Source organism: Rhinolophus ferrumequinum, chromosome 9 (assembly GCF_004115265.2).
Source record: "Rhinolophus ferrumequinum isolate MPI-CBG mRhiFer1 chromosome 9, mRhiFer1_v1.p, whole genome shotgun sequence".
Classification (NCBI taxonomy): domain Eukaryota; kingdom Metazoa; phylum Chordata; class Mammalia; order Chiroptera; family Rhinolophidae; genus Rhinolophus; species Rhinolophus ferrumequinum.
This window is the reverse complement of record NC_046292.1, coordinates 43,630,278-43,774,456: the sequence shown is the minus strand read 5'-3', so window position 1 is coordinate 43,774,456 and position 144,179 is coordinate 43,630,278. Positions and strand designations below refer to the sequence as shown.

The window sequence follows — 144,179 nt, the reverse complement described above, 5'->3', positions numbered from 1 at the left end:
CATTAATAAAAAAAAAACAGATTTGTGGGGAGAGGGTAAAGAAAGCCTCTCCTTGACGTATTCATGACAGTGTTTCCTTACCAGGGCCCCTTCCTTCTCTCTAAGGACATACTCACTTTTCTGAATGGGATTTTTTTTGGATAAAGAGGGCAAACTCCAATCTTATAGACTGATTCTGAGCAATTTTGTGGCATGAAAAAGCTGTGGTGTTATGGAAAGAGTGTTGACTTTTGAGTCTAGAGATAGGATTCTTTCTTTTCATACAACTCTTTGCTTACTTTTATCACACTCTTGGCAACAGTGCTGTATCTGGCACTTAGAAAACTCTTAGTAAATATTTGTTGTTAATATGAGCCTCAGTTTTCTCATCTGCAAAGTGGGAGCTAGGAATATCTATCCTACAGGGATTCGATCCACATTTAACACGAGCCTCCGTATGCCACATTCTTTGCTTAACACTTGGTTCAAGAAACTTACCTGCACAGGTCCAGGATGGAAGGGAAGTGAATAAAAATGCATCAACACATGAGGAGACCAGAATGTAGTGAAGTCAAGCAAACTTGAGTTCAAGTCCCAACTCAGCCACTCGCTAGCTAAGTGACATTGGGAAAATTACTTAGCCCATCTTGGCTTCCCATTGTTAATTTGTAAAATGGAATATTAATAGTTTTTACCTCATAGGGTTATTGAAAAGATTAAATAAGATGATGTATTAAAACTCTTAAGAAATTGCCTGCATGTAACAAGTACTCCATAAATCTTAATCAGCAACTTGGCTGGACTTAATGAAACCTAGTGTTTAGCATGAATTCTTCACTGCTTTTCCCTGATCAAACCATATCTGGGATGAGATTTTTATTTTTGGACATTACGATTTAAACAGATATTGGTACATCCAAAAAAGAATTGCTGAGACAATTAATGGTTTTGAAATCAATTTATATTTTTAAAAAATGGTTGAATAACCTAATATTTTGGTTTATGGGGGAAAAGCCCATCACTATACATTTATTTGAAGAGGAATTGAAGTCCTGAGGGATAATTAAGGGCAAAACTGGCACCAGCTGTCAGAGAGATACCCTGTTTCCCCCAAAATAAGACCTAGACGGACAATCAATTCTAATGCGTCTTTTGGTGCAAAAATTAACACAATACCCGGTCTTATTTTACTATAATCTAAGACCGGGTCTTATATAATACAATGTAATATTGTATTATATAATGTAATATTGTATTATATACGACCCGGTCTTATATTAATTTTTGCTTCAAAAGACACATTAGAGCTGATTGTCCGGCTAGGTCTTATTTTCAGGGAAACACGGTATATATACACTTCTTCTGTTTAGAAGGGGACATCAGATACTTAAGGCTTTCTGAAAATGGAATTTTCTATTTCATGTAGAAATTATTCTCCTTCCGCTAAAGTTAAGAGAGTAGACACTCCTCTCTGCGATGTGGATCCAAGCATAATGTAGAGGACAGGACTTCCTTCACCCTGAAATATTCTGCGAGCCCACATAAGTATTAGCAGGCGGACTCTCCTAATGTTATATACTGAATGGCAAAAATCCAGAGAGATCTCGACTCTCCAGCTACTTAGTGGTAAATGTGCGTTATAAATTCATTCGGTTAATTCCACTCCATTTATAGAAAGTCATCACTTTCCTGTGAGCTTCTCCAAGTGTCCTTCCTTATGCACAAAACCAAGCCCTTCACATTTCCTCTTGATTCTGTGCCCTCCCATGGTCTCTAAATTTAGATCTTAGCATCTTCCTCTTGAACATTTTGCCTTCTCCAAAAAGGAGCCATACTGAAACCTAAAAACATGCTGCAAGCTCTCCTGTGTTCCTCCATCTAACACTTCATTTTTCGTCTTTCATCTCACTCAACCATGTCTTCTTGCTATCTCCAGTTACTCAATTGCCATTTATATCTTAATCCACCGACATCCCCAACATGGAACAGAAACAATTCCAGCAATAGTTTCTCAGAACTTTGATATTGCCAAATCCAACAGACATCTTTCAGACCTTCGCATACTATACTTCTCTTACTCTTATCTTCAGGCTTGCATCTTTCTGTCCAACACCATTACACACGTAGATAGGCTGAGGGAGTAGGGAGAGGTTCTCTAAACATAATAACAGATTAGCAATCGTATGGAGGCAGAACATTTTGAGGACATATAAGACAAACAATTAGTGGTTCATACTGGCTCACTTTGGCTTAAGTATAATATTGGTGGTGGGATGTAACGGAATTTTGCAAGACCTTAAATTCTAAGCTAAGGAACTGAGAATTGCTTTTATCTGCCATGAGAAACCATTTCATGTTTCTTACTAGAAAATTGTCATGATCGTTAATTATTATACATTGGATGGAAGACTTGTGGTAGGGAAACAATTTAGGAGGTTACCGCAGCAATCCAAATCCATTTATTTTCTGCATCCTTGTCTTCACTTCCTATCTAGCAATCTGTCTCGTTTCACCTGAGGAGATGGTATTCAAAGTGAGCACTTGTTTGATATCAGAACACGAGCTAATAATATCATCACTATCATGATGAGCTTCCCAAAATGTGGGATACTGACAGTCCTAAATATGGTGGGGGTGGGTTAGAGAAAGGCCATTAAATAGCCTTGAAACACTTAATATGAATTTCAATTCTCTTTTAATCCATTTGATTATACCAAAGAGAAAAACATAATTTTGGTGATCGATATCATTAGCACCTCTCTAACAATATACTAATCTTCATTTTTCACAAAGAAATTATACCTTAGGCACAGAGTTTTCCAGACATAAGACACTATTGCAAGAATTTAATAGCACTCTTTTGCTTTCATTTATTTATTTTTGTGAACACCATCATCCATAGCAAGCAAAATTGCTTTCCATTTTTGATGGCATTATATATCTTCCTTATAAAATACATTCATGTAAGTAAAATTTAAGAAGGAGGGTAGTTGATTTACAGAGAAATGTTAAATAAAAGTATAAGTGCTACGCAAACATGGTGAAACATGAAAGGGAACACTAGAGAATAGAATTTGGAAAACGATAATTTGTTAGAAAATGTGGAATTTTGAACCAGACAAAATTTGGCTTAATATCCAAGGCCTACTGAATAATGTAAGACAATTTACTTAAACTGTTTTAGTCTTAACATCTTCATTTGGGAGAATGAAAAAAAAATGATACCTACTTAATAGGACTGTAGAGGGGAATTAAAAGAAGGAAATATTTTTGAAGTGCTAAGCACAATACAGTGCTTAGAACAAAGAAGACACATAGTACATTTCAGTCCTGCCTTCCTTTTCCTTTTCCTCCTGCTGACAGCTGAGATCGGCCATGGCTCTCGGCTCCTAAGGTCCCCCTTTCACAGTGGAACCTGTGGGCAGGCTCTAGTGTCTGACAGCCTCTGGGTGGGTTCTCTGCTTGCCAGTTTCTCCACTGACAGGCTGGCATGGGGCCTGCAGTGCAGTTTCTGGAGTGTGAAATGACTGGCTGCAGGTGGCAGGAGCTACCAGACATATCCCCACAGATATCCTCCTTCCTCCTCTTTGTCAAGCAGTAGAGTCATTGGTTTTTCCTCCTTCCCCTTTCTATGTACAAAGCGGTTAACAATCTGCCCTTTCACTGGGACCTCTATGGAGGAGTCCAGGAACCGAAACCAGTGCAGTCAAAACAATGAGAACCAGCTGATTTCTGGCTTCTTAACATAAAGCAAAAAAGCCAAAAGACATAAAGACATAAAGCCAAACTCTATTGCAACCCTTACAAGCTTGGGAAAAACCCTTAGTTTCCCTGTCTGAGCTACAATTTCCTTATCTGCAAAATGGAATTGTTAAAACCCTCGTTTTAGGACTATGGTGAGAATATCAAGACTTCTAGCATAGTGCCTGGCACCTTATAGGAAAGTCGGACAATTAAGTTTGTGAACTCATCCTAGAAAAAATGCTACATGCCTCATTGCTGAATATCAGTATGGTCACTTCTGAAGTACTCTCCTTGGGAAGCTGTGCACTGATGCCAGCGCCTAGTCCACCTTTCAAAGCAATTTGGAACTTTTTCTGGAAGGGCCATCAGAGCTTATTACACTTGATGTCCTGAATGTCATCAAAATGTCTTCCTTTCATTATTTCCTTTATCTTTGGGTAAAGAAAAAAGTCATTGGGTCCAGATCAGGTAAGTAGGGAGGGTGTTCCAATACAGTTATTTGTTTACTGAATAAAAACTCCCTCACAGATGGTGCTGGGTGAGCTGGTGCATTGTCGTGATGCAAGAGCCATGAATTGTTGGTGAAAAGTTCAAGTTGTGTAACTTTTTCAGGCAGCCTTTTCAGCACTTCCAAATAGTAAACTCGGTTAATGTTTGTCCAGTTGGTACAAATTCATAACGAATAATCCCTCTGATATCACAAAAGGTTAGCAACATCGTTGCCACAAGTTTGTGACGTTAATTGTCCGACCTCTTATGAAAGCTGCTCCGTGGTATCTATCCTCTCTGAGCATTGCTCCATTCATGAGCAGAACCACTGTTTCAGAGCTGAAAAGAATTTGGAGATTATGAAATCTTTACTCTCATCAGAAGCAAGAATCTTTCCCAGCGTTAAAAGTTTCCACTCTCCAGCTAGAGGCTCCCTACCTTGAGCGGTAGCTAGTTTCATTGTTTGATAGATTACAGTTGTTATAAATTTGATTCAAGCACCGAGTCTAAATTTGCCTTCATTTATCTATTGTTCATTCTGGAGCAAGACTGGATAAGTCTAAGATTTAATGAGTTATTCATTATTATTAATTGCAGGTGACTTCTGATCTATTATTTCTCCAACCTCTCTGGTTCCTGGAAGGATTTTCCAACTGCCTTTGGTTTCTCAGTACCCGATGGTTGTTCCTTAACCTACGGTTAGTCCCATGAGCCCCGTTAGTCCCCATTATGGTTATTCTGACGTAGGCAGTACCCTAAGACATTTAGACAGATACCTTACGTTATTCTAGGATTTCTAGCCAACACACAAGAGTGGCTAATAAGCTAGCATCTAAACGAGAATGCAACACCATTTGTCTTCAAAACCTAGAGTCATTGAAAGATTGAGGAGGAAGGAAGCCACGTGATAGGTTGGGAAACAACCACTGCGTAGAAGAATAAATTCAGAATTGCATGCCTCGCAGGACATGAATAGGCAAAACTCATGCAAGATAAGAGCTGGGAGAATCCTTGAATTTGCTATCTATTTTTTTTTTTTCACATTACTGGTGGGAAAGGTGGATGCTGCTATGGAGAAATGGTACATGGAGCCACGTGATACCCAAGGTAGCTCCCCGTTTTCTGACACCTAAGCCAGTGCTAGTCCCCCAACAACACATTATCCCACTCAGTCGCCACTACGGTTTCCGAGCAGGAATTCCCACCTGTTCTCAGGCATTCTTTTCACTTTCCTGTTCCCGAATCCCAAGATACAAACTATTTTCTGTTCTCCATGATGAATCATTTCCACAAAGTGACGGCTGATACTACCAACCACCTGGGTTCAAGGAGCCAATTTTCCTAATTTCCCGACCAACTTTTCTCGGGATTCGGGAATGGGAAAGCGAAAACAATTTCTGAGAACGGGTGGGAATTCCTGCCTGGAAGCCCTAGTCGCCACCACTTTCCTCCTGATAATTTTCCCAGCCTCAAAACCTAATTAGACCACAGTCAATGGAGCCATTTTCAGCTCTATAAGAGCTGCACAGGATTAGACCTCCAACAAGGCTCCTGAAGTCCTTAGTACATAGAATCAAAGGATAGAAGTATCTAGAATCTGGGAAGGGGAATTGAAATAATCTAGTACAAATTTTCATTTACTGAGGGGAAAAACAGAAAACAAACAAACAAAAAGACCTGAATTTATTTTGCCAAGGTTACACATCTTGTTATTAGCAGGGCTGGGATGAAAGTAATAACAATAACTAATTTTAGTGAATGGTTATTATGTATCAGGTATAGTATGTGATCATCTTTACAAGCATCGCCTCACTTATTGCTCTCCACAATTCTGAGTTATTACATACAGAATTTTGCCTGCTTTTTTCAGATGAGGAAACCAAAGCATGGAGCACTTATCCGTCCCACGAGAGAGCACACAGTTAGTTATGCACAAACATAGGGGATACAGAGGTGACTAAGACCTCACCATCATTCACACAGATACAGTCTGGTCATAAAGACACATACATAAACAAGGGATGAGTGCAACACTGAGAAATGTGGATAGAGGTAGCTCAGAAAATGAAGTAACAAAGTCCCCTGGGCTCTACTTTATATACACATTTGAACCCCATTACTCTTTTTCTTAACATTACAATAAAGGCATTTTCTATGTTATGAGAATTGTTTTTCGTATGCTCTCCGTAATGTTCTATGAAATAGATGAACTATCCTTTACTTAAACAGAACTGTTTTCTTGTGTTAAGTAACTCTTCAATGAGTATCTATAAATATTAAACATTTTTTTTCTTTTTCCTTTGACCATAAAACACAATTAGTGGCTCAACTTGTTCCAATTTCTTTCCCAAAAGTCACTTCCCTCATTTTACATATGGGCAAGCCAAAGTCCGGAAGCACTGAGCCATTGGACCGTATTAATATAATTAATAAATAGTTGATCTGAGCCTGGAAAACAGGTCACATAGTTTTCAAGGTGATACCTAAAGGTTAGGAGAAAAATATTCCTCTAGGTCAGGTTTTCTCAATATTAGTACTATTGACGTTTGGGCCAGATAATTCTTTCTTGTGGGAGAGTGTTCTGTGATTACAGAATGTTTTGTGGCATCCTTTGTCTCTACCCAATAGATGCCAATAGTACCCACACACACATACCAGTTATGACATCCAAAAATATCTCCAGGCATTGCCAAATGTCCCCTGGCGGGCGGGGGGGGGGGCAGAGTGGCAAACATTGCCCTCAGTTGAGAACCACTGCTTTAGAGGGTTCCTGCTGCTTAGTTTCTGAAAGGTGATCCTCACTGAAAGCAACGCCAGTCAGAAGTCATTCTTTTCAATATCGAATAGACTTTGATTAAGAAGCATATGTGGAAAAATGAGTCAAGTAAAACTTACATATTTAACCTCAGCAAATTCAGCATACAATACATATAAGAGCTTTGATGCAGGTTATCCCAAAGAACAAGAGGAAATATATTATTCAGAAAGGCTTTTAGAATTCCTGCTAGTGTCCAAGAGAATATATGAACCCACAGACAATAAAATGAAGAAGGGAAAGAACACAGAAACAGACGTCAACTCCACAGCTATCCTGCAAGCTGCTAATCTAGGATTTCTCTGAAAAGACAAACCGTTTGGAGAGCTTTTTATCTGTTTATGAGTCCTTGGGTGGTGATGCAGGGCCTTTGGAAGACTCTGGCAGTCAATGGAGAAAACAGTAAAGCTGAAGGAATCACTTTCACCTAATGCACAGGGTCTGGTTTCTTATAATACAGAATTGAGGGAGTCAACATCTTGTAATGGGTCTCCATATGTGGCCACTGACTGCATTCTTTGCCGCTCTGATTTCTAGAGATGATGGTTAAAGAGGTTGAAAATGGATCTCCCCAAACCCACTCAACATAAAGTGAGCAGAATTTGGCACAATTTAAACTTTGCTTGAATTGCTCTCAGATGTGTGTGGAAAGAAAAGAAGTCAGAACTAGGTAGAAAATGGCCTGGAAGTTTGCTTCCAGATAAACTGCTACCCAATGCATAAAGTCAAGGGTTTTGGCAAAGGAGAATTGAGCCACTCTCCTTCCTCATTCATCTCTGCATCCTGGGTCTTCAGCTGACGATTACGTGTCTGACCAACAGCACATAGAATCCTAGGTGTAGCAGTGGGGAACGGGGCTGTAGTAATTATTAGCTGAGTGTTCATTGGCAGATTTCTTCATTTATCTGAGTCCTCGTTAATTGAACAATTACTTCCTCAGGTTGATTTAGGAATCAGTGAGATAATATATAACTCATCTAGCACAGTGTCTGCTACACGGTAAACACTCAATAAATGTAATCACTGTGAGGGACGGGATCATGCCTGTCATTTTTCTCTGTTACATGAATGACACCTTAGTGCTTGACGTATATTAGGTGCTCAATAAACGATCGCTGAAAGAATGAATGTATGAGTACATAAATTAATCAGACAATGAAGTCTTGGTATTGGGAAAGAAAACAATAGCATGTACACAGTGCCTACCCTTTGTTAATCATCTTTATATATATACTCTCTAGCCTTCGATTTATTTACTTTTCTCAAATTTTTGTCCCACTTTTTGGAAGATGAAACTGTGGCTTAAGTAACTTGGCTAAGGTCACATGGCTACTAAGTTGATTTGGCTGAGCTTTGAAGCCAAGTTTGTCTAACTTCTAAGCCTGCATCTCTGTAAGCTATAGGACAAGGAGCTATCCAAAGCAGGGACCCATTACTAATCATCTTTCTATCCTGTTATAAACGAAACTGTGTCCCCAAAAGATATATTGAAGTCCTAAGCCCCAGTATCTCAGAATGCAACCTTATTTGGAAATAGACTCACTGCAGATCCAATATGACTGGTGTGCTCATAAAGAGAGGGGACACGCACACAGGAAGAAGGTGGCCATGCGACGACGGCGGCAGAGACCGCAGTAATGCATCTACAAGTCAAGGAATGCCAAGGATGGCGGGCAACTAACAGAAGCTTGGAAGTATTCAGGGTACCAGACTGCGTAACATTCAATTCTGAGTATGTTGAGACCTTGATTTACATTTCACATTGGCGTTTTTTTACAAAAAGGAGGGGGGTGCTTTTATTTACCTGAATATAATCATAGTGTCTGTCACCACCATCAGACAGACCTGGCGTTCTAACGCCAAGTTACGTATGGGGAAATTGCTGGTATGTCTTCAATAGCACCACAAAATGTGACAGAGAAGAACAGCTTGTCCATTGGTAGTAGGAAAGTCAGTGAGGAGTTGTTTTGTCACTAAACACCAGCTATTTTCCACGGAGCTCTCAAATGAGCCCTGTCTGTGTGAATCTGGAAGAGATGATGGACTCTATCTGCTGAATGCCATTGTGCATAAAAATAGCATTTTTGAGAAGCTACTGAATGCATAAGTTCTTTAATGCTGCAAAATATACTACCTAAAATTTAGTGCCACTTACTTTTTGAGAGATGAATTAATGGACAGCTTGGTCAAAGCTTTTTGATATATAAAACCTTAAAAGTGGAACAATTCCATCAATAAGGAAAGTACTGACCGTTTGGGGGCACTTACTGCAAAGGTGTGGCTTGGGTTTCAGGCCAGAACCCCTCTGTCATTGTACTCAGTCAGTGGAACACAGGAGGCCGAAGGACTCAGCATCAGGACGCAGGCTTCTGGCAAAGAACCCTAGTGCCACAATCGGAAGCACCATTCCATTGCACTTCCTTGGGCAGTTGCTCCTCCTGGTTGCTCTAGAATTTTTCCCAGGAGACCTTGAGCCTCTCCCCTGAAGAACAGCCTTAGGTCATTGCTCTCTCTTCCTGACCCAGCCCAAACTGTCACCACAAACCCACTATTCTTGCTTTGAGGCCTGTGAATCGATCTATGACATTTTCTGTGGTAGGATATTTACATGAGTTAAGTTCCAGTTTTTTGGGGAACCTAGGACTTGGGTTTCTTCCCTGCACTTGATCTAAGGGAGAGAAGTGGGCTAAATCAGACTTTATTGTGGTTAGAAGCTGAAGGAAGGGGTCTGTCAACGCTGAAGGACTAGGCCCTCTCAAGTTCCCTAGAGCAGCTCCCAGGAAAATAATAATAATAATAATAATAATAATAATAATGTCTTTGAAGTTGAAAGGAAATGAGAATGAGTGGACTCCTCAAGACGGGTGTTATAGAGATAGACGTTATCCTCACCGTGCAAGCAAGGTTAAAACCTCAAGTGAGCTAACAAAGCTCATGCCATTCAAAGCCCGAAAGTTTGCTTTGGCCCGAGGCCAGGATGCAGTTTGGATGGTTCTTTTGGAAACAAGAAAGCCCCCGGGCTTTTCCTACCTGCTTACCTGTGTCTAGAGGCTCTTGCTATTGGGTGGAGAGATAGTAGTCGGCTTGGGGCTCCTGGTGCCAGGCTCATTCCGAAAGGCTGGAGAGGTAGAATAGGAGCCACTTCTGTCCCCAACCTGCCTGCTGCCATACTTTTCCCAGAGGGAGGGCTTTTTAACGGGCTGACACCTGAGTCTATGCTTGAAAAAACTAGAGCGACTGACTTATGTCGCAGGAATCTTCCGAGGGCAGCAGGATTCTTTTATCAGCCACAATAGAGAGGGCTATGAGCTCGTACAATTCGGCCTCATTCTACCACTCCAGCTGCTTGTCTGGGTGGCCGGGTTGGTCAACCGGTTGAGTCAAGTCTCCATCATTTCCTTGTAGTGTACTATCTGTGCTTGGATCAGGGACTCAAAGCTGAGCTGGACGTAGTCACGTTGGCTGTGGTAGAACCACAGCGTCTCATTCAGGAGCTGCTTGATCTTGGCTGTCAAATCGGCCCCCGCAAAGTGAAGCTCTTCTTCGGCCTGGTGGAACATGGCCAGCACTGGCCCTGTCTTCTCCTTTTCCTTGCACTTCTTCACCTTGGCCTTCAATCTTCTATAATCCTGTAAGCCATGCTCCTGCCATTTCACCGCCATGTTGAGACTCAGGAAAACACTGCCAAACTTTTCTAAGCGTTCAACCAAAGCCTTTTGGATCTGGTGCATCTTTTCTTGGTTAAGGCATCCATCCACTACATGGCCATGTCCAGGGCTGTCATCAAGTTTAGAAAGTCCTGGTCTTGCTTGCAGAGGGTTTTGGAGAGTAAGCCGTAAGGATATTTTCACAGAAGATGTGGGCATGGCCATGCCAGCACTGGTGCTCTTCTTATGTCCCTTGGCAGCGTCTTGGTCTGCCCTTCCAGCTGCTGGAGGTTTTCAGGCTCCCTTTCAAAGTCTCTCTTCACTGTTTGGAGATAATCTGTTTCTTTGGGCTGCCCAATCTTGAAAGGAGTCTGGCTCATGATCCTAAACCTGGTGCTGACACTGAGGTTCTCAGCTGCAACTCAGTTTACCTTTTTTCTTTTTCTTTTTTTTTTTTTTGGAGACTTATTTTACTTAGAGGGGAAAATTACACCAGAAACAGAATCAAGACAAACATACGTATAAAACACTATATATACAAAGAACGCTCATAGGGGGTCATGTCAATGCAGAAACAAGAAGCTAGGAGCAAGGAAGAATTCTCCCCTACAGGTTTCACAGGGAGTATAGCCCTGCCAACACCTTGATTTCAAACTTCTAGCCTTCAGAACTGTGACACAATAAACTTCCATTGTTTTAAGCCACCTAGTATATGGTATAATAGTCCCCCTTTATCTGCAGGGATACATTCCAAGACCCTCAGTGGATGCATGAAACGGTGGTAATACCAAACCCTATATATACTATTTTTTCCTATACCTACTCTTATGATAAACTTTTATGATAAAGTTTAACTTATAAATTAGGCATAGTAAGAGATTATCATCAACTAATAATAAAATGGAATTATAACAATACTGCATATTGTAATAAAAGTTATGTGAATATGGTCTCTCTCTTAAAATATCATCTTGTATTATTCTCAGCTTTTCACTTAAAGAAAACACGGCTTCTCTTTGGCATATCTAAATGGCCAGCAGCACCACTCTTGTGCTTTTGGGCCATGCCATGATTACATAAAATAAGGGTGACTTGAACACAAGCACTGTGGTCTGAGACAATTGATCTAATAACCAAGATGGCTACTAAGTGACTAATGGGTGGGAGCAGGCGTGTATCGTGTGGAGACTCTGGACAAAAGGATGATTCACATCCCAGGCAGGGCAGAGCTGCCAGTATAAGATTTTATCATGCTACTCAGAATAGTGTGCAATTTAAAACTTATAAATTGTTTATTTCTGGAATTTTCCATTTAATATATTCAGATTGTGGTTGACTGGGGGTAACTGAAACCACGGAAAGTGAAGCCCTGCGTAAGGGGAACTATTATACGGTGTTATGGCGGCCCTAGAAAATTAATATATATTCTCTGCACAGGTAATTGCCTAGCACATTAGAGATGCTCAATGTACATATGAACTACACTAAACTGCTCTGGAAAGAATGTTGTTATCTGTTGCTGGAGGTGCTCAAACACAAGTAGAAAAGCCACTCCATGGTGAGACTGTGGAGGAATTTAAATCATTTCTAAGAGTCCCACCTAAACCAAATCCTACGATCTTAAGATCTTAAAAGGTTGAAGGGGAATGATTCTAGGATTACCTTATAACATTTGGAGGTGACTCTGAATAGTGTTTTTTAATATAGTTAGATTTTTATAAATTTGCCCAGTCTTATAAGCTACAGCCATCAATTAGAAAAATTCTTTTTTAAAGTGCTATTCAGGTCTTTCACAATGACTTATATACCTTCAAATAATGTCTACCCAACATGTGCATTGTGGATTAAGTGCTTTGTTTATATCTTGTCATTTTTCAGCCCTAGGGCTGAAAATGTGTGTTTCAGATATGAAATATCCTCTTGAACTAAGAAAACAAGAGTGACTGAGACTCACTGAGGACATCAAAAAGAGCCCCAAATTCTTCATCTCCTCTTGGAACTTAAGAAGTATTAGATAACTATGATGGTGGAAACTACCAAAGCTGCAAATGAAGCAAATTGTACCAATTTCAAATTTTTCTTCTGTGTATGTTCCTTCTTGGAAATGGAGACCCCTGTCTATTTATTGTTAAAGGAGTCTCAGTTTCTCCCCCCGATCACCTCCCACTATAGGATATTGATTTATCATGTTCATAAAATTGTAAAAATGGGAGCCTGCTGCCTCAGATCAGTCATAAACTATGGAAACATGTTCAGCTTCTCTGTAGGGATTAATCTTCTTATGGGGAACATGTCAGAAAGCTAAATTTCACTAGTTTGCATGGGTTTGCAAGAAGGTTTGTTGTTCCTCTCCTTCTGATGAGGACAGGAAAGGAGAAAGGGACTCACACTTACTAACAACCTACCAGGGACCGACTTCTTTGCACATCACTTAATTTAATGCTACTAACACAATGAAGCATAATCATGAAGCAAAATCACCCTCTGCTTTGATGGAAGACAAAACAGAGGTCCAGAATGGTGAGAAGACTTTCCCAAGGCTAGCGAAGGAGCAGAGCCACGTTCAAACTTAACTTCGTCTACCTCTGAAGCTTAACCTTTTACCGCTTACTTCATTTTCTTTCTGTAGAGGAATGGTAATATCTCAGATAGGGATAGATGGGGTAGTTTTTATTATCATCAACCTAAAACTAGTGCTCCTCAAGTTCTGATAGATTTGCTCCAAGGAGCCATTAAGAAAGGCCACTGATCCAAGGGCTATAAATTAACACTTTCTTCGTATATAGCTATAAGCAGCTATTTAAAACCTGCGTAATATCTCCCTTACAATAAGTATCAATTGTCTGGGTAGTTATGCTCTATCACTCTTGGTTTTTCCATCCTTGACTCCATTAATAGAATTTTTCTTAATTCCATTCCTCTTTTTATGGCTTTGCAAGGGGCTAATTTGCAGGCAAAATTGCTAATTTTACAGTTGATTTCTGCTTTGTCAGCATGAGACTGACTGAGGAGTTATTAATAGAAGAATAGGATTCCCTTTTCATCCTTTTGCACTTGACTATTGTAGGAGGTGGGACAAAATCCATTATTTAATAACATTTGTTCTTTTTGAAAGGTCATCATTCCAGCCTTTCAGTTTTCACTAAACTATAGCAGTATCAGCAGCAGCAGCGGCCACTTTCTCTTCCTAAAAGGCTTCTGGAATTCCTCCAAGTTATATCATTGGTATAAAACTGTCTTGGAGATCCACCTTGGGAATGGGGTCCAGCTGAAAAATTCTCTCAGTATTTCTGTGCATTTTCCAAATAGTAATTTCTAGGCATAAGTATTTGTAAGTGTCCTAGTCACCTAATTTCCTAGAATTAATGCTGAATTTGGAATATAGTAGCCGAGAATGGCAATAACAGCAGCATAAAGAAGATAGAAATTTATTTTTCACATAAAATATATCTTAAAATAGGCATTCAGGGTTGGTATGGTGACCTCACACTGTTACCAGAGACCCAGGCTCTTTCTGTCTTTCAGTTTTATTATCAGTTTCATGTGGTTTCTATCCCCAAAGCTGACCCATGGTTTCAGATAGCCACTGGGCACATGACGATGATTCTAAGCAGAAATCAGAACATAAGGGTAAAGAGCAAACCAACTGTCTGTCAATGTCTTATAAAATTTTCCCAGAAGTCCTCCCAACAAGTTTTGTTTATATCCTCAAGCTGCAAGAGAGGCTAGGATACATAGTCTCTTAGGTGGGCACATCGCTGCCTCCACTAAAAATCAGGTTTTCTTACTATGAAGCAAAAGTAGGATAATATTAGAGAACCAAGCAGCATGCCTGCTACATGGAACAAAAAGAATGACTAAGTAAATTAAGCCAATAAGCACCTATTTTGTGTCTGGAAATAAAAAATAGAAAGTATTGATTAATTCCTTTAAGAAACCAAAACTTCTTTCTTGCCCACCTGGAAAACTTGTATTAATTATTCAAGCCTGTTCTCAAATATCACCTCCTGTCTGATGCCTCCCTGGAAGATTTTTCCCAGGAAGAATCCATGGATTGCTCAGCTCTATCCTTATAGCATTTTATTCTTACCTCTATTATGCTACTTATGAGTGATTCCTTAGAGGCAGTATGCTACCGTAAAGGTAATGTGAGAAGTTGGTAACACTGACTTCCATTCCTAGGTCTGTCACTTACTAGCTTTGGGCCAGATACTTTTGCCCTTTGAGCTGCAGTTTCCTGTCTCTAGAATAGCAAACACTAAATCCCACCTCAGGACTTTAGTGAAGATTAAATGAGATAATATATATGCAAAGCACAACTGCAAGCAATTCTTAAAGTGTATTAGTTTATCTTATTAGGCTGTGTTATATGCCTGTTATGATTTACAAAGAAAAGAAATAGACGTCTATCTTATTTAAGCCACGACTATTCTGTGGATTTTTTTTTTTTGTAACATTCAACAGAAATTTAACATTCCAATTAATAAAGTTTCTGGAAACATATTAGTCACATACCATTAAACATATAAGTTCACCCAAAAAAGAAAGACATCAACATTTGATAGTCAAAAATGGAGACGTTTAATATGAAATGATTGGCAATTAATATTAACCCATGCAGCCTAGAATTAAGTCTAAATGATAGTAGTTATAGTTTAATAACACTCTCTTGGACATCAAATATATGTATATGTATGTGTATATATATATATATATATATACATGAAAATAATAGTAAATTAACTATAACAGAAAGGTATAATTTTTCCAGGTTATATAAACAAAAGTATCTAGTAGAGCAGAAATTGTTCAAAATGATTGTCCTCATTTTTCATAGGAGAGTCAATAGATAGAATTTTGTTGCTGAAGATTCTATGTTATTAAATATAAATGCGATCAAGTTACTTAAAATTATCAATATAATTGTATGTAATGGAGCTAAAAGCTATGAATGGAGATAATAGAAAACCATACACTTTTCAAATTCCTAGACGAGAAGAACAAAGATGAAAATCTCAAAATAAAGCTAAAGTTTACTTTAAAGAAAACGAAAAGGCAAGTACAATTTTTAAAACAACAGAAATTGTAAAAGACATGTAGATCATAATAATTTTCTTAAAATAAAAATTAATAATTATAATAGGATAAAACATTAAATTTTATTTCAAATGATTAGATTAAATCAAAATAAAACTGACATGCCTGAAACAACACATCTTCAAAAAACGATAAAAAGAGTAGGAAAAAAATCTAGACTAATGAAAAAAAATGGAATACATTATAATAATAATAATTATTATTATTACTACTACTATGCAGATGTAAAATTAAAGCAGAGTGGGTTAAATGTCCTAAAAAAGAAGGTTTACTAAAAATGAAACATATAATGAACTATAACTCTAATTACTCTTTAAGAATTGAAATATATAGAACCAAAGTGTATGAAGTAAAACTCATGAAAATGAAGGTTAAATAGCTAAAAATTTGTGGGCACAGAGCACTCAAATAATATAATAAGTAGTTTGAAATAATAAGTAGATATAAGCTAAGCTAGAGAAATAGCTAGATATACAAATTAAAATAGAGCTAAATCAAACTTTATCATCTGTAAATATAAAATATACTTTCTTTTCAAGGACTTGTAGAATAGTTTTAATAAATATTATATATTATATTTTTAAGACTGCCATGAAATTCTGAAATTAAAACTACCACATACTATATTTTCTGGCAAAAGTGCAACAAAACTAAAAATTAATAACAAACTGGACATAAAAAAAATTATTTCTAAATTCAAAATTTAGAAATGTAGACATGGTCTGTTCATATGTCAAAAAGAAAGATATACAGAAAATACCTAGAAATAGCTGAGAAATTACAAAATAAAAATATTACTATCGAGAGCTGTTTAACTTTGCCAAAATGTACTAAGAGGAAAATTTAAAGAATTTAAGTAAATTAAAATGTATTAATAATATACTTAGACTTAGAAAATTAAACAGTATAATTGCTACATAAGTCCAATAAGTGTTCCCTTAAAGAAATAAATGAAATAAATCAGCCATTAGATTTCTATTTAAAAATATGAAAAAATGCAACATATAAAACAAGAATGAAATGGAGACACACATCTAAAAGTTACAAGGGAAATTATTGCAAAAAATATTTGTGCAATCTACTATAATAAGTTTTTAAATACTGAATGAAAGTGATTATTTAAAAGTAGATTCAAGAAACAAAATTTGTAAGTTTGTTCTGCAAATATGGTGCACTGAAAACCCTATCAATCCTCACTGTAACACACCTAGAAATAATGAATAAAATAAAAAAGTATTTGTAAATACAGAACTGAGCTTAGAAGACCATTAGTAAAATTCTTAATAATGAGATATAAAGTAAAAACATGAATTCAGACACTGTAAAAGGTAACTGCCCTTTCTGTCTATTTATAGACACAGATATTTATTATAACCTACTATCTGCCTAGGGTGAGTGTAGGAGACTTAGAGCCAGTGCAAGATGTGAAGTAGAAATAGACACCCCACAAATAGTTGAGATTCCATAATCACTATATCATTATTAAAATGTGAACTACAAAAGGGGAAAAGAAAAATGACCCACATGGAAAGTTAGCTCTCTTAGCCTTGGATAGAAATGGATGAGAAAAAAAAAATTCCCTTGTGAATTGTTGTCTGTACCAACAATATCATTCCTAAAACCACAACCTAATAATTTAATTTAAAGCTGGTCTATGTTAAGAGTACTTTCAAGCACTTAAACACAATTCCTCTCTTGAAAAACATACAGTTAATCCAGGTCCCATGGAAGTTCCAATTATAAAGCTCTAGCAAATTTAAGTTCACAATAATAAAGCACAAATCACACAGAAAACAAAAATCGCAAAGCAAAACCACCAGTGAGAATCAGCAAAAAACTACCCACAGCAAGAACAGATCTCCAAAACCCTCGTGCATCAGATAAGTCTTGATGTTTAAAGAAATATGTTTAAAGAAATGGCAGAGGAACTTCAAGTAAGGGTCAAGTAATTATTGAAAATGAATCAGGGGACTTGAGAAAGAATCAAAAAGGAATTTAAATGTTTAATATATAATAATTGAAATTAAAAACTAAAATAATACATTTAGTGTAAGATAAGATAGTTGAAGAATAACTGAATAATTTGGAGAAACATCTAATTCAGACAACTCACAATGTATTATTACAAGCTAAGATATGGACAATACAAAAGACAGACTTTATGAGAGCTGGAGAATAAAATGAGGAGGTCTAATATATTTCTAATCATACTTCTGTCAAAAGATGATTTTTTAAATGCGGAAGAAAGGATATTGGAAGAGACAATCACTAAGAGTTTTTCAACCTTGATGACAGAAGTCCAATGAATCCTAAGCTAGATAAATAAAACAATCTACACTTGGACATATCACAGCAATACAAAAGAATACCAAAGATAAAGACCAATCTTAAAAATAAAATTAATAAAAAATGCAAAAAGATGCTAAAAAATAAATTCAATCACATCAATAACTACAACAAATATGACTGGATTAAAATCTCTAAGTAAAAGCAAAATACTTCAGATTGAATTTTTAAAAATACTAATACATGCTATTTATAAGGGATTTATAAGGGATGTGCTTTGTGTAAAGCACAAAGACACTGGGAAGTTGAAATGAAATGGAAGAATACAATTTCTTAGGTAAATATTGTCCGAAAGAAATTTACATCAATTATGTCAAAATTAAAGAAAATTTATGTGAAGGCCAAAAGCAGTTTTAAAAATAGAAAAGGTTACTACATAATAGTATTCAATTCCCTTGTCATTTTAAGGATTCTAAATCTGTAAGCACTTTAGCAGATGACCTCAAAACATAAGGCACAAAAGAAATTGAAACTTCAGGAAGAAACAGATAAACCTAAGGTTTATTTGAATATTTTAATACAATTATCTGTGCAAAATTAAGAACAAAAATCAGTAAAGATTTAGAAAATTTGCACAAGACAATAATCTTGATCGAATAAACATACATACAAAGAGTCTTGCGTCAATGTCATAGAATACACATCCCCTTTAAGCACATTTAGACACTTTACGAAAAATTATGTGCTAGGCCATAAAACAATCTCAACCAATTTCAAAGAATTGTCACCATACATACCATGTTTTCTGACCATGATGTAACTAATGCCGTGAGAAGTTATTAACAGAAAGATAACTTTAAACAATATACATCTGAAAAAATTTTCCAACCACAGTTAAAGACAATCCTCTGCTTACTCTCCAACATCCTCATAGCAGAATTTGTTACAGAAGAAACAAAACTCTGCCAATTGGTCTCATTCTAAATTCACAATCATTAAACTCAAGCAGATTTTTAAGGCTGCTTGGTAATATTGTTAATTTCACTCACTCTCATACTCTCATATATGTCTATTCCACACCTTTCTTCTCTCTTCAAGTCACTACACCTATTCCCATATTCCTCTCTGCTTAAGACCTTGCTTACTATTTCCTTCAGAAGAAAGAAGCAATCAGAAAGAAATTTTATGGCCGGCCCGGTGGCTCAGGCGGTTAGAGCTCCATGCTCCTAACTCTGAAGGCTGCCGGTTCGATTCCCACATGGACCAGTGGGCTCTCAATCACAAGGTTGCCAGTTCAATTCCTCGAGTCCCGCAAGGGATAGTGAGCAGCGCCCCCTGCAACTAAGATTGAACACGACACCTTGAGCTGAGCTGCCACTGAGCTACTGGATGGCTCAGTTGGTTGGAGCGCATCCTCTCAACCACAAGGTTGCCAGTTCGATTCCTCGACTCCCGCAAGGGATGGTGGGCTGTGCCCCCTGCTACTAGAAAATGGCAACTGGACCTGGAGCTGAGCTGTGCCCTCCACAACAAAAACTGAAAGGACAACAACTTGAAGCTGAACGGCACCCTCCACAACTAAGATTGAAAGGACAACAACTTGACTTGGAAAAAAAAGGCCTGGAAGTACACACTGTTCCCCAATAAAGTCCTATTCCCCTTCCCCAATAAAATCTTTAAAAAAAAAAAAAAGTAATTTTAACAAGCCTGTTTCTTCTTCTTTAGATTCTGTTTTAATGCATGAACTCTTGGTGTCCCCTTATAGATCTCAACCCCTCCACTTTTACACCAAATCCCATTTTCTGTCACCAACTCAAAAACAGCTACAGCAATTCTATGCTTTATTTCCTACATCATCAATTTTCATAATTATATAGACATGCAAATTTTCCCACTTTATAAAGAGAACATGCTCTCCTCCATGCACCATATTTTTCTCACCCCTTTTACAAAAGAAAAAATAAATATTTATGGTGGCTATGAGAAAATGTCTGGTGATCTCCAACTACAGGGAATGTAATTGACCAAAAGGCCAATTGCCATGCTCTGAAATCTACCTCTCCATTTGCACCAATGCCATGTTTCCCAGGAACTACGATTAGCCCATGGCTGAGTGAAGCAGGGACACTAAATAGGTACATTTATTCCACTAAAATGGGACTCCTCTGATGCTGGGCTTTGGCACAAGGACTCTTTGATATCCTTGTGGTAACGTCCTTAAGCAGTATAGCAGTCTAGGATGATGTGTCCATCCAACCTTCTGATCTTTTCTTCTTACAAGGCAGTCAAAGGACTATCCCAGTCTTTTAAAGCTCGCTTTCCATTTTTTCTAACACAGGTGTATGCCCTAATAAAATCCTTGCACATTTAATCCCATCTTGGATCCTGCTTCTCAGAAGACTCAAACTGATGCACTCTCCTCAAGAGTTTACTTTCCTTAATCTCCAAGTCCTCTCCTCTTTGTCTTGAATCCATTCCAATCAAGTTTTTACACAACTCCATTGGAATTTTTCTTGTCAAGAACACTCTTACTTCTGAGATTGCTAAATTGAAAGGTTAAATGCTAAACTGAAATATTAAATCTTATCCACATCTTAATTACTCTACCAGTAACATTTGATATAGTTTATCCCACCTTCTTCCTTCATACACTTGACTGACAGGAGGACACATTTAATTGCAACTTGTTTTTCAACTTCTACTTAAGTTCTCCATTTAGATATTTTATAGGTACCTCAGATTTAACCAGTCCAAAACTGGAGGTTTTCTCTTCCCCCTAATATTCTTTCTCTCATAATCTTTCCCAAACTGTAGATGAATAGTCCATCTTCAAAGTGGGGACATTACTACAGATCCTATGGACATTAAAAGGGCAATGCAGTAATACTATGAACAATTCTATGCCCACAAATTTGGTAACCCAGATGAAGTGGGCCAATGACTTGACAGACACATTTGCCAAAATCACACAAGAAGAAATAAACAATCTGAATGGACCTATATCTATTAAGGACACTGAGTTTGGTTGGAGCTGGTCCTTGACTGCACTACATTGGTGAACCACCATTTCAAATATCTGTTCACTTTCTTCTCTGGAGAGTAGTTTCTGATTATTGCTATGACCAATAGTAATTTCATTTTATTGAGTATTTTCTATGAGTTATTATGCTGTGCTAGTCGCTTTTGATAGATTAAATTTTTACTTCTCTTAAAAACCCTCCCTATATTATAGATGAGGAAATTGTAGTTTAGCAAAACTTAGTTTTTTGCCCATTGTCCAACAGTTAGCCGAGTAAATGAACGGGAATTTGAAAATACCTGTGTGGATCCAAAATCTGTGCTTTCTCCACAGCTGCCTAGTGGTGCATAAAAAGATAGAGCTGGTGCCCTGGAACATGCAAATCAATGAGACATGGCTGTCCAGCTTCTAAAGGGTTAATATTCTTGCCTGCTCCTGTTTTAGCTTCTTGGAAGAAGGTGTTGGGTCTTTGCTTCTACAACATCTATCATGACATTAACTTCAAAGCATTCAACCTGGGTGTTTGATCTCCTGCCAGCACACTTTCTAACACACACTGGAAAATAAAAGTAGGAAACCAGAAATGGTTTAGTCATACTTGTTAAACATTTATGGTATCAAGCAGGTAAGATGCTGACCTTCAAATTAAGAATTAGAAGTACAAATTCAAAAAACAAAATCAGTTCACTAAAAGCAAAACTAGGGAAACCTGGGAGAGGCTTCTGGGTGCCCACAGAAGACATGAAGCATAAGCAGCTGCGAAATGATAAATTTCCTCTGGCTTTCACAATTTATGGTGCAATTCTAGGATGGTCTAGTTTTGCCCTGAACAGATGCTTTTCATGGATGGGGGTGGGGACCATGCCATTTTTTGTAATTTCAAAGGCCCAAGAAAGAGGAAGTGGTTTGGGAGAGACAGAAAAGGTAGTCTACCTACTTCTGCTGCTAGTCACTGTCTGCCTTCTAAGTGTGTGACTTGAAGTGCAAGCAGTCAAGTAAACTGGAGAGTAGAACAGTTGTTACAGACAGGTCTGCCTTTGAGGTCATTTCTTTCATACGTTTTTATTGTGATACAATATACATAACATAAAATTTACCATTTTAACCACTTGGAAGTATACAGTTCGGCAGCATTAAGTACATTTACAGTGCTGTGCAAACCATCACAACTATCTAGTTTCAGAACTTTTTCTTTATCGCAAATGGAAACCTTGTATCCATTAGTAGTCACTTCCCATTTCTCCCTAACCCCAGCGTCTAGCAATCATTAATCTCCTTTCTGTCTCTATAGATTTTTTTTATTCTGAAGATTTCATATAAATGGAAGCATATAATGTGTGGTCTTTCATGACTGGAGTCTTTTACTTAGCCTCACGTTTTCAACATTCATTCATATTGTAGCATGAATCAGTACTTCCTTCCTTTATACGGCCGAATAATATTCCATTGTATGGGCATTCCACGTTTTGTTTGTCTATTCATCAGTTGAACATTTGGGTTGTTTGCACCTTTTGGCTATTATAAATAGTGCTGCTTGGAAATCATTTTAAATTTGCCCAAATCTACTTGTCAGGTCTTAAGGAAAGCTATGAGAACCTCACCCTTTTCCCCAGTGGCCCTGGACTTCACATCTTTACACAGGCTGCCAGTTCCACTCTTTCACTGTGAAATCAGTTTCAATTTCATCTTGTTGGAGTCCCATCTTATTCTACTCTATGTAAAGCAGTTCCTCGCCCTGCCAGTCTCCATTTCGTATTCTTCCTGGTTTCCTTTCATCATCACAATCATAATTTTTAATGAGGTTAATTTTTTAAAATGTCGGTCTCATCTATTTCCTAAGGAACCTATGTTTCTTAAGGACAGGAGACCCTGTTTATTCACTGAGGAGTTGTTCTAGCGCTAAAGTCACTGCCTGCCGCGTAACAAGTGTTTGATAAATAGCTGGTACTGGAGATATTGAGCTAAATGGGCTTTTGAGAGTTGTCATACTCAATCCCTAGTTACACTCTATTTAAACTCTGAGGGTAAGATAAGTTGTAGCTTAAACACCTATTTCAATGGATCGGTAAAGGTTGTCCGGGCACTGTGAAGAGAGCAGTTCTGATACTACTGTTTTGTCCAGTAGGAGCCAGATCACGCAGAGCCTTTTAAGCCAGGCCCTCTCATGTTAGAGTGTCCTTTCCCCAGATATTCATCTGGCTAATTCCCTGCGTCTTTGCTTCATGGTCCTTCTTTGAGAGACAGACAGTAACCACTCTATTGAAAATTCTGATGGAGGAGGGCTCTTTTCTTATATTTCTTATCCCTTTTATCCCACTTATTTTTTCCTTAGCACTTATCAACATCTGACAAGCTACCTTGTTTATTGCCTGCCTTTCTCCACTAAAATGTAACTTCAGAAGGGCAGAAATTTCATCTGTTTTATTTACAGCTATAATCCAGTATCTTGAACAATTACCACGAATACAGGCACTCAATTAATATTCAGTGGATGAATGAATTAATTAATAAATGGAAAGACTTTTCCCTAGGGGGTCAGTCTGTAGATTTCTCAACCACATCTAGATCATGATATGTAGGACTCTATTAGAACTTCTGGCTTTGAGACACTAAGTCTTATCAGTGACCCTATAACTCTTGGGTTCTATTCTGGTTCCAAACTGTGGGGAACATGATGTGATTTCCTAACTGGCACCGAAATATTCCTCTCATGAGCTCCATCCTACTCCCCTTCCAGAGATGTCTATGGTTCCAATTCCTGCAAGTCATAGTATCTATCTCTATCTGTTTCTATCTCTTCTGAATTGATTGCCATGGTCAGTTTTATTGGCAAATGGGAAATAACATTTACTGTGTACTAAGCATTGTATAAACTATATCTCATTTAATTTTGGCAACAATCCTAGGAGTCAGGTGGGTATTATTCTATCACTTTTACAGATGAGGAAATAAACATTTGGAGAAGTTAAACCCCAAGCCACCCAGCATGTAAGAAATTATGCTCAAGATGAACACATGTTTGACCGTAAATCTGCAGTTCAAACTATTTCCACCCTTGGATATTGCATTTGTTTTCTATTGCTGAAAAAATAAATTTTCATACTTAGCAGTGTATCATAATACCCACTCATTATATCAGAGCTCTGTGGGGCAGAAACCTGGTATTGTATGACTGGGTTCTCTGCTCAGACTGAAATCACAGTATCAGCTGGCTCTGTTCTCTCATCTGAAGCTCAGAGATTTATTTCAAGCTCATTCCTGCTACTAGTGGAACTCAATGCCTTACAGTTGTAGGGCTGAAGTAATCATTTCCCTGCTGGTTGTCAGCTGGGGCTGTGCTCCGCCTCTAGAAACCACCCACATTTCTCACCACATAGGCCCTGTAAGCCAGGAACAGTACATCAAGTCTTTCTCATGCTTGTAATCTCTCTGACTTCTTCTGATATCAACCAGGGAAAACTCTCTGCTTTTAAAGGGCTCATGTGATTGTTAGACCCACACAGGGAATCTCTTCTGCCAATATAAAACTATGGCATAATCATGGAAGTGATAGCTCATCATATCAATAGGTTCTACCCACATACAAAGGAGGTGGTGTTATACAAAGATGAGGATCACTGGGGCATTCTTAAAACTGAGCCTCCTACAGATGTGGTGAACCTAAAATGAGTCCTCATGTTTCACTGGCAGCCACATGGTCTTAAAGCAAGAGCCAACATCCTGGCGACTTCCCTGTAATCCATAAGCTTCCTAAAACAGCCAGGAGAAGATTTCTACCTTTCCTTATTTAAATCTCCTCCAATTCCATGAGATTCCTGCATTCTCTCCAAGAGTTGGCTGAGTCAGGAAGGGACTGTCCAGTAACAATTCATTGTCTCATGTGTAAGACGATGATAAAGGAGGTTCGGAAGAAATCAAAGTAAACTTTGACATGAGTTCATGAGTCTAACTAAAAACTAGAAGAATATATTAAGACATAGCAGCCCAAATTATTTTTCTTATCTTTATGAAAGATATACTGGGTCCCAGACTTTCTCCTATAATTTCTCTCTTTGTATTGAATTTCATCTAAGTTCCAAGCTGCAACAATGAAAGCTCCATGCTGGTGCCCACACAATGAAACCTGAAATGGTCTGAAATGACTACCAGCAATTGGTGCTGATTAGGATTCAAAACTGAGTCTCTTCAACTCAAACAAAGGACACTGCTATCTAGAGAGCTGCTGGGCTCAGTGTTTTCCTACCCACCGCAGCACACAACTTGACAGGACACATCTGCCTCAGATGTCAATAAAGATCCCTTCGGGAGCATGCAGGAAGTAGGTGTTCTTACTTGAAAGAACAAAAGGATCCTATAACACTCCAAAGTATAACAGCATGTCCTAATGGAACACTTCAGCCAGTAGGAACTTTCGGACTATCCTCGGATTTCCATGTCATCCCTCAAAATTCCAGCAATTAAATGAAAATTTACAGCTGCTAGTTTTCTAAATAGCTCTCCTTTGTAGCCTTTCCTGAGACCCTGAGACATTCCAAAATACTTTACTCTCAACTCCGTAAGAGACTGTGAATCTTTTGAGCTTCTATTGCCATTATTTTTCTTGTCACTTTTACAAGACTATTACCTTCTTGAGTGTAGAAACTGTGCCTCATTGTATATTTTTATATAATTCAATATCTGGCACACAATTAATAAAATGTCTAGTGATGCACCACAACCTAAATCAGTATTCTGTGCTATTTTTCCAATTGTGCTGTTTTATTTCTAAGTCTCCTTTATGACCAAGGTTACGTACTTATGAGTTAGTGTGTTGAATTAGGATACTGATTATTAGTGCAAGCTAACCAGAGAGATTTAGGTTCTGTGTCTGCTTGCTGGGAGCATCAGGGATGGATTTACAAGGATATAGTGAAAGCAATGAAACCACAGAAACGGATTGACAAAGTTCAAACAGGGACTGGTAAATCCAGAGAAATGTTGAGCGCCAAAGGAAGGTTCAATGTGGGAACCGCCAACTTCATGCACCACTCAGATCCATTTGTCCTCTCTTGTTGTAAGAAGCTCCAAGAATACGATATACACAGGTCTCCATTTTTTAACAAAGTTGTTCTCACTGCCTCTTTGAGAGTAGAAATATAAGTCCAATGATTCACATTTAATACATTGTCCAGTTATGATATCTTGGAACGCTCAAGCAGGAGAATTTTCAAACAAGCTGCAGTCCTACTGCTGTAGTTTGCTAGCAGACAAAATTAATATTCATTAACTCGTTCATCAACTATTCACTCCAGATTCCCCTCACCCTGGTTTAGTATGTTAGCTGGTCTGGGATGTCTAGTGTAGTGACCCAGACTTTAATCCTTCAGAAATCTGAGTACTTAGTTGCTCTGCCCGTGTTCAAGCATGTCTGCTATAGTCGACCATAGTCATTAACAGGCATGGAAGTATGAAGAGACACCTGGCGACTCTTCTAGATTCCATATCTGCCCCCTCAGTGTAGTAGTGACCCTTTCTCCTTAGAGTTACAGGATACATTACCATAGCCAGTCCAGTAATATTCTTCCTAGCCTATTGGTCTACTGATATATGAGAAATCCAAAGTGTTTCACTGGTAATTACAGCGCCCAGTTTAGTAGAACTCTACTTTATTCCCTGAAAAAAAGTTTGCCCCCTCAACAGAACTAAGTTCTGTAAATTGGAAGAACCTAAGATTAAGGGAATAGAAGCACAGTTTTCACAGATTTCAGCAATTAAATGAAAATTTACATAATAACTGGGCATGAGTTGGGAAGGCCACTTTCACTTCCACTCCTGATTTTGCAGCACAAAGTATTTCAGTGAAACAAGACAAAATACCACCAGGTCAAGGTACATCTTGATGGACAGTATCCCGCCCTGCGAGCCTTGTACTGCCAATGCCTGACCTGAGTCTTCACAGGCCGTTCCACTCTTTTATTAGGCTGGCTGTTTCTAGGTGACAGGGTATATAGTAAAACCATAAACTCATTATCATAAGCAAGTTGTCACACTCCCTTTGCTATAAAATGGGTCCTTCGATCAGAAGCAATGTTGTGTTGGGACCCACACCGATGGATAAGACTTTTTATAAACTTTCAGATGGTACTCCTGGGAAAGACTCTATAGGAAAGACCAAACCAATATCTGGAGCATGTGTCGATTCAGGTAAAGATAAATGACTTCCTCTTGCAAAGTGGAAGGATTTTGATATTGTTATCTGCTACTAGGTGGCTGCCTGGGATCTTGGAAGAATTGTTCCTTGGTCTTTGATGCTAGCAGATCTGCATTTAGCAGTGACCATGGTTAGATCAGCCTTGGTGAAGGGAAGCTTATGTTGCTGAGCTCGTGCATAACCTCTGTACCATGGCCTATGTGATAAATGAATAAGCACTGGGATACTGAAGAAAGAATCTGGCTGGCATTCCAAACATAAATCATTCTGTCTTCCTGCATTACATGCTCTCTGGTGGCACTAAATGTGAGACATAGAGATCTGCACATGCCAACAACTATTCCCCTCTGTTCTTCCTGATACACATTAAACAAACCCTGGAATTGCTTTGGCTTAAGGATTTTTCTTTTCAGAACTAGGCTTGTACTTTTCTGTCAGGGCTGCTATACTGAGACCTGATTCTGATTAGCAGCCAAGAAGTGATGAGGGATGGTAGGGGCTTGAGAGAAAGAGAGTCATCTTATGAGGCACCTGCTCCAGGTGAAATAATTGCACGGTCTGCAGGGAAGGGAGGTTATTCTCCTCTGGAATTGATGAAGATGCTACTTTTACTGGCCAGAAAGGTTTAAGAGAATTTGTGAGTTCAAGATTCTGAGATTTATTTACACAAATGTTGCCATCCCAAGTCTCAATGGTTCTACTCTTTTTATATCAAAGCCCTGACTTTGGCATAGCAGACCTACTGAGACTGTGCATGTATCCTTTTGTAGAGCAGACTCTTTTATGGTTAATTCCTGTGTCTGACTTTCATCACAATTGTACCTTACGACTGCAGGGGAGAAGACTAACCTTTTAAAGCTCTGATAGAAGCCTTCTGGTTTTCTCAGTCTTCCTTAAGTTGAAATGGACCCTCCTTTGCATTTCACTTTTTAAACCAGGTCTCTAGTGCTATCAAAAGCAGCCATCTCATTTTACAGCCTTTATTAACAACAACAACAACAAATTGTTCCCATAACCACTAGGTGAGGGCTACAACTTCTTGGTCTCCCAGTACTTTGCCCTCCAGCTTCACCTACCCCATTATCCTCTACAGGAAAAAAAAAAAGAAAAAGAAAAAGAAAAAGAAGAAAACTTAGGTGATTGCAATGCATAGCGTCTTACTACCAGCAATGGGTCTTACTGCTTCTTGACAAGTGGGCGATACAATTTTAAAATCATGCTTTCTAGAATTTCTTCTGGTTTTAGTCCAGTTTCTATAAAGCAGAGCCTGAGGCAAGGATTCAAGCGATGATACTTTATTTAGAAGAAGCAAGCCTAGACTTATGACAATGAAAAAGAAAAGCAGAAATGAGGCGAGGAAATATGAGAAGCGATGCAGGGTATTTTTATCATACTCGCCACTTTTTCTCAGTGAGTCAGAAAGACTTACAGCAGCGTGTTGTCAGACGTGTTTGCTTGACCTGCAGGAGGTTTACAGGAGGTTTACAAAGAAATGTTTCACCTCAGAGGAATCCCCCCAAAGATAAATGAGATGGAATTATCTGACTAGTTCCCTTCTATCTCTCTCATTTGTCATTACTCTTGATTTACCCCAGTTCACTAGATCAACTTCTATAGTAAATAGCCACAGCATCTCATTTGCAAAAATATGCAACCTTGAAAGTGATCAAATGTTTGCAAGCCAGGTATATCAAACTGACTCTTAACTTGTAGGTAATTAATATTATATTGAGAGGATTAGGAAAGAAAACCAGTGGCATCAGAAATCCATAGAGAATTCTTAGGAATTTTCTTCTGATTGACATGAAAATATGTTTAAATATCCATTATTATTTTTTAAAATCAAGAAACAAAAAAAAATCACAGTATATCTTATACTGTGATTATAAATTAATTCTACCTCTATAATAAATTTCTTCTTCTACTACAATGAAATGGCAATGACATGAAAAATCAATGTAAAAAAATTAAAATATTATATAACTAAATAGTCAGTGTGTAATTTTTTACCTTTACAAAACAAGCACTTGATGTAAAGCAGAGGCAAATGGACAATGTAGGGAACGCCCACTCTTGAGTGGTCTTTTGGCCCCTACTAAGATTTCATTTTTACCTAAAAGTATGGTCGAAGTATAGTTCCCTTATGAATATGAACTTTCATACTATTACTACAAATACTACCTAAAGGCCCTGGACTGTATATTCTGTAAGAGCATGTACAATATGTTTTAGTCACCAGTGGATATAATATGCATACATCAAACATTATAAGCATTCAATTGGTGTTTATTGGATGATACAATATGTCAATTAGTCAAACGGTCCAAAAAGACCTGACATACTTTTCCATCCATTATTTCTCATTCCCTTGGTTCACCCCATTTGAAGTCTTGATTCTATATCCAATATATAAATTACATCTATTAAACGGTATTTGAGTAGGCCTCCCCAATCTTTTTCATATTTCTTCTTCAGTGCAGTGAATATAAATATTGAAAATTGTATAAATCTGTAGCTAAAAGATGGGCCTTCTAATGTTATGAGTTTAATATATATGATGAGCATAGCTGAATTTTTGTGGTCATCTAGGGTACCTTGGGTATCTTCAAAAGATCCATGATGGTGTATCATGTCAATGTTCATAGATTTCCATGAGATATTTGTTTTCATTCTAAATGTATAAAAAGACAAACTCAGATTACCTTTTTGTAGGTTTATTTGACAAGTCATTTACACTGGATTCATTATTTACCTACCATAGTAGGTCAAATTTCCCCATTGATAGCAAAGTTTTTCCTGCCTTTGTCTTATTTAACACACTTCAAGCCATAGAAAAAGAAGCCTGAACTTTGATACTGATCACAGACTGCAGTCCAGAGTATGGACCCATGGATGATTCTCCATGTCATGGGACAGAACTGGAAATGAACAGGTAACTAGTGAGGACTCAAAATAATAAAAGCATATTAAAAAGGGCATTATTTTTTCTCCCTCAAAATGTAGGAATGTCATTCTACGAGATACGTTAGAAATGTCCTAATTACCCCCAAATATTTCCATTCGTGACTAATGTTCAGGCCAGATAAGAAAGGGAATAACAACCTGCAGGAGAAGGGAGCTCACCAGTTCTCCATTCCAGCAGAAGTATTCTTAGCCCACTTGATCTGTTTCAAGATTCAACATTTTTTTAATGTAAGTTGACTTTCTTCACATCAACCAACTGAAAATACATTGGGAGTGTTGATTGTTGGAAGAATCAATGGCCAGAGAAGTTCTTAGAGAACTTCATGGGAAAGAAAATAATTCCCTGGCCAATTAAAAACAACAAAAATAAGAGAAACAAGATATTAGCTATCGGTGAAAGGAATTAAATGCTTATGATTCCGGATGACATCAGACAGAAAGTCCATAATATGTGTGCCTCAGATGACAACTGATGCTAGGCAGATAACAGCTAGTGGGTCAATAGCTTCTTGGAAAGCAAGGTGTGACTGGATCACAGCTCGGGCAAACTCAGTGGGACCAGACCCAGTTAAATGAAAATGTGGTGGTTGAAAGGGAGCACAGCTTAATTCTCTAGTTTTATTCAAAGCTAAATTCACCTACTAGAGTCTTGGGAAAGCTCAAATCTAGACACAGACATCTCGAGTTTTTCATGCCTGCTTAGAAGAAGGAGTAAAGCATCAATGATGTGAATGATTTTTGAAGAATGAAGTTGTCCAGCAATTAATTATCAGAGCCTGGATTCCATTTATTCAGTTCTCACTTGATCTCGTGTTGTAAAGTGTGATCTGCTAGTTAAATGAATATATTTTTGAGATAAGATCATTTGTCAAAATTATAATCTCAGAAGTGAATATTGTTTCTGCCCATTTTTCATGACGCTAATAACCTGGTGATGTCAATGAAGGTTGCACAGGTCAAGTGTTTTCTCTTTCAGTGTAGACAGATGAGACCTATTATAGAAGCATTCCTTTTTCCTGCATTTTTTTCTCCAAATATATTCTTTAACACTGGGTTTTTCTATATATGTTACTGGAGAAGTGATCAATATTCTTTCCTCCATGGGCTGAGTAACCTTTGGGACCCTCAGACTGTTGGTCTCTCTGTCTGTCTTTGGGAGCCAGTATTATATAACTATAGGGACCATAGCACTGGACACAGGACTCAAAGGCTACCGATCACAGCTCTGCTACTAACTCGTGTTATGACCTTGAACACGTCATTTTCCTTTTCTACGTCACAGTTTTCTCATCTGTCAAATACAGGCATTATACATAATTTATGAGCTCAATTTACAGGTCAAAACGTCTTTAATTCAAAACGTAATTTGGAGAGTAGATTCCCTGATACTTTTAGGCACCTCGTTTACTCCAAAAGTTTAGACTTTCTGGATATTAAGTATGGTTAATGCGTGTCTAATGTCATGGGTGCGGAAAAAGTCATTGTTAACTTTTTTGAAATTTGTGAACTTTTCCAAGTTCAGTTTAGGTACCTCTGAGGAACTCTGGAAGAACTCATTTACATATCTAATCTCAGTGGCCTGAGTGATATGAAACATGTCTCTCAGGTGGATAAATCAATTCATTGTCATGCATGGGTCATTCCCTATTGGTCATTTTTTGGAATAGCCTTTCTGTTTAAGAATATTTTAAGAAGGAAATGGGAACAATTCAATGCCTTGTGTCTTTCACACTCTGCCTCCTAGGTCCAATGGACCTTTAGCAAGTGCCCAATCTGGGAATGAATCAGGGGGTTACTAAGGCATTTTGCAAAAGAGTATCCATTTTGATTCAGTAATTAGTGATTCTCAATCTTTTATTATCTTCACTATGGCTGATTGAATGTGAGTTCTTCATATATACAGCTATCCAATGGTCTTTCTTTCTTTTTTCCTCTCTTTCTGTCTTTCTCTCTTTCTTTCTTTTTAATCACAGACCTTAATATCGAAAACGTAGAGAGACAAGAAGGGGTCCCTCAGGAAATTTAACTCTTCCTATATAGGTGAAAAATGCTTCAAAGTTGGCAAAAGACCAACTTCTAGAGCCCGTTAGAGCACTATTTGAAGGAGAGAGCTTCTGTGATATCAGATACCACGAACTTTCAGCTCATGTCTGCAACAGAGTATGCTTTCAATAAGTGGTTTTCTCTTGCTATTCTTCTTATTGTTATTATTATTTCAGGAGTACTAGCAATACTAGAGAATTGGCATTTTACTGTATGTAACTCCCTTCCCAATAGCACATCCTCCACCGCAGTTCTAAGGATTGAATCGAACACATATGATGTGTTGATACTATCTGATTTTCCAGATCTACTCCCCACCTTTCTGTACCTTGTAATCCAGGAGGCTTATCTCTGTGAATATATTAATGGACTAAACTGCTAACTTGTGATTGGGTTTGGTCAATGGGACTACCAGCAGGATGTCAGAGGACAAGAGCAAAGGTGTTTATTGCCTCACTCCCTCCTATTATGATTGTTAGCTGGCACCAACCAGAGGTCTCATCTCCTATCAGGCAGGTCTCTTCAACTCAGCTCTCCATCTCAGGTCAGTAACCGCCCCCTCCCCTTGCCCATCAAGCTAGTGCTTTCCTGTTACTAAACAGAAATACTGCCCTATTCTTGGTGGTTTACCTGCACCCAAGCATACCTTGGTAAAGAATCCATTTATTAAACTTTCTTCAAATTATCCAGTTCAAGTGTAATACACCTTTCCTGCCAGGACCTTGCCAATGAAAGTGGTTTCTAAACTATTAACTCTGTGAAGACAGGGATCTCCCTTTTGGGTTATTCATTGTTGTTTCCCCAACGTTCAGCACGTTGCCTGGCATGTATTAGGCACTCAAAAAATATTCATTGAATGAATGACTGTCCTCTAAATAGGTTTTATGGAGCATAGGTTTTATGGAGCCAAAGGCTTTTGCAATTTTGGAGGCTCTCTTTAACAAAAAGAATGTACAAATATCTCAATGTTGCAAAGTTTACAAAACTAGGTGACCGTATTGCAAAAGCCTCTCCCACAACCTTTAATTGGTCCCATGCAAATGAAGGGACCTGAAACAAGCTTCTCGGGCTTCAACATGCCTCTTATCAAATCTCAGCTCCGTTTCAAGGAATCTGCCAGTTGTCTTCAGAGAAATGTAAAGAGAACAGCATGGTGTAAGGCAAAATACAGTCAGATACACATGGGTGAGGGTTTCAGTTCTTCTGCCAATTAGTTACTAACTGGGATAGGGGACTTAACTTCCAGGAGACTTGTTCTACTTCATCTATAGTAGAGAGTATCTGAGAGAACTATGTAATGGTCCTGGCATACAATAGATGCTTAGTAATTTTTCTGTATTGCCATGGTGAAGGTATTTCCCCAACCACCTCCCTTCAAGGGTTCCCCAGGCCTGGTTTGTATCTGTTAGGATAGAATTGGATTTTCACCTGAGTCCTCTGAGAGCCAGTCTAAGCAGCTGCTACTTCAGGATCAGACCATAGCCCTGTTCACACCAAGTCCTGGAGTCAATATTTGCACAACAGAAAGTTCAGCATGTATCAGTTTGCCTGCGGCCAAACAGCCAGCCTTGTTTGCTGGGGATTCCTTTATGTCATCAGCCATAACTCAGCCAGATCTCTGAGGAGCTATTTAGATGTTCTAAGCAAATTTTTGCATTGCTTTCTCAGAGAAAAAAAAAAAATGTCTCCCCATATTTCATTTTCTAAGTGATCCTCAAAGGCAAGTCAGTTGCCTTCTACATAAACATTTTATTATAGGGTTGAGTAAACCATATTTCAGAGCCTGGGTTATCTTTTTTTTTTTAATTTTTATGTGCTGTTATTAATGTTTTCCTCTTCCAGTTACTCAAATATGATTATACCCAAATCCTTGCTTGAAACAATGCAAAATTCATGAAGATAGGAATGATATTTGCTTTATTCATTATTGTACTTTCAGAACAGACAGAGCATAATGCCTGCCATGTAATACCTACTCAATAAATATTTTTGAATTAAAAAGATGAATGAGTACATCATGCAGAATGGAATATCAGAGGATGACCTAGGAAATATGAGTTATAAGGATAAACTAAGAGATCAAATATGGGCAATATTTCTTTTACTACGTATCCACAATTGTTAAATATCTTGCAAGGGAGTGAGTTCTTCATGACTGGAGGTACAAAAGTAGAAACAGATGAACATCTGTGAAGAATTCGGTAGGGAAAAATATTGCATCAAATTAAAGGTAGTAGTTGGTTACCTCTAATTGTAATTCCAACTCTGAAACTATATGATTTCATAAATTCATAGTGCCTCAGTGTTAAGTAGTGGTTTCTGTCAATTTGGGAACCAAATTCCAGTTCTGTATGCTAGCTTCGGTAATTTGACCAAGTTAACTTTTCTTGGGCTCATTTTCTGCATCTGTAGAATGAGCATAACACTGACTTCACAGGACCACTGTGGATTAAATGAGATATTAAAGAGAAGAGCCCTCAAGCACCACACTAAGTATCTATTAACTGTTCCACAAATAGCAGATCCTTTCTCTACCCCACCTCTCAAATTTATGTACTTAATAAAGGTAGAATAGTTGAGGAATTCCTCACGAATGCAGTGTAAGAAAGGATAGTACTGCAATTCAGAAGACCTGGCCTCCCAGTCTGTCGGTGGCCCTAACCACCTCTGTGACTTTCAGCAAATTATATACCTCCTTTGGCCTCTGGTTCTTCAGTTATCACATCATGGCCTTAGATGAACTACTTCCTTAGATTCTCTCAAGTCCTGAAGAAAGGGTATTTCGTCAGAAAGGTCAGCTTCACCTACATTTTGGAACTCCTTAAATACTCAGAACAATGTGAGATAAGAAAACCCGCACTTCGTTGTCAAGTTTTTCGGACAATTTTAGGCAGGATCCTAGCATGTGGCTGACTCTGACTTGGTTTCATGAGTATATTATTGTGTACTTTGGGCTTTGTGAAACATAATAAGCCATAATCAACCTATCATGGCTGAGATGCAGGTCTCCTCTCAGAGGCAGACCTCTTCCACAATGACTTCATTTCTTCCTGGAATGACACTGAAGAATTAATATACTGCAGCTATTAAGATAATATTTCAACTTTTCAAAAGAGGGTGTTCTTAACATAGGCCTGGTATCCCTCCTATTGCTACACAATAGGGTCCACGACCTCCTCCTATGAGCCCTCCCTCTAAAGGCTAGAAAATTCATTTTCTGCTAAACGTGCACTTCCATAACCATCGCGGGGAACAGATCATTTTCACTTGCTGTCCAGAAACCCTCCAGTGCACTGGTGGGGCTTGCCATCATCTGATTAGTTCTTCAAATAAAGAGCCTGATACCTTTTCATTATATTCTTCCTCCTCTGGGAATAATTTTCAAAAATAATAATATGAATAATAAAGTATAACATTAAAGTGGGGTGAACTATTCGGTGGAGATGAAGAGCTAGGGGTCAAGAAAAGACTCTTTTGCCTTTAACTGGGAAATTAAACTGCTCTCTTAGTTTTTATTATAAAGAGAAGTAAAAGATTTCACTCAACTGTGAAGGTAAAAGATTTGATTGATAGAGCTGTTATCCTTGGTTAGCTTGATAATGACTTAGTTTGGATGGGTTGATTTTAAGAAAAATTGATTTCAAAAATATGCCTCTGCCTCTATGTCTGCATGTAAGCCACAGCCACCCTCTACCACCTCCATAGCACTTTCATAGTATTTTCATCGTTAATGACTAGCATCAGGTTCTGGATGATTTTAGGCCTCTGTCCTCAGATGCACTGGCAGATCCTGGCTGTAAGCTTTGAAATGTTCTTACCCAGAGGTTTCAATGAAACCTACATGTTTCTGCCACTTGCTCTAATTCTAGTAACTCATAGAGTCTGCTTCACTGAGATTTTCAGGAACTCTCTACAGACCCAAGTTTCCCTGACCAGAAAGATCCGTTTGGATATGACTGGGGCTTGAGTCCACAAGGCACAGGGATACTGTGGATGAAAAGAAAGAGCAGAGAGAAGGCCATACTATAGACACCAACTTCCAGAAAAGGCTGCAGGGAAACAACTCCAAAGTAGAAATCAGAGTGCTTGACTTTCAGAACCAACAAATACTGACCAAGCACCCACTGTAAGCTGGAGGTTTCATAGTATTTTAGCATAAAATCTATATTTTAAGGCAGTCATCATTAACTCTATTTTATAATGAGGGCACTGAAGCTCAGAAAGGTTATATGGCTTTCTTGAGGTCACAAAGTTGCTTCAGGGTTGAAATGTGAACTCATTTCGTGACTCACTTTTCTGTCTTTTTGTCATATTATAGTGTTTCCTTAGTGAGGCTGGAATCCTGGTTCTGCTATTTATTTGGTAGCTGGTCAAGCCCCTTACTCTACCTTAGTCTTTTCTTTTCTATACAAGATTGAGGATGGGCCAGAGGACTGTTTTAGTCCCATAATGTACCAAAGAGGAAGAATTCTCTATCTGGCATGAAAATAATTATTACTGGTTGCCTCTCAGAACCAAAGGAACAGCATTAAAACCCTTCTTTGAACACGATTTAAACTACTAAACATTAAATTAAAAGAGCCTTGTAATCACTAAAATCTCATTTTTCCAATGATTATGGCTGCCATAGCTTTCAGGATAAACTTCAAAGTTCTTACCTTCCTTCATCACCTTTCTTCCTACTCCTTTGCTCCTTTGCTTCGTCTCTCCTTCATCCCCAGGAGCATGTCTGACTCTACAGTAATTGTCATTTCCCAGTCTGCATGCCTCTCTTCTGCCTAGGGTGCCTGCTCCCCTTTGTTCATCCAGATACTCAAATGTAAAAATCAACTTCATGGTCTCCTTTCCTGGGAAGCCTACCTTGACTCCAGATTAATTTAGATGCCTCTGGTACGTGTCCCCGCAAACACCATGGGGTCTTCACTTATAGCAATTCACCATATTAGCCAATTGATTCGCTTTTCTCCTTTACCAGATTCAGAACTCCCTAAGGACAGGACGAGGTTGAATTTATCTTGTATCCTCAGCATCTATCATAGTAACTGAGGCATAAAAAGTGGTTAATAAATGATATTGAATGAGTAAATGATTAAAACAAGATTAATCAGGAAATGGCTAAAAAGACAAATGGAAATAATCTCTATTTCTGAGAAGCCAAATTCTCTCAGCCACAATAGGGTTTTACCTACCTGAACAACTTTAGGTTTCTCTTCTTGCTGCCCCCTTCCACCTTCTCCCATCTTATTATAGAATGCATATTTTCTAAACCCATTCATGAATCGATATGTTAGAGCTTAGCACATGCTTTCAACTTTTACTGACAATTGCTATAAAAATTCATCCTAAAAACCCATTACTACTTCTTAGGAATTTCTACATTGGGAACTTCTTATAGAGTTTAGCCCAAGGGAAACTTGATTTCCTCTTAGTGAGTTGGTATCCTTTCTGCTCTTTAACAATATAAGCTATACAACTCAGTATAGTATCATTTTTACTTTGTTTTTTTAAATTTTTTTCAATTGCAGTTGACATCCAACATTATGTTATATGAGTTTCAGGTGTACAGAATAGTGGTTAGGCATTTATATAATTTACAAAGTGATCTTCCCTATTAGTCTAGTATCCACCTGGCACTATACATAATTATTACGATATTGACTATATTCCTTATGCTGTACTTTAGATCTCTGTGACTATTTTGTAACTACCAATTTGTACTTCTGAATCCCTCACTTTTCACCTATCTTCCCTCCCCTACCCCCCAATCTGGCAGCCATCAGCTTGTTCTCTGTATCTGAGTCTGTTTCTGTTTTGTTTGATTATTTTGTTCTTTAGATTCCACATACAAGTGAGATTATATGGTATTTTGTCTTTCTCTGACTGACTTATTTCACTTAGCATAATACCCTCTAGGTCCAGCCATGTTGTCGTAAATGGTAAGACTTTAGCTTCTAAGAACTTCAGAGTCAAATTTCTTGTCTAACTATAACAACTATATAAACAACCCTGTAGTTTGCATATTTATATTTTTACTGTATTTTCTGGCCTCTACTTCAATTCAACAATATTTATTGAGAGCTTATGGTATATAAGGAGCTTGGTGTATATAAATTAACAACATAGAATTAAAATTTTACTCTCATGGAACTTACCCATTTTAGAGGTATGTATTTTGTATGTACATCATACAAATCAATTCCAAAATTAATTCAGTACGTATGATCTAAAGTTGATGGTTATACTCATTAAATACCTGGCTCCTTCTTTTATAATGCATTTATTTAAATATATCTCTCATCTAAATTCTGTAAATGCTGACATTCACAGATATGAAACCTATAAGAAAAACATAAAATGCTGATGGAATTAGCATCAACTCATTTCAGACTGTTTTAAATAATGGTAATAGAAAGTTTATAGGCAGCCTCAATAATCCCTAATCAGCATTTTCTAACACATTAGCAGTTGGTGTCTGGAATCTGACATTTGCTGTGAATGAGTGCCTGACAGCTTTTGTTGTAAGTTTGGGCTTCTTTTGCCTAGCAATTTGCTCCCTGCTGTCTGGGGGAAGGGAACTTTACTTTCCAAGATGACCTACAAAGTGTCAATGTCAATCTCCTAACCCACCCTCAGAGCTCTCCACCTCCCGTCAACACCAACTACCCTGACCTGAAGGTTTCCTGGTTATGGGTAGTATATGACTTGTGATGTGATAGTGAGGACTTCTTAAATGCACCTGCCAGCTTTCAGAAATACAGTTTTCTGTTATTGTTTTGTTTGTTTGTGTTACTCAGGACTTTATAAAGACTGCTGAAGGATCAGTTGACAGCTGAACCTACTTTATGGACTGTTTTTACAAAAGCATATACAGTTTGTAATATGGTTAACAAAAGCATAATTTACATTCAATTGTACATATAATACAATGGAAACCTGATATTTATGTTCCATTCAACTTCTCTAAATGGAAGAAAACCTTTAGAGTGAAATATCTTAGTATATGGTATCTACCATGTCTATCCTTTTTCCCTGTCATTGTTTAAACTTTTCTTCTGGGTCTCATGCTGCTCTTGTCCCAAAGTGGCTGCTCTGTCAGAGTATCTGACCAGTGGAGACCTGAGCTGACAAAGTATCGCTCACTGGGAAGAAAAACAGAAATCCATTCACTAAATCCGACCCCACCTACTCCATCTCTATTTAACTACTTCATCCTCAATACCATCCAGATTACACATACAGCAATGCTATCTATTCTGGCCAATTCATCAAGCAAGTATTTAATGAATTACTACTGGGTATGCCAAATAGGCAGAGAGTCACTATAGAATATGCATAGGTACAGTGACAAGAACTTACCCCCAGCACAAGGTCACCTTCATTATGTAATGGGAGGATGTCACCACCTGTTGGACCAAAGAGTTGACAATTTATTTTGCTTTTTATGTAATGAAAAGAATGTGAATTTTGTACTACAGCAAAGCAAATAGTAGCCTTCCCATTTTACCACCTATGTCGGGTTCCATTTTCTTTTGACAAATATGCCACATTCCCGAGATGTTTTCTTTTTTCCCTTTCAGGAAGTTGGTGGGAAAATGTGCTCCCAAACTACTGATACATGGAACACCAACAAATCTTAAATTCATTTTACTAAATAAAAGAAGCCCCTCCCAAAAGACTGTATGAAATCATGCATATAATACTCAGAAAAAGCTAACACTACAAGGATGGAGAATAAATCAGTGGTTGCCGAGGTTGGGATAGGGTGTTCCTGGCTTGCCTATGAAGAAACTACATGAGGAAATTTTGGCGGAGATAGATATGATTTTAGGAGTATTCGCATGTCTCTATGTATTTATCAAAACCCACATAATTGTACAGTTAGGAATGAATTTTATGTCATGTAAAATAAAAAAAAAAATAAATGCTAAAATCTAAGTGATTTGTTTGCATGGTGTAATGAGAACTCCAGCGAGGTATCTAATAATTATGGATTTGCTACACCACCTAAGATATATATTTATGTAATTGTTAGTTGTTAGCCTTTAGATTTAGGATGTCCAAAGCAATACTAGATTTTTGCTGAGATAGAGCCAAGGATTTCAACAATCTATAATCAAAGATACATAGAATCTAAAGGTTGTAAAGGATCTTGAGGGCAATTCACCATTAGACTGACAGATTAACAAGAGAAAACACATGATTACTTCAATAGATCCAGAAAAATCACTTGATGACATCCAACATCCAATCCTCAGTGGGAAAAAAAGAAAGAACCTCTCAGCACACACGGCATAGAAGGATACATCCTCAATCTGATGAAACACCTCTACAAAAAACCTAAAGCTAAAATCATACTTAATAGTAAAAGATTGAATGATTTCCCCTAAGATGAGGAACAAGGGACCACTTTGGACCAATTCTCTTCAGCTTTTTAAGGGACATTCTAACCAAGGGGATGAGGAAACTTAAAGGAGTTAGGGAGTGACAGATATTTTATTAACTTGATTGTGGTATATATGTGTATGTGTGTATATATATATATATATATATATATATATATATATATATAATCTTTTCATGGATATGTGTCAAATTACACACTTCAAATACGTGTGGGTTTTTGTATATCAGCTACACCTCAATAAAGTTTTTAAAAATTATGCATTCAAGCATAGTGCCTTCACCCACTGGTAATCAAAGCCTACAAGATCTTGGGCTGTCCACAATCTGTCTGACAATACGACAATATTTCATCTCAGAAGTAGCCAAGAAGTCATTGATTAGAGACAAGCCTGATGTTTGAGAAGTGGCTAAATATACTCTTCTGAAAAAATAGAGTAAAACAACAAACAAACAACAACAAAAAACTTCCAGACTTCCAGAAAGGCTGGTCACTGGGAATATAGACAATAGACAAACTATGAGTTAATATCTTACAAAGAAGAAACTATAACTAGAAGGCGCTATAGAGAAGCAAAGGAAAGGAAACTAATTCTGTGCTTGGCACTGTGCTAAGTACTTAATCAAAGCCAATAACCGCCATTAATATCTCTATTATAAATATAAATAAACTGAGGCTTAGGGTAGTGAAGTGTCTGGTCAAAGAATATTATCAATAAAGGGCAGAGTAGAGATTGGAATTAAAATCAACTTGACCTCAAAGCAAATGCTCTTAAGCATTCTTCTATTGTGAAAAAAATGCAGGTAACCAAATTGTTAAAATAGTATACTGTACAGAACATACAGTGTGCACTATGCAATATACAGAAGTTAGCCAAGCTCAAGTCCTGGACAGAAATCCCTCTCCTCCCCTGAGTCACTAAGTTACTCTAACTTGCTCCTTCAAACACTTGGACACCAATTCGAATGTGGAATGGAACGATTGGGCATTGAACCCGGTAGTGACTGTACACTGCGCAGTACTTCACACTGGCAGCAACTGATACATGTGATCTGTCCATTAAAATTGATTATTCCTGCTAAGCCAGAAGGGTTGCTAGTCCTTGGAAGGATCAGATCCAGCATAGAAAATGAATTAGTTATATTTTCTTTTATATTTGAATGTACTGTAAAGGATATCTCCACCCTCATTAAATACAAATGTCACTGTGATAAATATAGTGAAGTGAACACATAGGGAACCATGTTATCCATGACAGAGAAACTGCAACTAATTTGTGGGATCAGGTAAGGCTGTGGAGGTGATGTATGAGCTGAAATCAGAAGGAATAAGAGTTAACTAGGCAGCAGCGTTGGGGGAACATCCTAAACGAAATAACAATCTATGGAAAAGCTACCAGTGGTAGAAGGAAGCAAAGAAGAAGGCCTGAGAAGACCTTGTCACCATATTATAGCCACCTGTCACAGTGAAAAGTACTCTCTAGAAATGTATTGCATAAAAATTAAAAGAAAATAGAACTGCCTCTGGATCTTCAGTCAGCCAATTGGTTAAAAGCATTCTGCCCAGTGTTCTCTGCACTCAGGCCTACAAAGTGACCTGATTTATCTTCCCAAAACTGGCTCGTTGTCCAGTAAAATCTGCTTGGCTGACTTTCCATGAAACCCTCATTCAGGATATTTTAATGTTTCAACATAGCTGCAAGTTGCAAAGTTTCATTTGCGTTCTATCACTATGTCCTCCATTACTGCTGACATAAAAAGGCCACTGGGTGGGAATTCTGCATACTAAACAGGCCATGGTGTTATCGGAGCACATTCCTAAGAAATGTGACTAATTAAAATCCTACACAAGGATCTGATGAAGAATTTAACCTGTTCACTCTTCCTTTGTGTGTTGTAGTCTTTGTATCCCCCTTGAAATAAGGCTTAAAGACTGTCACGAAGCCATCAGCCATTTACAATCCTCATAATCCCTTATTTGAATAGCACTTGGTAGTTTACAATATGTTGTTAAATCCATTCTTTTATTTGCCCTGCCACTTTCATCTGTAAGAAGAGGACAGGACATAGACTATTCTGAATTCTGTTTTATACATGATCAAACTGGAGCACAGAACTTTAAATACTTTGTCTAATTTATTGCTGGAAAAAAAAAACACTACGAAAACTTGAAACAAAAAACATTTCATTGTATCTTACAATTCTGCAGTTAAATATTTGAGCAGGGCTCAGCAGTCTGACTTTTTTCTTCTTCCCATGTTAGCATTGAGATCTCTCAGTGGTATTCAGCTGGTAGATGGGCTGGTCTAGAGAATGAAAGATGGTTTTCCTTGTCTGTCTGGTGCCTTGACAGGGATAGCTGGGAGGTTGAACTCAGCTGGGAATTTTTTAAATTTTATTGAGGAGTAACTGACAAAGAAAATTACATATATGTAAAATGTGCAATGTCATAACTTCATATACATATACATTGCGGAATGATTACCAAGATCAAGAGGACTTTTGACCACAGTATCTACACATGGCATCTCCAGCATGATGGTCTCAGGTTAGTTCCAAAGAGAGGGATCCAGTGAACGAGGTAGAAACTGCCTGATGTTTATAACCTAACTTTGAAAGTCACAGAGTCACTTCTTCCAGATTCTATTGGCCCAAGCAATCGAAAGCTCCTACAAACTCAAGGGCAGAAAACAAACTCGATCTCAAGATAGGAGAAAATGTCCAAGGACCTGAGATGATGTTTCAAGACTGCCATAGGCTCACAGGAAATCTTGGAACTGTGGCTTTGACTGCAAATCCCATTCCCTTGATTCACTGTCTGAGGAGTCACCAATACCTCACTAGCCTTCAGGGCTGGCAGGTCCATGAGGAAAGAGGCTGGCAGGGAACTGTGGCAAACCAGAAAGTATGGACTCAGGGCTAGACCAAGAACCTACTGCCAGTTTTTTCGATCTATCAGGAAAATCTAGAAATACAGATTTTTCTGTGAAATGTCCTTATTTTTCATTATTAGCAAATAATTAAAAGTTTTAATAGACAGTTTGCAGTCTCTATCCTATATCACACAATTTGAATATTTTTGTTTTATTTTTGCATCTTGAGATAACTACTTGTTTCCTCTGAAGGAAGAAGTGTAGGTTACAAGTTCAGATTGAGTGTCAGACAGCCTCAGATTCCAATCCCAACTCTGCTACTTGTTAACTCTGGGCCTGATGTTAAGTCATTTATGTTCTCTGAGCCTGTCCTTGTCTGTAAAATAGGAATGATAATAATAGCTACCTCATAGGACTGCTGTGAGAAAAAAAAAATGAGGCAAGGTACATAAGACACCTAGCATAGTTCATGACACATAGTACATACTCAGTCAGTCTTACTTTTGTGGGGGGGGAAACATCCACACACACTGTGACAGGACACAGTATGGAGAACTTTCACCAGGACTCAAAAGACCTGAGTTTTATTCTGGACTTCATTTCTGGAACTGTGTATCAGTCCCACCTACCTCAATGTGCTGGGGAAACCAACAAATCTATGTATAGAAGACCTTCATAAACTGCTCCCAATATTTAAGGCCCAATTCCAAATACCACCATGGATCATTGGACATTCTGAACCCCAATCAGTTGTCAGGATCAGAAAAGCAAAGGGCACACTGGTTAGGACTAAATCCAGGCTGTGGATCACCAATCAGGGAGGCTAGATGGAAGGAAGCCCCCTACAAATCTGAGGTCCCTTTCAGGGTTTGAGTCTAAGAGTCCATGAAAACAGCCATCGTCTATACAGAAGCTGAAAGACCAAGCAAGCAGCGTGGTGAGCAATGCATGTGGTGTCAGGCCGTTACTTAAATGACCTTGGGAATATCACTGAATTTCGCATGGATAAGATGAATAGCAATCTCTTCTTGAAAGGGTTGACGTGAAGATCAACTAAACAAGCTCATATGAATTACCTTAAAATGTCTCATACATACGCTTAATGAACGGTTATTGAATCTAACTCTGAGCCATTTTGAACTCAGGCAGAAGAACCAAGACATTTTCTCTTTAAAATTCAGAAAATACCCCCAGCACACACCACACACCACACACCATACACACACACACACACACACACACACACACACACACACACAATTCATCTAAAACTGGTGAAACCTGAATAAACTCTGTGGATCGTACCAATGTCAATTTCCTGGTTTGAATATTGTAGTAATTTATGTGAGATGTAACCACTGGGAAAAACTACTGTGTTTCTCCCAAAATAAGACCTAGCTGGACCATCAGCTCTGTGTCTTTTGGAGCAAAAATTAATATAAGACCCGGTCTTATTTTAATATAAGACCAGGTATAATATAATATAATATAATACAATATAATACTGTCTCTTATATTATTTTTTGCTCCAAAAGACGCATTAGACCTGATGGTCTGGCTAGGTCTTATTTTCAGGGAAACACAGAGTTAAAAGGTACACAGGGGACCTCGCTGTACATTTTTTGGTCACTTCCTGTGAATCTATCATTGTTTCAAGTTAAAAAGTTTTTTTTAAAAAAGTCAGGGGAACAGTGGAATATAAACGAGAGACAGAGAGAGAGAAGACACTAATAGCAGAAAGGGCAAAGACCAGGAGACCAGGAAGTTGGGGAGGAGAGAGAACGGCAGGAAATCCACAGGTATTGTAAAAGGCTGAATGAAGCCTATAGGGAAACAAATTGCTGTGGACCACTAGTGCTAAAGCCTTACATTTGAGGCTGTTCTCTCTTTCAGCCTAGGCATTTCTTGCCTGCTTACTATTCTGTTAAGAAAAATGTGTCAGGGCCCAGCCAGACCAATGGCTGCAGATAGAAATAGGTATATGTGAACAGGTGACTAGAAACAGAGGGTACACTATGGAATGGAGGAGACGGGGGGTGTAGTGGCCACCAGAAAACATACCAAAACTGGAGCATTCATCACACCGTGTATGGTTTTACATTTGTCCCAGAACTTGCTCTGAGGCAAAATCTTGAATGGTGCATTTGGCTTTCATGCAGATTGGTGATCATTTTCTTGTTTTTTTCAATCCACAGAAAGGTTAATTATGCTAGTTACTGTGGTTGGGAAACAATTCTTGGAAAATGCTTTGGTAACAACAGGTTGGCAGTGTATGGAAACCATCTGCTTCCCACAAATGTTAAGGTAAACTTTCAAACTTGTGGGGTTAGCAATTACAGATTGCATAGTAATTTAGTGGAGGGAAAATACATGCTGTGTTGATATAGACTTTCTGGATCTTCTTGACACCCAGCCGAAAAGGAACACCATATTATAAGAAGGATGGTCTTTGGGCATATCAAAACTTTGAGTAAGTCATCTTTGTTTGCACGTATTAAGGCTAACAGAACAAGAACATCACACAAGGGAATATCGTATTTATACTGAATGTCTCCTAAGTAAATTAAGCCTCTCTGCTTTGCTCTTGCCTTGACCCACTAATGGGAGCAGGATCGTAGATGGAAGATTTGTTTCTTATAAAAATATTCAGTTTATTCTACAAAGGAACATAAAATGCTGCTCCTCTGACCCTGTGGCGTGAGCTGCTCTCAAGGGCTGCAATTGTGGTTGTTCCAGCTGCTTTGTCATGAGGCGGTCTGTTCCCCAACTCTTCTGACAGGAGAGCTTCTTGGCTCCCCACCTCCACTCTGGAGGAAAAAAATAGAAATGGCTAATGTGCTCCCAACTTAGCAAACACTGTCAGGGCTGTTAATCCATCACTCTAAGGGTACATCTCACACAGACAGATTCTTGTGAAAATCATTCAGCTGAAGCTGAGAGAGAACATTTAAAGTAGACTGGAATTCAAAATTATGAATGGCAGCGGGGAGTGGACACAAATCATATTTGCTAATGGAAGTGAAAAATCTAATTGGTCCCTTGTGGTTTCAGCTTCAATAGCAACACCTTATAATACTTAGGCTCTGGGTGGCTTATGTCCATTACTTATTGGAGAATGGCCACATAAATAGATGGATTAAAGTTTTAAGCTATCATAGCTCTATAGGTGATTAACACTCTTCACACAACATTCTCATCCTGATTGACCATTTGTGATGCTTTTGCTAAGGTCTAGAAAAGCAGAGAAAAAATAGTGCTGTCTACCTTAATTTGTATATATGAACATCTTGTTGGAATGATTACAATAAAAGGAAACTTACAACCCAGTCAGAAGACTTCAGGGCACAGAATTTGGAATCAAAGGATATTTGTTTAAATAGAGATTCTGTCACTAATACTTGACCTTGTGCTTGGTATTTAAACTCTGAATCCTAAAATTCTCCTAACTAATAATGGATGGATAACAATAATATGCCTCTCAGAGGACTGCTGGATGTGACAGACAGCTGTCTTTCCATGTGACACATATTATTTCCTTCTTCCTTGTTAATCAAGTCCTAATGTTGCTTAGGTGTTCATACATCCACTGCCTACATGCTCAGAGAAAGGACTCTAAGTGGTTTATTTTGACCAGTCTAAGTCAAACATGGTCATTTCATTGGCCCCGACAAATTCTGGTTTAGGCACAGGCGTGTGACAAAATTCTTGCCAAAGAGACTTGTGAGGGGAAGGCTTTGTAAAAAGGAGTCCTCTAGAAAATGGATTATTTCCTCTTACATCGAACCCCATAAAGACAAACTTCATTTTCCTCCATCAGGGTAGTGTCAGCTACATTGCAGCAGCCCGATAAGGACCACAAGAACAAAGCCAAGAGAATTTCAGAGAAGATCAATGACAGAATGAGTTTATGAATTAACAGCCAAAGAACCATCCTATCTTTGGACTTCTCATTATATAACATGATAAACTTACTGTGTTTAAGCTTTTTTTTTTTTTTTTTTTTAACTTGCAGCAGCCAAAGAAATCCTGCCTGATATAAGAATCACATAAATAATGTCTATGGAAGACTACACTCTAGATAGGGGATGAACTAGAAGCAAATGGAACCTTTCCAAAATTGTAACCCAGCTCCAAGTCATCTCAATCTCAGACTGCACTAATGTGATCTGTCCTCTATTTACCATCTTAAGCATAGCATAAACTCACTTTGGAGGAACATTGCATCACTGAGAGTGTCTATGAATTCCCATACACAAATTTGGCATTCAATTAAACATACCAGCCATATCAATGAGCAGGACTAAGATAAAAACACCTACAATAGAAATAGGACCAGAGATAAGCTGGTTTGGAAAATCATCAGACATGAACTTTAAAATAACTGTAACATGTTTTTCAAAATAGCTGACAAGATGGAGAGTGTAATCAGAGAACTGGAACCTACAAAAAATGAAAATTCTAGAACTAAAAGAATATAATAATCCAAATTAAGAATTCCATATGGACAGAGTGAACCAGGAGTTAGGTCAATAGAAACTATTCAAGCTAACATAAGGAGAGCAGAAAATAGATGGAAAATATCACGAAAGACATATGAGACATGCTTAAAAGGTCTAACATATATATAATTAGAATTACATAAAGAGAGAACAGAGAGAACTAATCAAAGGCAATACAAGTCTCCCTCGCTATCCGAAAGTACAACAATCCTTTTTCATTTTAATGCCATTCCAGCTTACAAAATGAAAGCTGAAATGGCATTAAAATGAAAAAGCAATTACCATTAATTTATATGGAGAAAATTTTGAGTATTCTCCGACCCCAAAATAACGTACAAAATCATACCAAATAACACATACAACCCAGAATAACGCTAACATATGAGAAAAGCAGGAACGCACAAAATAAATCGAGATGAAGCACAGACGCTCATCACACAGTTCAAACCTCTGGTGGCCTGATGCTGAGATGCTGAGTGTAGTTCCCAGAGAAGGAGTTTGGTGGCGCCATTCTCGGTGCTCACTGAAATATAAATGCTTAAACGTGATTTTTGCTTTGTGCCTTTCTTCATAAAAGTGAAAATCTTCAGAAATCTTTCAGTTAGCAAAAACATGTACTAATGCAGGTCTTTTGTAAAAGTGGAGGAGCATAACACAAACTTGAAGAAAGTGAGGGACACCTGCATTTGAAAGCTAATGGCTAAAAATTACCAAATTCTGACAAGAGACATGAAGTCACACATTACAGCAGGAAATATACAAAGAAAATTACATCTGGTCATATCATAATAAAACTATGAAAAACCAAAAACAAAATTATTTTAAAGGCAGCCAGAGGAAAAACAGATTTACCTTCAAAAAAGCAATAATAAGATTTAATGACTGACTTTTCAGTAGAAACTTTAGAAGCTATAAAACTATAAAAATGCATTCTTATAGTTAAGGAAATAACTATCAACCCCAAAACTAAAACCAATGAAAAATTATATATGCTGAACAGAAATTTTAGGTGTGTATATCCTACATAAATATAAGAAAACATGTGCAATATTGGTTATCACAGCTTTATTATTAATAGCCAAAAATGAAGAACAACCCAAGTGCCCATCAATAATAGAATGGATAAATAAGTTGTGGTATATTCATGTAATGGGATACTACGTGGCAATAAAGAAAAATGAATTACTGTTACACATAAAAGGTGGATGATTCCACAAAATCACTGTGTGAAAGAAGCCAGAAACAAAAGTACACATTGTACGATTCCATTTATATGAAGTTCAAGAGCAGACAAAACTAATTCATGGTTGGAGAATACAGAGTTGTGAGAGGGAGTATGGAAGGGTTTTCTGGAGAGCTCTATATGTTCAAAAACCTCGATTTGGGTTGTGCACATGTAAAATTTTATCAGGCTGAACACTTAAGATTTGTGCTTTTGAATGTATGTAAATTATTCCTCAATAAAAACAATGTTACTTATATAAAGAAGATAAAACTAAAGCATGAAAAAAAAAATGTTGCTGTAGAAGCAAACAAACAAAAAAACCCTGAGGAACTTTGTCAACATAATTACACTAAAAGAAATGTTAAAGTAATTCTTCGAACAGTAAGAAAATGATTCTAGACAATAAAAATCGAAATGCAGGAAAGAATTAAGAGCAATTTATAGAGGTACACAAGTAGAGAAACCTAACTGAATATTGGCTGTACAAAACAATAATAATGTCTTGTGAACTCCATAACGTATGTACGAGGTTGGACAATTAAGTTCACGAACTCATCCTAGAAAAAGTGCTACACGCCTCATTGCTGAATATCACTACTGTCACCTTCGAGGTCCTCCCCTTGGGAAGCTATGCACCGACGCCAGCACCTAGTCCACCCTTCAAAGCAATTTTGGAACTCTTTTTCTGGCCATCAGAGCTGTCGTCGTATTACCCTTGATGTTCTGAATGTCCTCAAAATGTCTTCCTTTCAATATTTCCTTTATCTTCGGGTAAAGAAAGAAGTCATTGGGGGCCAGATCAGGTGAGTAGGGAGGGTGTTCCAATACAGTTATTTGTTTACTGGCTAAAAACCCCCTCACAGCCAGTGCTGTGTGAGCTGGTGCATCGTCCTGATGCAAGAGCCGTGAACTGTTGGCAAAAAGTTCAGGTCGTTTAACTATTTCACACAGCCTTTTCAGTACTCCCAAGTAGTAAGCTTTGTTAACTGTTTGTCCGGTTGTACAAATTCATAATGAATAATCTCTCTGATATCAAAAAAGATTAGCAACGTCGTTGCAACAAGTTTGCGAACTTAATTGTCAACCATTGTAGGTGAATGTACTTTCTAAAAATTAATTGCTCACTTGTGATTTGTCCATTTTTCTGAACCTATGGTGTAGGTAAATAAAATGTATTGAAATAAAACACATTTATATTAATGTACTTTGTAAAAAGAAAAATATGTAAAAGCAAAATGAATGCCCATGAAAGTACTCTATAAACAAGTTTCATTACTCAGTTGTAGGAACATGGTAAATGATCAAGAGATGCTTGATAAAGACCAATAGAAAGTAAGAAAGAAATATAAAAGGTAGACAAGAACTGGTAGAAAGGAAAGGAGAGAGGGAGGGAGAGGCCAGCCCTGCAACATAGCCAGGGATGTTACACCTTGGGCAATCTCTGTCCTGCTAGATATCTGATTCACTGACATAATCTGTACCTGCACAAAAAAAACTCTACAAAGCAGCATTCAATTAACTTTCAAGTACCAAGCTCTGGGTTTTTCTTCAATCACGCCAAGCAGGTATTTTTTTTTCGAATTATTGTTTATTGGTGTGACAATTGTTAGTAAAGTTACATAGATTTCAGGTGTACAATTCTGTATTACATCGTCTATAAATCCCATTGTGTGTTCACCACCCAGAGTCAGTTCTCCTTCCATCACCATATATTGGATCCCCTTTACCCTCATCTATTACCCCCCTACCCCCTTACCCTCTGGTAACCACTAAACTCTGTGTCTGAGTTTTTGTTTCTCATTTGTTTTCTTGTTCTTTTGTTGTTTTTGGTTTATATACCACATATCAGTGAAATCATATGGTTCTCTGCTTTTTCTGTCTGACTTATTTCGCTTAGCATTATAATCTCAAGATCCATCCATGTTGTCACAAATGGTCCTATTTCATCTTTTCTTACCGCCAAATAGTATTCCATTGTGTATATATACCACAACTTCTTTATCCATTCATCTATCGAAGGACATTTTGGTTGTTTCCATGTCTTGGCCACCGTAAACAAAGCTTCAATGAACATTGGAGCACACATGTCTTTATGTTTTCAGATTTTTTGGGTAGATACCCAGAAGAGGGATTGCTGGGTCATATGGTGATTCTATTCGTAATTTTTTGAGGAACCTCCACACTGCCTTCCAGAGCAGCTGCACCAGTCTGCATTCCCACCAATCGTGTATGAGGGTTCCTTTTTCTCCACAGCCTCTCCAACACTTGTTGCTATTTGTCTTGTTGATGATAGCCATTCTGACTGGAGTGAGGTGATATCTCATTGTGGTTTTTTATTTGCATTTCTCTGATTATTAGTGATGTTGAACATTTTTTCATATGTCTATTTGCCATTTGTATGTCTTTGGAGAAATGTCTCTTCAGGTCCTCTGCCCATTTTTCATTTGGGTTATTTGTTTTTTTGTTGTTGAGTTGTGTGAGTTCCTTGTATATTTTGGATATTAGCCCCTTACGGGAGGCACTGTTTGCAAAAATCTTCTCCCATTCAGTTGGTTGCCTCTTTATTTTGTCGATGGTTTCTTTCCTGTGCAGAAGCTTTTAAGTTTGATACATCCCATTCATTTACTTTAGCTTTTATTTCCCTTGCCTTTGTGGTCAAATTCATAAAATGCTCTTTGAACCCAAGGTGCATAAGTTTAGTACCTATGTTTTCTTCTATGCAGTTTATTGTTTCAGGTCTTATGCTTAAGTCTTTGATCCATTTTGAATTAATTTTGGTAAATGGTGACAGACAGCAGTCCAGTTTCATTCTTTTGCATGTGGCTTTCCAATTCTCCCAACACCATTTATTGAAGAGGCTGTCTTTTCTCCATTATATGGTTTTTGCTTTTTTGTCAAAAATTATCTGTCCATATTTATGTGGTTTTATTTCTGAGTTCTCAATTCTATCCCATTCATCTACATGTTGTTTTTCTGCCAATACCATGCTGTTTTGATTCTTGTTGCTCTGTAGTACAAGCTAAAGTCAGGGAATGTGATACCTCCAGCTTTGTTCTTTTTTCTTAAGATGCCAAGCAGGTATTTTATACCCATAATATAGGTGAGTATAATGAGGTTTAGATGGGTTAGATAACTGTGCAATATGACAAAACTAATAAAAACAGAATCAAGGATTTGAATCCCTACATGACTTCCAAACCATATTCTTAACTGCCACTGTCTACTGCTAACACAATAGTCAGTAGTATTCTATTTAGATATGTGTCTTGAAAGGCTAAGAAAATCACAAGTCCTAAGGATCTCACACTTCCCAAACTGTCTTCCTAATATTCATCTTCCTTTATCTTTGATGAACAGTGAAGATGTTACTCAGGAAAGGAAAAGTGATAAGACATAGCAACAATTTGACTTCCTACCAAGCTGTCTGGAATTGGGTCACCTGAATTGTTGGCAGGCTTTGCCCATACAAATGAAGACGGTGGGGCTCTAAAACAGTGTTACACATGTGCACTAATTTCATTATTCATAAAACAAAGTCTTCCTCTGCTCTCAGAGCAAATTGTGTTTTCTCCCTAATGCAGGATGACCTCTTTATTCTCAACCTGGCCTTGGTCTCAGATTGATCTAATACCTCTAGTGTCAAGAACACACTGAAAACCCTTCTGTGTGACATCTTTATTCCCCATGCACTGCTTCACTGAGGCAGTATTCAAGCTTTCACTTGCCTCGTTTAACACTTTGGCATTCTATTTCCTACTCTGAAGATCTCACTAGAAACATGTTTTTTGTTCACCTACAGGGTGATTTTAAGGTCTTATTTCAATTAATCGTCATCACACATCCTTAGGGTAGTTTATTGGGTTCCATTTTGCAGAGGAAGAGAGTAAATTTCAGAGATGGGAAGGGTTGTGGTCAAGGTCACACAAATATTAAGGGACAGTGCCAGGATCTACCATGTTTCCCTGAAAATAAGACCTAAACGGAAAATAAGTCCTAGCATGATTTTTTCAGGATGACATGCGCTGAACATAAGCCCTAATGCGTCTTTTGGGGCAAACCTTAATATAAGACCTGGTCTTAATTTTGGGGAAACACGGTATCAGATACTAGAGACTTGCCTTTCCTTTCTACACACTGCCTATAAGGCCCACAGTTGCCAGCTGCTATGAACAGCAAAAGAACTTGCAAAAGAAGGAGGAATGTGAAAAACTAAAAAGCCGACAAACACAAAAGTTTTACCCATCTGGGACTAAGTGAAGGGGTGTATTTCAGTAACCTCTGAAACATTACTAATTGAATTGCATATAATCACTCGGGTTCATTTTACAATTATTCAGGTACACTTACATAAGTGTTCTTTAATCAAACCTTTAGGTGCTAGATACTAAGCAATGAATTGGAAACTCAGATAAGATTATTATTATTATTATGACAGCTGCTACCTACTCTCATGGACCTTACCATCCAACTGGAAAGATAAACAGTTAAATTAGCAACATAGTAAAGTGTGTTGTTTGCTAAAGGGGAAATTATGACCCAGATCATCAGGTAGAAAGTAAAATCATGATTAGAGTTCTGTTGTCAATAAGGCATGAAAGCGTAAAATGTATTTTAGATATAAATCAAGATATTATTAAAGAAAGCTCAGAGCTTATATTTGTATTTGCCTTAATAACTAGAAAAAAAATTTTTAATAACGCAAAGACATTATTCTAATGTGATTGATTACCTGCCTTTATTCTACAGTAAAATCAAAACTCATTAGCATGTCTGGTTCCACCTTCTGTATCTAACAGGGTCTGTGGAAACAGCAAAGACTTTGGAGGCACAAACACGGATAATAAAAATCAAATGTGTCAGTAGATTTCCTAGTTATTTTATTTCCATTAGAAAAAGCTATTCGTAAGAATACTGAACATAGGGTTGTTGTAAGAACCAAGGAAGACATCAAATATAATGATGTTACGTATTATATTAATCAGAACCTTTTGGTTGCAAGTGCCAAAAATCTAATTTAAATTAGCTTTAAAATTGTATTTATTGAAAACTATGCCCACACAAAACTTGCACACAGATGTTTATAGCAGCTTTATTCATAATCGCCAAAACCTGGAAGTAACCAACATGTCCTTCAGTGAGTGAACGGATTAGTAAACTGTGGTACATCCAGACAATGCAATTCTATTCGCTCTGAAAAGAAACAAGCAACTAAACTATAACAAGATATGGAGGGAACTTAAATGCATACTGCTGAATAAAAGAAGCCAATCTGAAAAGGCTACATACTGTATGATTCTAACTATATGACATTCTGGAAAAGATAAAACTATGGAGACGGTAAAAGATCAGTGGTTGCCAGGGCCTGGGGGAGACGGGCAGGTGAAGAGGTGGAGCACAGAGGACTTTTAGGGCAGTGAAAATACTCTGTGTGATACTATAACGATGGATAAAGGGCATTGTACATTTGTCCAAACCCAAAGAATATACAACACAGAGAATGAACTGTAACGTGAACTGTGGGCTTTGGGTGATTATGGTGTGTCAGTGTAGGTTCATCAATTGCAACAAATGTACTTCTCCGGTGGGGGGACTTGGGGAGGTTGTGTGTGTGTGGGAGCAGGAGGATATGGGACATTTCTTTACTTTCCTCTCAACTTTTTTGTGAATTTACAACTGCTCTAAAAACAGTCTCTCTTTTTTTTTTAATGCTATTTACCAACTCCAGTGACTGGAAAGGGTGGGATGGATCTCACCTCACACACCTAGAGGCTTAAACGATGCAATCTGAACGTTCTCCATCTCTTCCCTTTGGTACTCTATTACTTCCTTCTTTCCTACTGTAAAATAGTCTTCTTACGTCATATCCTGATAGACAACCCTATAGGAGAGAAAGTCTCTTGCTCACTTTTGTACATATAGATCCCAGGGATTCTGATTTGCCAGGCTTTCATTCTGTACCCATCCCTTGAGTCAATTAATAGGACTAGAGTGAAAGAATTATTGTGACTGACTAGGCCTGGTCACACTTTTACCCTTTGAGGACACGGAAGGGTACATGGGATTAGCAGCCCTACCCGATTACTGTGGAATATATTCTCGGGGAGGGGAAATTCTCCAAAGAATGGGGGCTAGAGGAAAGCATGCTGGAGAGTCAAATCTACACAATCCACTACACACACTGTACTAACGATCTGCCGAATTCAACAGACACCTCACCATACTCGAGCTGTGTGATCTGAGCCTGGATGCTTCATTTTTCATTTTCTACATCTATAAAATGAGGCACTCGATAGCAGTACACGAAATAATAAACCCAAGATGCTTTGTACCTTGGACATAGACTTGCTGTGTAGACGGTAGCCGCTAGTGATAACATTAATCCCCATCTCAAAGACATGGGAACAAAGGCTCAGAAAGGTTGCGACTTGTCCTTGGCCACCTCCACTGAATGCCCTGATGACGAGATCATAACAACAACTACACGCTCCGGGAGCTCTGCAGACTTCTTTTGCGCTCTGGGAATTATACAAATGACTTATCAATGATGACATCTAGTCCCGAGGGAGAAAAGGCTCACTTTTATCTGTGCTTAAGGCCAATCGTATAATAATCGTAATGTCTTGTGCTGCATGGTGCTTTTATTTTTCAAAGTGTTTCCCATCAATTACATCATTTTACTTTTAAATATCCCTGTGAGTCAGGGAAGACATTATCACCATTAGTTGTTGTTCCTATTGATTTTTTTAATGCTCTGCTTGTTATAGAGCAAACACAGCCATTCCCAGTTTTAAACTATTTCTAATATATTTTTTTCATGAATCCTGGTGCTTAGCTTTCTCTGACTTGAATTGTCACCAAATTGAAAATGGCAAAGTTCCTTGACAAATGCACAGCAAGATGGCTTAGGAAGAGAAACAGTAAGGAGGGGGATTGCTGCAAAATGCATTTTTATGTACAAATGGATTACAAAATCTGTATTTCCCAATCCTCAACTTCTGCGGAAGCTCAAGTCAAGAGGACCAAGGAATCTGTGAACTAGCTAACGCCACAAGTTTGCAGCTGTTCACATGGATCCCAGGCAGTTGCCAAATGAATGCATTTCTCAGTGTAAACAGAACCAATGGAAAGTCTGGGCCTCATGAAACCTTGAAATCTGCCAAATTATTCTAGCTGCATGAAAATGAGTTCTTACCGTCTTTTCTCATTATACAGAACATAAAGTCTGATGCAGAAAGGAGAGTTCTCACTTAGATTCTGCCAGTGGCTAGTTCTGCCACTGACTAGCTCTCTGATGTTAGGTCAGTGACTCTGAGCCCCATTTACTTCTGGAGAGTGGAGATACTATGAACTTCTGAGGAAGGTAGGCCTGGGTGTGAATCGAGTTCTCCTATATCCTGAGTGTATGATAAGTTATATACTTTTCTGAGCTCTAATTTCAGCTTTTAAACTGCTTATATTTGAAGATTACATTACATCAATATGTACAAAGACCTAACACAGTGCCTGGCACATAGCAGGGGTTGATAATTATTAATTTCTCTTTCCCTGGTGCAAAACAAACAATTGAGGCTCTATGTATTTTGACATATCCATAGGTAATATTATAGATATAATCATAATATATATGTATATATAATTATGGTGCTAAAATTCAAACTTATTTAAAATGATTACAAATGCACATAACATACGATATGCAATATACATTAAACATTTTATACTTTGTATTATTTCAAATTCTTGAATAAATATTCCCTCTTCAAAAGGAGTACCATTGTGTAAAAGCCAGGGGTAGGATCCCTCTATTCTTTCATACAGTAATTATTTAAGGACCTCCTATGTGCCAAGCACTTCTAATTGCTAGCAAAACAGATGTGTTCTCAGCCCTATACCCGGTGGAAGTTCAGGCAATTATAACAAAGGGTTGCTGCTCCTGGGGAAGTTCGTAGGGAGAGTATCTGAGAAATGTATCAAAGGGCCTCCAAACTCATCCTCAACAGAATTTAGCCAAGTGAAAACAGAAGTGGAGGGTTCTTGATGAAGGAAAGGGCACATGCATTGGTTTTGAGGAAGATGTTAAGACATTCCTTAAGGCAGAATCTGTGGGAACTGATTGAACAAAGACAAGATCCTTAACCCATAATATAAGAAAGTCATTCTTTCCAGGGAATTTCACTCTTTTTCCTAAAATGATCAGTGTGCATATCTTCAAAAACAGAGCAGACAGAAGCTTAGCTGCTGAACTTGCTTTTGGTACCCGAAAATTCAAGTAACTAGCCCATCCAATGCCTTATGGGAAATCTGATTTCACAGTCTGGCTAAATCACTCAGTAGTCATATGTCTTTGAGCAAATCACTTAACACGTAGGCCTCAGTTTCTCCATTGTTAAATGCGGAAAGTCATAAACCAGTCCACTCTTATTTTCAACCATCCACATGAAAGCAATAGTTTAATGAAGGGAGTTTTGGTGTTACCTCCTGTCCTATGATTTTATACATTTATCATAAAGCCTGCTTTTATCATCAGCCGATTACCACTTATAAAAAAATGGAAACATCCCTGCATAATAAGACTCTTGTGGAAATGGTAAGGGAATTGGAACTCACTTATAAAAATCAAGTAGCAAAACGATTTAGCTGTTGGTTCGCTTCAGCCTGGGCTGTGCTTGGCATGAGAAATGAGCTCATCTTTGACTGTAGCAGATTCTGCTTGTTTGGGTAGTGCTTCTAATCGAGGCATATATATTTTCCCTCAATCACAGGAAAACAAATTGTCAGTGGCATATTGCTTTGATATTTCAACCATTTGCTGAATTTTCAGCCCTCCAAAATGTCTTAAACAGAAGCATGAAGCACGAATAGGCCAAACTAAAGAACCCAGTATTTATGAGCCTATTCGAACCTTGTAAAGATTTGATCAGCAAATATGCCAATTGATACATCATAATGTTTTACAACTGCAGTTGTCTTGGTCTATAAAACTTATTATAACTCTGAAGGGATTTCTGCTTTCTTTGCAGACATTTCTGTTTTACTGCCACCTAGTGATGTATATTAGAACTGGCAGTTTTGCTACTGGAGTTCCAGGAGGTAGCAGATTTTTTTAAATGTTTAAGACACAAACAAATGATTCTGATAGACATCTTTCTCTCCTGCCTCACTCATCTCACTTTCCCCATCCAAACAATTCCCTCTACACATACACACATGCAACATTATAGCCAGAATTTCTAAGGCTCTACTGTGGATTATGGCATATGAGTTAGAAAAGGTCCCAAATCCTTTTTTTGCCAAAGATCCATGATCTTTAATATCTCCCAGAACACTAACAAAGCTGATATTTTTACCCCCATTTGACTCTTCTTTCCAAAATCTCTACCAGTTGGAATGAAATACAGACAGGTTTCTAGTCTTCTGATAACAGAGACCAAGAAGTTGGTGGTACTGAGTGAAGAGTAAAGACTGGTTCCTCAGGAGAATACTAGGCTGACCTGGGCAGACTCGTTGCCCTGGACAAGCACACTGGGATGTCAACTTTCTAGGTGATTCCTAGGGCACCTCGCAAAGGAAGCAGTAGAAAATCCAGTCACAATGTACTGAGCATATGGAGAAGATCTCATTCTACAGAGACTCATGGGTCCCCACAGAAATGTTGGTTCTAAGGCTGCACAGTAATATTGAGTCCCATCAGGTCAATGATTTTCAAGCTCAGGGAATATCATCCCCATTTGAAATGGGGTTGGGCCTGTATGTTTGTATTTCCACAATGAATAAAGTGCACTACTAGAATCTAGTGCGCAGGGGTTAGGGTTGCTAAATGTCCTTAAATTATCTGGATAGTCCTGCACAATGAAGAATATTCCATATAATGTCCAATAATGTCTCCACAGAGAAACACAGCATTCACTGAGGATTAGGACAATTCTTCATTCCTTCCTTCAATCTTTGCTAATTTCCCAAGCTCCTTGAAGTCAGACCTGGGATTAGAATCTATGCATCTGACATAAAAGATACAGCCTCCCATAAATGTCATAGAATCCAGTGGGTGTTTCAAGCATTCTCCCCAACATACCAACACTGTACTTTTGTTGATTTCCTTTATTTCCCCTTGAGGATATGGTAACTGGCCAGGAAGGCCCTTGAGGATAAGAAGGTCTTACCACAGTCACAGAAAAGGTGCCCTCCAGGAGGATGCTGATTGCCTGCCAAGGATGCTGTGGTCCAGAGCACTCAAAGCATCACACCCTCAAGACGCTCTGGCAGAGCTACATTCTGATTCTCATGGTGTGCATACTAAGTGGAGGGAAATGCCCCTTGTTTTCTCTTCTGGGTTACACTGTCACCTGCTCACTAAACAAGTACTGCTTGTGTCTCTGTGTCTCAGAGTCTCCCCATATTACCTCCTTTACCATCTACTTCTAGTTATGTACCGAGTTGGGTAACGAGTGGGATACTTAAATTTCAGACAAGCACTATAATGCCCATGTTATTTCAGGCTCAATTCTAGATACCCATATGAAACCACTTCATTATTTTCCTTCAGTAACTCCTCTCCATCCCTGGAAAATTTCCTCATGCAAACCCACTGTCTCAGGCTTACTCACCAGTTCAATTAATCAGATACATCTAAATCATAGTTTAACTAAATCGGTAACACCTCCCCCTACTACATATGGACAGAATCAGTGTCCTTACATATGTTGGTGATAGATAGATGATAGATAAATATGACATAACAGAATATCACATGTGAAATACTTGACTCACGCCAGGCTCTCAATTTTAGCTATTATGAATACATTTTTGACAACTCTGTTATCAATGTCATTTCAAAATGAAGAAACTGAGTCTCAAAAGTCACAGAGCAATTAGGTCATAAGTTAGGAACTTACCTTTCTCTGATTCCAAAGCTCACGCACTTTAATTGAGTAAACCATACTAGCTCTATATTCCACTCTATGTTAAAAAAAAAAAAAACAACAGAGATTTTGAGACCATCTAACATGTTAATGTCACATATAGGCGACTGTGTGTTCTTCATTCCTTCAGCACAGGTTTGTCTCTCATCGCATTCTGACAAGGTGTTCCTATGGAAGCTGTGGTCTACGAAGGCAAGACTGCAGCTTGCAGCTGTAGTCAAACGAGGTGTCAGCCATGTGTCTGTAGAGCCTACATCACACACAATGTGCACCAATTTATGCTACTCGGGTGATAATAAATAGCACAGTTCAGAAATAAGTGGACATATTTTTCATTATGTGCTGTGGATAAACCATCAACAACATCTTCTTCATTTGAGAGTGGTAAATGCAACAGACAGGAAATTTTCTGTTAACAGTACATTAGAAATCTTACCTATCTCTGTGCTGTTTATAAATACAATCTTGTTCTAAATCATAGTGATTTTTCTGCAAGTGTGAGTGTGGTAGACATTACTAGGGCTCATTAGTATCCATGCTCTCTCTCCTTCTAGGCTCACAGAGACCATACTTCCCAGCCCCCTTTTTTACAAGGTAGTGCCCTGCTACTCATCTGGCCAATGGGTTATTAGCAGAAGCAGTGCATGTGTGACTTCTAGAACAAAGTACCAAGTTCGTTCGAGATGGGTAATCTTCCAGAATTTTCCTCTGTTGCCACAACCATCATGGAAGCATGTGTTGAAATGAAGGTGCCATAAGGTCCACAGAGATCTGATGGCGGAGGCAACAAATAGAAGATAATCATCCAAGAGAATTGCCCAAATCCACAGCAAAGTGTGCATGAGTGAAAATAACCTTCTGTCCATCCATGGTGTCATTAAGCGAAATAAGTGAGAAAAAGTCAAGAACTACGACTATATGATTTCACTGATATGTGGGATATAAAACTGAAAACAATAAAAGAACAAGACAAAAAAAGGAAGAAAGAAACACTCATAGACACAGACAATAGTTTAGTGATTACCGGAGGTTAAACGGGATTAAATACATGTTGATGGAAGGAGAACTGACTCTGGGTGGTAAGCACGCAATGTGATATAGAGATGATGTATTACAGAATTGTGCACCTGAAACCTATGTAACTTTACTAACAATTGTCACCCCAATAAACTTTAATTTAAAAAAAAAAAGAAAGAAAAGAAACTTTCTTTTTCTTAAACCACTGAAATTTAGGTGTTATCTCTTACCACAGCATAACTTGGACTCTCATGACTAACACTATGAGTGAGATAATTTCATTCATACTGTAAAATAGCATGTACATCTCTCTGTCCTAATCAAAAATAATATATGCATTTAACCTGATTCTCAAGGTTTTCCACAATCTGGCCCAAACCTACCTTCCAAATTTTGTCTTCCACCATTCTCCAAATGAAACTACACAGTATTCCTTGACCACATCTCAAAACTTCTGGCTTTTTTTTTTCTACCTCTGCTTATGTTCTTCCCTCTGCATAGCACATTCTCTCTTCCCTGTTCACATTTCAAATAACTACCTATTTTTTAAAGGCCTAATTTATATGCTAAGTCTTCCATGACATCTTCCTTAATCCCACTATTCTAAAGTAATTTCTCTTTTCTTCCAATTTTTATGTTTATTTCTTGCTAATTCTTTTAACCTTATCTCTTATATTATTGTTCTTTATGAGCATATTTTCCTCCCCTACTGGTAATCTTGAGAGGAGCATTCAAAATCTGATTCATCATTTTATCCGCAGCAACTCAACCCAGGGCCTTACAATTATGCTCAATACATACAGAGGGTGCCAAAATAATGTATACGCATTTTAAGAAAGGAAAAAACTGACTAAAATTGTAATATTCAACATATACCAATAACAAAAGATGAATATAAGTCATGTGCATACATTTTTTGGCACCCCCAGTATTTAATAGATATAGATATATCAGTGATAATAATATAGTAAGTTTTATCATAAAATCAATTTAGGCCACTTGGAGACACTGGCAAGATGTGTTCCTTTTCTCAACTACTTTCTTACTGTCCCTCCTTCCCCAAAAGAGGAAGCATTCTCCTAACCAGGCCACGTGTAGTAGTGGGTAGGGATATTGGGCATTAAAAGTCCTGCATGTACACAAGGTCCCTCTTCCAGGTCATGAAGTAGTATCAGGAAATGGAGCAGGCTTCCCTCTTTTCCCAGAAAATTCAGGAACTGAGGAGTTTATGGCACTTGGGCTTGGTAGCTGGTAGTAAGACTGTAATTGGGAGGAGAACAGCAGCAGCAGCACTGACATTTATTGAGCATATACGGTGTGCCAGGACCCGTGCTAGGTGTTTTGTATATATATTTTATCACCTGCTCTTCCCATGAACAGCATAGAGATGGTATAACATAATGAGTAGTGCATAAGCTCTATAACCAGAGTGTACGTGTTTAAATCCCAGCCCTACCACTAACTAATTGTGTGATCTAGGACAAGGCATTTAAATTCCCTCTGCCTCAGTTTCCTTAAGTGAGAATAATACTCTATACGTCATGGAATTATGATGATAGATGTGTTGATAAATATAAAACACATCATAAGTGCACAATAAATACTGCTTTGAAAAAATAAGTGATGTATTTTTCTTTTTTATCGTCCTTTTACAGATTAAATGTTAAGCTCACTGCCCAAGGATATGCAAGTCATAAATGGCAGAGTTGAGATTTGAACGCAAGACTTCTAGCCTCAGAGTCAATGCTCTTAATTCTTCTACCATACGGCTTCTTTGAGGCCTTCAGAATCACTGAGCAAGAATGCTACAAAGAATACAATGCTCCATCTGGCTGGGTATGGAATGGTTAGACAAGACAACTTTTGAGGTTCCTTTCAACATTAAGATTCTGTGATTTACAGATGTTAAAACTTAAAAGCAGGTAAGGTTCCTAACAATCCAGGGCAAAGGTGACCAGAATGGTCTTCCTTTGGTTTAGAACTTTGATTCTGCAGTCACTCTCTAGAACCCTTTATTATAACCATGTGGTTTTTTTCCCCCAGGCCTCTTTTATTATACTATAGGGGTTAAAATCATACACTCCAAGGGGAAAACACAATGCTTTACAGTCAGATGTGAATTTGAATCATTGCCCTACCACTTATTTGGTGCAAGACCTCAAGGGAAGTTATCCAACCTCCTATCAGATTAACCTCTACCAGGTTCCTGCACCCTATAACTTTCTGAGTTCTGTCCTTCCCATAGCTAAAGGCTCCAACCAACACATTTCTGATATTACCTCCCTTCCTTCAGTGCAACAATTCCTTGGTTCAAATGTCTCTCAACCCAAAGTGAGCCAACCATAATTTTTTCCTAGTAAATGGGACAAAGAAATTTTAGGTTTACTAGCCTCTTGAATGTAAATTATATGAAGTCATGAATTGTGATGGGTGACTTACTTTCCCATGGTCTAGGGAATCAGGAAACACCAACACATAGCCAAGAGAAGAATGAATGAGGCTGATGCACAGAGAGGAGCAGAGATAAGGGGTTGTAAAAGAAAATTCTCCTCCATATCCCTGACTGTTCCAGAGGCCTGGGTTTATTTATACAGTTGGATTCCATGAGAAATGCCCCTTTTGCTAGAGTTGGCTTTGGTTGAGTTCATACTATTTACCATCGAGAGTCCTGTCAAATCCAACACTTGCAGACCAGATTCCTCATTGGCAGAACAAAGAAAAAAATATTTTTTTATAAGATCATTATTGAAATTAAATAAGACACCCAGTGACTGGCATATAGTAAACCTTAAATAAATAATAGAAGTAATCCATTGTTAAACTGTGTTTACTTATCATAATTACCATCATTGTACTATTATAAATTATCCAACACATTTTTGTTTTCTTTCTTGTATTTAACATACATTGATGATCACATACTATGTGCCAGCATTGTGCCTATAACTGGCTATATGATGAATAAGACATAGTATGTACCATCAATGTGAGCAACTGAGCAGGGGAGAAAGATATTAAACCAGTCATTACGACTGAGAGTGGTAGGTGTGGTTTACTGAAGAGACAGACCCAGCTGTCTAGGGACACTGAGAACAGGTAACTTCATGGATTTGGTCACATTTGACCTTGAAAGTTAGAAATGGGGTCACGAGGAAGACATTTCAAGCAAAAACAACAACCTCTTCAAAAGCTTGAGGGATAAAACTCCATAGAAGACGTAAGGAACTACAGGTAAATTGGTGCAGCTTCAGTTAATGAGTAGAGAGAGAAAGAGTGGGAAATGAGACGGTGGAAAGTGACCAAGGAGGCCAGAATAAAGAACTTGTGTGTTTTCCTAAAGAGGTAAGGCTAAAGTCAAGAAACATCGCATGTACCAAACACAATTCTAAACATTTGTTCAGTTATTTTACCCTTACATGGTGACAGGTATTGGTATTATCCTAAAAGAAATCAAGTTCCAGAAAGGCAAAATGGTTGCCTTAATACCACCATACTAAGTGCAGAGCTGCTTTTAGACTTAAGCAGCAGGGCCAGTTCTAAGCTGAAATGTGTCTTAGTCAGTTCAGGCTGCTATAACAAAAATGCCATAGACTGAGTGCCTTAAACAACATTTTTTTTTCCTCATGGTTCCGAAGTCTGGAAAGTCCAAGATCAATGTGCCAGCCAATTTGGTTCCTAAAGAGAGCCCTCTTCCTAGATTTCAGAGGTACATCTTCTTGTTGTATACTCACAGCATAGAGAGAGGAAGATCTGGTCCCTGCATTTCCTTATAAGGGCACTAATCTAATCATGGGGGCTCCACCTTTATGACTTTACTTAACCTGCTCTGATTACCCCTAAAAGGTCTCACCTCCAAATACCGTGTTTCCCCGAAAATAAGACCTAGCTGGACAATCAGCTCTAATGCATCTTTTGGAGAAAAAATTAATATAAGACCCAGTAGTATGTTATATTATGTTATGTTATGTTATGTTATATTATATTATATTATACTATATTAAAGACCCAGTCTTATAGTAAAATAAACTGGGTCTTATATTAATTTTTGCTCCAAAAGACACATTAAAGCTGATTGCCTGGCTAGGTCTTATTTTGAGGGAAACATGGTACTATCACACTGGGAGTAGAGCTTCCACATATGAATTAGCGGGGCACAAATATTCAGTCGATAGCAAATTGTGCTCCCCAAAAATTCATATGTCAAAGTCCTAACCCTCAGTATCTCAGAATGTGTCCTTATATGCAAATAGAGTGATTGCAGATGTAATTAGTTAAGATGAGGTCATACTGGAGTAGAGTGTGCTTCTAATTCAATATGACTTTGTGTCCTTATAAAAAGAGGAAATTTGGACACAGACATACATATAGGGAGAACACTATGTGAACATGAAGGCCGAGCTCTACGAGCCATAGAATGCCAAATGTGGTCAGTAAATCACCAGAAGCAAGAACACAAGCATGGAACAGATTCTCCCTCACGCTCCCCAGAGGGCACCAACCCTGCTGACACCTTCTCAAACTGCTAGCCTCCAAACTGTGAAACAATAAATGTCTGCTGTTTAATCATCCCCCTATGTAGGACTCTGCTATGGCAACCCTAGTAAAACTAATATAGGGCCCACAATCGGCCTATCTAATCAGTATGCTACACGGTCCTGTTTTTCTGGAGCCATGAGAGCATTTTAAAGAGGAAAGAAACTTGGCCATATTTGCATTCTATTGTAAAATCAGCCTGCCCTTGCTCATATTTTTACCTGAACTCCCCCAGTAGTCATAAAAATCATTGGCTTGGATCCTGTATGTTTCTTGGGGTGGGGGTAGTATAATGCCCCATATTCTTTTCAATACAGCTCAATTTAACATAAGTGTTTGTCCCTTCTCTTTTTGGACAGGGACTTCACTGCAAAAATGCCTCATTTTTATAGATCTATGATTAAACTGTTCAAAAGAGCAATGCTTTATTGCTTCCTGTTTATAAACTCATTCTACTTTGACTTATATGGGGGAAAAACAAAACATTGGAAACAGTTTTTTTCTCTTTCTTACTCTGTTCAATGGTAAATGTAAAATCATGAAGTTTTAGGAGAGGGCATTCTTTGTTTCCCTTATTACAGCTATTCATCTTTCTTTGGGGGAAAAAAAGAGAGAGAGAGAGAGCTTACTCTATTGGATGAAGATGTTTCTCTGGAATCTTTCTCTGGTGACTCGTAATCTAAAGCTGTTGAATTCAAGGAAGGCAGTTTTAACCACAGTATTTAATCTTATGAAGACATTTATTGCATAGCTTTTTGTTTTACCTTGTTTAATATAAACCACTGGAGAGATGTTCCCTGGATATGTCATTTCATAAAGCAGAGTGTGAAGTAGAAAATCCCAGATAAGAAAAGGGCACTCCTCCTTAAGAATCCTGTCATAAAATCTGCATTCTCTAAGGGACCTAGAGCCTTAAAACAAGGCCACTGACAATGTTAACAGTAATCGTCATAATAATAAATAACAACAATGGCTAACATCCACAGAGGAGGTGTGGAGTAGTGGCTTCAAAGACAACTTCCAGCATCAGACACACCTGGATTTTCATTGCAACTCTGACTCTTCTTTATGTTCTCTCAGCCTTAGTTTCCTCATCTCTAAAATGGGGATATTAATAGTCCTTATTTCATAAAATTCTTGGGAAGATTAAATGAGATTTTGAATGAAAAGTTGTTAGCAAAGTGTCTGGCACATAATAAATATTCACTAAATGTTAGCTTCTATTGTTATAAACAAGAATGTAATGTATTGGAAGCCTATTACTTGTCAGGGCTCTAAGAATGGTACCTATAATCCTGATAGCAATCAAAGTCACTTGGCTAGGAAATGGCAAACCAGAGGTTCCCTTGGGTCTGAAAAAATATATCAAATTTCATCTGAATACATTCAAACTGATGGAAGTGCTGCACAATGGAAAGTCTACCTCCAATGTCTTAATGTTTCAAGTTGGTATTGATGAACCATTTAAGTCAAAATACAGTCAAAGGATAGTCTTCGCTAAAATATCTGATTTGATCAAAATCAACTTACTCCTTCAAGCTTCATCACAGAATTTACAGTGAACCTTGAAATGTCATTCAATTAACTGCACCTGATAATATATAAACCTTAGCCACTTGGAAGTTTAAGAGTCTTTTTATTAGCCAGGATTCTTTGGGTAAAGAGTCCCGACTAATGAAACCCATCTCAAAGTAACTTAAGTGAAAGGGAAATTTATCCCTCTTGTTTGGGAATCCTAAAACCTAACTTCAGGCATAGCTGTATCCTTCAGGCATAGCTGGATCCAGGCTCTTTGCTCTCATCCAGTTCCCCACATTGGCTCTATTTTCAGCTTGCACCTGGCTTCCCCTTCTTCTACTGAAAAAAGGCAGTATGTGTTGATATAGGTATCTACCAACAGCCTCAACACCTTATCCTCACTGTTTAATAACCCAATAGATAGAAGAGTTTATTTTCCTTCAATATCTGCGTACTGGTCATTGACAAGAACTTTCTTTGGTATTCTTAAAGCAAACAGTGCAATCTATGATACGAAGAAGTGGATCCTTCAGTTCTGTGAAGAATTAATTGCACTAATTCCCTATGGCTACTGTGATAAATTATCACAAACTTGGTAGTTTAGAACAACACAAACTTATTCTCCTACAGTTTTGGTGGCCAGATGCCCCAAATCAGCCTCCCTGGGCTAAAGTCAAAGGATGAGCAGGGTCTGGTTATTTCTCAAGGATCTAGAGGACAGTCCATTTCTTTGCCCTTTCTAGCTTCTGGCGGCCACCTGTATTCCTTGGCTCAGGACCCCTTCCTTAAATCACTGTAAGCTCTTGCTTCCATGGTTGCATCTTCTACTTCCTCTTCTGTAGTCAAATCTCCCTCTGCTTCCCTCTTCTAAGGATATTCGTGATTATATTTAGGACCCACCTGGATAATCCAGGATAATCTTCCCATCCTAAGATCCTTAATTTAATCACACCCGCAAAGTCCCTTTTGCCACAGAAGACAACATTAATAGGTTCCAGGGATTAGGAAGTGGACATCTCGGGGGCCATTATACAGCCTACCACAAGCATAGTCTAAGAAGGCATGACAACTGATGCAAACAAATAGTCATACTATCAGGCAAAGAAAGACACCTTTTATAAGAGAGAAACCACAAATTATACAAAGAATGAAGAAACCATTTTCAGCTGCTGGGATCTGGTTTGGCTTCTTGACAGATAATTATAATAATGATGATGGCAAACATTGACATTTCTCGTTATGTGTCAAGCATTTTTTTAAGTGCCTTACTCATATAACTCAATGAATCTTCACCAAAAGACATCCTCATTTTATAGAAGAGGAAACTAAGGCACAAAGAAGTTAAATGACTTGCCCAATATCACACTGAATTAGCAGAGCTAGGATTTGAACCCAAGGTACATGTGATTGCCAGACACATACTCTTGAGCATCTGACAAGAAATTCAACAAATGGATAGAGGTGGGAGGATGGGCAAAAAAATGAAGAGGATTAAGAGGTACAAATTTCCAGCTATAAAATAAACAAGCCACAGGCATGTAATGTACAGCATAGGGAATATAGTAAACAATATAATAATAACTTTGTGTGGTGACAAAAGGTTACTAGAACTGTCATGTTGATCACTTCATAAGATATATAGATTTTGAATCACTATGCTGTACGCTTGAAACGAATACAATATTGTTTGTTAACTATATTTTGTTTAAAAAAAAAAGAATGGGTAGCAGGCTGACACAATGAGGAAATGGAAGGGTATCATAGGCAGAGGGAACAGGATGAACAAAGGCACAGAGGCAGAAAAATGAAAGGCAGATTCAGGCCAGTAAGTAGACTGGATTGAATGGAGTACAGCAAGCCTGGGAGAAGTAGTGGGAGCTCAAGCTAGACATCAAGCTTGAGATCAGGGCACAGAAGATTTTGAAACCATGGACAACCTCCAGGGCTGATAGGAGCCCTTTAAAATATTGAACTAGAAGAGAGGAATATCCAAGTTGAGCCTTGGAAGCACTAATCTGGCGACAAAGTGAAGGCTGGGCTGGAGGGGTGAGAAGGGAGCTGGCCCCTCTCCTCTACGGTCATGGCACTTTGTATATCAGAGAATGTGCCTGTGTGTCTTGCCCACTAGACAGTGAGCCCTAAGGGGGAGCTGACTGTAATCATGCATCTCTGGCTGCGTGTGCCAGGAGACGATATAGTAAATCACAAAACATGGTACAACTAGAGGGCAGGAAGCAGGTGGTACAGATAGCAGCAGCAGCTACTGCTGATAAAAACAAACAAACAAACAAACAAACAAACAAGCCTACCACTTTGGAGTCAATTTAAAGAGCAGTACCTTTACCCATGTTGCTGAAGTTTTTATCACAGTAAAACGTGCCTGGCATTTTGGAATATGTAGGTCCATATTCAATTCTTGGCTCTGTCAATTGCTTCTGTGGTGTTTTGGGTAATTTCTCAACAACCCAAGGCTTATTTTCTTAATCTTTAAAATGAAAATAAAATTATTTTACTGGTAATTGTTAACTTATAAGGTAATAGTCATCTGGCTCAAATGAGGGATCTGAAAAATTGATACCACTCAAAATTATTTTTTATGGTCTTATTTAACTTCATCACCAACTTACCTTTAGGCCTGTGTTATGACTTTTCTCCCTTTTACAGATGAGGAAACTGAATCTCTAGTTCCTTCAGGGAAAATAAGGGGTTTATCCAAAGCAATAGAATGGAGGAGCCTGGATTTGAACGGACAAATGTAGGATTCCCAACTACGTGGAAATCTCATAAATGAAAATATACTTAAGGGAAACAGAGGAACAGGCGTGACCACAGCAGGTGAGCTACGTGGGCTTTAAGAAAAAGGCTCACAGGGCGTTGAGAAAGACCCAAAACACAGATTTGAGAACACCTGAGCCTGTCAGCCGCCACACCCTGGGCACCTGTGGAGAAGTCCCCTGCCTCATGCAGGTGGATAGAAACGCAGGTCCCTGAGCGGCAACAGACCTCAGCGTCCTTAGCGATTTGGGCGGGGGCAGCCTCCACCTTTGAGTCTGGCCCTGTGATTGGCCAGACTCCTGGATTCCAATCCCCTGCCTAACCCCGCGGGAGAGCCTGGCGTCGGGTTCCTTGCGGGAGAGCACAAACTGCGCACACCTGAGCTGCCTGGGTGGAGAAACGCAGCCTCAGAGGTAAGGCGGCCCCCTCTATTCTTTCCTGGGAAAGGGCTCAAGACTGAGGCGCAGCTGCTGGGCATAAAGGGGACTCTGCCATCATAAATTCTGGTCCTCGAAGTTTCCAGAAACTTGAAAGAGGTTGCAGGTCCTGCTGATGAGGGCCACCCTCATAGAGCAGGTCCCAGTGCTGACCAAACACTAAGTGAAGCTGGGGTTTGGGGAAGAACGCTGGTCTAGCTATCAGGCCCTAGTACTAGAAACAGAAATACTCTCACTCACTGTGGGACCTTGGTCAAATAACACACCCTCTCTGAGCCTCAGTTTCCCAGTCTGTAAAGCAAGCATTTGGATCAGAATGTTTTCTGAAGACTTTCAGTCTCTGAGAGGCTCTAAAAGGGAGTGGTCAGCCTGGGGCCAAGTTTACAGAACTTCTAAGTATCCCTTGGCATCAGACCTGTTTAAACACCCAGTGCTTATCTAGTGCAGGATCTCAATTTCAGATTCATTGGCTTGTCGCAAAAACAGATCAGCCATAACAACAACAACAAAACACTCTTTCCTGTGTATGATGCTCCTTCAGATGTATTATCTCGTCCTAAGTCCCTGTAAGTAGAACTGGAATTACCCAGGTTTCATAAAAGGGGAGACTGAGCATCAGAGCTGAATATAAGATCTTCATATATCCCACTAAAGTCTTGGTTCACACTCTGACCTCACAAGAATGCCATCTGATATCAGGAAGGTAGAGTTGCCAAAAGGCTCAGTAGACCAGTTATGCAGACCTCTTGGTGGGAGTCCCAGCTTTGCTAATTACTGGTTATGTGATATTAGTTACATAACTACATTACGCCTGTTCCCCCAAGTGTAAAACAAGAAGGATAATAGCAATTAAGACTATTTTACTCATGTCTTTATTGGGAGTGCTAAGGAACATAACATAGGTAAAGCACTTGGTCCACTTCTTAGTGTTGTTATTGTTGACAAGGGTGCTACTGTTGCCTAGTGGAAGGTCAAGAAGAAAAGATTTACTTATTTTCCACCCCCAAGGATTTGAAGGGGTTTTGAGAAGAATCATGTCTTCAGTGTGGAAGACTCCCCGTGGATCAGATGCAATGCCTGAAATGGTGGTAAAAATCATCGGAAGTAAATACTTTCAGTATCTTGTGGAGAAGCCAAAGACGTAAGTTTGCTGTTTGAAAAATATCTGTTTTGCCTGGATGATAATGAAGTTTGGGTTTGTTTGTGGTTTTTCTTTAATCTAGAAATTTACATTTTAACAATGCAGTCTATGGAAAATTAAGTCATTAAGATATAACTGGTGAAGTAAAATAGTGTTGATAACTTCCATGTGCACTGTTTTCCTGATATTTTTCATCTTTCTAATTCCCCATGTTCCTTAATTACTTGGGCTGATTTTCCAAATAGATGGGGAATATAAGCATTGAGACATTTATAAATATTAATGGAGTATTGGTGCTTCTCTTCATCAGATTTGTAATCTACCACATGTAGTAATCTTTTTTTTTGGTGGGGGAGGGAGAAAAGTTGTTAGTCAATTTGTTATGAATTAAAGGAGTGTGATTAATAATAAATAATAAATTGTAAGATTTTCATTTACTCTTCTTTTTATTCAATACTCCTCTAAGCAGGGGCTTCTCAGAGCAAAACTAAGAAGTGTTTCTTCCCTTCCAAACTCATCACAGTCACATTTGAGGGAGGTAACTCATGTATCTCTAAACTTCACTAGATGCTTGCCACAGAAGAGTATGACTAGCTCTTCTTTCCAGAGTTGTGGTGGTTCACAAGAGCAAAAGAAGGTAGTAGACCTGCCTTTCATCTAGCAGTCATTCCATAAATAGTAGCTAGTCAATAATTGCATTCTCTTCCTAAGATGATTTCCATAGCTCTTTCCTCAACTTCAGAAACCCACAGATCAAACAAACAGACCAACAGAAAAAAGATCTGGCCTCACTAAACATAGGTGCAGAAAGCAGTGGCTACCAAATCTGGCTATCATTAGAATTACCTGGAGAGTCCTTAAAAATAAAGATTTGGGGTCCAACCCAAGATCTATTGAATCAGAATCTCTGAAGATGAGACCATCAGGACTACTGTTATGGAGTACAGACTTTAGAAGGGCAAATCAATTTTACATCCTCGCTATCTGTATTGTCAGCCCCACCAGATTCCAAAGTGAGTGCTATAATCAATTAGTAATGTCTGCTATAGCACAGGAAGTGAGCTTTGCGGCACATGAGTCATGCTTTTGGGTTCCTTACAGAGCTGAGAGATGAGAGTCTGAATCTTGACTGTGTGCCCTCCTGGCCTTTTTGACATTGAGAAAGTTGATTAACATCTCTGGCCTCATATTTTCCCTCTATCAAGTGGGGATAAAACATATCTATCTAATAGGGTCGTTGTGAGGATCAAGTGAGAAAAATAAAATGCAAATCACCTTTCCAGTGCCTAATAGTGTATTCAACATGCTTAATAAATAGTTCTGCTATTATTATTGAAGGAAATCTTTCCACACATAAGACATTTAAAGAAAAATCAAATCTCTTTCTATGAAATGTTTCCATCCCTTTTATATTCTATGCCTAGGAGGCAGGTTACCTTTGTTTTGTAGATAAGGAAACAGCAACAGATTATTTTAAGATCTCCTCTCAAATGCCAGTCATTGTCAAGAAAAGCAAATATGGTCAGTTTGGAAGCCCTGCTCAGTTCTCCTCCTACCCAAAAGGTGACATTACTACTCTACTAATTCCATTCCTCTCTGAGGTTTTGTTTAGCCCCTTTCATTCCACACCCCTTCCTTTTTCCAAGAGTATCAGTGTCTACCTCCGTGTTTCCCCGAAAATAATACCTAGCCAGACCATCAGCTCTAATGCATCTTTTGGAGCAAAAAGTAATATGACCTGGTATTTATTATATTATATTATATTACATTACATTACATTACATTACATTATATTATATTATATTATATTATACTGGGTCTTATTTTAATATAAGACCTGGTCTTATATTAATTTTTGCTCCAAAAGATGCATTAGAGCTGATGATCCAGCTAGGTCTTATTTTTGGGGAAGTACATTATGTTCTTAAATGGGTGGATAGGGGGAAGGATCCTTGTCCTTTTAAATAGGGAAAAATTCCCTTTGTCTTATAAGAAGGTGCCTTTTATTTTTCTTTTTTATTCGTTAAACTTCAGAATCCAGGAAATAAAAGAGTATATTAAATCACCTACATTAATTGTGAAATAAAAGACAGTTCTGTTTCTTCTATGACAACTGAAAAAAAAAGTTGTTTTTTTTATATTAAGACAGTTTTGTTGTTTCTGTTTTCTATGGGCTTGATGTTACTTTTGCTGGAATGACATAGGACAATTAACAAGCTTTGCTAAAATATTCCTGTGTGGCTCAAAAATAAATAATTCTCAAAAGGCTTCTTATGGCTGAAGTAAGGACAGCTCCACCACTATCATGTCATGTATGTCCCAAAATCTGTCTCTGAAGCATTTTAATTATGCTACATCTATACCCTGGGTATTTTCTTTGGGTTGAATCAGTTGAGCCTATTAGTAAAAAATCTACATAAGAAACATAAGTATAAGCCAAAAATAAATAAAAGGAAGAAGTCTCTAAAAGGAGAATCTGAATCAAAAAGAAAAATCACAAATTAATAATAAATGGAAAAACAGAAAGCTTCCTTCCCATATGGCCACATTTAGTTCAGATTTCCTATAGGATATGTGGGAAAGATAAAATAGTCTGTTAGAAAATGATCTTAAATGTATAAATCAGTGTATTAATTTGCTAGGGCTGCTGTATCAAAGTATCACAAACTGGGTGGCTTAGACCAACAGAAACTTATTGCCTTACAGTTCTGGAGGCTAGAAGTCTGAAATCAAGTATTGGTAGAGCTGCGCTCCCTCTGAAGGTGCCCAGTAAGGATGAATCTATCTGTTCCAGGTCTCTCTCCTTACTTCCGGAATTTCCTTGGCTTGTGGCAGCATAACTCTAAGCTTCACGTAGCATATATGGTATACGTATAGGTGTACAATTTTCTCTTTTTATAAGGAAACCAGTCAATTGGATTAGGGGCCCATTCTACTCTAGCATGACCTCATCTTTCACTAATTACATCTTCAGGCACCCTAATTTCAAATAAGGTCACATTCGGAGGTAATGGAAGCTAGGACTTCAACATATGAATTTGGGCACAACTCAACCCCTAACAACCAGTCTTCCATTTTACAGATGAGATGAGACAACTGAGGTCTCAGTGAATGGCTTAAAGTGAGGCCACTTATTGTTAATTAAAAGACTAGAATTGAGCTCCCTCCCTCTTTTTGTAATTTAGCCTGTACAATTATTGACAGATAAAAGGAAAATACTCAATACCTACCCAGTTACAGATTTGTCACAAAGGACATCAACCTATTGGCTTCAAAGAGTGAAACAAGTGTCCCCTAGTTTGCGCCATCCTCATTTGCCTCCTGGATCACTACATGAATTTTCCAATCAAGCTCCCTGCCTCTAATCTTCTCATTGTCTAATCCATTCGTTAAAGCCTTGCTCCTCAAAATATAGTCTAGGGACCACCACCATCAACCTCACCTGGGACCTTATTAGAACTGCAGAATCTTTGACCTCTTTCCAGACATACTGATGCAAAAATCTGCATTTTAGTCAATTCCCAGGTGACTCCTAGGCAACATTACACTGAAAACCAATTATCAAGTATGGCAATTGTCATCTTTCCAAAATGCAAGTCTAATCAGGTGACACCAGCCCCAGATTCACCTGCTCCCTCCCCCTGTAGACTCCCATCACTCACTTAGGGATTATGACATTCTATCACCATTTCCCACGCATATCTGTCTCCCCCCAATTCACCATAAACTCTATATGCATAACTGTACTCTTAATAATGAACACAAAGTCTTATGCATATTGAAAGCCTGATAAACGAATTAGAGTACAATGGATGCCAAGAAAAGTAAAGATCAAGAAAGACAATACTTAGTTGCTTTAAATCCAACTCTAAGGACCCATGTTGCTAACATAGCATGCGGTTGTTTCTATGGAACCCTGATGAGTAATCTTTGATAGCTCATCAAGAAGATATGCCAAGCGACAGGAGAAAAATTTTCTCATTTTCTAAAAGCAGATAAAAGTGGGTAACAATACCTCACAATTTGAGGCTTGTGGACAATTCTTGGCAAATTGCAGGCCAAAGAATTAACTGTTAGTTGTGGAAACAAAACACAAAGTGATAGTCACTAAGGGCGGTACATGTTCGCTAAAAACAGATTATGCCAAACTGGTCCCATTTCCTTTATTGATGAGGTTACTACAGTCCAAATGAAGGGAATGATAAAGATACACACTATTCGCTAATGTCAGTGAGTCATTAGGTACATTTCTCTTCATAAAGTCTTGAAATAAGGCAGAGAATTCTGGACTGGACAGTATAACATAGGTGACACACCAACATAGGTAGTGATTGAACAGTTGATGTAAATACTACATGCTGGAGTGGTGGAGAGGTGGAGAGGATTTGTGTGTGACCCTATTCTTAGTCAACATTTTTAAATTCACAACTGAAGGGAGACAGACAAATCACTTCAATAAACATGTCGGTAGTGGATGCTGGGAAGACTTGCAGGAAAAAGAGCTAAAACTAACAAGATCAAATCAACAGAGATACATGCAAAGTCTGTCTTTAGTTAAGCATATGTGTAAATGATTGTATGAATAAATATTTGGGCTGTACTTGATGTGAAATAATAGTAAATTATTGGTTTCTGCTCCCAGTTCCTGGCATGAAGCTCCTAAAACGCTTGCAATTTTTTTAAGAGATAAGAGCACCAGGAGCATTTTATATTCTAATATTTGGTCTTTGACCCTGGTTTCTGACCCAGAGCTCCTAAATTCCTTGGAATTTCCTGGGTAATGGGGTATCTTTTGTTTTAACGAGGATATTCTTAGTGGGTTTCTAGGTAGCTTCAAGATGGAGGCCAGTCACCAGCAAGAACTGGCCTCGTTTCAAAGCTTGGAACTTTCAGCCTCATCCCCCACCCTCCCAGAAGGGGAGAGAGGCTGGAGATTGAATTAATAATTGATCATAACTCTGTGATGAAGCCTACATAAGAAGCCCAAAAGTATCGGGTTCTGAGAGCTTCCGGGTTGCTCCATACCTCTGTGTGCTGGGAGGGCAGTGTGCCTAGAGAGGGCATGGAAGCTCCATGCCCCTTCACACATACTTTGCACTATGCATCTTTCCAACTGGCTGTCCCTTCTATAATAAACCTGTATTCCAGTAATTAAACAGCTTTCCTGAGTTGTGTGAGTCACTCTAGCAAATTAACCAAACTGGAAGAGGGGGTCAGGGTAACCCTGGTTTATAGTCCATCTGTCAGAAACACGGGTAACAACCTAGGCTTGCATTTGACATCTGAAAGGGGTAGGGCAGTCTTGTGGGACTGAACCCTTAACCTGTGGGGTCTGCACTAACTCCATGTGGATAGTGTCAGAATTGAATTGCATTGTAGGACACCTCGCTGGTATGAAGAACTGCTTGGTGTGGGAAAAAACCCATACCTTGGGTGACCAGAAGTTGTATGGTAGTAATAGAGAGTCGAGTAGAGGACAAAATGGAGTGTGTTTCCCCTTTACACTTGTGTTTGCGCTCACCATTAGCTGAGAGTATCCAGGTAGAGGGATGTGGAAGGCCCACTGTACTCAGAAGTGGACATGTCACCTATGCCGTACTGTGCTTCACTCTGGATGCCACATTTTAGGAGGGACCCTGAGACACCAAAGCTGTGGACCCTAAAGTTGTGGAGTTATGGAAGATCCAGGGTATGAAATGTGGCCTGGGATTGAGCTGTGAACTAAAAGAGGAATTGGGTTCATTTCAAGGAACTCCTGTGAGTAGAGATACTTCCAGTGAATAAAGTTGGCCTCTATAGCTCCTTCTAATGCCAAGAATCAATGATCCAAAGCACTTTATTCCATAGTTACATTGATGTTGGTACAGCATTGTTAAGCACAGGGAAGCTGACTGCAAGGTTTTATGGGAAAAAGTAGCAAACACTTATAATAATTTACATTGACATTTATAGCCAAGAAATATAAAGTTCTGGTATTTTTCCACGTGACTTCCGTGGAGCCCATAGCTCGTCATTTTCTAATCCCTCCAAGCCTTTCATATTAATACATTATTTTTTACTTTCTTGAACTTTTTTAAAGTAGTAACATTAACAGCTGTAGGAATCAATGCATATATGGAATTCCAGTAACATTCTTTCCACAAACATTAATTGAGCACTTATGGAGGACCAAGCCTTGGGGATACAGTAGTGTACCTAGAATTGTAGTGATGGTAGACGCACAACAAACCGATAAGCAATGACCACTCTCATGAGGATAGTGCAATGAGGAAAAATAAAGGAGGATCATAAAGGTACATCAAGTTACAAGGGGTCTTCCCAGAAGGCTTCTCTGTGTAAGTGACATTCAAACTGAGACGATGTGGAGACAAGAGCCAGAATTACCCAATGAGAATTATCCATGGTTAGCTAGCAGTGAGCGGGCTAAGACTGACCCATGGGCGTGGCTCACCAGATTCCAGCTCTGTAAAACTAGGAGCTCCTTCTTCTCTGTCCTGCTTCAGAAGAGGCTGCGATTTCCCATAGGCCCCCAGTTCTCCAGATATCAGTCATCTGACTTTCCTAGCAACTGCTACAAACAGATCCCAAGATGACTACCTAGAATGCAAGCAGAATTTTTAGTACAAGGCTGCCTTCATAAACTGTGGGACAGCATCACTTTCTGGGAGCACAGTGCCAAAGATCAGGGCACCCATGTATTAATAGCTGCTGCTTTCCTGTCCATGAGGTCCACCTGTACCAAATGACACCACAGGTGATCACCAGCATCCTGGTGCCTCCACAGATCTATAAGAGAGTAACCCATGCAGCTATGTAAGGACCGAGCATCCTGGGCTGAGGAAACAGACAAAAGAAAGCCTATGGGCATGTTTAATGAGTACAAGGAAGCCAATGTTGGTGGAACGGAGTGAACAAGGGGAGAGGGGGTAGGAAATGAGGTCAGAGAAGCCAGCGGGGCTCACTCACATGTTGGGCTGTGTGGGCCATGGTTGGAATTCTGGGTTTTTTCTATGTAGAATACAATGTCCTATATAGAATTGAGAGCAGTGGAGAATACAGTGGATTTTATGCGTTGCAAAGGATGTTTCTTGCTGCTGTGTGGAGGATACACTGAAACAGGCATGATTAAAAAGAGAGAGACCATTTAGGGAGTCATTATGGCAATCCAGTCAGGACATGGTAGCAACGACCCATTATAATTCCTATATAACACCTGGATAAACTTTGTGATTTAAGAAATTCAAGTACCCTACTTATTCAATTTTTTAAAGAAATAACTGATCATAATACCTTATTTTTGCTTTTTCGAGATATAATCTACAGAATACCTTAATGTCCATCAACGCAATCTCTTCTTAAAATAGAATATCAGAGCACACACTATTATTTATCTCCATTTTCACAAGTTCAAAGTGATGAAGTAATATCTAAAAGTATACCTCTCTTATGCCCTTTCCTCTGCACTAAAATGTTTCTTTATTAATCTTCTACAATAGGTTTATCATTATTCTAGGCACTGTGAGGCATATAAAGAAGCATGAGATACTGTTCTGGACATATGCCTCTAGTACAAGACATAGAGGCATAAAATTTTAAGTAAGAGAATATAGCATTATATGAATGAATGCCAAATCAATGTTATAAAAAATAGGTGCCCACTGATTCTAAATATTGAGACTATGAGATACAAGTTAATACTTTACCATTTGAAATTCTATATTTCAAAAAATATAACAAAAATAAAAGGTAAAAGCAAAACACTATTGACAATATATATATATAACAGTAAAAAATTAATCCTCTTAATGTATAAAGAGCTCTTATAAATCAGTAGGGAAAAGACAAGCAGCTCAATTTCAAAAATTGGTCATAGGTCTAGATAGGCAAATCACAGAAGAAATAAAAATGAGCATGAGATATGTAAGGGGGGCGGGGGCTCAACCTGAGTGGTAATTAAAAAAATTTATACAGCAATAAGATATTACATTTAACCAATCAAATTGGAAATGGTTTTATAATGGAAATATGGTTGACGAGGGTATAGAAAAGAGTACTCTTATGCTACTAGCTTTTAGGTATGCTTATCAAAAGCCTTAAAAGTGCATTTACTTTGGCATAAAATGTTCTTACAAAGACATAAATATTGATGTGTAAAGATACCTCATTATATTTTTGACAGTATTTTTTTTTAAGATTACAAAACTGTATAATTCTAGTTTGGTTTAAAAGCAAAACAAACATAAGTTCCTGTGTATGGATGTGGAAAATTTCTATAAAGAGATAATATGATGCCTCACCAACTTATAATTTTTAGAAAGCACAGATTTATAAATAGTACACATTTTTAGGATTTGATTTTTTAGAGCAGTTTTACATTTACAGCAAAATTAAGAGGAAGGTATAGAGATACCCCTCCGCACTACATATGCACAGCTTCCCCCATTATCAACATTCCCCACCAGAGTGGTGCATGTGTTACAATTGATGAACCTAGATTGAAACCATGCAATCATCCAAACTCCATAGTTTAACTTAAGCTTCACTCTTGACGTTGTACATTCTATCGGTTTAGACAAATGTATAATGACATGTATCCATCATTACAGTGCTATACAGAGTAGTTTCACTGCCCTAAAAAATCCTGTGCTCTATTTATCTCTCTCCCCCTCACTTAGTACACTTTTTAAATCCACAATCTCTTACTGTACCCCTGATTTAGTTCAACCTAATTAAAGAAAACAACATAGCAATAATTATTGCTCCCCGTTCCATGGACTCTGTGGATGTATCCAGAGGATGGCCCAGAGACAGAACTGCTGGTGTCCCATCTTCTCATAGTCTGAACAGAAGACCTGGCCCAGAAACTGCCTCACAGAGCTGAGATAATTGGTGAAGAGGCCCGGCAGTCGCACAATCATTTTGCTTAGACTTGCAAAAGCAAAACAGGAGAGAATGCAAGTGCAAAGGACATTAAATTTCAAGCTGATAAAGGTTAGCTCAAAGATTTAAAAGCAGCACTGTCTGCAAAGCTCCTGGGTATAATCCATCAGAAGACATTGTGATGAAGAAATGCTTGGGGATTTTTCTCCAAAATTAAGAATTGTGCTTTATCAGAGCAGATTTTTAATACTAATTAATCTGCTTTTTTTTTTCAAAGTGGGTGATTTCTAGTGCTTGTATTTACTGTTGTCATTAAATACAAAGGTAGTCAGATTACATTAACTATCTCTCTATTTAACTATTTAAATAACGTTTCCTCAGTTCTTATGTTCTATAATACTTTGATCTTCTGAACTTTAGTTTTGCCTATCAATAAAGTTTTGGGTATCCGAAGGAAAGAGCCATCCTTCTGTACCTGGGTAATAGGGAGGTGCTGATAAAGGAGATGGCACTTTAACTTATGACTAATGTAGAATTAGTCAAGGGCTGATTGAGTACCAGGCTCAGTGATAAATATTTGGTACATCTTATATTGATAAGTGTTATTTCTCTATTCTCACAGATGAGATACTAAAAATCAGAGATGAAAAGTAAGTTGCCAAGTCACACAACAAGCTATGTTTGGAGCTAGGATTCAAAAATCAGTATTATGGGACATAAAGTCCATGTCTTGAACCACTACCTACCTTAAATTATGAGTAAATTTTGTATAATTATGAAAAAGACATTCTTTTTTCATTCTGTATGACATGGTTCCTCAAACTTTAGTGTGCACAAGAATCATTTGAGATGTTTGCTAAGAATGCAAGTTTTCTCGTCCTGTTGAATTCTGATTTAATAATTTCAGAGTGAGCCAACTATCTGTTTTATAATCCAGCACCCTGCATGATAACCTCCCTCAGGTGGTCTGAGATTCAACGGTTAGGATCACTGTCATTTTCTCCAAGAACAAGCCCTTCCCCCTATCTGGAATATTTTTGCATCGCTAATTTTTTCTTTCAACTGCTGTTTTACATGTCGATTCCTTCATGGAGTCATTTCCATCCCACTTAAGCATATTTGGTTGGAAACTCCTCTATGGTCCCCTATTTCTTTTTACATACTTTATTTTTCAGTTACCACCTATTTTTGTAAATTTGAAGACAACAGAGACAGAAGACCAAGAGTAGATTGGATGCCCACTACAATCTCAACTAAGAAGGCAGTAATGCATAACTAAAAGACAAGTCAGAAGAAAACACCCATGGTGTAAACTTATCTAATGCTGTAGAACTGCATATAAATGAAGAAAGAGTAGGTATATTGCGATATGATTTTCTGTAAATTAAAAGTACATCATACCTGAGAACATTTGCTGTTGAAGTGGTCCCTAATTTTGCAGCCAAAATGACCCTGATTTGGGAAATCATTTTTGTTCTGTGAAACACTGTAGTGCAAATACCATGAAAAACAAACTTGGGTTATTTTCATTGATATCAAAATTTGACACAGTGTTACAAAGAAAGAAATGGGATATTTGGGGAATATACTGAATTCCTTGTCCTTGAAAAGTTTAGAAACCAAAGCTGAAGGATGTCCTCTTAGGTGGTCTGTAAGGGGACTTTAGGCCTACGTGGGAAGATGGACTAGATGCCTTTATGTATTTTATTTTTTATTAATATTTTAAAAGAGAATCAAAATTCTGTTGTTTAAGATAGACAGTTTGTATATTATGGGTGTAAAATTGAGGAGTAATGTTGAAGAAGAAGGATATGCTTTGGAGCTATACAGACCTGGGTATGAGTCCTAGATCTGGACTTACGAGCAAGGTGACCTTGGGCAATTTACTGAACCTCTCTGATCATCCATTTTCTCTTCTGTACAATGGTGATAATAATACCTATTTTCAGGATTATTAAGATAACATGGAAGAATTTATGTAAACTTGTATATGATAGCTTACACATTTAAACATGTTAGCTCCTATAATTACAATGATGAAGAAATGGTTCAGGCATAGGTTTAGGAGTTCACGTACTTTTAAATTTTTCTGAAGACTAAATTTCTTTGATAATAATACATGGTATGGCTCCATAGCATAAAAAAATAAAAGAAAGAGCCCTTATACTTCCTCACAATAACATTTGCTACATTAGCACTGGCTTTACATCACAGCTTCCCCATGGCGTTTGGTGTGATTTTCAATTGCACTTCCCTCCCCAGTCCCGTTTGATTTTTCATTTTGTTGTTCTCTTTAAAAAAAAAAAAAAAAGAAAGAAAGAAAAAAGAAGAAAGAAAGAAAACCCTGGTTGTGTTGATTATCCGTTATTACTTCCAAATAAGAACATGGTTTCATTTACTGAAATTAGATCCCCATTCACTGCATTGGCACAATATGGGCCGTCTTCTCCAGAGGGTTTGGGGCCGGTTAGATGGTGCACAGTAGGAAATTGGTGGCATTGAATTGCTGCCAATGCTGGCAGACCTTTAAGATGGCATCTGGTGACCTTTTTGCAGAGCCCCTTGGGTCCTCCATTTGAGACTTGATGCTCTCCGCACGGGTGTAATCCAAATCAAATGTGAGATCTGGTGAATTGGGAGTGACATGGGAAGTGGGGGCCAAGGGGGACTCTCTGCATTGCTTTGGGCAGAGGATGCTTCTAGACACCTTTGCAACGTTGCTTTCTAACGCTGAGACTGAGCTGTAGCAAAGCGTGGTACTGAAGGGCTGGTTTGCAAGAAGAGCACAGTGTGAGAGAGAGAACAATTGGGTGGTTTTGTCCACATGTATGTATCACTCAGCAATACAGTAATCCTTCCCAGTTGCTGTAGTTACCACATGACACGAAACTCTACTGAGTCCCTGAGAGCAGCAGCAGAGATAGTAAGTACATATGAGGAAGCCAGCTGTGTCGTGCTTCCAAGATAGTAGGGATGGCATTTTTTATTCCTTTGAAATGGCAGGTTTCTATTTTCAGTACCTCAGGTAGAGAGCACAGGAGCATAGGAGAAAGAACTGTGAGTTTGCGAACAGCCTAACAACCAATGTGTGTTGACGAATTGTTTGTGCTAACAACAGACACATGCTGTTTCTCAGCTGGGGAATCATTTTCATGATAATTTTAAACTGCTATGGATGTTTAAAAAAAAACACAGCTTTTACTTTGAACAGATTTAACAGGCTATTTTTGATTTTACATCTACTGTGGCTATTTTAACAGACAGGAGGATACATTTCCTAGGCAATTCTATCCTGAGACAGCCCACACAAAGATTTTGAAGGTGATTTATCTCCCTTGCCTTCAGCCTGAAGTTAACTCTCTGACCCCAAGCCAATTTTTGCCTTTAAATCCTGCACTTCCTACTTCAGTTGCCTCCTCCTTTATTTTCGGCTCCTCACATAATCCCAAACTTCCATGGATCCTTTCCTGACTCCTTTCCTGGCAGTAGGAATTCAGGTGCAATCAGGTAGACTTAGGTTTAAATTCTGGCTCCACTACTGAAAAGTCATGTAAAATTGGACAAATCAAATAAACTCTCTGACTTTTAATTCTCTCATTCTAAAATGAGAATAATATGAGCACCTACCGATAGGGTTGATGTGAAGACTAAATAAACTCGTATATGTAAATGACTATAGTGTGACTGTCGTGTGGCTAAAGGCTCAGTAATACCATTATTTTTGCAACCATTTCAGACCATAGGTACATCCCTTTTTAAATTATTTTTTGTGATAACATTGGTGTACAAGATTATATATATTTCAGGTATGAAGCATTATTGTTCAATATTTGCTGATATACACTGCATAGTGTTCACCACTGTAAGTCTAGTTACCATCTGTCACAATATAATTGTCACAATATAATTGATCCCTTTACCCTTTTCTCTTCTGGCAACCGCCAGTTTGTTCTTTGTATCTATGAGTTTGCTTTTGTTTTGTTTTGATTGCTTTGTTCTGTTTTGTTTTAGATTTCACATCTAAGTGAAATTATATGGTATTTTTCTTTCTCCATCTGACTTAGTTCAGTTATTTCTCTTATGAACTTCAAATAGCACTGAGTGTTTGTAACATTCACTTGACATTTATCTATATGCTAATTAGGTATGTTCTACATTATTTATGTATATTTTATATCAATTTCTTTAAATAAGCTATAGAAATATATATACATAAATGTGCACATCATAAGTATACACTCACTGAATTTTCACAAACATGATACACCCATGCAACAAACACCCAGATCAAAAAACAGAAGAAAACATTACCAATATCCCAGAAGCCCCACAACATTCCCTTCCGGACTCTACATCTCCCTGAAACAGTAATCACTATCTAGAGGCTATTTATCTGACTTCTAGAAGCAAGTTTACACCAGCTGTTAACTTCATTATTTGTGTTATTTTGGGACAACAAAATGAAATTAAGTTTCTTGAGGTCAGAAACAATATGCTTTATTTACATCTTCTCTCACTGCAAGAACTATTGTTAAATATACACTCTTCTTTTATATTCCCATCTCGCTCTATTGTCATTTGACTGCAACTGTCTGACAAAGGCCCAGCTCTGAATGCGCCCCCCCCATCTGCCTCTGTGCATCTCCACAACGACTATTGAGCAATCCCAGAGGAGAGCAGACCCTTCTCAGACTGATGCCACAAAACTGCACTCTCCAGTCTTCACTGACCTCTCACTTTTGCCCAGTCAACCTTTCTTTTTCCCATCAGCTGTCTTCCATTCCTCATAGTAGCTATGTCAAGCCATCTACCCTTAATCAGACTTCCTACCCCAGCACTTCCCCCTTGGGAGCCAACAGGTAACCATATCATATATATCAAAGAGAAAATTCAAGCTGTCAGCAATTTGATCAATACCTTATCTCCAAATATACAAATAAATTTGCCTACATTCTCATCTATCTCCCTACTCCCCAACCCTGAGGTTTCATTCCTGCCTCTGTTCTCTGAGTGATGATACCCCGTTTCACTTTGTCAGGGTTCATCTTATTTTATCAATGATGTCCTCTCCTTTTATCTGTCTCAGTTGGCTCTTCACCATTGGGATTTAAATGTGTGAAAGTCCCTACTATCTTTCAACAAGATAATAACGAAGTCCTATCTGAAAACCACATTGCACCCCAGTCACCACCCCATCTCCCTTCTTGCAACCAAACTTCTTCATAGAGGTCTTTAGCCTTCCCGCCTTCAGTTTCTTGTCCCCCGCCTTCTTTCAACCCACTCCATTATCTCCCTGAAGCTCCCTTATCAAGATTCCTGATGTCCTTATGGCTTAACTCAGTGGACACTTTTCAGAGCTTACCTTTCTTAGGAGTACTTGAAACTATACACTATACCCTCTGTCTGCAAACATCCTCTTCAGTTTGCTGCCAAGACCCCATGCTCTTGGTTTCCCTTTTACCTTATTGATAATTTCTTCTAAATCTCCTTTTAGGGTTCCTCTTCCTTCTGTAAATGTAGGTGCTCCTCAGAGATCTTTCCTAGGCCTTCTTTCCTTCTTATGCTGCCACAACCAAGAGAATTACTGTAAAAAAGTGTATACATACATTTAAATCTTTGCTTATGGTTTGGCTTGATTCACATCAACAAGTATTGGAGCAACTGATTTACACTCAGATAATAGGACGTGTTTTAAAGTGGATCCTTTCCACTGTCAATAATAACAGCTAAATTTATAGAATGCTTTTGAGGCCTAAGGCAAAACTATTTTCATATTTATTTTTTCTGATTATAAAATAATCCTTTCTCATGTAGAAAGTGTAGAACAATAGTTTTATAAGATATAAAATGATATAATATAATGCAATAGTGTAATTGAATACCCTGAGTTCTACTACCCAGAGAATACTTACTGTTTATTCTGCCATATTTCCTTCTAGATACACTATGTACTCTCACACATAAACACATATCTTATACACATGAATTTTACATAGTTTAGATAATTATATATTCCACTTATTTGTATAACTGTACTTTTTCTTGTATCATTAAAATTATCCCTAACTATTTAATGGCTGTATACATTCTATCACATGAACATAGTATAAAATATTCAACATATGCACTTATTACTAAATATTTAGAGTTTTTAATTTTTCTTCCATAATATGCAATCTTAAAAATTGATTTACAAGGTTAAAGAGTTTCACCTTCCTGACTCTTAATACATTTTATCAGATCACCTACTATATTAATTATATCTGTTTATGTAGACATCAGCATCTGAGTTTTATTATTTTCAAAAAAGTTTCCTATATTTAAAACAATTCCAAAACCTTATAATTATTTTCACTTGTAAGTCTTTAGACTCAAACAAGGTTAAATAATTTTTTTAATTTTATTATTTGCATTTCTTTGAATCATTCCTACAGTATTTTTCCTTTTCTTTTATCTATTTAATATTAATTTTAAATAGAGAACTACTGATAGAAAAAGAAGCCTCAAGGTGAGGCATTAAGGAGACATAGAGCAGAACTGGTGCTATGCTGGCAAACTTCCTTGACTTTCTTCCTTTTCTATTGTAGTTCAAATACCGAAAATAGCTGGTAGACCTGTAAAATATGTGATAACCTTTAGGGTTCATATTTGACACCACCATTACCTACAGTAAAGAGTTTTAGAGGAGATGGATACATTATCCTTATGAACATAAGGAGAGGGTGGGGAAAATAAAGCCAGAGAAGATAATAACATGGCTTCTCTATGGTAAATAATCTGTAGACAAATAACCAACATCTACTTCTTCATTCCACTGTACTGAGTTACCACTGTTCACACCGACAAACACCTTCCATTTCTTAAGCCAGCCTAGTGCATGTGGATCTGCAACATGAGTAACAAAGTGCAAAACTATTTCTTCACAGCAAGGAGAATGAGAACTTGAACGCAGAAACTCAAAGCGTGCTCCAGAAATCTGTGACTGGTAATGCAAGGCAGATGATCAGAGACCCCCCGACTCCTGGTAATCCCGCTGATCATCAAATCAATCATGACCCAGATGATGTGGAAGAGAGCAAGCACCCAGAGAACAACCAGAAACCAGAGAACAGCCAGAAACTCCTAACAGGAGTACTCAGTAGCAGATTTCTGGATGGCAAAGTGAGTGACAAATACCTAAGCTTTCCTTGATGATTGATTGGTCAGGAAAATTGGGAGTTAGAATAGAAACTTAGCTACATACAAGCACACATGCACTAATGGTAATTAATATATTTTGTATAACAGAGAATTTTTCCATCTGAAAGTGAATAGTGCAATCATTTTCTATATTGCATTTTGTTGACCACCAGTTGAGTTGGTCAACCTACTCTATCTGTGGCTAACTCAGTGATGGTCGTCATGCAGTGATAATTGTCACCATACGTGTAAAGTTGGGGTGTGTTAGAGGGGGAGGGTCTGTCTGCTTCAACATTATAGGGAGAGATCATTTAATTTCAAAATCCACTGCTACCATATCTAGATATCAAAAAATTATCATCCCAAAATTATCTGGATAGAACTATATATCACTGCACTCTGTTAAGAATCAACTAAACAATCCACAACAAACTGACTTGATAATAATGAATCTAAATGATTAGTAATTTGTAATTAGAAAACAAGAATAGCAGCAATTGAAAACTGGATCCAAAAAGACAAAAATAAGAATTCATTGATAACAAAGTACCATCTCCAAAAATTGCTGAAATTCCAATTAAGTGGATACATAGAGGAGTTTTGCAGTGCTGCCAAGCATTAAGTGACAGCCAGATATTTTAGTAGAATGCTGAATTAGAGTCTGCAATAAACTCTAACATAACTATTTTTAGTTTATGATTTTAATAGTACCTACTAGATCACTCAGAAACGAGCTAGTTTTTAGTCATATAAGAAAATAAAAACCTATGGATTCGTGGCCTTTGCTCATAAGAACTCTGAGAAAAATTATAATTTGGAGTGATTAACAGCGTACCAATGGACCTCAGACCACGTACTCTGCAAGCTCTACTTGAACACTGGGGTCCAGAAATAGAAGTGACTTGCCCAAGATGTCAGAGAGACAGCCTATGCTGGAACTCAGGCTTCCTAATCCCCAGTTAATGTCTTCTTTTGGCTTTCTCATAATGGGTTCTTGAATTTAGGGCCTGATTGGAGCAGAACAGGATGTATCTGCAGAAGTGAAATTATTATGAATTTCTGAAGACCTCTGAGTTTTTACCTAATTTTGACTCTGGCATTAATATATTTGTTGTTGTTGCTCTCGGCGGATGACCTTGGTAAGAACATTATAGTTATAAAACACTTTATTATTGCCTGATTGCTTTCAGGTAGATTTTATCATTTGTTCCTTGGAATTAAGCTCTGAGGTTATTTCTCTCACTATGGGATAGATCATAAAACTGAGACTCAGAAAAGTTAAAGTGACTTAGAAGTATGCAGATATCATGTTTACCCAGGTTTTCTTTTTTCCCTAAATTTTTTATTGATCTTTCTAATTATGAAATAGTATATACTCATATAGAAATTTTGGAAAATGGAAAGAGAATATAATTAAGAATAAAACTCAACTAAGGAAAACTATATCCATGCATAGATACAGAATGAGAATCTGATGTATTCTTTGTTGTCCTGTTTGATTCATCTCATATCAAGAATTCTCCCCCGGCTTCAAAAGATTTATCCTAACCATCAAATTTAAGGACTCTCTGAGAGTCATCCTCAGAACTAAACACTTAAATAACATTTACTATGTGCCAAGTGTTATTCTACACTCTTCATATATATTAACTAACTTAATATTCCCAAACACCCAAAGCGGTAGGAACCCTTATTATGTTCTGTTCATAGATGAAGGAACTGAGAAACAGAGAGTGCCTTGTCCAGATCGTCAGGCTGAGACGTGGTCGAGCCACCGCTGAAGCCCAGGTTCTAGGTCCTTAATCACTAAACTGTATGAATTCCTGTATAGGGATAGAACATGGTTCATTTAACTAATTCCTTATTGATGGGCATTTAAGTCATTTCTAGGTTTTCTCTTATAAATAGAAATTTGTTTCATGACACTCCCCCTACCACATCAAGCTGCCCATTCCTGGTGCAGATTCTTCATTAGCCGTTAGAATGTGCAGAATATTCAATGGGTAAGCTGTTCTTGGACCTCCATCAGCTGGAGAGTTTGCTAGTTCTGTAGTGCCAGAGGGAGATGATGTGCCCCTCCCCTCCCAAAATTCAAAGAGGTTTCTTATGGGGGGTGCTCAGCAGGGCTAACACCCAGGACCAAACACAGCAAGGCCTCATGAGAGGTGTGGGGCCTAATTGGTTCTGTCTGCCAAGTGTGTGGCACTGGCCTGCCAGATGGCAGCCACAGTTGCCGCGTACAGAGACCCTCATTACCACCTTGACTAAGTGGTAAATGGAATCCTGCCTCAGTGAAATAAGCAAACTAATCAGAACTCCTTCTAGGTCCTCATCCCTCACGCATAGATGAAAATAAGCTTTCCTGCCTGGGACATAACAGGCAATCTGGACTGCTGAATTTGCTCTAAAAGAGAAATTTCTGATAAATACTGAGCTAATGTGGGTGAGAATGAGCAAGTGTGAAACTTTTTTCTAAATTACAGATCAAATAGGAAGAGTATCATTAGTAGGAGGTAAGTAAAGCTGAAAATGTTAAGTGAATCCATCATTTCATATATGTGAGAACAGTAAGCTATCTTAGAAATCAACATGTGCAAACCTTCATTTCACAAATACAGAATGAGAAGCTCAGAGAGCTTAACGATTTGTTCAAGGTCTCACACGTGAAGAGCCTGGCTCTTCTCACTACCAGCCCTAGGATGTTTTTGTCTCCAAATTCTGCTCCTTATGTGTCTTTGAAAATATATATGTTGTTTACATTGTTTCTCAGAATCATCAACTCTGCCTTCTCTCAGAAAATAAAAAAGAAATGTGTGACCAGCATCAAAAATAAAATTAGAGTGTGCTTTTTGTATCTGGCAGCATGAAAATGAAAGTGTTAGTGCTTTAATTTTAATAACTACCACAGTTGATTTGTCGTGTGTTCTTTTCAAAGCTTTTTTGCCTGTTTTATCTTGCTTGTTCTCCACAATAGTCCTGTGAGGTAGGTAGAGGCACATGATGTTATTCTGATTTAATAGAAAAATAGACAGATGTCAAGGACAGTTTCACTTGGCTGTATGTTGGTGGCTCAGATTCAACATGTTCAAAGAAGAACCTTTGATCCTGCCCTTCTTGTGATCTGTGTCTCACCGAATGGTCTCACAGCTCTCCCAGTTGCACCAGCAAGAAACCTGGCCATGATTTCCTCCTGTTCTCTCCCTAACTCTAATATCCAACTAATCACTGAATCCTTTAAATTCTATCTCCTTATGTCTCTCAAAAAATGCCCTCTTACTTATGTTTCCTCTGCCATAATCCTAGTCAGACTACCATTATACCTCAGCAGGGAGATTTTAATTATCTTCAAACTGGCTTTCCTTTCCTATGTTTCGCTCTCTGTATTAGTCAGCTATTACAATAATACTTCTGTGTAACAAATTGCCCCAGTACTCAGCAGTTTATAATTGTTTATGCTTACATCTGCAAATGTGAGCTAAGACAGCATTTATTTCACTTGGACTTTCCTAGGCTTGGCTCCAGACTGGAAATTGGTGTCATGTCTGCTCTGTGTTTTCTTTATTGTTCTGAATCAGTGGGCTCTTCAAAACAAGTTCTTCTCATGGCAATGTAAACATTTCAAGAAGACAATGTCAACCACATCACTCAACCACAAGTATATTTTAAGTCTTTGCACATGTCATATCCACTAACATGCCATTGGCCAAAGCAAGTCACATGGCAAAGCACAACACCAATGGGACAGGGATATATATGCTACCTCTTTTAGGAGAAACTTTAAAACCACTAATCAAGTGTAATTCCTACTCAAAACATTTAAAACTGTTGCTTAATTCTCATTGCCCTAGTATAAAATTCAAACTCTTTGACTTACCATTTTACCTCAACTCTGTCCAATCTCTACTTCCTTCCCTTCCCCACCTTTCACTCAGCTGAACTTCAGTTTCCCAAATAGAGTGCTGTTTCTTTTATCTCCTGTCCTTTCCCCATGTTATTCCCTTTGTATGAAATTATCTTCCCTTCCTCATTTTTTAACTCCCAGTTACACTGGGGTATCAATTTAGAATCAGCTCTACCAAGAAGCATCATTTTCTGATCACCAAGACTGAGGTAAGTGTCTTCCCTAATGTACTTCTAAATCAATCTGTGCATAACCCCATAGCGAATATTGTTATATTATTAAAATAAGCTGTTTCCTTGTCTATCTCCTTCAATGAGTCTGTAAATTCCGAGAATAAGAATTTGTCTTATTCATGATTGTTTCCAAAATTCTTTCTCTCTGAGGTAAGCAAACCAAAGCCAACATCTTATTTAATGGCGAAATGCTAGAGGCTTTCACATTAGAGTCTGAAAGAAGTCAAGTATACATGTTATTTCCACTGGTTCTTAATATTATATTGGAGGTATTAGTCCATGTAATTAAACAAGAGAAAATAATTATAGGAATAATAATTAGAAAGGAAGAGGGAAAACTGTTTTTAGATGATAAGATTATACACATAAACTCTCAAAACAGCTAAAGAAACTACCAAAACAATAAGAGAATTTGACAAAACAGTTATAACATCAATATACACAAAACAATGGCCTTATATATATTTAAACAAAAACTAGTTAAAATTGAAGACACCATTTACAACAGCAAATAAATGCATAACAAAATTAACTAACTAAATAAATCAAATGCCTAGACATAAACTTAAGAAATGTCCAAACCTTTATGAGTAAAAGTATGAAACACTCCTGAAAGACACAAGAGTATATTTGAACAGCAGAAAGGCATGCTATGTTCTTGTATGGAAAAAATTAACATTATCAATCTCTATCAAAATTCCAATGACTTTTTTGCAGAAATATAAAAACCCATCCTAAAATTCATATAGAATCTCAAGGGTACTCAAGAACTTAAATAATCCCGAAAAAGAACAAAGCTAGAGGACTTACACTTTCTGATTTCCAAACTAATTGTGAAGGTACAATAATCAAAGCAGTATTGTACTGGCATAAAGATGGACATACAGACCAATGGAATAGAATAGGGAGTCCAAAAATAAACCCTCACATAAACGGCCAAATGATGTTTACAAGGGTTCCAAGATGAATCAATGGGGAAAAGATGGTCTTTGCAGCAAATGGTACCGAGAAAACTAAATATCCAAATGCAAAAGTATGCAGTTAGACCCTTACCTAACACCATGCATACAAAGTAATTCAAAATTGATCAGTGACTTAAATGTAATCTCTAAAACTATAAAATTCTTAAAAGAAAAAAACGGAGCAAAATCTTTACATTGGACTGACAATGATTTCTTGGCTATTTCCCCAAAGGCACAGGAACCAAAATAAAAAATTGACTGATAGGATTTCATGAAAATTTTTTAATGTTGTACATCAAAAGACACTATAAGCAGAGAAAAAAGGCAGACAGAATGAGAGAAAAATCATATATCCAATAAGAAATTAATATCCAGAATATGTAGAGAACTCCTAAAGCTCAACAACAAGAACATAAACAACCTGATTAAAAAATGAGCAAAAGGACTTGAATAGACATTTCTCCAAAGATAAACAAATGGCCGATAAGCACATGAAAAGATATTCAACATAACTAATCATGAGGGAAATGCAAATCAAAACTACAGTGAGATACCACCTCACATACACAACCCATTAGAATAGAGTTACCATCAAGAAAAATGAAATGCTAGCAAGGATGTGAAGAAAATAGGAGCCCTTGTGCACTGTTGGTAGGAATGCAAAATGGTTAGAGCCACCATGGAAAACAGTGTGGCCATTTCTCAAAAAATTAAATACTGAGCTACCATATGATCCAGCGATATTCCACTTCTGGATATATACTCAAAATAAGTAAAAGGAGGGTCTCAAGAAGATATTCGTACATCCATATTTATAGCAGCATTATTCACAGTAACTAAAATGGAGAAGCAACCCAAATGTCCATCAACAGATGAATGGATAAGCAAAAAATATATATGCATACAATGGAATGTTATCCACTGTAAAAGAAATAAGACTTTTCAAATATATGTTTAATGCTGTCTCTGCAAATTTCCCACTATATAACTACTTTAAAATAATTTTATTTATAAGCAATCTTTAAAAAAAACACTTGTTTACACTTCCAACACTTGCAAGTTCCAACACCCCAAGAAGAGTTACTAAATCTGTGTTAAATTTCTGTGCTTCATTTGTACCAATTCCTTTCAGCAAACATCCCAAAACGAGCCTTGCTTGGCAGTCATTTCAGGTTATTGTGTCATCCCCAAGCAGTATTTTGTGATTTGAAGTAAAGCAAATGGGAGAAACCTATAGCATCAGATTTTATAGGTATTCTGGCAACTCCTGAAGTCAGAAACATGGTGATTCTTGATCAAAATTTCCCATTTTCTTTTCCTTGACACTTTGGGGACACCTTTGATTTTGAAAAACAACATCCAGGGTGATTCATATCACTGAAGGGACAAATCTAAAGCTCAGCGTGCACTTGGCTTGAACAAGACATCACCATTCTGACACTGTTTCTCCGTTTGTTCTCAAATTTGGTGCTGTTCTTGCCGCTGGGAATACGCAGGACACAAGACAGTTCTGGCCCACACTCGATCGGAGGGAGATACACAAAAAATAATACATAATATAGTTTTTAGAATTTACAAACTATTTGCAACACATTGTAACACTCATTCTTCACACCAGTCCTGGGAGTAAAATACGTTTTCCCCTTTTCACAGGTGAGGCCCCATAAAATGCAGTCTATGACATCTAGGCCAAAAAGACCTTGAAAGGCAAGAATTATACCTGTCTTGTTCACCTGTGTCTCTGGTGTTGAAAAAAAAAAAAAACTCAATAAATTTTGGTGTTTAAATAAGAGGAAAGGGGGCTAAAGAACGCCTTGACCCCACTGGTATGATGAAGTATTGATAAACGCATCCTCAGAACACTATAATATAGAAGTGTATCAAAAGCTCAGAGGCAGAAAAATGTATGTGGCTGAAAATGGAAATGTTTTATATTACAAGTCATTTTCAAAGAAACATGTCATTCTGAGAGCAATATGTCTGAAATACCTGAACAAATATTTTATAGAATGAAACTGCTCTGTAGACTGAATGCCGAATGTCTGTCACACAGGGGTAGTGGTGAAAAGCAGGGTTCAAATCTTATCTGTACGATTTACTAGGGAGTAAAATTTGAACCATTCTGGCCTCGTCATAGCTCTACTAAAGGCATTTCCATGGCTCGCTCTTGCCCTCAGAATGAAGCAGATGCTAAGAAGACTTAAGTCTATTCACCATCTTTCTCTCACCTCCTTCTGCAGCCTTATCTTTTGCGTTTCCCAAAACTTAAACTATGCTCTGAAAGCATCCGTCTGCCTTATGCTCATGTGTGTATCTATGCGATTTTCAATATTTCGTTTCCATGCCTTGTACTCTTCTTTCTTCTCCTCCTCCCTCACCACTCACTAGCCTATTCAAATCCATATCTAACTCATCTTCCAAGCCCAGACTTAACTATCATTGCTTCCAAACCTGGACCACCAAGTCCAGGTAAGGTGGCCCTGTGGCCATTCTGAGCGTGGTGCTCTCTCCATGTGGCACAGTCACAGCTGCCTGCCGTGCCTCTCGCTCTCTGTGAGTGCAGCTCTGTGAACACAGGGGCTAGATCTATTTTGTTCCCTGTAACACCTATCACAGTGCTTGGCCCAAACCAGGTAAGCCATAAATATGTCTTGCATGAAGGAATAAAGTTACTTGATTTCTGCACGCCTTGGCTTTCCAAATGTAAAAGGGTGCTTATAGTACTTATCAGATAGTGTCGTTGTAAGGATTAAATTGAATGGCATAAACAAAGCACCCATGTGGTACCCTGTACAGAGTATGTGCCTCATAAATAAGTCTTGTTATTATTATGCCTATCTAGAACTCTCTGCCACTCCTGCTCACTCTGCCAACTCTAGAGAGCCTCCTAATTCTTCTTTAAAATGCTTCGTGACTATAAATCATCTGTGGGTTGCTACCCATCCTGGTAGGTTATTCAACATGAATATCCGTTGACTACAGACACTCAGTTTTCAGTGAGTCCTTCTAATAATGTCTCCTTTCAATGATCTGATATTAAAAATAACCATGTGTCTTGATTTGTACCTCGGATCTTATTTTAATCAGTTATGGCGTGCTGACAGATATAAAGACAAATGCCTTTGAAAGAAGAGTTTATTGTTTATATTTCACAGGAAAAGGGGGCATACCACACCACACAGAGCCACTTAGGGAAGCACCAAGGTCAGTCAGGAGGCAGGAGAAGTGAGGAGAAAGCACAGGCCACAGCCTTTACTGGGGTTTCCATGAGAGAGACAAGGTAGGGCAGGATAAACAGATTAGGACTGGAGAGTTTGAATAATTCTGGGAGTCTCTGTGCATGTGGGCTGTCCCTAGTTGTCTGGTATCTGGACCTGGGTTGATTTCAACAGAGGAAATATTCTTTGTGTGTGAGGGTTAGATGAAGGAGGTGGTTGGGGATATGGACTCAGGATTGGTTGGTCTGCATATGAACACTGTGTTAGCAGGCAGCTAACTATCTCTACGAATTAGGCCCAGAACTGTCTCCTCCAGCAAGCAGGGCCCCCCAGGATGTCAAACCATCATAAAATATAGAAAATAACAAGCATGATTAATGCACCATACTCCATGGCAAGAGGGAATGGGATTTTATCATTGACCGTTGTTCCATCATTTATTCTATTCTGACCTTTAATAACATTGCTCTTGGGATGTAATAGTCTAGCTAGGCTTTTTAATCTCTTCTATTCCACTCTTAACAAAGCTCACAATTGCCTTTACTGCCCTTCCTGAATCTGCTGATTAAAACAGCCTAAGGATACCCTTACCTATAATAAGAACCTTACATTTGCCTATAAACACCTCATGTTCTACCTATTTTTTCTTTGTCACAGACACCTTCTTTCTGGCATAAATGAAACTGTAGTTGTTAATATATTTGTCAAAAATGTATTAATTACGTTATGCTGAAATTGATGTCAAGCTTTCTTCTTTGGAGACTCAATGATCCAGTGACTACATGGGCTGAAGTTCTTTGAAACTGGGAATGTGTTTTAAGAAATTGGCTGGCTCACTCATATTCTCTCTTCTCTCCTCTCTCCCCTTCCGAGCCTTACATTTCTTTAAAATTCCCAACCAGGAAAATGTCCACTGCATCTCTGTACCAACTGGAGATCAGTCCCTGTCCTATATCCATGGCTTCCCCAGGAGAAAACTTAGAGATTGGTCCTTGGAACAAATGGCAAGGGTTGGCCTTGAACAACCTAAGGTATGTATACTGAGTTCGTGGGTGGTTTCCTATTATGGATTGTGGATTTTGATGTAGAGCAGATAATAAGACAGTCTGAGAATGGATTAGGCTCCATATGTCTAATCAACTTTCCAGGAAGCTTCCCTGGGGAACTTCACAGGCAAACCACCAATGTCTCAACTGAACTTCTCATCTTCCTCCCACTTTCCTTCTCCCAAATCCAATGGGTGTCTAAGATTGATTATATGAGAATTTAGAATAACCAAAGAGTTATTTTATAAAAGACAGATGATATGCCTTTTAGTCTTCTAACAGAGTATGTACTCTGAAAAAATTTTCTTCTCCCGGAGAAGGTCCTGAGGCATTGTAAACTATTAAATGCACTCAAACTAAATACTCATCTTCAGGTGTTCCTACCTGTCCTATTCTAGGCTAGGCCTGAAACTAGATGATTCCAGCCCTACTAGGCTTCTGTTTCTTTGTTTTGGCCTTCAGCCATCTTATTTCAGAACCAGGTTAATTGTTTGCTATTGTTGTTGTGTCAGGATATTGGCCAGAGGCCAAGTGGAATGACAACAGAAGATACTTTTCTTCTTGCCTTGGTCAGAAGAGAACTCAAGGCATGCCCTTTGAGTTCTGGCTTATTAGATAAGCTTCAGGAAGAGCTGAAGAGCCTGGATCCTATCTCTTCAGGATTTCTTCTTCAATCTCAGCTAAGCCGCCACTTCTTGAAGCATGAAGTCCCTCTACAGTTACCTACAGTCAAGATCCTCTGCCAGAGATTTTCTAGGAGAGGCTCTCCTGAAATGGTATGGCCATCTTGCTATTTTAAGTGTGGGTTCCTTTTGTATATTGTACTTGAACCCACCAAAGTAAAAGAATTGAAAGGTAAGTTTTGTTTCTTGAAAATAACCTTTACTGTTGACCTATAAGAAACAAAGCTTATTTGTATTCATATGTGGAAATCTCTAGTCAGAATAGACCAGAATAGAAAATAGATTTAGGCCTCCTAGACCTGTTTACTTTCTCTTTAAAGGGCTTTCCTGTCCCAACTTTCATTGTCTGCTGTTAACATTATTGGGATAGTTACAGATTCAAGATAATGGGTGCACTTAAGTCCATTTACAAGCTGATCAATCTGTAAATTCCAAGGTAAGAATGGAAAACTTGACTAAGATATTATATATCATGATAGTTCCTAGAAAGTTAAAGGTGGGAGGTATCTTTGAAATATAACTCACCATCGTGATTTTACTGATTAGCAAACTGAGATTCAGAGGGGTGAAGGAACTTGCTCAGGGCACCCAGATAATTAATGACAAATCCAAAGCTGAGATAAAAAGTTTCCCCAATACAAGGGCAGGGTTCTTTCTCTGCTTGCACTTTCCAAGCTCACATTTGTGAGTGGATACAAAGCATGGTCTAAGTGTAAGCAAATTCAGAGAACTAAAGGAAAATATCCTAAAATAGGAAGAAGTAATGGCAATGGGTAGCAATTAGTGAGCCTGTGTTGATAGAAAACTTGGCCAAAACCAAGCTCATAGGCATAGTCTGAGGATTTAGTAATATGATAAGTGAAATTGGTTTTATATTTATGAGAAGTATTTAGCAACACAACTTACCAGTACGAACTGTATGAATCTTCAGTTCAATCCAATTTGCTGCCCTGACACTTAGTTTATATCAGGTCCCCTACCTAGCTTCCCTCCACTGCTACCTGCTCTACTGCTCTGGAGTTCTCTGCCCACCACTGTCCCTAGGACGTCATCCAGCCCAGCAATGGAAATGGACACCATTCCTTCAGTGCTTTCCTGTGTAAAAAAAAAAAAAAAAAGTCTTGAGATTTTTTTCACTTAGTTTAGTAAGGCCTTGTTCCCAAATAATCTGAATATATTTGCTTTATATAGCAAAATATAAACATATATATATATATATATATATATATATATATGAGTTTTGTGTGTGTTTGTGTGTGTGTGTGTGAGAGAGAGAGAAAGAGAGAGAGACTAGAGGCTAGATTATTATGTAGTAATAAATAGCCTCAGAGTCTCAGTTGCTTAAAACAAAAGCTGATTTTTCATTTACATTACATTTCTGTAATGAATCAGCCACAGCCTCTTCTCATTACTCTCATTATCTTAGCTCCAAAACCCAGGCCGATGAAACAGACACTGTGGAATATTTTTGGACATGATGTCAGCGGGGGAAAATGAGAGCTCTGGAGGGTCTCATGTCAGTATTTTAATCCTCAACCCAGGAGTAGCACATGGAACTTTTGATCACAACTTATTGTCCAGAGATGGTCACATGGCCCTACCCAGCAAGGTTACCAGGAAGGACAATTTTACCATTTGTTCAGAATGGAGAATAATAGGAACAATTGGTAAAAAGCACTAATAAATAATATATTTTAAAGTGGTTTTAAAACTTTAAATGGGAAAAATGTTCCAAGTACATTTTACCTCAGCAGTCCTCTTTCCCTTACGTGTAAGTTAAATGAGAATGGTCTGTTTTATATTTAATTTTTCAGGTGAATTATGAAAAGCTACTCTGGTTTTTAAAAGTTGCCGCTTCAGAGGATCCACAGCAGAGTGAAAGACTTGTGGACAACAGCCTGAGGAAAACTCAGGGTGGTGGCCATCATGGCGAAAGGTACTTTCTCCCTTTATGTGGGCATACTATCCCGAGACTTCTGGAGCTGCCAGATATCTTGGAGGCCATTCACTCTAAAAGCTCACCTAATGTAGACCCACCCTGCTTTTCACCAACAGTTGGCTTATGCTTATCATTCTCTCTCTCTCTCTCTCTCTCTCTCTCTCTCTCTCTCTCTCTCTCTCTCTCTGTTGTACATGGGTAGTCATAGAAAATTATTTGCAGCAATTGCATATGATTCTTAAACATCAAGTATGTGTCTTTTTTATGAGGCTGTCTGGTGAAAATGAAAAACCTCATTATGAAATGAGAAAAGAGGGTGTACTCGTGCAGAACTCACCGAGAGTCTGATTCCAGATATACGTATGTGTAGTCAGTGAACTCCTGGGCTACAGATAGTAGCACAGAAAGGTCTGAAGTACAAGAATCAATAATCCCTTCCCATAATCTCAAGGAAAAGAAATGATTACAAGTAAAAATAGGATGGGAGGAATATCATTAGAGATGAGACACAGTAAAGCATGATAATCTCTGTTTTCTCCAAGAAAAAAATGACAAAGTGCAGTGGTTAGAAGCATAATAACCCCACTGCCAGAAGCCTGGGCTCAATCCTTTTCTCTGCCATAAAGTGGCTCTGCAACTTAGGACTAGTCACCCTCTCTGTACTTCTGTTCTCCAACTATAAAATGGGAACAATAGACTTCCCGTCAGAGATTTAAAAGAGTAACTGAGTTAATTAATGCAAAGTTCTTAAAAACAGTACATGGTACATATTATAGTAAGTGCTATATAACTGTTTGTTACTATCTTTAAACTATCCTACCAGAAGACACTCTTTTTAGTTACAAATAATGTGACATAGTGGCTAAGAGCCATGTCAAAGGAGTTTACCTCTTTACTGTAAGAAAAAAGAAGTAGGGTTTTCTGTACAAAGGTCCCTGAGCCAAGTGATTTAATTTCCTTTTACAGGGTGCCCCTCTTGACTCCGATACTTTATTCAACAAACATTCATTGAATACCAGCTGCTCGCCAAGCACACTTTGCTGGGCACAGTGAACTCAGAAGTTGGCAAGGCCTAGTTTCTCCTTCAAGGGTTCACAGTCCAAAGAAAGTGAGACTGCCATGTGGATATGCCAGGCAAATATTGCTCTGGGAGTAACTGTCCTACTGAGAGCCATAAAGCCCTATACAGTTTTAATAATCAGCAACCACATTTCATATAATACAGGTTATGAGAGTTGAGCCATGAGAGGTAATAGACTATGAACTGAAAACCATGGTCATTCATTGACAGATAATAGTCTTATGAGTCCTAGATAGGAAGCCTCTCCTGAGCCCTAGACTAGGTGAAGTCTCTTTGCCGTATGGTCCCATAGTTATTTCCCCTTCATAAAAGACACTGTGTTTATAATTACTTATTTTGCATTTGATGTTAGATATAGTGTCTGTCCTGGACAACTCAATGTCTCACATAGTTCTTCTAACATAGTTCCAGAAACGTGGGAGATGCTCAATAAATGTTTGGTAAATGTAATGGGCACCTCCAATTATCCAAAGAGCTTGCATCATTTCACATGCAGAGACATCTGGATATCTACTCTATAAAAAGGTGCATAAAGAGACCATTTTGAACTCATCAGAGAAGGTGCGGCTTTATACAAACCAGACTCTGTGTGTGTGTGTGTGTGTGTGTGTGTGTGTGTGTGTGTGTGTAGAAGCACAGGACTGATGGCCTGTAATAAATCCAGGCTCTTTGCTAATTAATGTGCTACTCGGGAAAATGCCCTCTCATGTTCTATCAGGTAGAGCCTTTAATGAGGCAGCTCTGTGATGTTTAAAAAGCCTCCAGCATCACCAGTAGAAGCAGGAGTGGCAACAGCTCGCATCCCCTAAGTTGGACCAAATGAGTTCAACTCCTACAACAGGTTTTCTAAGAGACCCCACCAGCTGCAGTAAATGGGTTCATCCAATACCTTCCCATTCAATAATCAGTGTAGTGAGTAGGGGGCTAGAGTCCCATAAATGCCTACCCCCAGAAACTGGCATCACAAGAAAAGGAAAGAGAAGGGAAAAATTCTAATCCAAATCTGGGACAGATACTTCTGATTGGCAAGGCCGTCAGGAGTCCTGTACCCTACACAGCAAAGAGAATAGCTGGCATTTTCCCCTGCTGGAGTGAGAGGCAGTCTCCTGAGCTGGGAACTCCCTGAGCAAGGAAAGGCGGGTGCGGAGCTAGGCAACCAAAACAAAGACAACCACTTCTCCTTTCCTGTACCAAGCTTTTGGAAAATATTAGCTATTACTAACTAGTTCAGAATGGTATAGTTTAGGGCCAAAGTTCAAGTAAGAGTAACAGAGCAAAAACGAAGATACAGTATGACCTTTTGGAAAAGTGAAATACCTCTAAAAATAATCAATTCCATGTACTGTACAAGATCTCTGGAAACCGTACGGAACAAAACAGACTCAGCCCACTTCTTATGGAGCAGTCTGCTAGGGAAGTCAGACAGGAAACAATGACTAAAGAAAGAAAGACACAGCCACAACTTAGTAAGGAACAGAACAAGGAACTGTGAAAGAGTTTATCAAGCAGAAGGTGCTGGAGCATTATGAGGACCCACTGTAAGCATCAGTTTCCAACTCTGCATTCAGTGACATCATATGGGTAGCTTGACATCAACCATGGCGGAAGTATTTACACATGAAAATCAGTTATGCCTCAAGTTAGGGCTTTATCTTCAAGAGCTGGTTGTTGAAGATTTACCAGCACACCACTGAAAGTAAACTGATTTCTATGAGTGGAAGATGGGAGATTTCATAAAATATCTCTCTAGGGAAGTGGCACTTACATCGAGACAATGGAAACTAGGAAAAGCTTCACTGCAGAAAATAGAGTTCAGTCAAATCTGAAAGGACACATAGCTTCGAATGTTAAATGAGTAAACATCTCAAACTCTTTCGTAAAACAAATGACTCTAACACTTTGTCACCCTGGTATTTTTCACCTATTATGTAATGTAACGACAACAGTCAGTTAGATAAACCATCTAAAAAATCGCAAACGTTAGCATGCCACCCAGTAAATAAATAATTACTCCCAAATCTTGTCTGCGTTTTCCAGGCACTAATAGCAGAGTCAAGGATAATGCAGGAAGTTCACCTGGTTCAAGACTTCCTTATATTCAGGTTCCTTGGTTACAGGGATCTGGCAGGATCTGCTTTGCTTTGCTTTGCTTGTGAGAATACATAGTTTGGAAATTTGATTATCTGGGCTTAAAACAAAGGAAGATCAAGCAGTAAACTACTATGTCACTTCAAACATTTTCTCTCAACCTAGAAACATGAGAGAGTAGATTACAAATTTTGGTCCATGTTCTAATCAAATTCATTGGTTCCTCCTGCAAAAGAGACTATGGTGCTCATTTCAATGGATCAGATTTGACTTAATCTAGGAAATCCTGTGAGCAGGTTACCAAGATTTAGACGGCCTTACTGGGGGGGTTCTCTGGTTCCAAAATGTACAACAGGGGTGAGACACATAGTGTGGGAACATACAGCAGCTTTCCGTGGATCATCTTTTCGCAGCCTTTCCCCTGCCCCTCCACGCGGTACTGCCCCTCAAGACTCCAGCTCCCAGCCAGAAGTGAACAAGAGCCTGCTGGAGATCTTACAGATGGCACTAAAGACAACCAAGGGCAAACTCAACACAGACAACCTTAATCGGAGTTTTCGAAAAGAAGATCGCTCATTTTCTGGCTGCCTACCCCCACCCAAGGTAACCAAAATTATATTTCAGATTAGTTCATCTCTAAAAGGCTACCTCAGGGCATTGGGTCTATGGTAAGAAAGTACAGTTATGATGTGTGTTATGCTTGTGGATTACATTACACTGGTTTTTGTTCAGTTTTGTTTTCCGTGCCAGAGAGGAGAAAAACAAAATAGGAGAGGAATTGTGAAATGTGCAGAATTGATCCAGAAATTACTTACACTGGGCTATGTTTTGTGTTAACAATAGAGAATATGACAATACCCAAATACTATTTCACAATGGAAAACAAATATTTTTCCAAGGCCAAATGTTCATTTCTCACACCCTCTACCAGCTTCCAGGGAGGTCAGCATGTGGTATCCCATTCCTTAGGAACACCAAATTGTAGGGACTGATTTGATTTATTGCTCAAAGAGATTAGCATACTGTTTTGGAGCATGAATTAACAGTGCAGAAGTGTCTCATGGAAGAAGATCTAGAACCATGTTAACTACAAACCCCAGTCATGAGCCTACCATGCATGCAGGTGAAATAATAATTACCACTATTACTATACTTCCATTAACAGCAACTCATCATCTCTGAGCTTGAACCTCTTACTAAGTGACAAGTATTGCGCCAAATGCTTTACGTACATTATTTCATTTCATTTAACACTTATAAATAACTAAAAACAATCTAAGCAGGTGTTATAATACCCATTTAATAAATTTTAAAAACTGAGTCTTAGAGAGGCCCGTTGAATCACCCAAGGGACACAGCTAGCAAGTAGGAGAGGCAGGATTCAAAGTATAGAAGAGAACTGGAAATTAAGAGCCAGAGTTGGGACTCCACCAGGCAGAACATATCTGGAAGTTTCCACTGAGCCCAGGATACAAGAGTTAGAATTCCAGAGGAGTAGAAGGGATTAGAAATTACCGGGTAGAAGGGGGGAAGTCCTGTTGGAAAGACTGGCAAATACCTTTTATCTAGGTAAACATGGGTTAGAATTGAGCGAGTCAGAGAATTAAAAGAACAAGTGATGTTTACTGAAAGGGGGTTCTTATTCTAGCATAGAAGTAGCTGTCTCTGTGCTTTCATGTATACAGTCATCTAAGCATGTAAAGGCAAAGCTCATGACAGTATGTACACGTGTAAGTGTGTATGCAAACACGTTTCACTACAGAGAGAGAACACTACAGGAGATTTCACACGTCATAAATGACATTTATCATGTTCAGGAATTAGATCAGTAGAAATAAAGAAGCATCAATTCTTTGTTATCAGAAACTACATAACACCATCAGTGAAACTTGAATGTTCTCACATGCTACTCATAGAATTGAACATAAATGACTTGAAAATCAAAATAAATTTGCTTGAACTCTTTGTGTCTCAGATTTTTTCATCTGAGAAAACTGGGTTCCAAATATTTACTTCCTGTGTCTATTGTGAGGATTAAAGAATATAAGTATGTGAAGGCACCTAGCACACTGTCTGATATATGAGTCATGAGTAAATATTAGTTTCCCTTCTTTCTTAATGAAAAAAATCAATGTTTGTTGAAAGTATCACTTCAAAACAGCTAAAGGAAGGCAGGCCTTTCCCAAGGTCAAGTGATGGCCACAATGAGCACTGGCTGTCGGAGCCGGCCTTGAATTTCCCCCACAGCTGGCCCCAACAGTTTAAATTGTGGTTCATATCCCAGGAAATGGGGCACATTTTCCTTTAAGCTGGTCTGCGTCTTGTGAGCCATCTGGCATCTCTTAAGACATCTGGAACTCACTCTAAGTATATTACAGTTCTGGGAGGTATGTAAAATAGAATTCTGTTTCCCCAGAATGTAAGACAAATTGAGGCCCAAGGGACGTTGGATAGAGAAAGCAGCAGCCATTCTTCCCCAGCATCCTTGCTCCTGGACATAGGACTTCAGAGTGGACTAGGAAACATCATCTGAGTTGAAAGCGTTTTTCTTTTTGACCAGTACTCAATTTTGTTGGAGTACAGGGGAGAGAATCACAGATCTCCTTAAGTTTCTTGTAAAATCTATGCACCCTGTGCCAGGTGAGGGAGACGGAGCTGAGGCACATCCTCACAGCCAGCATTTCAGAGGGTTCACCGATCATCTGTAGCTTCTCAGATAAATAAATGCAATCTTGATGGGTAATCATGAGTCTTGTCACTCAAATCAATGCAATTTTGACCATTGTCATAGAACACTATGAAAACGTATCAAATATCTGTCATCCTCATTCTGTGGATTCGCTCATCCTGTTCCTGTAGCCTGTCTTTGATGCAATGATGGCTTCTGGAAGAACTGCTGAAGCAACATGGATCCACATTTATTAACTGCCCTGACCACTGCCCAAGCAGATGCAACAGGTCTGTGGAGCCTAAGACACTCCCAAGCATGCAGGCTCCGTTGAATTCTTTTAGACATAATCTGTATTCTTCATCCTTAAACTCATCCTCTTTCCCTCTACATCCCAAACTATGCCCAGACCTTCCTCCAAGGAGGAACTAGCTAGAACACAGGTGACTGTACTTCCAATTACTCTCTGCTTCATTTTCATGCAGCTTCCTCATTATCAGCAAGAGGGCGTCCCATTACTCAGGGAATCAAGGTTTGTAAATGGGAAGTTTTTTCTTGTGGCAAGACCCAGCTTGACACTAATTTACCCAGTGACCAGGACTATAAGACACTCTTCTGCAGTTTGTCAGGCTCCTCTTTTGTATTTGGTTGTTTCTATATCTGTACACTCCACCCGAAAACTATAAAATTATTTCTACTAACTTTAAAACATTCCCTTTTTCCAGTGCAATAGCCATCTTTCTGATCAATATGGCATGTTCATCCTATTATTGCATTCAACATGTTAATCGCTCAATGTATTCTGGGAACTGTGATATAAGGCTAAGGAAAACAGACTATTATGATTTCAGGAGCTTGGGGGGAAAAGTGACATTTTAAACAGGTTGTCACAATTCCATATAACAAATGCAATGATGTCAGTAACTTTGAACACAGAGAAGAAACATCAACCGAGCCGAGCCCAAAAACTCTCCAGAGGAGAGGATGCAAATGCTAAATCTTAGAGGACAGGTGAATCTGGCAAAGAATTGGGGGAAGGGGCCAAGGGATAGGAAATGTGTTCTAGGAAAAAGGAGCAATGAGAAATAGCACTGAAATGAGAGCACATGGTTAATTCAGGAGCTGTAAGTCATTCGTATAGGCAGGACATAGTGAATGTATGGTGGCTGGGGACAGTAGTAGATGGTGCTCAAGTTGATGCTAGAATGGAAAGTAGGAGCCAGTTTATGAAGTTTGTAAGGAGTGTGAACTTTATCCTGAAGGCCCAGAGGAATCGTCAATGGATATTAAACAAGTGAATGATATGATCAAACTTGAAATTTAAAAAGAGCACTCTGATAGAATATAGAGAATTAGAGGCAGAGAGACACTTTGGAAGGCTGGTCCAGTAATTCAAACGAGAAATTACGAGGGTTTAAACCAGGACAGTAGCAGGACAGATGGAGGTATTAAGGAGGTACAAAAGTAGGTCTTGGTGACTAATTGGATGTGGGCCCTGAATTTAAAGAAATCAAACATGACTCTTAAGATTCTGACTTTGGCAACTTAGTGGATGGTGGCACCATTCTCCAAGATAGGAAACAGAAAAGGAGCAGTTTGGAGGGGTAAAAGAAGTTTTGAACACATTGACCTGGGTTGAGAGATTAAAACTAAATAATGATTTACGGATCTTCAATATGGAGTCAACACCTTGGGAGTAGTTAGGATTACCAAGGACATAATGAAAAGTGAGACGGGAAGGTTGAGGAGGGCACTCATTGCTAAGAAATAGGTAGACAAAAAGAAGCCAACGAAGGAGACTAAAAATAATCAAAAGAGACATGGGAGTGGTCAAGAAAGCCAGGAGAAAAGATGTGTACAAGGATGGCATGATCAGCCATGTTGCATCTGTGAAGTGACCATTTATAATCAGGACTGAAAAGTATTCATTAACTCGAAACCCATGGAGGTTACTGGTGACTTGGTAAACACAGTTTGAGTATAGTGATGGCGTAAATAGTAAATGGAGCCATAAGTGGGAAGAGAGGAAGTTGAGAGAGCATCTGTGCACCACTCTTTCAAGGAGCACTTTGGGGAAATGAATATGTATTTCACATGTCATTTTCTAAATAACACAGAATTTATTTACATTTGATTTTTAAAATTTCTTATCAAACAGAAGAAACTTCACATAATCAAATGCTTTCTTATTGAACAAGGGTCATCATTATGAATATTCATGTTTTAAAGGATTTTACCAATAATCCTGAATAACACTAAATTGCCAGGATTTTCTGATAAATGTTTCTATTCCTCCTCTACAACTGTCAGCAGTCAGGTCTTAGCAGCTATCAATCAGTCATTTCTAGGAACCCTGATGTACTATTTCTAATCTGCTGTTCACTTTAGCCTCAAGCAAAACTCAATATTGCCAGAAGTAAACAAGCAATTTTTAGAATAACCTCTTAATATTGATGTTTAAAAATACATCAATATGCTTTAATCATAAGGGCAAATCAATTCTTATTTATGGAGTAAAAGGGCATAATGGGACTAATTTGTACTTCTCTAAATTTATTTTTTGCCAATCTCTGTCCATATACACTACACTCTTCAGTGTCTTCAACTCGTTCATTCACTTCCTCCTTCAACCATACAGTCATTATTTCAATAATAATCGACCTTTTGTTTTTCAACACTGTGCTAGGTAATGGTGATAGGAAACTGAATGAAATACAATTCCAACCCTCAGGAAGCCCCTGTTATGTAGAGAAGCTCTAATGAACTGATAACTACTGCCCAGCCTGAAAGGAGGTATAAAACTCTAGTAGAGTGGATAATGTCAAAATATTTGCAGTTTCTAACAAGAACCATGCTCTTTCTCACCCATTATTTGCACATGCTTTTCATCTGCCTGGAATTCTCTCCAACCCCTTATTCTTCTGGCAAACTCTTATTCATTTTTCACGTTTCAAATCGACCTTTTGTTGTTAAGCTTTCCTGGCACAACTTCTCTTCACCTAGTAATATTTGCAAGTTTCAAACACATTTGTTTCCTTCCATAAAGACAAATGTAAATTATCTTTTTGTCACTGTTTTAAAGTCTAGGGTTTTTTTTTTTGTTGTTTTTTTGTGTTTTTTTTTAATTTATTGGGGTGACAATTATTAGTAAAATTACATAGGTTTCAAGTGTACAATTCTGTATCACATCATCTATAAATTACCTTTTGTGTTCACCACCCAGAGTCAGTTCTCCTTCCATCACCATATATTTGATCCCCCTTACCCTCATCTCCCACCCCCTACCCCCTTACCCTCTGGTAACCACTAAACTATTGTCTGTATCTATGTTTTTTTTTTTTTTACTTAGACGTTTATCATTTATATCCCTCACACTGTGGACCCCCCCACCCCCCATCCACTATCTCTCTGACATCGCACCGAGCCATCCCATTTCCACTGTCTCCACTCCCAATGCTGTACTCTGCCTCTTGTAAATGTATACATACCTATATATACATATATATATATATACACATATATATATATATAATATTATAGTTGGCATTCATTAAAGTCTAGGTTTTATTCTTCAGGTATGATCAAACCAACAGATCAGATGACTGCCATTGAAATGACAGTGTGTTACAGTTCCCAAAATAAGGGGGCGTGGCTTATCACACAGCCACATGGGAAGCAGCAGGGTCTGTCAGGAGGTGCAGAGGACTAGCTGGAAATGTGGGCAAGAGGCTTCATAGTGGAATGGGCAAGGCAGGTAAGGTTTAGGACTGCCTAGCTTGAATAATTTGGGCTCTGAAACATATGGTCTGTCCCGAGTTGCCTGGTACTTGGCAGAGAAATAGTGGCCCAAGTGTGAGAGCCTCAATAAAGAAGGTGGTTGGTTTGCATATGAAAGGCACCCTCTCAAGCCTATCCTGTACCATATCTAGGAAGTGGCCAGCCCTGGAAGGAGCAATGTCTCCACAGTCAGCAAGGCCCCAGGAGGTCAAAACATCAGAAGAAAAAGACACGCTTAATGCAGTTACTATACTGAACTTCCTCTCAAAATAATAATACTAGCTACTTTTTAGTAGCTACTATCTATCCCAAACACTAAATAGACATTGCTTTTCTTTATCCTTTCCTCTTCTCTCTTTCCTCCCTTCTTCCTTTTTCTTCCTCTCCTCTCCCTTCTTACTTTTCTTCATTTAACAGATATTAATCCAATGTCTACTAAAAGCCGAGCACTATTCTAACCACTTGTTTTCTCATGCAATCTTCACAAAACCCTAGGAAGTAGAAAAGACTAGTCTTATGTAGTAGTTGAAATAATTGGACATAGAAAGGTTAAGTAACTTCCTGAGGTTGCACAAATCACAGGGAGCAGATCAGGTGTTCAGAATAAGTCTTGTTTCATTCCAAAGTCTATATGCTTAAACATTATACGAAGCATACAACATATGCTTTCACACCCCTAAAGGTTTTTCACATTTGAATCTGAGTATCAGCCACCCACCAACCTGAGAACTGAACTGGTTTGTCAGTTAGACTCAGAAAATATTAAGTACTTGGGAAACTGTTGCGACACTTCATTCGTTCATCCAACAAATATTTATTGAGCATCTGGTTTCTAGACTAAGTTCCATAATTTATTAATTATGTGATATTGAGGAAGTCACTTAATCTATCTAAGCCTAAAATGCAGGTAGTAATATTAACCGTGCTAATAAAAAGCTTGTTTTTTCAATCAAAGTAGATACACAAAAATATTTGCAATTTACCTATATAATAAGGATATATATAATTTCTAGGCCTTGACCACCAATCCCATGGCTAATAAAAATGTAAGATCAGAATCTCCAAGTTCAGTGACTTCTGGGTAATGAACTACATCTCTGTAGGAATCAAATACAAATTTACTATTGATGAGCATCCAGTTGGACATTCTTGTCCTGGATGATATCCTAATGGTACAGTACACTCCTGAGTATTAATTCTTTGTTAAAATCATGTAAGTTCTAATTATGGGAGGGAAATTCAAATCTTAACTTCATTACAGTGAAATTTCAAATCCTCTCTTATTTGCAGGTCAGGGCTATATGTGGGAAACATGGATTATATCTAACTTTGAGCCTCCTGGAAACATTACTAAGCCATCAAGATTTGGGCTACCAAGATGAAATAAAGTAAGTTGATTTTTTACTCATATAATCCTCTGACAGGATACCAAACACAGAGATTTGTCTTTAAAGTAGAAATTTTATGTGTGAACCAATCGATTTCACTACCTAAAAACAGAATTAAAAAAGGTTAGCTTATATTAAGACCAAACGGTTTTCTTAGCCATAGAAAAACAAAAGCAGTAGGCTTCCATTTCTAGCCATTATAGAATATCAATAATCAGATTTACCATTCTACTTAAACAACTAAAACATAAGACAAACTCTATGAAGCAATGGTTTTCAGACATTGGACAAGAGGCAGCACTAAGCAGTGATTCTTGAGAGAAGAAAAACAAATGAGATAAGCTCAGCTTATTGAACAAGAAGGGGAAATTCAAACTGAGCCCAGCATTGTCCTTAAACTAAAGAGAGAGAGTTTGGAGCTCAGGAAGGCAAAGGAGTCTAGAATGCAGAGTACAGAGTGGCAAAGAGGAAAGCTCCTCAGAAAGTTCTCTCTGGAGTTTTCCAAACAGTTGCCCCTAAGTCTTCATGTGAGTGCTGGCTAATGTATGCATTTGAGGAAACTACCCAAGGCCAGAGAAAGAAACACCAAAAGAAAGAGGTAGAAAATGCTTAGATCTCAAACAGGGTTGGGAATAGTTCATATTTTCACAAATCAGAGAGGAACACATGTGGCATTGAGTAGAGTCCTCAGAAGGATATTATGCTGTAGTACGGCCAAATTACCCTAGACAAATTTAACAAATTTGAAGAGCCCTAATAAAGCTTAAAATAATCAAACTGTTTCCAACTTACTTAACTACATCCTCAAAATTTCTAAAGGAATAAAGAAATAAAAAATATATATATTGAAAAATCAAAAATGTAAAATTCACAATTTCTGGCATTTGTGCAAAAATTACCAGGCAGGAAAAGTATAATCTATCATTAGAAGAAAACCAATTAATTGAAGCAATTTCATAAACAACAGAGATGGTAGAAATATTAGACAAGGGCATTAAAAGAGCAATTATAAATGCACTTCACATGTTTAAGAAGGTGTATGAAAGCATGAGTATAATGAGAGATACGGAAGATATAGAAAGAGACCCAAATAAAATTTGTAGAGATGAAAAATACAATGTCTTCTCCCCATAATCAATAACCCCAGTCTAATAATATACTTTTAAATAACCTATGGTCAAAGAAGAAATCACAAGAAAAATTAGAAAATATGCTGAACTGAATTAAAATGAAAACACAACATACTGGTAAACTTTGGCTTTTCTCTTTCCTCAGATTTCATATTTAATCCATCTGTAAATCAACTCTATGTTCAGAATATGTCCAGAATCTGGTCACTTCTCACCAGCTTTATTGTTACTAAACCACGCCCATCCAAACTACCATTATCTTCCTCCTGGATTAGTATAATAACCTTCCTTCTAACGGAACTCTGCTTCTCCCTTTCTCCTAGTTTATCCTCAATACAGCGGCTACAATGACCTATTAAAACCTAAAATAGTTATGTCATTGTGCTCATAATAGCAAGGGGAACTTATTTCACTCAGAGGAAGAAAACAAAAAAATTGAAGTCCTTACAAAGGGTTTTATGTGATCTCCTCCCTCATCTCTACTCTGGTTCCATCTACAACTTTCTTTGCTCATTATGTTCCAGTCACTACTTGTCTTCCTCAAACACGTCAGGCACACATCCAACTTAGCACCTATCATGCTCTTTCTCCAGATATCTTCATGCTAACTCCTTCACCTTCAAGTTTTTGCTCGGAGGTCACCTTGGCAATGAAGCCTACACTAACCACCCTATTTAAAATTGTAGACCCCAGCCATTTGTGCCAACAATCATATTTTCTTTTGCTTTCTTCTATACCTGTATCAACTTCTAATGTATTTGGTAATTTGCTGATATGTGATGTTTATTGTTGTTATCTGTTGATTTCTGATAGACTATAGACTATAGTGCCATAGGGCAGGCAGGATCTTTGTTTTATTCATTGATGTAAGCCAAATGTCCAGAGCAATGCCTGTAACATACTGTGTTTCCCCAAAAATAAGACCTAGCCGGACAATCAGCTCTAATGCGTCTTTTGGAGCAAAAATTAATATAAGACCTGGTCTTTACTATAATATAACACTGGGTCTATAATATAATGTAATATAATACCAGGTCTTATATTAATTTTTGCTCCAAAAGACGCATTAGAGCTGATTGTCCGACTAGGTCTTATTTTCAAGGAAACATAGTAGTAGTAAGTATTCAACAAACATGGAATTGAACTGAACTAGAGGACGAGTAGTCTCAAAATACTCTGAAGGATGTAGATACATGAATTCTGCCTAATCCATAGCAATGGTCAAATTGAAGAAAGCCTTTCTTAACCACTTCGTCAAAATCAGATTCCTTGTCATTATATTTCCTAGCACTTACCACCATTTGTAATTACATATTTATTTGTGTGATTTGTTAGTTTATGTCTAGATAGTGATCTCTATGCTGGCAAAGAACATGACTGTTTTCCTCATACTCGTGTTCTCAACATCTTGTAGGCTGGTATTTAGCACATGGTACACAGTAAATACCTAATTAATTTAGCTAACAAACATTTACTGAGCATGTACTACTCTAGTCATTGGGAATATAGATATGAATAAAACAAACCCCTTCCCTCATGAAGCTTGTGTTCTAATTGGGAAGGGAAACAAGCTAGAATATGTGACATATCACATGGTGATAAGAGCAATACAGAAAAATAAAGAAGGATAATGGTTATGGGAGACATCATTTGATAAATAAATGATGATAGAGGGTTGAGCACAGCCAATGAATTTCCACTAGACCAGCTCTGAACACGGGAGTTTTCCTTCTCTGGAATCTTGGTGGTGGTTGGGTGAGGGTAAGGGAGGTGGTTAAGCAGCAAAAATAGAGAAGTGAGCTAAGAGCCGAGTAGAAAACCAATAACCTAAAACTGAGAGTCCCCAAAAGGCAACAGTATAAAGGGAGAAAATGCAAGCATCGGAGCTCACATTATACCTGGTATATAGCACACTTGATTAAAGTTTATCAGAACCAAGGTTCTAGGAATCAGATGTAAGAATAAGAGTGAATGGGGAACAAACAAAGTTAGGCAATTTATATCAATATTCTCAACTTCCCAGTGTTTTATGTGAATATCAGAGAAACACCCTGATTTCTTTATTCCTGTATTTGACCTTTGAATGTTCAAGGACATCAAAACCAGTGAAGAATTGCACATATAAGTGACAAACCTGTTTCATCCTTAAACAGTCATTGTCTAAAGCTTCTTCTGTTGAATTAAATCCATTCTGTTAAGGGCTTTGTATGCAAACCTATATCCTTAAGAGATTAAAGATGCAATTTAGACACACATTTTAGGAGCTGAATGCACGAATCATTATTTTAGTACATATTGTCCATTAATCTGCTGTTCAACTGGGAACCCATTTGGAATGTGGTTGCTTGCTAATTAGCGGGATTCTAGTGCTGAGCTGCTTCCTGATTAAATGTCCTTTAGAATCAATAAAACATCAGGAGGGATTATGGTGATGTGGGATTAGCCCCATCTAACCAAATAAAATGAGTTGTGTTCTCGTTTTAAACTGTCACGTTGCAAGTGCTGATGAGACGAGCAATTTCGTGAATGCTGTTGCAAAGTTGTTTTTTTGTATTTTTTTTTTCTGTAACATTGAGATTTTGTTTTTTGCCATTTGCCTACCAATTAGCAGAGACATTAGTGAATGACTGCCAGGGTAAGGCGATTTTGAGAAAGACTTGATTACGATTTCAAATCTCTACTCTGAATCACCCTTATGTAAAATGAGTTCAGGTTGTGTTGGGTAGAAATTATTATCCCTGTTCTTGGCCAGGAACATGTAAATCAGAATTAGCATTTAATGTTTCTGTGTGACTTTGCAATAAATGGTAATTAAGGAGGGCAGAGAGAGAACAGGAGGCAAAACTAATACGCTAAAATTGTGTTGGCAAAATTAAATGCTTCAAACCCAGTTTAAAACACAGGCACACAAGCCAAATTGTGTTGGGGTAGGGGATAAATAATGAAGCTGCTATGGAAGCTTCATGAATAGAGTGGAGCAATTGACACAGCCACAAGTAGGACTCACCATACACATCTGGCCCATTATTGACAGTGCAATTAGGTTGAAAAGGACTGGTTTGATAATCCCAGCAACAACCAGAGGATTTTAGAAGATAAAGGAAACATGAGGTGTCTGATTCAGCAATTACTTTTTAATGAGAATAGGAAAATTGTTAGGCAGCGAGCTATTAGAGATGTGATTTGATCTAACCATTGGTTCGGTCTTAGAAACTGGACCTGGCTTTTACGAGTTCATTAATTCCCATCTTCTCTTCCAGAAGCCCATAATTCATATGAGGTAAGGATAATAATAATTAATAATAATAGTTATTATTATTAAAATTCAACATTTTTATAGTGCTTACTATATTCCAGGTATTGTTTTAAGTGCTTTATAAATATTAACTCTTTTAATCTTCACAAGTGCCCCCATGAAGTAGATACTATTATTCTTCAAATGAGGAAACTGAGGCACAAAGGAGCTAAAAATCAAGATGTAACTGATAAACAAATTCATCAATAAGGCTAAGTCAAATGCAGGCTGTCTAGCTTCAGGGTCCTGGCTCTTAATGCACATACTGACTCTCCTACAAGTCCTGTGAATCTCACAAGTTTACAGGACGGGGGTGAGGCACAGGGGCTTCAGGCAAACTGCCTGAGCTCCAGAGCTGGCTCCACACTTGGGCTTGACGCTGAACACAGCTCTGCATTTCAGGAGCTTAGCATTTCCTGCTCTCTTCTCTAGGACCCAGGAGAGGTGTGGGATACAGATACAAAAGTGGGGAGGCTTTTACATTCTAGGGGCACATATGACCCACAGAAGCCCCAGGCTTGCAGGTAATGTCTATTCACGGGTTTGCAACTACCACTCCCCATTTGGCCCCCAAGCGTGCGGACAGGCAGCATGAGCCTCAGAATCACAGAGGCCTAGATGGAAATCATAGCTCTGAAATGCACTGGCTTTGGTAACATGGGCAAGTAACTAATTTTTCTTAACCTTAATTTTCCATCTGTCAAATGGAAAAAGAATCCTTTTGTCTGGATTGGAGAGTTTATTGGCCGCGTATCAGGGGAGCTCTGTGCTTCTCAGAATTAACTGGAAGGAGAGACTACAATTTAGAGTACATGACCAAGAAGGCGAAAGCCAAGGAAGACGGTACAGTCAAAGGAGCACCCCAGCAGCTGAGTTAAATAACATAACCAAATAACTCCTGACCCGAACATGTAAGGGATTGATGCATGTGCACCTAACGTGTCCCAGGCATGGGGTTAGATGCTTTACCTGGCTTATCTCTTTTCATACTCCCAACAGCCTCATGACTAAACTGAGGGGCAGATGAGTAAACTAAGGTTCACAGATTTTAAATAAATCGTCCCAAAAGTTGGGCTTCTTTGAATCTTTGTTTCTGTTATGGGCTGAATTGTATCCCCACCCCCACCCTGATTCATATATTGAAGCCATAATCCCCAGGATCTCAGACTATGACTATATTTGAAGATAAGGCCATTAAAGAATTGATTAAATAAAATGAGGTCATTAGGGTAGGCCCTAATCAAGTCTGACTGGTGTCCTTATGAGAGGAGGAAGTTTGGACACATAGAGAAAAGACCACGTGAGGACATAGCAAGAAGGCTGCTATCTGCAAGCCAAAGACAGAGCCAAAAAAGAAGCCAAACCTGCTGAAACTCTGATTTTGAACTTCCAGCCTCCAGAATTGTGAAAAAAACACATTTCTGTTGTTTAAGCCACCTAGTCTGTGGTATTTTTTTTATGGCAGCCTGAAAAAACTATACAGGTCCTAAAAACTAACAGTCTCCTCCAGTTTCCTAGCTCCCTGCCTCCTCCTCCTAGCATATTTGGTACCCTCTCAGCTGAAGTAGATTGCAGGATTCTCAAGGGAATGGCTATAATGATTCAAGTCTTCGAATCATGGCATTTAACCTATGAGTCTAGCAGTCTGAAGTGAGTCTGCTCTTCAGCTCTGTTCTATACTGTGTGTCAGCTGAGCTCGGTGGGACTTGTAGGAACTAACTAGAAGAGAGATGGGAGAGAGTATTTCAGAGAGAAAAGGAGCAGTATGTGCCAAGACAACAAAGTGAGCAAAAGCATAGCGAATTTAGAGAACTACAAACTGTTGTTATGACCAAAGCATACATTTCACAAGATGGAGAAAGGTAATGGCTTGGGAATTGAGCACCAGTACCCCTTTTATTTAAGGCTGTGTGAAGCTCAAAACAACATGTCACCTGTAATTAACTTCATCAAGATTACAACCGTATTTCTGATATGGCCTACATGTCTGTGTTTGGGATGGTTAGCTTTTGTTTTGTTTTGACGTATATGACTTTTTGTATAAAATGTCATCTGCTTCAAAACACCTGATTACAGTTCCAATGAAGAGATAAAAAGGCAAACAACACACCTGTAGCGAAAACCAGAGTCACTCTAGTGCCAGAATCTAGAGGGAATCTCTACTACCTATAAATAAATAGAATCTGGACAAACGAACGAGTTGCTCCCCCAAGCTTTGCCCTGACTACCTAAAAGAAGTGCAGAAGACAGAAACACTGTCGCTTCAGCACAGCCTTCTTCTTGATTCGGAGGCCCCAAGTCTTAACCAACCAGAAAATCACACAGGTGCTCCTTTCTGTAGTAGCCTGAGTACTGTTATCCCACCCCTTCCCCTACCCAAGGATACACACAGACACTTACCCGCTGTCAACAAAAGGTCGCTGCCACCAATCTAGTGCCAATGGGAGTCCCCAGTCTGGGATGCAGTAAAAAGGAGAAACGTTAGTCAGGTAAACAGTCTGCAAAGCAGGAAGACACAGCCTCCTTAGGACACTGAAAGTGCTCGCCACTGAGACAGGGTAAAACCCACTTATATAGAGAAAGTTCCCGCCCAGGTTCCTGATTGGTCCATTTCTATGCAAATGAGGAATCCAAATTTACACAGTCTGATTGGTCCAAATAGCACTGTCCTTGGTTGGAATCGTTCATTCTGATTGGTCGTTATGGAGCTGTTCCAATTAATCAGGCAAGACGCAAGTGAGTCTATAGCTATGCAGTTCCCATTGGACGGGTCAGGTCTCAGCTTCCTGATTGAAAAATGATTCCAGGAACTCCCTTATAAAGGTCGGCTCAGCTGGCATGAACACAGTGCAGGAGGCTTGGCAGCTACTCTGTGCCTTTTTCCCTGATATGCTGCATGCATGAGAGGCTTCCACCAGCAAAGGCTGCTAGACTCTGGTTATAAATTTGAGGCCAATTAACCAGGTGTCCTTCATAGCAGGATACTCCTTCTCAGGGTCAACACCACACACTACTTTCTTTACAGTATATATGCAGAGAGCACAACTTCCAAATATGACAGAGCAGAATGTTGAGGTGAGGAAGGTGGGAAGGGAATAAAGCTGGTGAAGCATAATTCCTGAAAATAAAGTCGTGTGGTTCGGAGCAGAGGGAGAAATCCCTGGTAATTGTATGTGCTGAGGAGTATATCGGTTATGGCATACTATACTAATTTAGTGTCTGATATCCAACAGGTGAGGTGAGAAGATCCCACCCCTGTGGTAGTTACAACCAAGGGACACCAGGCAAATGCCTGAGAGGCACCAGTCATCCAGGCATCGGTGGCAGTTTCCACTTGCCCCTTTACTGCAGGGCTAAATGCGCAGAGGGTAGACCTAAGGGAAATCTACGCAATTCACCTGTTGTGTTGTGTCAAATGTGAACAATTCCTCATTTGACCGTGAATACAGAGAAAACCCAACATATGATGCCTAATTTTTAAAAATATTGCAAACATGAAGAGTGAATCAGGATCCTGCAAACTCCAAATAACATCAAACTTTTGAAAATGATTTATTCTAGAAACTAGGAAACATAGAGAAAATCATCCATGGTTCTCTATAGAGTATAAAAAGCCATGTCCTCTACTGAAATGAATTGGAAAGTAATAAGCATAATGAAGTTAAAAGTCTATAAAAATGAAATTTAAACAGCACAAAAAGTGAACAAAAGAAATTTTAAAAACCTTAGGGAAATCTGGATAGTTTCAAAGAAATGAAAACTATTATGGCAGAATTAAGAGGTAACCAGGATTCTGTGTGATGGTGGATATTAACTAGACTTATTGTGGTGATCATTTCACAATATATACACATATGAAATCATTTGGTTGTACACCTGAATTTAGTATAATGTTATATAAATTACATTTCATTTAAAAATTTTTGAAATAATCAAGGAAATCTAAAAACTGCTATATATTTGAGGATATGAAGGAATTCTAAGTTAAATGTTTACATCAGCAAACCTTTTCTATAAAGGGCCGGATAGTAAATATTTTAGGCTTTGTGGGTCTACAGTCTGTTGCAACTATTAAACTATGTCATTGTAGCCTGAAAAAAATCATAAATAACACATAACTAATGGCTGTGGCTGTGTTCTAGTAAAATATTATTTACAAGAAAAAAAGAGGTAACCTGAAATCAACAAACAGCAAAATTAACACTAAAAAAAAAAAACTAATACATTGTCAATCTTGAAAGGTTCCCACAAAATCTAGAGAAAAAGAACAGAGAAGAAAATAAGAAAAGATAGTAGATATAGAAGAATAAGAATAGAGATTGAATCCAAGGAGCCCTGGTATTATAGAATAAGAATATAGAAAAGTTGCACAAGAAGTAGAAACAAAAGTTACAACTGAAGAAACTTTGCCGAGATGGGGAAAAAGAAAAAACCCTCTGTGTACAGATTGAAAGGATTCACTATCATCTAAACTGAATTAAGAAAAAAATGTATCCATGTTAATCCTGACAAAACTTTTCTATTACAAAGACAAAGAAAAATATTTAAGGATCCAGGCCAAAAAAATAACAAAATTAAACCAAAGCAAATAAAGGAAAAAAATTAATTATAAATGAACAAAAATCAGACTGACCTCATACTTCTACAATAATAAATGTCAGAAGACAGTGGAGCTTTGTTCATGAAATTCCAAAGGGGAACAAAATGTAACTGAAGCCCAGTTATATTACATTCATATGTAGCACTACATAGTACAACGGCCAAGGGCCGAGGATTTGGAGTCAGACAGCCAGTGTTTAAATCTTGGTTGCCCCATTGATCGGTGTCCTTGGGCAAGTTATTTACATGACTCACAAAGTACTTTTTTCAATTAAATGAGCTAATGAACACAAAGTACTCAGAATGCTCACTGAAGGCTGTTTTAACTTAACATAAATTCAGTTGAAGTTCAATTTGAACTCCGATCTGCCTGAATCTAGAATCAGACTCACAGATCTTGTCCTCCAGTCGTCATTTTTTTGACTTGATATGGGGAGAGAAGCACCTACTTCTGCGATTAGAATTATAGTGCATGTTACAGCAACCAGAAGCCAATGTCACATTCAAGTCGTCAATGGCTTTTTGAAGGTCCTAGGGTAATGTAAAGAATATGGAAGAAAGAAAATATTTTATTAGAAGGATCTCAAGAGTAGTATCGGCATGAATGTTATGCAGTATGGAAATATCAATGGATCTGGGATATTGTTGTCACACTGTTGTTTTCAAAGGGTCTGAAGATGTTCTAGGCATAATCCTGGATCTCCTAAGAGGGCCTGGAAATAAACTGCAAGAAGTGTAAAAGACAGAAATTACTTTATTGCAGTTCATTTCCAGATCTCTGCTATTATCAGATTCTTATGTGATTATTAATTATTTATTGAGAGGGCCACGTCACTGACTTTCTCTTGCCTGCCTAAGCCTTCAGCAGCTGATATAATCATTAGCTTACCTGGCTTGTGGTTCTGCATACCTATGCCTTATCTATTCATGTGCCCAAAATGAATGAAGCTCTGGAGGCCATATTTTCTATACCAATCAAAGAACTTTGCTGATTTGTGATATCATGTACAGGAAAAGTTTTATGACATATAAGCAGAACAAACTAGTTATCCATCTAATGAACTGTTTTTATTTAAAGAGAATAAAATCAGATGACATTAGAACTCTTCTAGAAAACCCAGGATATACATCTCACAAGTTGCTCTTTATTTTTGCTTCAATTCTGATGGGCAAGAAGGAGATAAAAATTCTTATCAATTGCAGTTTGGTTCCTAGCAACAGAAACAAAGACAGAGAGTGGGAGAGAGGGAAGAAGGGAAACAGGGAGGATGGAGAAAGTGATAGATTGAGATTAATTAGACGAGGTGAGTCACAACACTACCTAGGGAAGGGTATGGGACCTTGATTGTAGTCCATTACCCCAGAGCAGAACATATTTATATATAAATAGAGGATGGATGGATGCTGGGCCAGCAACTGTAAGTGATTTTTCACTACCAAAATGTTCCTAAAGTATTTGCAAGCTTTAAATGACTCCCTGATTGTCACATGCAGACATATTGTTCAATGCAATTTGTGCTTAGGGACTACACTAAATATTGTCTATTTGCACTCAGCACGCATTTCTATTCCCTTCTATGTTCTTTCCTGTGTTGCAATACTTCCCATACTTGGGAAGGCTAAAAAGAATATTTCCAAAACTCCCTTGACACCAAGGTTCTGGAATTGATTTAAGTTCTACCAGTGAGATACAATTGCATGAGATTTGAAAGACAGAAGGGGGTGGGGAGGGTCGCAGAGACATTTTAAGTATTTATTTGTTTTCCTGCAGTAGTAGCAATTCCAGATCCTGGCAGGCATCACTTTTTCCAGTGGCCAAAATGCACTTTGTATTGTCTACTCAACAACCTCATGGTCAGGGGTAACGGAGACTTCAGAATTTCTTGCAGTTCCCTAGTTTCTGGACTATACCTGCTGATGCCCGACCCTAAACCTAGCAGCAGATATCAACCCCCATTCTACTGGTGCTTGCAACCATTTTGTGAGCACCTGATTCCTTATATTAAAGCCCTTTTTCATAGAGATACTTAAAGGAGTTTCTGTTTCCTGCATTGTACCCAGAATGACACAGGTAGCAAAAAGTTCCTTCAAAACTATCAATATAAACTTCCAGCTGTATTGGACATTCTACCATAGCAATGATATTGAACATCAATATTATGTCTCCTTTTCTTGCACAGATGGCAGAATTTTGTTGAGTTGTTGAGCAGAGCTTCCTCTGATTTGTCATCTGATTTGCCTACAGGTGAGTTCAGCGATATTTTTCCTCAGGGGACCTCACGTTTCCCAGGGCAATGGCTGGTTCTGCTGCTTAGCTTGTTAGATTCCACCTCATTCCTCCCAGAAATGTAAATGGCTCACCAGTGAAGAAAAAATGGAAGTGAGAATCACCTTAATGGTGATTCATTTGGGCCAGCTAGATCATAAAAGGCATAACTCTCCAAGTTTTAGTACATCATGAAGGATTCTCTAGTAATAGCCTTTTACGGTGAAAGCAATACACTTATAGAAGTTGGTGCTATTTATTAGAACTTCAGTCACACAGTCCTTTAGATCTAAGAATCCCACAGCTAGGTAATTATCCTATGGATATCTCACAAAAACAAAACAAAACAAAAAAACCTCTCCAAGATTTACACACACACACACACACACACACACACACACACACACACACACACAGGTCTGACAATTAAGTTCACAAACTCATCCTAGAAAAAGTGCTACATACGTCATTGTTGAATATCACTACAGTCACCTTCCAAGTACTCCCTTTGGGAAGCTATGCACTGACGCCAGCGCCTAGTCCACCCTTCAAAGCAATTTTGGAACTCTTTCTGGAATGGCCATCGGAGCTGTCATTGTATTACCCTTGATGTCCTGAATGTCATCAAAATGTCTTACTTTCAATATTTCCTTTATCTTTGGGTAAAGCAAGGGGCCAGATCAGCTGAGTAGGGAGGGTGTTCCAATACAGTTATTTGTTTACTGGCTAAAAATTCCCTCACAGACAGTGCCGTGTGAGCTGGTACGTTGTCATGATGCAAGAGACATGAATTGTTGGTGAAAAGTTCAGGTTGTCTACCTTTTTCAGGCAGCCTTTTCAGCACTTCCAAATAGTAAACTTGGTTAACTGTTTGTCCAGTTGGCACAAATTCATAATGAATAATCCTCTGATATCAAAAATAAATTAACAACATCGTTGCAACAAGTTCACGAACTTAATTGTCAAACCTCATATATGTTTATTGCAGCATTTTTGCGTTTTTAAATGTTTTTAAAATGGAAAACATAAAAAGATCCTTCAGGGACCATTTAATTAAACTACAGTATATTCAATTGGTAATACTATGCAGCTGTAGAAATAACATAGCTGGCCTGATAAGGAAGATTTCTAAGACATACTAAGTGAAATTATAAGGATGAGTTGGGCAAAATATTTAACAATTAGCAAGTTTTAAATATGACAGGTGAAAATATGCATTGATATTAATCTGCTGTAACCATTTCTCTGTTTACGATATCCACCAACCATTTACTGGCTACTCTTTGGATCAAAATACAAGGTACTGAGAGTTCAAGGGGGCAGTATGTCAGTTTGTATTGCAGCAGAAAAACTAAAACTGTACTAGGTATGTCAAAGAGAGGGAATTTACAATGCGGAGTTGAGGGATTGGTTATACAAGTATTGGAAGATTGAAATAGCACAAAAAGGATGGTGAATATCTTCATTTCCTTAGGGTTGCTATAACAAATGACCACAAACTGGATGCGGAAAATAATAGGAATTTATTCTCTCTCAGTGCTAGAAGTCTGAAATCAATCATGTCAGCCAGTGCCATGTTCCCTCTGAAAGCTCTAAAAAAGGTTCCTCCCTTGCCTCTTCCAGCTTTGGGTGGCCCCCATTCCTTGGCTTGTGTCTGGATAACTCCAAACCCTGCCTCTATCTTCACATGACCTTCCTCTTCAAAGCAATTTTGGAACTCTTTTTCTGGAATGGCCATCAGAGCTGTCGTCGTATTACTCTTGATGTCCTGAATGTCATCAAAATGTCTTCCTTTCAATATTTCCTTTACCTTCGGGTAAAGAAATAAGTCATTGGGGGCCAGATCAGGTGAGTAGGGAGGGTGTTCTCTTACCATGTCTCGTTTTGTGTCTCTGTTTCTACTTCACCTCTCCTTTTTCATATAAAGACTCTTCAGTGGGTTTGAGGCCCACCCTAGTTTTCAACTAATTGAGATCAAGCTTGGAGCTGGAACTGGGGGTCATTCTTACCAAACCACAGCACTGGGCTGAGGGAGGTGTGGTCCTCACAAAGCAAAATATAATTGCTATCACTATAAGGGGAAGGAAAAAAAAAATCAACTCGCCACCGGCAAGGCCCAGGAGGCCCTTTAGTTCTGTGAACACTTAACCTACTTTTCTTCACTTTTCATCTTGGGTCAGCTGGGCTGTCTTCTCAGCTATTGCTTGAATGCACCAAACACTCCTCCCTCAAGATATTTGGCCTTGCCACAGCTTTTTCCTGGAATGCTCTTTCCCCGAACATGTGCATGGCTTTCTCCCTTGTTTCTCCACTCACGGCTCTATTTATTGAGGGATTGATGGTTTTTAATTAATTAATTTTTAATTGTTTAGAGATTTTTGTTAAAACGTAGTTCAATGTCACTTCAGAGAGGACTTTGGTGAATTTCCTACCTAAAATAGCAACTGCCGTTACTTTCTATGCCCATAATTGGCTTTAGTTGTGTTTATAGCATTGATCACTATTTGACATGATTTTATGTATCTATTTGTTTGCCGTCCCCAATGGAATGAATACTCCATGAGAAGATTCTGTCTTGTTCATTGTTGTACCAGAGTGCCTAGAACAGTGCCTAGCATATAGTAAGCACTTAACAAATGATTGTGTGTGTGATGAATGAAGGAGTTAGAATCCCAGACGTAACCCTACCTCTGTTGTCATAAGCAGGTAACTGAAACTGTCATTGCCTCAGTTTCTTCATCTGTCAAATGGAGCTTCTACCTCACAGGGCTATTCTTTAGATTACATAAGAAAACATGTGGGAAATGTCTGGCATATATAGATATTGGACATATATTAGTTTCCTTCTCACAAAAGCCTCCATCAGTAGATCCAGGCCAGAAGCCATTACTTAAATCAGTTATCTGTCCTGACTTTACTTTAGAATTACCTAGGGAATTCTTTAGAATTCTGAGCTGGGTTCTTACCCCTGGAGATTTCGATTTAATTGGCCCGATGTGACACCTAGGCATTGGTAATTTTTAAAGCTTCCCAGGTGGGAGCACATTAGCAGCCAGCACTGAAGACCACTGATTTCAAGTCATTAGTGAGGGAAGGGGGGACAGGGAGATGGGAGCGCTGGCTGTGTAGCCATCAGAATCCACTGGAAGCCCTGTAAAACCTGGCCCTTCCAACACCTGGAAATCTCTAGAAGCCAGCTTGGCTTATTTCCTTCAGTACAAATCCTCAACTGGCAGACTAGACAGATGGTTATTATTTATCCTTCCTGCTGTGTTAGAAAGAAAAAAAATAGCTGTGCCTTGGGGTTTCTCAAATAATTTTTACATGTGCAAATCATTACCTTTTTATATGCTTATATGTATTAGGAGGGAGACAGGGAAGCTTAAGAGACCAGGGAAACCAGCGTGTATTGTCTCCTAATTGTTCTTTTAGAAGTGCAGGCAGTAGAGAGAAACTGGACCAGGACAAAGTCTCGGTTCTAGATCTGATACAAAAAGGGATAGTGCACAAGATCAGTGCCCAGAAAAATGCCTGGCACTTCGTAGTTAATGTTAAGTCTTCTCTGGGGAAACTAGATTTGCTTAAGGTCATAAAATAATAATAACACACAAAAAAGTCCATGTGTGGAGTTTCTTCCTGTGTTAAGTATTTTGTGTAGGTAATTGTTTAAAATCTCCACATCACTGCAAATTACTGGAATCATCTCCTTTTCACAAACTGACAGAAAGCGTGCGTCTGTAAAAGGAAGGAACGGAATTAGCGTTCAGGTCTGACACCAAAAGTCATCTTTCTGCCCTATGCTATGTACTGTTTCTAGAATCCTTTTAACTTTCCAATTCTATGATTCAGAGTAATTTGAACCTTTTTTCACTTGCAGGAAACAGAAAGCTTTATTTCACATACTGGATAAAATAAGCAGGGGCCAATGCTACTAGGTGATGATGAGTTCCCATGACAACTTACATTTTCAGCAGATTAAATTAGAGCTGCCAGGAAGGGGCTGCCCTCACTTGCTATCATCATGATCCTCATTAATTGTCTATTAAGTTTTAGTTGAGATAGCATGAGGTAGGTATGGGAGGATAAAGAAATATAGAGAAAATTCCTTCTCTCCTAGGGCCTGAAAAGGAATGGAATTGGAGAAACAGAACATGTAGTCAGTGATTTTATTTTCCAAACTCCAAGTTGGGGCACATGGTTGTTCATTTAGGCAACAAGCTTGCATTGAGTACTTATTCTAATGCTGGGTAATGGGGTTTCAGAAAAGATAATGAAATCACATTGTTTTCTCCATCAAGAAACTGAGGAAGAAGATTTATAATGATTCGCAGGTGCAGTGTTAAAATCTAACAGATGGTTTTTTAATCTGATAGGTGAATTTATTTATATAAACATCCTCACATGGATAACTCTATTAGTTAACATTTATTGAGCACTTGCTATGCTCCGGGTATTTGCTTTACATTTTCTAGTCCATTTAATCCTCACAATAACTTATAGGTAGTATTTTTCCCATTTCACAGAAGTGGAAACTGAGATACAAAGAAGACAAGTAACTTGCCCAAGATCATGCAGCTAATAGAGAAAGGGGCCAGGACTCAAACCCAAGGCATCTGGCTTCAGAGCCTCTACTCTCCACCACTAGGTTACACTGCTGCCCTCTACCTTTTGTTTAAAATGTATCGTTTGAACCATTTTTACTGAAAATAGTGAAACCCAACTCAAAAGCAATATGTATTTGTTAATGGCATATTTGAATTATGCACTAAATATTGAAGCTGAAGTACCCAGAAATCTATGCTCTGTGGTCATCCCACAGATGTGTGAAATAAATGAATACATCATCAAGTCTGATGGAAAGGCTGAGTGATGAATGAGGGATACCCACAATAAGCCTTAGGGGACTTCAGCAAAAGGTCTTCATGTCTTTTTCCTGCATCCTAAGGCTATTTCTTCTATCCATGAAGGCAGCCGACTGAGCAAGTCCTACCTGGACAGCAGAATCCCAAGTTTAGGGATACTGTTCAAACCTCTTCCCACGTAGGACCTCTGACCATTGAAAGGAGCAAGGAAGGGAGAAGACAAATGTTTCACCTGGTCCTTCAGGCACAGATCTGTGTGGAGAGGGGCAGAGGTGCTTGTTTCTCTATGAAGAGGCAGGACCACCTGAAGAGGCCCCTTCCCACTCCCGGCCCTCCTGGTTCAGGGAGGTTCTACAGGCTGTTATCTCTGCTTATCTGGAACTCTCTGCTCCATGTGCACCCTCACCATCACCTTCACCTAAAAACTCTAATTCATCTTTCAGGTCCCCAGTTTAAGTGTCACTTCATCCAAGAAGCCTTCCCTGATCCTCCACCACTCCCATGCATCCTCCAAAATAAGTTTATTTTCACATTTTCCTTTTTTGTGTTTATGGTAATTTGTAATTAAATGACGACTTCGGTCATTATTTAGCATCTGCTTCCCCTTTATGAGCTTCAGCAGGGCAGGAATCAGTGCTTTCTTGCCCATCGGTATATCCCCGCACCCTAACACCGTGCCAGCTGTACAGCAGAGCCTCCACATCTTCTCTGCCTGGGTGTATGCGTGTATGTGTGAAAATGAAGAGACCAAACAAAACCCTTCCACTTTTTCTTTCTTGTCCAGGAAGGAAAGTAAAGGAAACCTCTGCCACTCCAGTGCAGCCTGAAGTTCCTGAGGTGTCTCAAGGCAAAACTGAACACATGGTATGCACCTGGGTATATAGAGCTTGGGGAAGGGCTTCATCGATGCTTCACCTTCTAGTCTCTGATGCTGGGTGGGGTCCTCTTTGATGTCCACCCAGTGCCTTGATGTCAGACTGTCTTTGACTTTGAGACTTTCGTCCATCAGAGAAGGGAGGCAGCAGAACTCCAAGAGTGTGGCTTGGTTCCTGTCCTAGCTGGTATGCGTGCAGAGACCGCTCATCTCCACTTGGTGACGGGCTTGCCATTGGCCCCAAGAAATTGAACTTGTAGCATGTGTACAGGTGTCCTTCCAAAGCCTGTGACCAATTTACCAGCTGCCATCAAAATAAAGGGTGGTTAGCAGACCAATTTTAACATCCAGCTTCCAGAAACTGAGGGTGAACTTTTCACCAAACATCACATTTTAAAATATAATAGTCTCTTTGATTTAAAAAAAAAAATCTGGCAAGCAGTTAAAATCTGTTTTAATATTCTCCTTAGCCAGGAGAAGATGCAGACAGGATTGAAAACCAGTCTGAGTTTTTCTGTTGTTGTTTTTTAAATGCCTGGATTAGAACATAATTCATCTTAAAATGACGGGAGGCCTCTTCATACACTTCACACTTTGAAATATTTTAGAAAATAGTATCCATTTTGGCAAGCCACTTACCACGCAAGAAACAACAGCAAATGCTTTTCTCCTTGAGTGTTAAGTCTGTTGTGAATAAGATTATAAAAAAATATACTTTGCTCTTTTATTTTGCCTCTTGTTTGAGGATTTCACTGCATCTCTGCAATAATTAATTCTTCTCACATTGCTGTATAAGCAGCATTCATTGTCCCACTTTTTAGAAACGGAAATTGAAGCAGAGGTTTGGTAAAATAACTTTCCTATTGTCCCAGAGAAAATCATTCATTCATTCACTTATTCACTCAGTAAACATGTCTTAAGAACCAACTATGTGCCAGACACTAACCAGAACTTGAAGACACACAAATGACTATCACATCGGCAGAGTCTCCACACCTGTTAGAGAAGTATTCTAACAGACAATTATAAAATCCTGTAGTAAGTGCTGCGATGGATAAAGGGGCAATGAAGAACTTCCCCTCACCAAGCCTGGGACTGTCAGGAAAGGCTTCCCACATGAAGTAAAATATGACTGGGGTCTTGAAGGATGAGTAAGAGCCCAACCAATCAAGGCACAGGTGGCAAGAAGGGCTTTTACAACGGAGGAAACAGAATGTATAAGGCATAAAACAGTCTCATTTTTTTCTGGTTTTATGGGACTGGAGAAAAAGATGTATAAGTAGGATTGAAAGGAGATAAGCAAGAACAAGAACTTGAATGGTCTTATGTGCCAAACAAGGAATGTTGGACTTCATTGGGACACAGTGGTACCAAAAGAGCCTAAATTGTGTGAGTGAGAGAGTGAGTAAGTGAGTAAAGGAGGGAGTGAGTGAGTTGAGCCTAATTCAGCTCCATACAAATTTCCCCTGCCCCTGTCTTTAATGGTCAAAGTGTTGAACTATTTGAAGGAATATAAAATTATTTAAAATCAGTTTCTCACATCCAAGGATCTCTTTGAACTCTCTAAAATCATCCACCAAACTGTATGCAAATGTATGCATTTACCTGGGTAGATTATCTAAAGATTTCCTCAGATTTCTAAAGAGGTCCAAAGTTCTAACAAGTATAAGACTCACCACTCTATTTCCTTTATGAAGCTTTCAGCTTTTCCCAAAATTGATTTTATCGAAGTAGCACGTTTTTATATTACTCTCTTAAAATTTACTGGTTGCTGGTTATCCATATTGGTACAATTTCACATAACATTCTATTATTTCAAACAAAACAAATCTTCCCATCCCCAGAAGTAGCTTAATCCATGTTTATTAGCAAACTCAAAAATGTAGCTTCTTATTGCAATTACTATTATTTAGAGCTATGGGATTTTCTTAGTTTACATGTGAGAAGTTTGAGACAAAAGGACAAAATTGAAGAAACTCAGGTATTGAAAGTTGGTGGAAGCAAGATAGTATGCAAAAGTTAGAGGCATAATTCTATGGTGAACTAATTAAGATGATTTGTATCACAATTAACAGAACCAACTCTACCAACTTAATTTATTGGAAAGATAGAGAAACATATTATGCTACCTAAGGATAGAAATGTAACAGTGATCTAAAATCAGGTACTTGAATATCATAATTTCCTATGTCTTTTCTTTCTTCTCTGCTGTCAGCTTCATATCTCTCCTATCTATCTGTCATCTATCTATCTATCTATCTATCTATCTATCTATCTATCTATCAATCAATCATCGATCTATATCTTTCTCAGCAGACCAGCTTTTTCTCATTTCCAGTACACAGAGTGGAAAACCTGTTAGAGTAGATCTCCATTTGTCTATCTCTCTGTGTTTATCTCTCACAAATACTTCCCAAATCACTGGTCAATGTGATTATTGGCCCATTTTGCATTAGACACCCTGTCCTGTACTAAATACTTAGACACATAGCAGTTCTCTCTACAACCATGTGGATTGGCAGGAGCACTTGCTGTAAAGTGGTGTTGGGCAGATCAAACAATAAATGCCCACTCTCTCTACGTGGTAAGTGACAGAATGTTTTACACAGCACTGCTGGGACTTGTTTGTCTATTTATTCTAAAAACATCTCTATTTTGTACTGGACATGGCATTAGGATACCAAGATGAGCTAGACATAACCTCTATACACTCATTCTAGTTTTGTGTCTACCATTTATTTTATGATCTTAGTAAGTCACTTTCATTCTCTGGGTTTCAACTTCCTTTGTTAAATGAATAGGACAGACAGAACTAGAAATGCTTTATGCTCCATTATAATGAGCCTAAGGTAATATCACTAGTATTTCAATCACTCTTTGTCAAGAACGTCACACTCATGATCCAGAGGTTTTTCCCACCAAGAAATTATAAGCATTTCCTGAAATCCATCACCTGTGAATCCCACTAGTATAAAGCAGAGCAGAACATCCTGAGATGTCTTAGGTAGTTACAGAAACCTTTGCTTTGTATAAATAAGAAATGCAAACTGAATAAAGTCATGATTTCACCCTTCTCCTTAAAAAACAAAAAACACTCAACATAGTAGTTTATATCCAACAAGACTTGGCAGATATGGTTCTATAGCACTAAAGATTTGAAACTCGTCCCCCTAGCTTTACAAAGCCAGACCTTGCAATAAATCTTACTGGTTGTGTGGCTTCATCTTTCGCCAAAAGACTGCAGGAGTTCTGGGGGGTGAATGTGCTGCCAGTGAGATGTTTGTGTTGTTTTGGTAGAAAACTCCAGACGAGGAGCTGCAGCCAGAAAACCTTCCTGCTGAGACTTCAGCCCCTAAAGATCCCCTGAGTTCTTTGACGATCAGGCCAGTCTCCCAGCCTTTTGTTGGTCCAGCGATAAAGAACAAGGATGAAGAATGTGAGACATGGATCGACAGGTTCAGGAAGCTAGAAAATGCCCTCTACCTGTGTGATCTGAGTAATACAGGTGAAGTATGAAGCTTAGAGCGGATGTACCTTCCTCTTTGTGTTCTGGTCTGAAAGTGGATACCTCAGTTTCTTTCAATTCTTCACAAATACACTTTATATATAAACCATGTGCCTGGAACTGTGCTGAGCACAATCAGGAAATACAAAGTTGAATCAGACATGAATTTCCCATCCCCAGGTTACTTATAGTTTCTTTGTGTTTCTGATCCCTTCACCCATTCTACTACCTGAATCTAACCCACAATCTGATCTTGTCCCTAATAGAAATCTTGCAGCACGCCTGCTAATAGGCTGAATTCCAAACTTCTAAGCAAGGCAAAATCTGGTCCCTGTTCACCTGACAAGTCTCTTCTCCTTCGACTGTTATGTCAGCACATTTTACCCATTCATAATGAATAACTTGCCTTCTTCAGACTCGCTTTCTTTCTTCTATGACTTGCCTTTTCTACCCTTATGCCTTCCATCTGAGCTGTCTGCCTGTCCTCTACCTACCTCACCCCTTCCAACTCCCCATCTTGTCTACCTGGCTAATTAATGCCTAAACATCTTATATGTTGGAACTCAAGTCCTACTCTTCTGTGACTCCCCTGATTTCCCCAGACAGATCTAGGCAAACCTTTATCTGGACTCTTAGAGTTCTTTAATATTCATTCTCATGTTTGATATATTGTGTTTTTTTTTTATTTGGAGGCTTAGTACTATCTCACCAGCAGACTATTCCTTTTTTATCCCCAGCTCTTTGCACAAATCTGTTTAACTTTTTTTTTTGAGGCAACAAATAAATGAATGAATGTACATAAATAACTAACTCCAAGATGGAAGGTGGGAAATGCCATTAGAGTGTGCTATGTGGTCGTTCAGAGAAAGGAGAATTCCTTCCTGGTGAAGTGATCAGGGAATGGATCATAATTAGAAATGGATCATTAAAGATAAAGTGCAGCCTATATACAAAGGAATAAAATAGAAGGCCCTTTCTGGCAAAGGTGCAAGTTGGCCAAGCAAAGCGTTATGTGTGAAGCTCAATGCAAAGAGTTTGGTTTGGATAGAATATAGGGACTATTAAGACGAATATTAATTGCATCTCAACTGTAATTTAAAAATAAAAATAAATTTAAAATAATTAAAAATTTAAAAAGAAGAATATTAAATGATAAAGGTGAAGATATGGGATGGGGCCAGATCTAGGAAGCTCTTAGATGTCAGAACAAGGCATTTGGACTTAATTCAAAGACAGTAAGCAGCATTGTGAGTTTCTAAGCAGGATATGATGAAGTTGTATTTCAGAAAGCTCCTTGATGGCTGTGAATGAATAAAAGAGAAAAGGAAAGCAGGAAAAGGAGAAAGGGCACTACCGCAATGTTCAAGTGAGAGAGAATGTATTCTAGAACTCAGAGACTTGGGGAATGGAAAGGAGGGAGCATACACAAAAACACATGGACTGAAACTGCTGTATTTGAATCACATACTGTGGTTCATGAAGAGTTAGTGTATTATATGTGGAGTCTGGAAACATCAAACTCATAGAAAACATCAAACTCAGAGAATAGAATTGTGGTTGCTAGGGGAAATGTGGAGATTTTAGTCAAAGGGTACAGACTTTCAGTTATAAGATGAATAAGTCCCACGGGTCTAACGTGCAGTGTGGTGACTAGTAAACAATACTGCACAGTATACTTGAAAATTGGTATGAGAGTAGAACTTTAATGTGCTCACCATAACAATAACGACAAAGTGGTAATTATGTGAAATAAAGGATTTGTTAACTAACCTTATTGTGGTAAACATTTTGCAATATATACATGTATCAAATCATCACATTGTACACCGTAAACTTATACTGTGTTCTATCTCAGTAAAACTGGAAATAATTAATTTTTTTTAAAAAGTTAGTGTGCATGCTAGTACTCTCTAGATGTAATCATATAACAATAGCAATGCCTGTCTTTTCACTCTCTGTGTGTGTTTTTGTTTTTGTTTCATTTTGCTTTGAATTTTCAAACCAAATTAATGCTAGACCATATGAAGCATAACTACCGTACAATACCCAAAGACTTAATAATTATACCAAAGAGAGGGACAAATAAAAATTTTAAATGAAAATGTATTTAGCTGAATTAGAAAATCATTTATTAAATATCTGTTATGAGCCCAGCACTGTACTTGAGGCTGGACCAGGAGGGAAATGAGAAAGAATGAGACATGGTCTCTGGCCTCAAAGAGCATTTAGGTAGGAAGGTAAGACAGAGAGACTGGCAATAGTTAAATGCCAATGTACTTTTTTAGACAGCGTATAATAAAGTACCATAATTACAGACATAAATAAGAGTTAGAGTCCAAAGGAAAGAGAGAAGAACAGAAGCTCGTTGTCTAATGTGAGCTGGGGTACTCAGATGGGTTCCATGCAAGAGACAGCTTGAGATTAGCCTTGAGGACAGGTAAACTTTGGATAGCTAGGTAGGGCATTCCAAGTATGAAACCATCTTCTGCAAAGATTAGAAGGTGGGAATGAGTATGAGGGAGAACACAGTGAACAAGACAGGACTGGAGGTTCCTGTTGAATTGGATAGTGTAGCTGAGACCCTATTATGAATTCTGAGGGCTCGGGTGGGGCTTTACTCTCTACCCAGTATCCACCAAAGATTCCACCAGAGGAGAACACAATGAAAGCTGAGACTGATAATTTTGAGAAGATACTGGAAAAAAGGAGATCAAGGGATTATTGAAATACTCGTAAATCTAGGTATTCATACCAGGACTATGAGGGTAGTGATGAGGGTACAAACAAAATCGAAACAAAAGACAGCATAGAAAGAAGAGACATTTCTAAAGAAACAAATGCTGATTTACAATGATGGATGATAAACTTAGTTGCTAAGAGACTACCCAAAGACTGGGTCCTTTCTCATACTCCTGAACGGTTCTAAGGGAAAAACGGAGTTTTGTTGACTTTGGAGGCAGATTCCGGCAGATTTGAAATGCCTTTCTTATGGCCTCTTTACTATTTATGCCTGTTTTCTCTGTTTCTATGAAATTCATTAGTTCAACAGCCAAAGAACGTGTCAGCCAGATCTGGGAATATCTATAACTATCTTTAATGAGGAAAGAGGATTAACTGAGGTCATTTTGTTGGTTTATTAAACCACAGTATTTAGCAGACCACCACAGCCCCATTCTAGACACTGAGCAGATGATACATACTTTGCCCACTGATGAATCACTGTTCTTTATTATGTGCAAGGAAATATGTAGGCCAGGGTGTTCTTCATCCAAGATGAAGGCAGACCATCCATCATCAACTTAGCATTTCTGGGAACCTACTTTGTGCTTATTCTCTAATGGGGGTTGTCAAGAAAATATCCTTGAGGAGAAGCAATAAGGAATGACTGAATAATTGGTCGTGTTTTCTAAAGAAAGAAGGGTAGTAGAGATAAATGTTTGGCTGAATGGTAAATTTCGCATTTTTCCAGTATGCTAAAGGCTAGATAGAAAGTATTTTAGAGTTCAAGGAGGCAGAATGAAATGAGAGCCCTTAAAAACTTTCTCCGCATAGGCCTGGACTTTTACACACACTGCATCACCAACTCCACACATCAACCACATGCTGAAAGGATTGGTGTCCCTATTTACTGAGGAGAAAGTCAAGCTCAAAGTGATCAAATAATAGCCAGTGGGAAGTTGAGCCATAATTCCAACTCAGTTCTATTGGACTTTCCATTATACCAAACTCCCATGACACACCAGAAAGAACAGATGGTGTTTTTGTTGTTGTTATTGTTGTTTCTTTAATTTTTTGTTAAATTTTCAATTACATACAATTACATACAATATTATATTAGTTTTAGGTGTACAGCATAGTGATTAGACATTTATATAACTTACAAAGTGATCACCCCAATAAATCTAGTACCCATCCGACACCATACCTAGTTATTATAATGTTATTGACTATATTCCCTAAACTGTACTTTACAGCCCCATGACTGTTTTTATAACTGGCAATTTGTACATCTTGATCCCTTCCCCTATTTCACCCACCCCTCCTGCCCTCTCCGTTTGGCAGCGATCAATTTGTTCCCTGTATCTAAGATTTTGTTTCTTTTTTTGTTTGTTCGTTTATTTTTGTTTTTAAGATTTCACATATAAGTGAAATCATATGGTATTTACTTGTTGCTTTGTTTGTTTCTTTCTTTGTTTTTACCAAAAACCTAGATTCAAGTCTAGACTTCACCAATTTCTGAGTCCTGAAAACTAGCCACTTATATTCTCTGAGCCTGTTGCCTCATCTATAAAATAGGACTGATAATAATGAAAGATTCCTCCCAGATTTGAGACAGGATCAAATGAGATTTGAAAGTTCTTTGTAAACTGTATAATGAAGTGGATGTTAAAGAGGTTCTTCTTATTTCTTTCATTTTGATTCTGGTGGGAGGACAGCCTTTCCAGCACTAAGATGAATTATGAGGGTTATTTTATGCAGCTGTCCTGTGCAGCCCCTAATGACAGTAAATTAGACAGATACAAATTTCAGTCAACGGACTTTTGTTTGACAGCAGGAATCCCCTACCAATGGTAAAGCTTAGAAAATAGAAAATGCCCCCCACCCCCACACACACCAGTGGTGATTCCTAGATGTTTTTTAACATTACTTTTAATTTTTAATTAAAATATAAATTAATTTATATACAGAGGGTGCCAAAAAAAAGTATCCACATTTTAAGAAAGGAAAACTATATTAAAATTGTAATACTCAATATATACAATAACAAAAGGTGAATACAAGTCACGTTTGACTTCTGCAATTACAAGAGGGGCTCAAAGTGGTTACCATCAGCGTCCAGACACTTCTGATTACGGCGAACTACTGCTTGAATAACGTTGATCAAAGTGTCCACTTGTATACATTATTTTGGCACCCCTGGTATTTTAATAATATCTTCTTATTAAAATACACTTTTCTATATTTTAAATGATGTTGATGATTTTATTATTATCGTTATCCTATAACAAACAATCCCTGCATTAATGGTGCTTACTAGTTCTGGGCATTTTGCTAAGCACTTACGATTTTATTGATTTTCATACAATTCAATTATCCCTATTTTAAAGTTGAAGAAACTGAGGCTCAAAAAGTTAAAATAACTTTCCCAGTCAGACACTTATTCCAAAGCCCATGACTTATATTTCCAGAAGCAGTTTATGAGGAGATGTCTTGAGGGGTCAAACCCAGGCCAGACCAAGAAAAGTGACCTAACGCAAAGATCTAGAAAGATGCAATTGACCAACTCAAAGAGATTTCTGCAGAGAAAAGGACCAACATTCTCATAGGAAAGACAGACAATAAGCCTACATAGAAGACAACAAACAAATTGGGATAGGATGGGATGGCATAGTTTAGGACTATACAGGACAGAAGAGAAGTGAATAGAATAAACCACATTAGGACCTCACCTGTGTGTAGCACATTAGAGGAGAGTTCAGAGGGAAGCATTCTCGCTTAACTTGTATATTCAAATATAAACAGGACTTTGGTAGCTTGAACAGAGATGACAGGTGTTCACTAGACTGAGCTTTCATGGGCTGGAAGTGGCTTTCTGCAAGAGACCAGGGGACTGCCTCTGGACTCTTGGAGAAAGAATTTTACAACAATTATTACAGTCTGCATAAGTATAGTAGAGTAGAGAAGCAACATGCAAGGGATGTAGCTTTCATCCCTGTAAAAGATATTTAAAATCTTTTCATTGACATCTGTAGCATAGATCTTTACAATCGAGGAACATATTTAGGAGACAACATGAGCCCAACTTGAAACAATTTCTTCCCCCTCATTCTATAATCTAGTGGAGTGATTTAATGCATAGACTCAAACAACCTTGGGCAAGTGACTTACCATCTCCTTGCCTCAGTTTGTCACTCTGTAAAATGGGTTGTCATGAGGACTGAATGAGTTAATATTGGTAAAATACTTACAGGTGTGCCTGAAACATGGTAAAATTTAAATATGTGTGTGTGTGTGTGTGTGTGTGTGTGTGTGTGTATCAGACATTACTGTTATTGCTGTTACATTTTGCACATTTTATTGCCCCAACTGGATGGGGAGCTTCCTGAGGTAACAGATCATTCTCTAAATCCTCTATATTCCCAAGCACAGTATCTTACATATGTAAGGTCACAATCAGGGGCTTGTGAATGAGTTTTTTATCTTGGCTGATTTCATGTTCTACACTTAAACTCTTTTCCATAACTATCAAAATCTACCTAATCTTCCCGTGGAAAAACACACTGTAACATGTGAGTACCAGAGCACATCTTGCGATGATAAGCAATACCATCTCTACTATAGAGATTCAAACTCTGAGCCACAGGAAGTTACATGATTTGCCTGTGGTTATACAACTAGCAGGAGGGACTCACATAGTAAATACATTTCCAGAAATACTCAAAACTGTGCTGTTTGAATACTGCATGTTTAGGAATATGTTTGGATACATCTCAAATAGAAGTAAACCAGAACAATAGGAAATTACTTTTAACAGGTACCCCACCTGTTTCAAAAATTGGCTTTTAAAATTTTATGACTACAAAAAACAAGCTTAAATTGCTTCAGAATCTAACTATGGATTTTATTGGTCCCCCACTTCCTCTCCCCAAAGTCACCCTCAAATTCCTCCTGACATATATGATACATAGCTGGACTGGAAATACCTTTTTAGGATGTCACTTGATTTTTAAGAAGCTTCAAGTTTCAAAATATTGGCATTTCATGTGTACTCTGAAGTCATTCCAGCTTATTAATTTTTTTCTCTTTTTTGTTTTCTCCATCCTCTTTTACAAATGTCCCACTCACCCGACCTAATCACAGGAGTCCTGGAGAAGGAACGAGCTAAACGCCTCATTCACAACTACAATCTCATTTACAACCTGTCCCTGAGCCCTCGGAAAATCGACCAGGCCTTGAAGAGATTTCGTTCGGGAGAAAATATGCTCTTGGAGCCAGCGCTCCGGTACTTAAAGGAGCTATGATAACAAGCCCATATTGTGAGAACAGATGTTTCCTTTATCTCTCTTTTTACCCAGACACGTGTTTCTCCCCAGCCTGAGTGTAGCGGTGGAGGCACTGTCAGAGTGGAGGCTGATGCAGCTATTGTAGACACTGTGGACTTGGACTTGATTTCTGGCTGTGAAGCTTACTCATAGGCAGCTCAGTGTGATCTGAGAAAAACAAGGGCTTCTCTTCTGAGGTGGCAAGAACCAATTTCTTAAAATCCTCTTCTATTCTAATAAAGCTTCTGATTAATAATGCATAGTTTTCTACATTGCTGATCAAACTGTGTTTTTGCAAACTGTGCAATTCCCTATAGTAAAAACCACACGAGATGTTGTCAACTCCCCAAAATGCCTGTCACATAATAGACCTAAATACATCGTTTTTGGAAAGTCAGTCAGCTCTGCCTCCAGTCACTATTCTGGGAAGGATTTCCACACTGTAAGAGAAATAAAAGTATTAGCAATATATTATCTTAATACTAAGTCAACGTAGAATGCCAAGTGAGGTTTTCTGAACAAGTCCAGGATTTTCCCTAGTACAGAACAAGATGATGTTACACTGTCTCCAGGGATATTTTCCAAGAGTACTCAATAGAAGTACTCTAGTACTTCTATCACAAGTACTAGACAAAGGATTCTGGAAATAGGTAGCATCTTCTTTGCTCCCTCTGACAGGAAAATTGAGCAAAATGCCACCAGTTCCCGTAGTTCTTCTAGCCATAACATTCCTCCCCAGGTTTACACCTCCCACACAGCACACACTCACACACACATCGCAACACACAGGTAGCATGAGCTCATTGAAAGAACACTGGTTCAGAGCTTCAAATACAAATGTGTTCCCAGTACCATCATTACTGCTGAGTGACCTGAATCCTGATTTCCAAATCTGTGTGGGGGACAGCATGAAGGAGTTAGTTTCAAGGGAAAAAGCAAACAGAAAGTTCTCCGAGCATCCTCTTTTTTCCATTTTATGTAATGGAGTGCCTCAGAAAATCTTTGGAACAAAACATTAAGAACAAAATAATTTGGATCCACTGACATAAAGGATCGCTAGGGTCCTTCTGGTTTAACCTGCTCTAGTTTTTATAATCCAGAAAAATGCCTCTTGAGGCAGACTGATCACTTCTCAATGTTCTAGAATCTTTGGTCCTGCTAGCTACTCTCTAGGTCAGGGAGGTAAGCAAATAGATATGGCTTTCTCATGCTAAAAAAATACCAAATGAGGAAAATTAGAATGTTAGATCAAACAATTGAGCATACGCTGAGCAACTACCATGGGCCAAGAATTTGACATATTTTGTTTCATCCGACTTTCACAACATAATAGGCAGTTTTTACAGCTCCATTTCACAGGTCAGCAAATGGGGAAGTGAAAAGTAAGAAAGCTGCTGCGTTGTGCCTATGGATAATTGGCTGGAGAGCTAGGGCATTCTGGAAAACACTGGTTACATGATACTTAAGAAGGCCCAGGTGTACCCTAGGTGTATGTGGGGAAGTGGATGGGAAAAGAAGTTGGGGTGACGGGGCGCCTTAATCACGAAGCTGAGGTTATTACACTTAAAGGGCAATGATCTTACCTTGCTCAATGCTTTCTGTCCAGCATCTAGTGGAGCTCCTGATCGATGACAGTCCCCACACCCACGAAGGCAAACAACTAGAGGAGACGCCACTGACTCAGAGCGATGTGACTACAGGGCGTGCATGCCCGATGCTTTTGTAGTGTTGACTGAGTGAATATTTTTACAGTGGGGCAGACATGGCCAAATCTGGATCCACACTCACTGGATCCATGGTTACGTGGGGTGCCCCTCCCCCCATCCCACGTAACCTACACTTCAACAGAGAGTAGGAAACGAATAGGTGTTAAAACTAGCCAAAATCCAGCTCTGACTAGTAAGTAGGTGGTAGCCTTGGCAAGTTGTTTAATCTCCCTGCGCATCAGTGTTTTCATCTGTAAAATGGGAGTAGGCGTATCTTTACAGAGGAGTGTTACACATACTGAAAGGCATGTCATTTGGACAACTCTTTGCGTGTAGTAGAAATGGACCTTTCTTTTGTCCCTTCCCTCTGCTGCTGAGCATCAGGAAGCTTGAACAACAGCCTGTGTGAGATGGCATATGGAGGTACGGTTACTGAGGCAGCAAAAACAAATTTTGAAATGTAGCTGCCTTCTGGAGCCAAGAGGTCTTTGCTCTTGGGCCATCTCCTGTCTAGAATCCTCCACTGCTTTACCCCAGGATGTGTGTTTGTGGGTGTGTGTGGGTGTGTGTGTGTGTGTATACATGTGTCTGTGTGTGCTTGCAAGACTTGCACATCGTAGGAGTAAATACTCATTAGTTTTTCTCTGAATAAACCTTAAAAGAATAAAATTCAGCTTAAGTCATAGAGAAAAGCTTAGCTATCAAGCTAACAATGCAACCACTGGACACAAATAGGCAAATGCTCTGCGGTCACTGTGCTTCAGAATCTTATGACCTCTATCCTAGGACTTCTCCATGGTTTGCTTAGGAAAAATCTGTTACTTTTCTCTCTTTCTTCCCAGGTCAGTGGTGTTTTGTATACTCACTGTGGCTGTGCCATTGTGAATTTCTAATAAACACTGGGCAGAGGATGTCTGGTGTCTGTGATCTTGACCAGCTTTCTCTAGCCAAACCTTTCTAAATGGGTGTCTGTGTGCAGTGGGCTGGTTAATCTCTAGTATGCCCTGGAGCGACTTGGTGTCAACTGTGTCTTTCCCAACTTTCCAAAACCTTCAGCCTCTAAATAAGGAAAGAGCACTGAAGGCATGACAGAGGCTGGACCTCACCAGTAGGCAGACTTTTTCCCAGATGTGTGATGCTCAGCAATTCACTACCTTCCCCCTCGAGTCATTCACACTGAAGTAGATACTGCTTGCAAATTCTATACCTGGCACATAGACGTGCTCCATTAGGGGAAACTGGCTTACTCCTTTATTCTTACACGGTATTTTGGTTTACCCCATTCAATGGGCCAACTCATTAAGTGCCTTTTCCAGGTACAGACAGACACCTTTTAAATCAACAGTTGGCTCAGTAAATAGTGGGCTCCCGGAGACCAGAGACCATATCCCCCACATTGATGCTCCCCATTCTCTCACCTGTACTTACTCTTCACTGTAACCCAGCTAGCTTGGCATTACCATGCCCATTGTACAGTTGAGAAACTAAGGCTCAGGATAGTAAATGGACTAGCCTAAAGACTTACAGCTCACGGGTGACTACACGGGATTAGAATCCAGTGCATATTTCACTAGTGCCCGCCAGGTCAGTTAGGGCAAATAGCTCACAGAATTCTCTTTACTATGTGCGTAAGTCTCTCCCAGTAATTTTCAAGGTCACTCCAAGCAAGGACCCAGGTCTTCCTCGTCTTTGTGCCCATCACGGAGCCCAGATTCAACACCAAGTGGGCACCTGGAAAATGCCTGTTGAATGGAGCCCTCACACGAACATTTTGAAAACTCAGCACCTTTTCACCCTCTTCTGGTTCTCCCAGCTTCATCACTGCCTTCTGGGGACTGGAATAAAGGGTGTTTTCAGGACGCTTGGCGTGGTCTCTTCATAAAAGAAAAGCACAACTGGACAGATCAAGCTGTCCAGAGATTTTGCTAAGTGTTCACTGACTCTTCAGAGGAATTTCCCAAGATCGTTAAGAGAAACAATAACGGGGTTTGATATTCTAATTGGGATCAGAAATTGGACAGCTTTGGAGCTGGCTGGAGAACTGTGAAGCTCTGAAAACAAATGCTAGCCTTTCTTCTCTCCGTCTCCTCGCTCCCCCCTCTTGTTAGAGCTTTTCAGTTACAGTTCCAATGCTGCTTAGCAACAAAGGCGGGGTTCCCAGAGCTGGGGTGCCTCAGGAATGCCAGCCGTTCCCCTCATTAGCATTCAGGGCCCCTCATCTGCCTGCACAGTTGGCCGAGGGACTGTGCAAAAGGCAGAGTGGCTTGGGGGAGGCCCAGCATTTAGCTTGGCTTGTTGGGAAATGGGAAGCCTCCACAAAGAGTTTCCAAACAAAAGGCATCAATATTATTTGTGGAGCCATCAGACTGCCTGGGGCACAATATGGCTCTGGCTTGGCCACATGCTCTGTCCTCAAGTTTTGTGTGAGGCTTGGCCTCTGAATGCCAACATGCTGGAAGGTCTCCCTCTTCCTCCCCTTTCTCCTGTCCAATCTCTCTTCAGACTCAGTTTATCCAGGTTGGACAATGGGTGGACTCTTCACTGGCAGTGGGTGTGCCCAGGAGAGGGTCATGGACAGAGGGTAAATGGTCAGATGGTAGGACAATCGTGAACAGATGGCACTGCCGGGAATGGACTCCAGACAAATTCACAAGCAGATTGATCTCTGACAAAGACTCATCTGATGGAAAGCAATTGGCGCCTTGTAGCAAGCCTTTGCTCAAAACATGCATCCCACTCTCCCACACAATCTTTGACAGTTGCCTTCGGGGACCACCACCCAGGTTCTGTCTCACAGGAATTCCAAAGTACTGATCAACAGGCCAATCCCTGGAAGATTTCAACCAGCAAAGCTATTTCTCAACATTCTCATAGAAGCAACCCTAAGCAGAGTTTCCTTTAGCCTCTCTATGTTTGAACAGGTTCAGAGATGTGGAACCCGCTACTTGTCATCTTTTAATCTCAGGACAGCTCCAGCTCCGATTTGTTCTTCTAAAATTGGCCTCTCTTTTAATCCAGTTTTCTACCCTTCCTTGTGGCCAAAGAAAATAAGTTTGATCAATCATTTCAACAATGACTGCACTAACCCCATGCTTGGTCATCGTGGGTATCAGGGATAGAAAGAACAAGGGAGGGGACAAGGTAGGGGAAGGGAGGGAGGGAGGAGAAAGAGACAGTGGAGAAAGAGGAAGGAAGGAAGGAAGGAAAGAAGGAAGGAAGGAAGGAAGGAAGGAAGGAAGGAAGGAAGGAAGGAAGGAAGGAAGGAAGGGAAACTTTGTTTCTCTCCTCTAGAGCTGACTGAAGTTTGAGAAGGGGCTCAGAAGGGAGAGGAAGTTGGAGGAACAGATGTGTAAGCCAGTGTACTAGTTTGCTAGGAGTGCTGCAATCAAGTACTACAAACTGGGTAGATTAAAGAACAGAAATGTATGGCCTCATAGTTCTGGAGACTAGAAGTCCAAAATCAAGGTGTCTGCATGGTTAATTCCTTGGGCTGTGAGGACAATCCTTTTCATGCCTCTGCCCTAGCTTCACGGGGTTTGCTGGCAGTGTTTAGTGTTCCTTGGCTTGTAGACGCATCATCCAGATCTCTGCCTCTATCTTTGTATGTCATTCTCCTTGTGTGTATGTCTATCTCTGTGCCCAAATTCCCCTATTTTATAAGGACACCAGTCATATTCAATTAGAAAGCACCATCATGACCTCATTTTCGCTTGATTACCTCTGTAAAACCCTAGTTCCAGATAAAGTCATATTTTGAGGTACTGGGGGTTAGGGCTCCAATGTATATTTGATATGGGTATACAGTTCAACCCATAATAGCAAGTAAATAAATAATTGTCTGTGTGTGACAAGTGTATGTTCTTAGATTTGCCCTGGGAATAAGGAGGGCATAACAGGGGAAGTAAATGTCTTCACTTGAATGGATTAATGAGAGCTTCCTGAAGAAAACAATTGTGCTACCCTGGGATGTGTAGTGGGATTTTTCCAGGTAAGTGAGAGATGCTCTTTCCAGGAAAGGGAAGAACATATACAAGCCACATCTAATCTCTTTTCCACTTGACATTTTATCAAGATTTGCCATCCTCTCCTCCCCAACACACACACATACACACACACCTTAGATTGTATAGACTTTTCCCTCACCTCTATAAGCCAGAATTTGGGATCTTTTTCCTCATCATGGATGCTATCTTCCAAAGAGTATTGAGCACAGGACTCCATACTCCAGCTTAACTGAGAGCAGCCT

The 144,179-nt window shown here is 38.5% G+C and overlaps 1 protein-coding gene and 1 pseudogene across 4 annotated transcripts; one reads left to right on the top strand and one right to left on the bottom strand.

Moving 5' to 3' along the window:
• Positions 1-10,255: 10,255 nt before the first annotated feature.
• LOC117027077 (bridging integrator 3-like) lies at positions 10,256-11,054 on the bottom strand (annotated as a pseudogene).
• A 59,301-nt stretch (positions 11,055-70,355) lies between these two features.
• On the top strand, positions 70,356-138,483 carry C9H1orf87 (chromosome 9 C1orf87 homolog). 4 transcript variants are annotated; one of them, XM_033113161.1, is made up of 12 exons: positions 70,356-70,445; positions 71,478-71,610; positions 87,417-87,651; positions 96,886-97,014; positions 97,542-97,805; positions 99,527-99,648; positions 103,258-103,423; positions 110,556-110,653; positions 121,858-121,922; positions 127,590-127,669; positions 130,977-131,184; positions 138,046-138,483. In XM_033113161.1, exons 2-12 carry the CDS (start codon positions 71,504-71,506, stop codon positions 138,204-138,206), a joined length of 1,635 nt encoding a protein of 544 aa, XP_032969052.1. In that variant the 5' UTR covers positions 70,356-70,445; positions 71,478-71,503; the 3' UTR covers positions 138,207-138,483. The 4 variants fall into 4 exon arrangements, with proteins under 4 accessions (XP_032969052.1, XP_032969051.1, XP_032969054.1 ...); XM_033113160.1 differs by having other exon boundaries at positions 103,234-103,423; XM_033113163.1 differs by lacking the exon at positions 130,977-131,184 and having other exon boundaries at positions 103,234-103,423; positions 138,046-138,456.
• The last annotated feature ends 5,696 nt before the right edge of the window (positions 138,484-144,179 follow it).

Coding starts and splice junctions, on each gene's coding strand:
- C9H1orf87 (XM_033113160.1), top strand. CDS start 71,504: ATGTCTTCAGTGTGGAAGACTCCCCGTGGATCAGATGCAATGCCTGAA. Junction 97,806..99,526: donor GGAGAGGCTCTCCTGAAATG/GTATGGCCATCT, acceptor TTAATTTTTCAG/GTGAATTATGAAAAGCTACT. Junction 131,185..138,045: donor GTGTGATCTGAGTAATACAG/GTGAAGTATGAA, acceptor ACCTAATCACAG/GAGTCCTGGAGAAGGAACGA.